The 144,179-nt window shown below is 42.6% G+C and overlaps 3 protein-coding genes across 12 annotated transcripts; 2 read left to right on the forward strand and 1 right to left on the reverse strand.

Annotated features, from left to right (window-relative positions):
* Positions 1 to 3,701: 3,701 nt before the first annotated feature.
* On the forward strand, positions 3,702 to 31,684 carry SLC1A4 (solute carrier family 1 member 4). Its single transcript, XM_006186526.3, is given in 9 exon segments — positions 3,702 to 4,517; positions 14,726 to 14,768; positions 16,578 to 16,640; positions 18,131 to 18,297; positions 22,607 to 22,840; positions 24,048 to 24,242; positions 24,505 to 24,639; positions 26,436 to 26,556; positions 26,558 to 31,684. Coding segments are annotated over 9 exon segments (1,593 nt in total). The 5' UTR covers positions 3,702 to 3,990; the 3' UTR covers positions 26,666 to 31,684.
* Positions 31,685 to 37,723: 6,039 nt separating this feature from the next.
* On the forward strand, positions 37,724 to 77,863 carry CEP68 (centrosomal protein 68). 10 transcript variants are annotated; one of them, XM_032497683.1, is made up of 10 exons: positions 37,729 to 37,882; positions 41,942 to 42,058; positions 61,780 to 62,175; positions 63,171 to 64,700; positions 66,653 to 66,775; positions 69,359 to 69,455; positions 72,228 to 72,293; positions 72,783 to 72,955; positions 73,902 to 73,971; positions 76,086 to 77,863. In XM_032497683.1, exons 2-9 carry the CDS (start codon positions 42,038 to 42,040, stop codon positions 73,923 to 73,925), a joined length of 2,430 nt encoding a protein of 809 aa, XP_032353574.1. In that variant the 5' UTR covers positions 37,729 to 37,882; positions 41,942 to 42,037; the 3' UTR covers positions 73,926 to 73,971; positions 76,086 to 77,863. The 10 variants fall into 10 exon arrangements, with proteins under 10 accessions (XP_032353579.1, XP_032353574.1, XP_032353575.1 ...); XM_032497688.1 differs by having other exon boundaries at positions 37,724 to 37,882; positions 61,780 to 61,842; positions 73,902 to 77,759; XM_032497684.1 differs by lacking the exon at positions 73,902 to 73,971.
* A 458-nt stretch (positions 77,864 to 78,321) lies between these two features.
* Positions 78,322 to 104,576, reverse strand: RAB1A (RAB1A, member RAS oncogene family). The gene is made up of 6 exons (XM_032497693.1): positions 104,338 to 104,576; positions 90,219 to 90,291; positions 85,924 to 86,019; positions 81,239 to 81,334; positions 79,403 to 79,534; positions 78,322 to 79,141 (listed from the first exon to the last, which is right to left on the reverse strand). Exons 1-6 carry the CDS (start codon positions 104,358 to 104,360, stop codon positions 78,944 to 78,946), a joined length of 618 nt encoding a protein of 205 aa, XP_032353584.1. The 5' UTR covers positions 104,361 to 104,576; the 3' UTR covers positions 78,322 to 78,943.
* Between the last annotated feature and the right edge of the window lie 39,603 nt (positions 104,577 to 144,179).

A 144,179-nucleotide genomic window follows, 5' to 3' on the forward strand; every position in this document is an offset into this window, starting at 1 on the left:
CTATGTTCTCTCTGAATTTCTAGCCTACAAATATGATCATAAGAAAATGGTTGTCATTTTATGCCACTCTATTTTGGAGTGGTTTGTTTTAGTAATAGATAACTGGAACAGATGTTGAAGAGAGGATTTGTATTACTTGGCTATTGCCACAATAATGCATGACTCAAAAACTCAGTGGGTTTCAACACCAGAATTTATTTTGTTTAGGATGTGAGGGAGCTGGGCCTGCTCAAGGCTGTGGGCTGGATTCAGACACACTCCTGTGTCTTTGTTCTGGTGCCAGGCTGAAGGCGAAGCATCTACCTGGGGCATGCTGGGTCACAGGTATGCAGAAGTCCAAGTGCAACTCTGCAAAAACATTTGGACTCCTCTGCTGATTTCATTGGCCAGGTAGGTCACATGGTCAAGCTCAGAGTCAAAGGGGTGAGTAAGTACACTCCCATCCAAATGGGAGGAAGAGGAGAGGAAATACTTGGGAGAACCATACTCCAACCTATTGAGAGATTCAAGCATCAGATGATGGTGGTGGTGATGGTGAGTGGTGTCAGACTGGACCACTTTTAAGGTATTTTAGTAATTTGGTACTTACACATCTAGAATCCAGAGAGAACACTTACGGGTGTTGTGAGGGACAGTGTCTAAATACAGGAATCAATAACTTTTATTTATTATTTTATAAATATATTTCTATTAATAATATACATATTATTTATCAATTTATGTTGGTTTATTGATACTAAATTTCTACAAGCAAGAAGCATGTAAAATTATGAAAAGACAAAAAAATTTAATGAACAAAAGGAGAGAGATTAAAAAAAAGAAAAAAAGAAGGCAGAAATTGAAACCCTTTACCAGCTGTTGGGGACGCCAGGAGTGGACACCTGTTTCTTGGTTTGCCCCATTGTTAGGCCCCATATGTAGGCAGAACTGCTACAGGGCAGCCAGTCTCTGAAAGAAGTCCCAAGAGCCTAGCTCCTCCTTAAGGGGTGGTTTTGCTAGTTCAATGACAGATGTATTCAGTGTGGCATAAGGCACCCCTAAACACTGCTCTCCCACTCAACAGTGCAGGGAGTTCACTACTCTCAATTGAGGGTTAACTATTAACACAGCTGTGAGGTACAGGGGAACAAGACAAAAAGCAATTGGCAGCAAGCAGAGTTAGAGCAAGGGGTTAAGAGTTAAGAAGGGCTTTGGGAGAGAAGTGGTATCTGAACTGGGACTGGCGGCAGAGGCAAGAAAATGTGGAAGCATCAGACAGTCTCATTTTTGTTGCATGCATGGAGGGCACAAGGCTAGAGAGTAAGCCAAGGCCAGATCATGGTAGGTTGGTCTTGAATGTCAGGTTGAAGAGCATATTCTTAAGTCAGTGGGAGCCACTGAGAGCTTTTGAATAAGAAGTGATATGAAGGATTTGCTCACCAATATCATTCTTTCCTGCTTCTTGAGTTAACAGAAGCCCCAAATTTTAACTGGGTTTACGCCGGTGCAAATTAAGATTAGATTTCTTAACTTCTCTTGCAGCTAGATGTGGTCACGTGACTAAATTCTGGTTAATGAAATATAAAGGAAATATGTGTGCAACCTTTAGGAAGTCTTCTCAAGGGAAAAGGCACTGTTCCTTTTTTTTTTTTTTTTTTTTTCTGTTGGATGGAAGCTGAACCTAATCCTAACATGCATACGATTCATTAGGAAGATTGGCCTGAGGCAAGGCAAAATATAGGATGGTTGGAATAAGAGGAGCATTGGAGATGGGAAGACTAATTAGGAGACACTTTGACAGTTGAGATAAGAAAGTGAAGAAATAAGTATGGCAGTTTTGCGAATGGATAGGAGGGATGGGTGTGATAAACACTGTGAAAGAAGTGTCTGCAGGACTTGGCAGTTGGTCAGTTTAGAGGAGACACTAGGAAGAATCAAAGGTCATTGTGAGGTTTGTAGCAGAGGTAACTGGGAAGTCAATGATGCTGGTAACAGAAATAGGGCAGTCAGCAGGATGAGCAGTCTTGAGGAAGGCAGCCAGGAGTTTGGTCTCCCAGATGTTGAGTTAGGATGCCTGCAGGATATCCAGGTGGAGATGTAAAGTAGGCAATTGGAAATTCTTTTCAGGAGCATGATTTGAGAATCCTTTGCATAAAAGTGGTGTTCAAAACAAAGGGAGAGGCTGGTTGGCAAAATAGAGAGTGAGGCTGTAGAAATTCCTCTTTCTTCAGTGCCTGTGGAGAAATAAACTCTGCTCTACAAAACCGTATAAAAATATGTAAACTCTTCACCTGATATGTACCCCTTTCCCTCAACCCCCACCCCAAAACAAACAAAAAACCCCCACAACCCTACAAGCTCCAGTCAGTGCCTGGCTGGCTTATTTAAAGCAAAAAACAAACAAACAAACAAAAACCTCGCTGTCTCAAAATATGGACAGCTCCTTAAATTTCCTTACTAAGGCATTTTAATTTGCCCAGATATCTGTGCTGACGTGTTTTAAGATGACCCCTTTTCAGCAAGGAATCTATAGTAAATTGTCTTCCTCCTTAATTCAGGTTAGCCACAGGTAAGACTTCACTTTCACAGAAGTCTTAAAAGAACTATTCCTTTCAAAAGCAGATTGAGAAAATATGAAAAGCTAATAAACAGTGAAACAACTCTGCAGCGGTTTCTCTCATATCTGCCGTGACCAGAGCAGATTTTAAATAAAAGTTGAAATAAAAAGGAAACGAATCTAATGGGAACATTAAGGAACCACCTTTGCAGGCTGCTAAACCACTGTCTGCACTATTCTGCGGTGGCTGGGGGCCAGGGGATGGAAGAGGTTAAAATCCAGTAGCTTGTGTGTTTCACCTGAGGTTACAAGGGAGAAACGCAACTGGAAGTGGTGAGAGGTCTGTTTATTCTAGAAGAGTTTTGCGCCTTCAGTTTATACCGCAGACAGCTGCCTGGAGACCCAGGGCCTATCCCGGCGGCGCGCAGTGGCGGGGCCTAGGTACTGGATTACGAATTAAAGAGTGAAGCTTTATCAGAGCCCTTAATGAGCGTGTGATAAGGCTTTTCTAATGTATTCTTCCACCCACCCATCCATCCATCCATCCACCCACCATTTGTCTCCGGACCAGGGCCTGCGCTGGGCACCCCGAAGAGCTTTATCACTCGCAACCCCATGGGACTAGCGAAGGGGACTTTACGCCAAAGGAGGACGCGGCTGGAGGACCATCCAAGATCCCTCATCGCGCGCGGCCCCTTCGAAAAAGAGGCGGACAGGCTCTCCGCCGACCGTCGGCCGCGCGGGGGCGACAGCACCAACCCTGTTGAGAACCCCTCCCCTCCCCCAATCCCCAGGACAAGGAACGCAGCCGCGTTCCAGATTCTGCCCGACCCTCTGACCTCGAGGGCCCAGACCCCGGCCGGCCCGAGAGGCCTCGGCAGGTGCCAGCGAGTCCGGGCCGTCCCTCAGGCCGCGCCCTTCCGCGGTCACCGGGAGTGGGCCTCGGTTAGCCGGGCCGAGGCGGGTGCGGGCGCCGGGACTGACCGGCTCCTTTAGCACCCCAGCAGCCTCAGGCCGCGCCCCCGGCCCAGCAGCCCCTCCCTCCGCGCGGGTGGCGGGGAGCAGGGCGAGGAGGCGCGCGGCGGCGACTCTCGGGCGCTGATTGGTCGGAGCCTTGGGGGGCGGGGCGGTGGGTGTGAAGTGGGTGTCTCCTTCGCTTTTGCGTGTCCCTCATTGCATCATCTTCTGTCCGTCGCGGTTCTGAAAGGCTGGGCTCAGCGCGATCCACGATCCACTCAGCCCGGGACAACAGCCTGCTCTCCTGTGTCTCTCCTGGCCCTCCCCGCACCTCCTCCAGCGCCCAGGCCAGGAGACCCCCGCGGGCCGGCTCCCAGAACCCGCTGTGCACAGCTAGCAGACTTCGCCAGTTCCGCCTGATCCGTTCATTGAGAGCCGTGTCTTTTCCCCGAGCCCAAGTCCCCAGCGTCCTCCAGCTCGGAGCCGCAGGCAGTGCCATGGAGAAGAGCAGCGAGACCAACGGATACCTAGACAGCGCCCAGGCGGGGCCTGCAGCAGGGCCTGGCTCACCCGGGACCACTGCGGGACGCGCGAGGCGCTGCGCCTGCTTCCTGCGGCGCCACGCGCTGGTGCTGCTCACAGTATCTGGGGTGGTGGCGGGTGCTGGCCTGGGCGCGGCCCTGCGGGGGCTCAGGCTGAACCGCACTCAGATCACCTACCTGGCCTTTCCGGGTGAGATGCTGCTCCGCATGCTGCGCATGATCATCCTGCCGCTGGTGGTCTGCAGCCTGGTGTCGGGCGCCGCCTCCCTAGACGCCAGCTCTCTCGGGCGCCTAGGCGGCATAGCCATCGCCTACTTTGGCCTCACCACGCTAGGTGCCTCCGCTCTCGCTGTCGCTTTGGCGTTCATCATCAAGCCTGGATCTGGCGCGCAGACCCTTCAGTCCAGCGACTTGGGTCTGGAGGAGTCGGGACCTCCTCCGATCCCGAAAGAAACAGTGGACTCTTTCCTAGACCTGGCCAGGTAACGCCCACTTCCCCCTTACCTCGCCAAGTGCACAGTGGGGGACGCCAGCTTTCTAACGCACTCCAGTTCATACACACACACCCTCCTATACTCATAAGAGTTAATTCCTAACTAGCTGCTGGTGGCCTTTAACGTTTTTAAAATATCAAAATAACGTCCGGAGTCTTTGCATGCTGACCACACCTTTACAAACGGCAGGCAGCGGGGGCGCACCGGACATTCTCAAGCAGGGCTGCATCTTTTAGCAAGAACCAGTCCTGCTGTTAGATGGGAGTGTTAGGGAAGAGACGGCCATCTCACCTGTACTTTACTCCTTATACTCTCTAGCTGCCCTCATTGGGTAAAACGTTCCAACCATGCCCCAATATTCTCACCCAGTTTTTCTCCCCAAGGTGCCCAAAAGCTTCTTGGAGCATTGGTTAAATTTGTCTTTTAGGTCATTCTTGCCTGTAATCTGTGGCCTCTGTTTCAACCCTTTGGCTGGGAGGAAGCTGGCAATTTTTTGAAGAGTTGTCCATAGACCCAAGGATAACAAGAGTGGGGTTAGTTGTGTGAGGGTCATTGCCCAGAAATATGCCTCTCTTGGGGGCTTGGGACAGGTTACTGTCCACCCCCATAGTCATGTCCACTGTAGGGTATTGTGAGTTTCAAGGGGCTCTATTTGTGGGAAGGTGTGAATTCTAGAGAGGAGGGAGAAAGAAATATCTTCATTTAACTTTGCCTGCTTTTTATGGCTCTTAGAAGTTGCATTTCATTCCTTGCAATGTAGTGTAGTTTTTGTGGGTTATCCAAAGCCCCAGCCCCTTTTGGTTTCTCCATTAGCCCAGAGTTCACAGATGAGAAAACTGCAGTCTAGAGTCATTTACTGATGTGGCCAGGTTCAGCTGAGTGGGGAGCTGAGCTGGCTCCCCCTCCAGATTCCCAATAATTCTGGATTCACAGCCTTGGACGTGTTTTGTCTTGAGTCACCAAGGCAAAGCTCCTCATTGCTGAGGTGGTGAAAAACAGCAAACTCTGGGCCAAGTGACTTGACTTCCTGATGTTTCCATTTTTTCTGGAAAATATGATGACTGTCTGCCACTTAAGAGAGAGTGTGTTCATTTAAAACTACTACAACAAAAAAAGTCCAAGGCATTTACATTGAAAAAAGAAAAAAGCCTCTTTGATGAGTGGGACCAAAAAGTTCTTACCAAAACTTCATATCAAGAAGACAGGTGGAGGTGGCCCATCAAAACTTTGACGAGATACAGCCTTTGCCCTAGTGTCTGGCAGCTTGATATTTGGAGTCTTTAGAGATCCTTAAGGTTTTGATACTAACTTTTAGATGGGTACTGAAAACAAAGTATATTGAGGTTAAGAGTGTCTTTGGCTTATTACCTTCAGTGTATCAGTCAAGGAGGCTAGTTTTTTAGGGGTTAAGGAGTCTTTTGGGGGGGGTTGCAGGGATCAGTGGCTCAGGGAGGGAATGTGGCTGCCCAGTTCTAACCTGCTCATGGTACCCCACAGGGAGGCTAGTAGCTTTTTTTTTTTATCTCCAAGAGAGAGGCAGTGGCCAAAGAACAGGGGCAGGGAATGAGGTAAGGGGTTACTTTATTACCACCAGCCCCAGAAGGGACTTTTTATTTCCTGATCAGGATTTTCTGGTTTTACATCCAAGCCCCTTCAGCTCCTGCTTCTGAAGCAAATGACCCAGCATCATGGCTTAGTGGTCAGTATAGGTGCAGACTTTTGGTGACTGAGGCCACAGATACAGGGAAAGACCAAGAGAACCTTTGTTGTGGCTTGTTGGGAATAGGTGGCACTTCATAATGCTTCCAATAGCCAACCTTATTTAATCCAGCCGCTCATGGATAAAGATAGGGGAGGTGGTATGATCCTATTTTACCACGTAAGAAACTGAGACAGAGATTAAGTGATTTGTTCAAGGCCATATTGTGGTTTATCAAAAGAGGGATTAGAAGAACTATGGGTCTCGTGCCCCCATGTTCAGGCTCTACTTTTCCCACTCTTCCCTCCTCAGAGTCAACAAGCCATAGTGATGGTGCCATGCTGCTGGTCTAGTCCCGACTCAGAAATGATGCAATGTTGGCCAAAAGAGGAACCAGGAACCAGAATGGTTGTGTCGAGAATTCGCTTACTACTTGTAAGCAGAGGAGTTGGGCCCCTTCAGTGAAGGAAAGCAAGTGGGCAGGTTGGATTTGGCTTTGTCATTGAGCAGCTTGTGAGGGGAAACAGAGTCCTGAGGCATGTGGAAATGTTTCCCGGGTCTGGGGAGTCTCTGGGTAAAAATCTGAAGTTGCTTCCTCCAAAGAAACCTCACCAATGCTGATTTTATGTGACTCTGAGCATGTTCTTTGGCAGAGTCAGGGTATAGTTCACTCTGCCTGTAGGCAAGAGCAGGAAATGAGACTCTACCAGCAAACACTTCAGTTATCCCGCAGGTCTGCACCTGGTAACTGCCTAAAATTTAAAGACTTTGAGGGAGTGGGAAAAGCCTCAGGTGACCTAGTACAGTGGCTACCAAGGTTTTGCTCAAGTCCATGACCTTTCCTGATGGTAGAGTGCCCCCAAACTCCCACCAGCTCTCTCTGCTATGATTTCTATTTTATTTTTTCAAGGTGGAAAAACTGGCAGATGAGTAAATCACAGTATCCCCTCGAGCAACTCCAGAGCTCTGGGTTTGGAACCTGGAAGAGTACAGGAGTCTCAGAACTGGGTGTGACCCAACGTGACTTTTAAGTAGGTCTTCAGGAACTCAGTGCAGCTTTTTGGTCCCTAACAGTGCTTACTGATGATGGATCCTAGGACATGTCCATAACTTTCTGTGCCTTGGCTTCCTCATCTTTATAATAGGGATCATGAAAGTGCCTACCTCGCAGGATTGTGTTGAGAGATAAATGAGTTATGTCTGTAAAGCTCTAAGAATAGGGCTGACCTAGGAGATGCTTGCTCTTGTTATAAATGGAGCCATATTACAGAGCAATTGGGTTTTTCTGGTTTGCATGAGCTAATGGGATTGGCCCTCTTTTCATAGTCTGAAATAAATGAGAGTGAGTGGGAAGAAAAGGAGTGTTTGGGGAGCTCAAGATGACCTGAAGCTAATGTAGCCTTTAGGTATATTGGGACCACATGGAGCCTGGAGGAAAAGGAGTGTTCTGGGCTACTGGAGTCAACACTGTGGGAAATTTGGAAAATGGAGAAAATCAAAACGAAACTTAGAAGAGCCTTCCATTCTGAAATGGGGCAGAAATCTCACATGTCCTCCCTGACATCTCAGTTGCTTTTTCCCCCCACATTACATGTCTCCAAAATTGGCCTTGGGTTTTCTTCACCTGAAAATGGAAAGGATCAAGGCAGCTGACTTCTGACATTCCTCTGGGTGCTAATATTGGTGGTTTTCAAATGGAAAACCGGAGGATTATCTGCCAAGGAGGCAGGTAGTTACTGGACCCAGGGCACTGTCTGCACTGGCAGCCAGGAGAGTGGCCTTGGGCCACTGTCTCGCAGAAGTGTCGCAGGGGGCTGCTGCATGCCTGGTAAAGACACCTGAGATTTTGCCTGTTGCTTGGTTTTTTAGGCTTTATTGCTTTTCTTGTGTTCATTTTCTTAACAGTGGACAGTGCGGGGAGCCTCCCCCTTCACAGAGGGAGGCATGAGGGACTTGCTTTCCATTTGGAGAACTGGGTGAATATGATGCCTCTCAGGCTGCAAAGAACACATTTCTTCAATAGGTGTGAATAAACCTATCAGAGACTGAGATCTAACATTAGCCCCCAGATCATAGTCAAGGGCCTGAACAGGGAATCTTTTATTTTAAATGTTGACATGGCAGATTATTTGACCTATCCCTCTTTCTTCTGTAGGCAAGATGAAGGCTCTTAGCATATCTAACAAGGATCCAAATTAATGGAGGTTTCACAGCCTGACTAGTCACTAAAAATGGCAGGTTGTAATTAAAAAAAAATTTTTTTTAGCTTGACACGGCGCCTTCTACTGCCCAGGAGAATATCTGAATAGTTTAGAAAAGAACATAAACCCTACGAGGCAGTATGGATAGTGATTAAAAACAGACACCAGGTTTGAATCCAGCTCTACCACTTACTAGCTGTATGAACAAGTCATTTAGTGTCTCTGTACCTTAGTTTCCTTAACTTATAGTTTCCTGTAAAATGAGGCTAGTAATAGTGTAGCTAGTACCTAGACTTGTTATGAGGATGAAGTGAGTTAATATTCTTGCTAATACTCCAGTGTGTCCCAGCCTCTCAGGGACAGCTGAGGGCTATTTGATACAGAGTACATGCTGCTCTTAGCCTTATTTCCTCAAATGTCCCCCACCCCAGGGGCCCAGCCTTAGCCTTTCCGGCTGGAATCTAAAACTGGATGTGGGCCTTAAAAAGATGGTACATTACTCCCCCACCCCCACTGTCTCCATAGTGTAAGTCCATCACCCCAGCCCTTCCTCTGCTCCCAGCCTTGTAGGGGGTACCAAGATCTGAAGGAGCACATCTCAGTTAACTGACTCTGTAACAATAAGCACTAAGAATAATAAATATTTATCAGGTGTACCTACAGTGTTATATCCTGTTCTGAAGAGTCTTTGAAATTTTCATAAATTCAGTAAAGAGTTTTTGAACTTAAATAAAAGGAAGTACTTCTGGAACAAAAAATAGACCTAAGCAAAAGTAAATTGTTTTACATTTTTCTCATATGGAACAGGGAAATGCATATCACCCTTGACAATAGGATCAGAAGGACAAACAGCACCAGATATATAAAGAAGGAACAATTTTGAAGTTTTTCATGGTGTGAGCTGTTCAAGTCTGTACAGTACCACTCACAGAAGTTCTGCTTTCTCCAGTTCAACCTTGGTTTATAGCGGGTTTTCTGTTTGTTTTAAGTCCAAAGGTTCCTTTAGCACTGGGAAGGCTTGTCCATTCATTCTCTCCCAGTTTGGTCTGACCTGGGTCTCTGGATTTAGTAGTATGGTCTTGGCATTTTTGCAAATTTTTTTTACTTAGACCCAGTATGAGAAATACATTTTAAATGTTGGCGTCTATACACAGACATCCCGACCCCCACATAAGCAACCTGAAACACAAGTTCCGCAAAACAACATTTTAAGTGTGATACATGCTGATATTTTGTATTCTGTCTAATTTATTACATCTTTTATAAAATGCTGGTTACAGCCAGTAAATTGATTTCATGGCCTCCTGATGTTTGAGAAACTTTGGTCTAATGTATATCTGGTGTTAATGTAATTCAGGGAAATTTCTCAGGGTCAAATAACAGAAAGAGAAAGTAGTTGAGAATTTAAAATAAGATGAAGAGCTCAGTGGATGGAAGCACCCTGCTAACGCCCAGGGAAACTGAGTGCCATGCAGAGGTAAGCATGAGAAGACCATTTGATCCTGCTGATTTCCAGATTCTAAATCTCACAACTCTAGGTCTGTACTGTCCAGTAGGATAGACGCTAGCCACAAGTGGCTATTTAAATTTAATGGTTTAGATGTAAATAAAATAAAAAAATTCAGACCCTCAGTAGCACTAGCCATATTTTGAGGGCTCAATAGCCACATGACTACCACATTGGACAGCATAAATATGGAACGCTCTGTTGAACATTGCTGGTCTAGGTGGAACATGAATGGGAGAGGTAGCAACTTGATGTCTCTGGGTGCAAAATGAAGGGGTTGAATTTGATCACCTCTAAGATCCCTTCCAGCTCAAATGTCCTTCATTTGAAAGCCCAAGAAGTTACTCTTTCAATATGAGGAGCTGGGAGAAGTGCCTGGAGACAGAGCTCTAGGGGGCAAAACTGCTCAGCAGCTGATCCCTGAATACAGGAGAGCTCAGGAACAAGAAAAAGCCCAAGTCCACAGCAGCATCTGTGTTGAAAAGCCAAAGCAAAGAAGAGTGAGAAGAATGCAGAGAGAAGAACAAAGTCAGAGGACCGACACAACCGACTGTAAAACTTACTACAAAGCTACAGTAATCAAGACAATGTGTTGGCAAGAGAATAGACAAATAGATCAACGGAACAGAATAGAGAGCCCAGAAATAGACCCACATAAATATAGTCAACTGATCTTTGACAAAAGAGTAATGGCACAAGAGTAATGTTTTCAACAAATGGAGCTGGAACAGCTGGACATCCACATGGAAAAAAATGAATCTAGACAGCCCTTGCACCATTCACAAAAGTGGACTCAAAATGGGTCACAGACCTAAATGTAAAATGCAAAACTAGAAAACGCCTGGAAGATGACATAAGATGACCTCTGGTATGGCAATGACCAAAAGCATGAGCCATGAAGGGTGGAGAAGAATGTTTCATTTTACTCCTGCAGCCTCACAGTCTTGTCCCTTGATGGGAGGGAGGGGGGATCCTGCTCCTGTCCTCTGGCAACCAGGGAAACTACAGGAAAGGAGTATGATTCTGTGGGTTCACCTAACTACCCGTAGGCGATTCCTTCCATGGGATTAATATTTGAAAGCTGAGCCATATAATCTAAAAAGAATTCCATCATCCCATTGAATATATGTATTTTGTTTTTTTGGTTATCTAATTGCCTTTGCAGTTAGCACTGTGTCTATTGTTCTAACTTTTTAAGCAGTTTTGAGATATGATTTACATACAAAAGATGCACCCATTTTAGGTGTACAGTTCAATGAGTTTTGACAAATAGATAAACCGTTTAGCCACCACCACAATCCAGACACTGAACATTTCCATTTCCCATAGCCCTTCTCAGCAATTCCCACTCTCCACCCCTGGCCCGAGGCTGTTTTGGATAGAAAGTTTTGCTTTCTCTCACTATGGATTAGTTTTGCTTTTTCTAGAGTTCCATAGCAATGGAATCACTCAGCATGTGCTTTTCTTTGGCTCCTTTTGCTCAGCACAATGTTGTTGAGATTACCCATGTTGTGTCTACTAGTGGTTGATTCCTTTTGGTTGCCAGGTAGGATTCCATCGCATGGATTTATCAAAATCTGTCCATTCATCAATGGATGGACATTTCAGTTTTGAGCTATTAGGAATAATGCTGTTATACATACAGATCCTTCTTGCAGACATATACTTCCATTTCTCTTTGGTAAACATCTAGGAGTAGAATTGCCTGGTCATATGGTAAGTGTATGTTTACCTTTATAAGAAACTGCCCAAAAAATCATATTCTCCTCAGGAACTTGATTTTTTTGGCAGGAGTTGCCATTTTGCCTCTAGTATTGAATGTACCCCTCTGTTCCCATTGGACTTTGTAGACTAGATATAGTGGACTGTCTGAAAACAGGTTGGTGTGTCAGTGGCTATTTGGTCTAGAAGTTCTGGCTTAGGGTCAGGGTCCGTTCTGGGTGACAGTATTGGGTTATTGCTTATGCTAAAGACACCAGGCAGGCCAGATAGAAGGGTTTAAACAAACAGTCTGTGCTCTTTGGAAGAGAGTGTGTTTCAAGGCTGTGGGAGAGGCTGCGTTTGCATCAAGTGAGGGAACGACTCATTTCTGAAGGATGCGAAGTATTTGCAGGGGAAATTGCCCCCCATGGGGAAGATAGAGGACTTCTAACCCAGCTCTTTCCTTAACTTCCCTGTCCTGTTAGGGAGAGAAGCCGGTAGCCAGCTCAGCCTGGGAACTACTGTGGTGGATTTGGAACATTGAAACCTTGGCTCAGGGCCTGTTTGGGCTTCTAACTAGTATAGCAAATGGAAATGGGATACCAAACCGACCCTACAAGACTGAGAAAGGTGCTTTGTAATGGAAATAATAGGCAAATGTAAGTTGCTATTCATCTATTACACTGAAGAATAGCCAATACAAATTCCTGGTCTGTTTCTACCTTTTTTTTATTTTAAAGTAAATATGCTTGTGATAGGCATCAAATTTCTGATCACCATTTTGCAGCAGTAATTCGACCAAAGATCGCATTTTGTTTGTTTACATACACGTGTGTACTTACAAGTATTCTCTAAGTATGTTAAAAGCGATTCAGGTTTTATAGACAAGCTGGTTTGGGAAATCCCACGTTGCAGTCTCTATGTGTCCTGTAGAAGCACCCTGAGTGTTCTAACGCAGTCATTTTTGCACCTTGTTGGTGGGTGTATTTATTATCTATTTTTGTATAACAAATAACCACCAATTTAGCAGCTTAAAATCACACACACATATTTATTATCCCACAGTATCTGTGGTGTCAGGAATCCTAGCATGACTTAGCTGGGTCTTCTGCTTTAGTCTCTCACAAGACTGCAATCAAGATGTTGGCCACAACTGGGGTCTTGTCTGAAGGCTCGGCTGGGGAAGGTTTCACTTCTGAGGCTGCATGGTTGTTGGCAGAATTCAGTTCCTTGAAGCTCAGATGGGGAGCCTCAATTCCTAGTTGGCTATTGGCCAGAGGCCACCCTCAGTATCTTGCCATATGGGTTTTCCCAACATGGCAACTTATTTCATCAAATATGCAAGCCCACAAAGCAATAAAGAGTGCCTTCTAGGAGGATGGAAGCCACAAGTTTGTGTAACAAAATCTCAAAAGTGACATCCCATTACCTTTGCTGTATTCTTTTGGCTAGAAGCAAGTCATGCCCACTCCCAGCACACACACTCAAGTGTACACAAAGGTGTGACTACCAGAAGGCCTCTTAGATGCTGCTTGCTAGGCTGGGCTGCAGTCAAAACTGCCTACATCTGAAACCAAATGCACTGCAAATAGTTGCCAAGATATTCTAGTGCTATGAACAGCTCAACCGCAGAAGTAAGAATTCGTGGATAAGTTTGGCACAAATTGCAAAGGATGATCTTTTACTCTTCTAGACTTATTCTTATGGGAAGTGGGCAGAATAAGTGGACCATCAGTGGGATTTTCTTGTATGTCATGACCAGCATCTATACAGAAGCTGACCCAAGGAGGCCCTCAATAAACATAAAATATTCATGTTTGCATGAATAGATTTTGGCTTCAAAATCTAGTTTAACTGGATCAGTCCTATTGCCCTCCTTTGATAACAAATATTTGATAATATCCTTCATCCTGAAATGAGATCCATAAATAGAATTTACCTAGACACATAATTTCAAACATCAGTGTGATTTAACTGTAATATAAAAACCCACCAGATTGATGGTTGCCAGAGGCAGGGGGTAGGGAGTGGAGAAGTGTGTAGAAGGAGGTATTAAATACTTTTAAAAATAGAAACAAAAATTAAAGTATGCTGTAAAAAAATGTTTTCAAAAGAGAAAAAGAAAAAATGCCAAAGGAGAGTGATTTCTAATAAAAATAATGTGTTTCAGGATGTAAATGCTCTTAAGGCAAAGTGGCTAGGTGCTTGCTTCTGAATTTAGATTCACTTCTAATGAGACAGCTTTAAATGCAGACTGGTAGTCGATACAGGGGTGTGTAATTAAGGACCCAGTTCCTACAGTTCTCCATTGGTGATATGATTTTCCAGAAAAGTGAACAGTTCTTGGAATCATTCTGAACAAAACAAAAAATCATCCTGCATTTTACACAGGAATTTCAGTCCTAGAAAATTCAGCGTACGTTCCAATGGGACAAAAAATACCTTGTTTTGAAGTTAGTTTTAAGCTCAAGTAATTTATACATAAGGTTTTCATCTGTAAGTGTGTCATACAGGGCGTTGGAAAGCATGAGGGCCTTGAGACCATTTATTATACAGGACTTTGCCACACTTAGCAGAACAAATGGCTGGGACCTGGCACTTCCCCCTAAATACACTCCCCCAAGTCCAGGATGCCCCCTGCAATTATTGTAATTACGAAACAGTCCCTTGGATTTCACTAGCGGTCAGCACCACTCCCCAGGCTAAGCATCACTGCAACAGGGCATAGCCTCTAGGGGAAGGGAAAGTGATGCAGTTATTCTGGTTTGGTTGGACACAGGTAAGCCTAAGTATCAAGGGGCACCACGAGGGAGACGAGGATAGAGATCCATGCACCCAAAGCGTCTATTGTGGCCTGGTGTTCCATTCTCAGGAATGGGCATCTTAAGATGACATTTAGTGGGGAGGTGATTAGGTTTATTTATTTATTTTAATAGAGGTACTGGGGATGGAACCCAGGACCTTGTGCATGCTGAGCATGTGCTCTACCACTTGAGCTCTACCCGCTCCACAGGAATGGGCATCTTAAAGCGGACAGACACTTTGCTGAATTTTAAGAATACTGATGAAATGCTTTCTTTTCCAACAGAAACCTGTTTCCTTCAAATCTTGTGGTTGCAGCTTTCCGTACGGTAAGGCTTGATGCTTTGCTAAAAATGTGAAACTTTGATTGGGGGAAGGGGGGATGTATAGATTCCTGCTGTGGAGTTAGGTAAAGTAAAACAGGGGAGGGATAGTGTTGTTAACAAACTCAGTAACATTAGCCTAGATTTTTATAGATGGGCCTCCTAGAGTGAGAACAAATGAGCCAAACAACAAAAACGCCAAGATTTTTCCAAAATATCCCAATAGGTCCAGCATCTTTTCACATCACCTGAGAAATACTTTCAGATCACAGTTTGAGGGGCTCTTAAATATTTTAGCATTTAAAAAAATACATTTTAATCTTTTTTTTCTGATTACAAACATAATGTATGCTCATTGTGGGAAAAAAAAGTACAAAAAGGTGGAAGAAAATAAAAATCACCCATAATCACCACCTAGAGCTAGCCATTGCCAGTTTGGTATGCATCCTTCAGATATCTTTTTTCTATGCATGTGTACACACACATATGATTTTAAAATAATTATGCTACACACATTGCTAGAATGTACACATACTACACATATTGTTTGGTAACGTGCTCTTACTGTGAACATTTTCTTACATCGGTAAACCTCCTGCAGAAGTTACGGGTTGTATTGCACTGTGTGAGCGCACCGTAATTTTACTCAATGAGTTCCTTGCTGATGGGCATTCAGGTTGTTTCTAGTTTTTCCCTGACTTTAGCAATGCTGTAAATAACGCCCTTGTGGGCATGCTTTACACAGAGAAGGACTATAAAGGTCTAGATTAGATGGATTAATATGATTGCCCTTTTTAAGCAAAGACTTTACTGTTTCTACTAATAGCCTCTCTCTCTTAAAAAAATCTCATATAAACGCAACTCTGGCTTGTATATATAATGTGAAATAGGAGAAAAATAAAAGGTTTGTGGGGCTTTCAGTGCCTGCCACAGATGTAGGGTGGGTTTTGTTTCCCCTGCCACCCTTGATCACGGGACAACTGAACACCTCTGCCTGTCTGAAAGCTTGATAAGTTAAAGCTGAGAGAGACCAGAGCTCCCTAAAGGCGGGTTCAAAGCAGGCCTCCAGGTCTGAACCCGCTAATGGGCTCCTCTTGGCAGTCCAGAAGCCAGGTGTCCTTAGAAGGGTCAGGAAGATGTTTTATAACAGAGTCCACCCGACAATAGTGCACACTGCCCCAGGGAGACACCTGTGCACATCGGGCAGAAGTGTGTAAAGTCAACCTCAGGACCAAAGTCGGGCGGACATTTCACCTCCCATAAGAGGGTTTCCCAGAAGACTCAGCCAGAACACACTGTCCTGCCTCCCATCCTTTGCTTTGGAGAGTGGGGGCTCAAAACAGATTAGAAACAGATGCTGAAAAGCAGTCCCACTCAAATAAGTTCTGGAACAAGTTGGAGCTTAATAAATAAATGAATGAAAATAAAATGACACATCCGAAAAGTGAGATTTGGCATTGTGGAATGAATATCCAGTTTCTCCAAGTAATACGGACTCTCAGCTGTATGAGATACCAGACTATCAGCTTGAAATTGTGTGGACCTTCTCCTCCAGACCAGTGTCCAAGGGACATAGGAAATCATCCCTGTTTCCCTGGGTCCTAAATAACCAGAGGCCTCCTGGAGTGCACACTGCCTTGATCTTAAGTTACTTGTACATCCTCAGAGGCACTTGTTGGGCCAACCAAGTGGGGAATGCCCAGAGCACTCAGGGTGAAGAACGACGGAGCAGCAAGAGGCCCAGCAGTCCTCTTGGTTCCTCCAGGGGGTCTTAGGCTGTGCACTGACAGGGGTTTTTCTTTCTCTTGTTCACAGTATGCAACTGACTATAGAGAGGTGACCCACAACACGAGCACTGGAAACATAACCCTTGAAAAGGTAAAGCTCTTCGTGAGATCACTTGTGGCAAATACTTACCAAGCAAGTAATGTTTCTTGATTGAAGGGGCATACACAATGCATGCAGGGCTGAAAACTCCGGGGTCTGACTGAGCCGTCTGAATCACACAGGCTAGATTTGCTCCTTTTTTTACCAACATGGCCAAAGACCGGTGTGTGTAGCACTGGAATCTTCAGCTGATCAGTTTCATTGACTTGGAACTAATGCTCCCTTTCTTAAAAAAAAAAATTACAACATCCCTTCTGCTATTCTGAAATAGAATTAATAGGTGATTTAACCTGCCCCTGCACATTGAACTTGTCTCAGGGGCTTAACTCACTATAGCTGTCATTAAGTTCTATTTATTTTTTGAGTACGTGTTGTTTATCAGACAGCGGACTGAGTCCCAGCCTTCATTGCTAGAGCTGGAAGGGACAAGGGACCTCAAGGATTATTCAGTCTAGCCTCAGAGCTATCATGGAGGGGAGGAGGTACTTTGCCCTTCCCCTACCCCCTAATACACCTCCCCAGGGCTGAGTGGCTCTGGGTTTTACAGGCCTTTCTTGGATTAAAGGAAAAGTTCTACTTTAAAAAAAAAAGTTGAAAGCTACTAACTTAGTCCATTTCACTTCATCTTGCAGTTGAAGCACCTGAGCTCAAAGAAATTATCTAATATCAGAGTTGGGACTAGGACTCAGACTAGAACAATGATAAAAATGCTCTTTTGGTTTTTACTGTGCTGACCTCTTTCCTGTTCAGAACTTCATAATGTGTTGTGATGGAATAAAATGTTTGTCTAATATATGCTTGCAGTTATGAGGTTCAGCACTGCTGGAAAAATTAAAAATATATTATTTCTATCTATTTTAAGTCAGTGGTTTAGGAAAGGATATCCTGAAAATACCCATGTTGATTCTGAACATCTTTTGAAATTTGTCAGCGAGGAGACCATGGTAGGAGCCCAGCGACAAAGAATTTGTTGACATTAGGAGGCAAAGTTACAATCATTGATTCGCAATCTGAAGGACCTTTTCACCAATCAGCTCTTCTTTTAAACAACCCTTTGCAGTGATTGTCTAACCTCTAGTTGAATATACCAAGTGACAGGGAGCTCACTACCTTCTGCCCATTCTGAACAGCTTTCAGAGTTAACAACTAGGTGAAATTTTTGTTTGTTGATTTTCTGTGTCCTCAGACTCCATCTCCCTTTTAGTTTCCTTCTTGATTTGTGAGATCGCTGAGGGTTAAACAAAATTTGAGCCTTTTTTCATTCCAGGCACAGTGCTTCAGCCTGGTGGAGACACCAAGCAAATGCATCTTTCTTTTTTTTTTCCTCATTAAACTGTTGTTGATTTACAATGTTGTGTTAATTTAGTTTCAGGTGTACAACTTCAGATTCTTTTCCATTATAGGCTATTACAAGCAAATGCATCTTTAATTCTCACTCATCTGTTGTACACTGAGATCCTCTGTCCCCTCTGATCCTACAGATTCCCATTGGCACTGAGATTGAAGGGATGAACATTTTGGGATTGGTCCTTTTTGCCCTGGTGTTAGGAGTGGCCCTGAAGAAACTCGGCTCCGAAGGAGAAGAGCTCATTCGTTTTTTCAATGCCTTTAATGAGGCGACAATGGTGCTGGTGTCATGGATTATGTGGTGAGTGTCACTCTGCCAGCTACCTACTCTCTCTCTCATTTCTCCTGCCATCCTAAAAAGAACCCAGCTCAGCTGTTCTAGGTCACTCATGTGGGGCCACCTGGCCCAGTGCTCTGTATGTGGTTGGTGCACCATAGGCCAGTCTTGGTACCTGGGGTGAAGGACCTCAGAGAAACAGGTGTGTGCCACCATTACCAGTCCTCTCCTTGACACCCACAGTGACCTGTAGGATTCTATCGTTGGTGATTTATTTATGAATCTCACCATCTTTCTGTATCACATGGGATGCACATGTCATCTAGGGGGCAATGAATTCCATAAGTTTGCTACCTGCTGCATAAAATAAGGCTGATTTATCTTAAAACAAAAGACTTCAGGCTTCAGAAGGGCCCCTTACTAGAGGGTTTTACACCAGGAAGGACAAATCCATTTCCACCACATATATAAACTTGGAATGGTCTTTCCATCACATAAATGTCTCTTTATGTAATATCAGTGAAAGGTAATTGTTTAATAAAAACCATTAGATTGATTTCTGGCTAACAAGGAAAAATTTGACAAGATCTCTCAAAGTAACTTCTCAGAAATCATACCGAGTCCAGTGTCAAGGCCTCATAAAGTTTATCCTGCTGTTTTATTCAAGCCAGGATTTTAGCTTCTGTCCATTTGTTGTTGAGAAACTACACGCACAAAGCATTTTCCTTATTGTCAACTCTTAAATATCCCAGAACTGCTTTCTCTTAGATGGCATTGGTCGGGGAGGTAGAGGTGGAGAGACAGCAGGACTGATTTTAGGAGAGTAGCCTGGAATTTGGTAGGAAAGTTTGGAATTGGGTGGGAAGCCAAGTCTGGAGCCCCCACTGGTGGTGTTTGTCTTACTCAATCAGATTTTCTTGCTCAACCCAAAATTCCAGATTCTGACTCTAGATTGTAAACATGACACTTCATATGACTGCTGTTGTTCTGGGGAGAAAAATATTTCCAAAAAGGAAAAAGTGTTTTCATCACGTCAAGTTCTTTTCCTGGCTTATTTTTTTTTTTTTAAGTCTAAAACCCTCCCAAAGGTTGGATTAAGGGAAACTCTGAGCAAGAAAGTAATGTTTCTGTGTTAACACATTTGTTTTGTTTTCAATCTGGAAACCAAATTCCTTCAGTGAGATGCATTAGTTATAGAAGCAGATATTTGGTAGGGCAGACCCAGCTGACTGGCTAAATGCAGTGGGAGATCTATTGCCCAGTAAGAGCATCCCGCATGGAATTGGGGTTTCAGATGCCTTAACAGGTTAAAGGATCTCCATCAGGTGTGGGAAGGATCTTTGGTAGTGGCTCTTCCTACTTTCTTTCCTTCGCTAGTTCTCTACTCGAATATCGAAGCACCTGCCTAGCCTGCACTGTTCACAGAAATAACTTCTCAATGGACTGAATACAGGGTCAGCAAACCTTGCAGGCCATGTGATATCTGCCGTGACGGCCAATGCTGCCCTCGTAGGACAAAAGCAACAACCACAGACAGTTTATAAATGAATGAGCGTGGCTGTGTTCCAGTAACACTCATGGTGCCAAGCCAGGCATTAACCTATCCAGGCAGGAAGGAAGAAAGAGGAAAGGGAGTCCTTTAAAAGTATTAGAAGAAAGTACTGGGGTAGAGGAAGTCTTCCTACACAAAATGCAGAAAGTAAAACCCATAAAAAGCTGCTAAACTTGACAACAAAATACAAAATGTTTGCATGCAAAAGATACCTTGGACAAAGTTAAAAGACAAGACACTTATTGAAAAAAATTGATATATACTTAACACATAGTCTGTATGTGTACACAAACACACACACACACGCTCTCTCTCTCTCTCTCAAAGCATTAGTATAGAAAGGACTAGTACCAGTTCACAAAATATTTATCTGTCTGCAGTGAAATTTATAGGGAAATTGAGAATAAGTGTTTAGAAACTTCTACAGCAATTTCATACTACTTCAACATCCAAGCACATGATCTTTTTTTAGTGTTTTATTTTCTTGTGTGTTTTAGAAGAGTACTGGTCCATGATCAACTGGATAGAAATAAACCAGTCTTGCGGGGAGGGTATAGCTCCGTGGTAGGGTGTGTGCTTAGCATGCACGATGTCCTGGGTTCAATCCCCAGTACTTACATTAAAAAAAAAAAGAAAGAAAGAAACAAGCCTTTCACCGAAGATAGTTTGAGAAGCACTAATATAAAGAGTTCTGACTACTGAAAAGGAAAAAAAGACTGAATAAACTATTAGCAAAAGGACAAGTTGTGAGCAGATATTCATAGAAGAGGAAACGTAAATGACCAGTAAACATTTTAAGGGATGCCCAATTTATTAGAAACCAGGGAAATGAAAAGTTTGGTTTTATCAGGCATTGATAAGGGTGGGGAAAGGGTTTCTCAATAGCAGTGCTATTGTTTTTTCCTTCAGAATTTCAGGAATTTTAATTTTCATTTTCCTGCTTTTTTTTGCATTTTCCAACTTTTTATAGTAAAAATCTGCTGCATTTTTAAAATTGGGATATAGTTGATTTACAGTATTATATTAATTTCAAGTGTCCAGCATAGTGATGCAAAAATTTTATAGATTTTACCCCATTAATGGTTATTATGAAATACTGGCTACATTCCCTGTGCTGTACAGTATATCCTTGTATTAGCAGCACTATTGACCTTTGGGGCTGGACCATCTCTGTTGTGGGGGGCTGTCTTGTGCACTGCAGGATGTTTTGCAGTATCCTTGGCCTCCAGCCCCTAGATGCCAGTAACACCATCCCTCCCATCAAAGTTGTAACAAACAAAAATATCTCCAGATATGGCTTAATGTCCCCTGGGGGCAAAGTCATCCTTGGATGAGAACCAGTGGTACAGGGAAAGGATTATTCTCCTCAGCAGCTGGAGGGAACCAAACTGAGCCAAAGCTGAATTGGAGTAGCCACTTTGGAGAACAGTTTGTCAGGATCTACAAAAATTTAAAACATGCACACCCCATGACTCTGTGGTCCCACTGTGGTCTAGGTGGGTCGAGGTGCCGGTGGGTCTAGGTGGTGTCTCTACCTGGAGAACACAAGCACAAGGGCACAAAGAGGCCCGTTTGCAGTGTACTTTGCAATGATGAAAACCTGGGAATAATTTAAATGCCCATCAGCATGGCAATGGCAACATAATCTGTAGTATAGTTCTGAGGATGATATTTAAAAAGAATGAGGTAAAAGTGGAATCAACCCAAATGTCCATTGACAGAGATCTCCAAGATGTAATGGGGGGTTAAAAATAAATGTGCAGATTTAAACACATACCTGTGTACCTAAATGCATAAGAAGTGGGAGTGGTTATCAGAGGAGGGGTCTGGCTTGAGGATGGTGCTTAAAGATTTTGGCCTAATCTGTAATGTTTTAATTTTTTGAAAGGAGAAGGTATTCCTGTATTACTATGAGACTTATAAAAAATACTATTGCTTAGAGTATCTCTGGGAAGAAAACTCAAGAAACCAGTAACATTGGCTGCCTCCTTGGAAGGAAACTGGGTGCTTGAGGGACAGAGATGGGAGGGAGACTTTACACAATTCACACTATTGTACCCTTTGAATTTTGAACTATGTGACGTTATTATCTATATAATTAACATTGACAAAGTCAACAGTTATAAAATTCTTCCTCAATTTCTACTGAATTCAAAACAACAGACTCTTGTTCTTTGTAGCTCCTGTAGTCCATTTCTTCCCTTCCTTCTTCCCATCCTGCCATTAAAAAAATCTTCACGCTCCAAGAGTGTTCCCAGAGGGTCATTGTTAATGACTTTTTCCCACGGAATCATGTTTTTCAAAACACAAAGAATTTAAAACTTCACAAAAGTCTCAGCTTTGGCTCAATTCGGTATCACAGCAATTCTGCAAAATAGGTGTTAGCCTTTTGTGTTTCTGAGTTCTCGGAACAAGCCTGAGCAAAGCTGAAAGTCAAGCTTAGCCCCAGAGGCTTGGATCGTGAAGAGTTCTTTGCCTTTCCACTTGGGAGCCCATGTGGTTGGTAGTATCAGCTGTTAAGGATGGACTGTATCCAACAGGAAAGAAGTCTGAGTCCTGGTCCTGACTCCATCACCCACAATGAACAATCACGTTCATTTTACTCAGTTTCATGGCCTGTAAAATCGGTACGGTATACGCCCCTCCTTTTCTAAGCCTCAGGATCACCCTAGGGAGAAATGAAGACCGCCTGGTTGAGAGTCCCTGCATTCTGTATCAGGAAGGGCCTGCAGTCCCAGCACCACCACCCTTACTGACAGGTGCCCTGTGCTCATGCCCTAGGTACGTACCTGTGGGCATCATGTTCCTGGTTGGAAGCAAGATTGTGGAAATGAAGGACATCATCGTGCTGGTGACCAGTCTGGGGAAATATATCTTCACATCTATATTGGGCCATTTCATTCACGGAGGAATTGTCCTGCCACTTATTTATTTTGTTTTCACAAGAAAAAACCCATTCAGGTTCCTCCTGGGCCTCGTCACACCATTTGCAACAGCATTTGCTACCTGTTCCAGGTGAGTGGGTTTTGGGTGCCCTTGGCTGCTCTGACCTGTGTTGATATGGGGCCTGGTGAGCCTCAGGTGGTGTACAGCCAGCATCTCAAGATATTTTAATTCCTTGAAAACTTTAAATTGGACTTACCTGATTTTTTTGTACTACCAGCCCCACAGCTCTTATGGAAGTAGATTTCTGGAATTGCCAGAATGAGGTATTGTCTCGTTCTCTTCTGCTTCTTGCTCTTTAGAGGTCAGTCGGAGCATTATTTAGCCCAACTGTGGGTCCTCACCCTAATTAGTAAGCCCTTTGTGTAAAAGAAGGCAACCACTTAACTCAAAACAGCATTGCAGGGAAGCTTCTAGAATGTCATCTGCCCAATTCTCCCTCTGGACAGGTGAATTAGGAAATAAGACCAAGGCATGATGGTGAGGGGTACATGCTCAGCTCTCTAGGAGTCCACAGGATTGTGGGATTATCTCATTTAGCACGAAGGATGCACCTTGTCATTACTGGAAATCCTTCCCCCTCAAAACTGGGCTTTCCAAATACATTAAAGTCAACTTGCAAAGGATGGTAGCACATCGTTGCATTCACATATGGAGTTTTTGCCTCCCGAGTTTTTGCATGTTTCCTTCCATCCCGAATGGCTGTGCGTATGACAGGGTGGTGGTGGGAAAAGAATGAGGGAGGTGAGTTTCTCCAGCTTCGACGGAAACCAGCCTCCTTCTCAGCGGTGTCAGCCGCCCTGTGCAGAGCCCGCTGGAGAGGGCATGCCTCGTCCTACCAGTGATCCAGGAACACAGTTACTCTTTCCAAACTCTCAGAGCCATTTCTGCTTCTTAAAAAAAAAAAATCATTTTTACTTTTTTAGGGGAAAAAACATTCAAGAGAGGAGATGCACCTATAGAGTAAATAGTTCTTTGTTCTCTTGAGAACATTTTGCACCACGAGGCAAGGCATGGTTCTTGAGAAATCTGTAACTGTGTGTCCAGGTAAAACTATAACAGGTAAATCTAGAGAGTCCCATTTTGAATCCTTTGGGAGCTGTCAAACCCCCACGTGTGACAGAAACTCTGAGAAAATTCTGATTTCTCTCTTGTTTCAAGGGGAGAGTGCCGGAAACTCGGATGGGGCTAATTGCTCTGTTCCTGGGTCAGAGCTGAGTGACACATTGGCCTGGCTGGGAGGGACTGTTCTCATGGTTGGTTGTTCTTGCGTGTCCAGCTCAGCAACCCTTCCCTCCATGATGAAGTGCATTGAAGAAAATAATGGTGTAGACAAGAGGATCAGCAGGTTCATTCTCCCCATCGGGGCCACTGTGAACATGGACGGCGCAGCCATCTTCCAGTGCGTGGCCGCGGTGTTCATCGCCCAGCTCAACAACATCGAGCTGAAAGCAGGACAGATTTTCACCATTCTGTAAGTTCTTTACTCTTTCTGTCATCTGTAGGCCTGGTTCATAACTTGAGGGCCTCACCGTGACTCAGGCATCTCATTTGTGAAATGAGGACAGCGTGAACTCATTCCTAGAAGAGAATGGGTCCTCGCTCGAGGGCGCAGCTGACAGAATCTAGGGTTGTGTGGTTTTCAGTTTTTAAGCTGTGGCTGCCATGCTCTGCCTGACTCTGTGTCCCCCTCCATGTTCTGGGCTAACAGCTGTCCTTGCTGTACTATCCCCTAGAGTCACGGCTACGGCGTCCAGTGTCGGAGCAGCGGGCGTGCCAGCTGGAGGGGTCCTCACCATCGCCATTATCCTGGAGGCCATTGGGCTGCCCACTCAGGACCTCTCTCTGATCCTGGCTGTGGACTGGATTGTGTAAGTAGCAGGTCCTAAGGGCACAGAATAAAAGTCTGTATTGAGTTCCCTAGGAGCGTGGCACTGGCCCAGGGCATGCAGAGAAACTTAAAACATGTCATTACCGAGAACTTGCTTAAAACATCCGAGAAAGCTGGGGGTCCGAGGGTCTATGGAGATTGTTGGCTGCATAGGAGTCATAGCCATTGGAGCAGTGAGCCCTTGGGTGTAATTGTCCTTGGCCTGGAACATCCTAGGGGTGATTTCTGCGAGAGGAGAGGTGAACCCAGCTAATGCGAGAGCCCTGACTTGGGCTCCACGGTGGGGAATGAGGAAGGAGGTGTAATCCAGACGGCCGTCACCAGGGCTGCTGTGAAGATGCAGAACAGTTTCTGAGTGTTGCTGCCTTGAGTCATCTAATACTCTTCTCAGACACAAATAATATTTGTTTTATAAGGAAGGTCAGCTGAAATAACTGATGCAGAGTGACAAAGCAAGTGAATAAGAAACAAGCCCTGGTGCCCAGGTATCTGGGTTCAAATCCCAGCTTTACCATTTACTAGTTGTGTGATATGAACTGTCCATGCTTCGGTCTGCCCAGCTGTCGTACTGTGAATAATGCAGACCCCACACCAGAGTAGTGGTGGAGATTAAATGAGCTAGCACATACACAGCATGGAGGAGAGTTCTGGGCACATGGAAGCGCCTTCTGCAAACATTGGGGAAGAAGGACACTCCTGGCCAGGCTCGCCAGAGAGGGGCATGGGATACCCTAAACGCGGGAGCCTGGCACTGGGCTCGGGGCTCTGCCCACGGTGGTTAGGAATGGTGGTTTCCAACCTTTTTTTTTTAAGCCCTGGAAACTTGAAGGGGCTTCTCAGAATCCCTAGGGCTCCTCGGGGGCGAAATGTGCAGTGGAAACCTGCATTGTCCAGACAGCAGTTCTGAGGGAACTCAGGCCCTGCAGTGATGGGTTGGATAGGACAAGAGCAGAGGGTCGGCAGCCCTACCTCCTTCCTCACCCAGCCGCCGCCTCTACGTAGGGAAGGTGCTTAGCTGGGACTAGGGAGGTAGGACGCCACTGGGCTGCCCAGGAGAGACCTGCAGTCACATGAACCCTCCACCACCCGTGACCTCTGATCCACAGCCCTCAGCTTCCCCAGTGCCTCAGGCGAGTTCACATTTTCCCCTCGCTCCTGAATGGGCACTGTACTTCCTTATTCTGAGCCCCAGGGATGGGGGATGGCCATTGGACTAATCTATGGGAAGACAAGCTTCTGGAAAGGACAGTGCTGTTTTCTGTGAGATGGTGTTTGCCAACAGCCTTAGAGAGCATATGAAGGTTACAGTTCAGTAGAGACGCAGGGTCAAAATGAGTAAAGAAGGGAGGTTCCCTGCAGCAGAACCATGAGTGGGAGGGGAGCTGGACACAGAACCAAAGCTATGCTGTCATCCCAGTTCCCTGTAGCTTTTATTCGATGGGGTCTCTTCCACGTGAAAGCATGCATAGGAAGATTTCTGGAAGAAAATCCAAATGTCAATACTGATTCAGGGTTGTGGAGTATGGGGGGTGGTGACTGGTTTTCTTCTTTGTACTTCTCTTTTTCCCTGGTTTTCTACAGTGAGGGTCTGTTACTTTCATCAGGACAAAAATACCTGAAGAAAAGCGGTTTGGCATCAAGTGAGGCCTCATGCCCTTGTAACCCGCTCTCCCTCAGGTCACAGCCTCTCGGTGGCTCAGCCCGCGGTGACACCCGCGCCCCCTGGTGGCTTCTAGCGGCATCGGCTGTAATGCCCTCCCGTTCTCTCTTCCTCAGGGACCGCACCACCACGGTGGTGAACGTGGAGGGCGATGCCCTGGGTGCGGGCATTCTCCACCACCTGAACCAGAAGGCGATGAAGAGAGGGGAGCAGGAGCTGAGCGAGGTGAAAGTGGAAGGCCGTCCCCAACTGCAAGTCGGAGGAGGAAACGTCGCCCCTGGTGACACACCAGAACCCCGCAGGCCCTGCGGCCAGCGCCCCCGAGTCCAAGGAGTCGGTTCTGTGATGGGGCTGGGCTTCCAGCTCACCGCCAGGCGTGCCCGCCCCCTCAGTCCCGCCGCTGGGCCCCAGTCACTGCCCTCGCCGACTTTTAGCCTCCCGAGCAATGCTTTGGCCCAGTCACCAGTTTGAGGATTACTTCTCGGTGCAGACATTGGGCTTCCTAGCAGGAACTGGTTCCCGAGGACCAGGACTCTCTGACATTTGGTTTGACCGTGTCCAGGTGCAACTGTGTGCACCCAGGCTCTGTTCAGAAACACACCCTCAAGCTGTCAGGCTGGGGGAATAACAGGCTCACAGGTACCTGGGGGTTAAAGCTTGGAAAATGCACATGTTATTCACTGCACCTAAGAAAGCTCAGCATCAGGTGTTTTCCGGGCAGACCTGGCAGGGTGGCAGTCGTCTGTCGCTTTGCCTCGTGAGCTGTAGTAATTGGAAAAATTCCCAAATTCTTAGCCTTGGCTGAAATTCACTGAGCTGGGACTCAAGGTGTTTAGAGTCCATGCTACAACTAGGTGTGGCTGGCTTCTGGGTCACTGGGCTGGAGGCGCTGCACGTCATCAAGTTAGAAATACTCCATGGTGTTAGCACTGCTGGGGTTTCTGGTCAGTGGCATTAAGTAAACAACTACTTTCTGAGGTCAAAGAAAGGAGGGGAGTACCACCTGCAGGGGGAGGGAGGCACACAACAGGACACACACGCACACATGCTGATGCCCCCATTCTCGCCCCAGCCCTGGGCAGGTTTTCTGCTTCCACGACCTGGGCCTCTGACAACGCTGTGGCTTTATCCCTGCCTGCTGTGATTTGGTAACAGGCCAGAGAGGGGCCTCCTCCGGGGAGGTGATGCGGTCATCACATTCAGGACCCTTGTTGGTTTAGCAAGATATTTAATCCAACTAGACCCTCCCTGAAAGGCTGCATTGCAGCAAAAACAAAACAGAAAATTTGTTAAAACCACAAATTAGGGGGTGGGGTACCCGCATTCCCAGGTCCCCCAATCCCCTGGCTTTGGCTGATTTCTAGGGTCTTGGCTTCCTTTACCTCTAGTACATCAGAGTTTAAAATTATAAGCCTAACAGTCCGTACAATACCTGCTGACTCGGTCTGAACCTAGGAGAGGGGGCTTTATAGAGAAGACCAGTGTTGCCAGTGGTGGCGGTGGGGGACCTACAAGGCACAAGACTGCTGTCTCATTGTGGCTGATGGCGTGTGTCCATGGGGTGACCTGCAGCAAGTCCTGGGACCTCACTTTACCCCATTTGTAAAATGGGGCTGATGTCACCTGCCTCTTACCTACCTCAGAGGGGTTTGGTGAGGCGAACTGAGTGAATCCATGAAAACGACCGTTTGGCATTTCGCTTATGGGGTATCAAGCGTTAACGCCCCCAGTTCTCCTTACTGTTGCTTAGGCGATACCTACGCTCTCCAGGAGCCTCCTCCTCCTGGGGAGGACACTTTTATGAGCAGGCTTGCGTGCTGTGAGCAACTTTTAGGTTGTGCAGGAGCAACTTTTATCAGGTCAATTGTTCTCTTGGTATTTTCTCATTAGCATCAGATGCAGCCTCTTCCTAAGGTCCTTCAGTTTTTCATGAATTCACTACCCCGCTTCCCACCACACTTTGGGTACCTGACCTCCCTGTGACTCCCAGAGCCAGGCACTGGTTCTGCCATCCTACACCAGCCATTAAAGCTCCCAAACTTTCAGCCTCGCTCATTCCCTTGTTTCTCCCACTGCTGTCACCCAGGCCCTGCAGAAGCAGAGCACATTATTGTGATGCGGGTCCCATCACAAGTACAACGGGTGGGAGGGACAGAAATAGTGAAATTCTCCCATTTTAAAATTGGGGTGGGGGATGTGCCTGAGTGAAAGGGATGGAGAAAAGCCAAGGGGTCCAGAGCAGACTCGGCCCACGGGCAGGCCCCGCTCCCTCCAGCCCTCTTTAAAGCAGCTAAGGCACTCCTGTCTCCTGTGAAGCAGGAGTGACCAGGAACTGAGCTGAGAGGTGCCTGGAAACCTTGACCCTCCGGCTTGTTGCTGACACCTTCTGTTTTCCAAGGGGAAACAATTGCACTGTTGGATTCCAAACTGCAGATGAACATTTCAGGCTTCAGTAGATCTCTTCCCTTCTTCCACATGTGTATTGCACACATACATGTGTGTAGCATCTGTGTGTGTGCGGGTGGGTGTACATGTGTGTAGCATTTATGTGTGTGCGTGTGTATGTTGTGGCTTCAATCTAAGTAAGTTTGAATTGGGACAGAGGTGAACCAATTGCAGGCTCTCTGGCTGATTTTCCTGTTTCTAAAGGTGAATTTCACAAGACGTGGAAACTAGATCAGACCCAGGAACTGTACATCCTCTATCCTGGACCTGGAAAGGCAGTGAGGGGAGTGCAGTGGCCTGGAGAAGGGTGCTTCCTTGTAAAATCCCGATGATGACCCCTCCCCTTCTCCTGGGTTTCTCTCTGTTTTTCGATCCACAAAAGGGATCAGACTAGGAACAACCGGCTGGGGAAAACCATGCTGTCTCATTGTCTGAAGATGTCTCCCCGCTCTTCTAGTCTAACATGTCGTAAATACTGTTCATCTCTGACTGTTTTGTATGTGTGACACTTGCCTTAAAACGTAGCAGGCCTCAAAAAAGAATACAGCCTTTCTAGTAGGATCTGCATGTTCCTTTATTCCCTTCTTGTGTTTGGAAGTGGCATTTACTGGTGGAGCTCTTCTCGGGGGTGGCCTGCGGGTGACGGAATTGATTTTTTTTCCAGCTGCTTCTAGCCAACATGACCCCTGGGGCAGGGTGGGCTGCTGGGGTGGGCAGTGACTGGTGTGGCTTGTGGCAGTGAGAGCTGAGACTCCCAGGCGCCTCCCACTCAACACTGGCAGGGCTCTTGCAAAAAGTGAGTGGTTTGGCCACATACCTCCATAAAGTTGTCTTGTTAGGACAACAGGCCTTCATGGACCTCTACTGTAAGCCCAGAGCCAAGTGGGAGAATGCCCCAGCAGTAAAATGGCTGAGGACGTCCCTGCATGACACATGGCCCACGCCCCTACCATCCTCAGCACCACACTTGCCGTTTCTTTTCTGGCATCTCGTTCTCAGTGACCCCACATTCCAGCACAATTAGGGAACTTAGAGGCCTCTTAGGATGGGATTATCCCGCAGGTTCACGCTGGAAGTCTTAGTTTCCCGACCCTGGGGCCTCTGAAGGGAGAGATCCCTGTTTTCACCAGGACATTTCCAGCCCTTCAGATAATAAGGAAACTAGTTTTACTTTCTGGGCAAGGTCCAAAGGGATGGGAAGAGAGTCTGCACAGACCCAGGGTCTGATGGGACCTGTTACTAATGACAATTTAAATCCCCACCTTGGAGTGCGGCTGCCTTGATTCTTTGTTGTGGAGAGTGTTTGGAGGCTGACGTTAGTATTCAGTGACTCAGCTTTTCAATGTAGTCAAATCAAGAGGGGCAATTCCATAAGCCACCTCTTACCAGGGGAGCAGGAAGAGTGCTGATCTATCTGCTGGGTCCCCTTAGCCCGCCCAGAGGCACACTGGTGATGATGTCCATGAACGGCATAGATGGTGGAGTGAGGAGGAGCATGCACGGTCTGGGTCCAGTCCCAGCTCTGCCGCTTGCATGCTGTGTGACCCTGGGCCCAATACCCTCTCTGTGCCTCAGGCTGCCCATCTTTAAAATGGGGATAATAAAACGACTGGTGGCATAGGCGTGTGAATATGTGAAATGCTCAGAAGAGCGCCTGGCACAGGGAAGGTTCTTGGTCAGTGCTGGCTCTCAGATCAGACACAGGGTGGCAGGAAAGCTTCCCAACCAGCCTGTGGCCCTTTGCAATGGGCCCGATGAGTGATGTGCTCACGTTTAATCCTTTTCCCCTTGGAGAGACAGAGAGGAAGGCCTATTTCAGCTTGTAGGCCCCTCTGCGGATCTGCCGTGCCTATGTGGGATGGGAGCATGCCCGTTTTGAACATTTGTCCTAAAAATATTTGGATAACTGCTTAAAAGGAACCAGGCCTTGCAAACAATTGTGAGGCTGCCCTCAAATGTTCCTGATTCACAACAGAAGCCCTCTACTCACCTCTCCGCTCTTCAGCTACGTCCTCCCAAGTTGTACTCCGGATGCAGGTAGCTCCTCTGCCTTCTAGACAGGAATTTGCTCTCCTGGCCCAAGCTCCACCCCTTTTCCTCATGTTGGTGGCAGGGTGGGCAGAGGCAGGCTTCTGCTCTGCCTCCCAGTGTCAGGGCCTTCAACCTGCAGGCCCCCCTACTTGGGGGTCTCAGTGGGTGAGTGAGCACATAGCAAGAGGGACACCTTAAGTCATTTGAAAGAAAACTTCCCCTTCTCCAAGGAAGACAGCCAGGAGTTCCCGCTAGTTTTTCATTTTTTCAAAGGGTTGGAAATGAGTATCCTAAAATTTCTCAAATCAGAGTCTCAAACCCGAGTTATTTCTTAGGAGCAATACACATAAGAATGTTGGACCAGATTTTCTAGCAGATTTAGGATTATTTGGAGTAAGACACGAGACTGAGATGATAGTCTTGGGATTCTTAGGGTGCTTTGTACAGATGAATTTTATTGAAATATAATCCACACACCATAAAATTCACCCCTTTAAATAAGTGTACAATTCAGTCGTTTTTAGTATATTGACAACATTGTATAACCATCACCACAATCTAATTCCAGAAGATTTTTCATCAGCCCAAAAAAGAAACCCGGGACCTCTGACAATTGCTAATCTACTTTCTGTCTTTATGGATTTGCCTATTCTGGATATTTTGTATATGTAGATAGAGATGTTTTCTTTTACAGATGCATCCCAGATAAAAAGAGAATTGATGTTCAAAATGTAATCACTGCCCACCTTCCCTCTACTCCCTTTCTCCCCCCACGCACCCACAAAAGATCCTGTAAGATCTTCTTAATCATTAAATACTGATTCAATCGTCTTAGCCTATTGGGGCAAAAAAAAAAAAAAAAAAACTAGTTCTGGTTAATGGGTAACCAGTATACAGAACTAATCTGAAGAACTTTTCCCCAAACATGTATACCTGATAAAGGTCTATGTATGCAGACTACATGCTTAGTTAAAATGTGGTCTGGATCCAGGCAACGGAGTCTGCTAACCTGCTCCCTGCACTGCGTGCTTCCACGCTCAGCACCCTTCACATCACACCCTGTGTAAATGATGCTCCCCAGAGATGTGCCGTGCACAGACTTCATGGTTATACAGGGCTGCCCTGAACTCGGGAGATGAGTTGAAGTTAAAAATGTTGACTCATGCTCAAATGTAAAGCATATTGAATATGTCTGTTCTGTAAAAAAAAATTCTTTTTAATAAGTAGTGGCTAATGAGTCTCAGAGGCAATGAGGCTTTGGTTAAGAAGAGCCTCCTTTATCAACTTTCTGGGTCAGGCTGGCTTTCCTGTTAGCGTGCCTGTCACGAGGAGCCTGCGTTTGTTGCTAGGCACTTTGTAGCATCAATGTACATTTTCTCTCTCTCTAGTCCACAGAGCACCCTGGGCTGGCTGGCTGGCTTGCTCATAGGTCCTCCTCACCTCCAGCTGAGTTCGTGGAAGAGAACCAATCTCAGGACAGTAGGATCCTGCGAGTGGCAGTCCACTCTATTCAGTCCTTCCGGAAGCACAAGAGCAACAATGGCCAGGACTGAAAGAGGTCAGACATGAGAGAGTACAGTGCTCTCTGTGGCATTATTCAATTTATACCAACAAAACTGACCTACAAGGTTAGACGTCAGTGGAGTGGCCTTCTTCAGGTGGGGAGAGGGCAGTGATTGGAGGGGGACTAGAGGGACCCTCTCGAAGAGCTGGCAGTGGTCTGTTTATTGATCTGGATGGGCATCTGCTTTGTGACAGTGCATTAAGTTGACCACATTTATTTTATATACTTTTCCATAGGTGAGTAAGAGTTTATTAAGAAAAATAATAGGGGTAGGGGCAGGACCTGGCAGGAGATCCAACTCTCTGTAGTGGTTCCCAGTCACTGCAGGTGACCATGTCTTTTCTTAGGTGTCCTGTGGCCCGTGGGAAATTCTCTCAGCTAACTGGATCCTGGTCGTCTAGTGCAGGGGTCAGCCAACCAGGGCCCCCATGTCAAATCCTACTGCTTCTTGTTTTTGTGTGGCCCTCGAGCACTGCAGCCAATAGATGAGTGTGGTGAGCCATGGAGACCAAGCTTGGGGGGCTCCCTCCACCTGTGTCAGGCCGACTCACCCACTAGGCACAGTACACACAGGGCCTAGGATCCACAAGACTTTAAGGGGCCCATACGAATATTTTAACTTAATTTAACATCTGAAGGAAAGCATGTAGTCCAGCCTGGATTTTATTTGTCTTTATACCAACACAGTTATAGAATATAATCTTTAAGATGTGTTTATGGTGGAAGTGCTCATGAAGGTAAAAGTGCCAAGGGCCCATGAAAGTCATAAGTGGCCCTGGTCCCTGTTCCCCTTTCTACTCCCGGCACCAGACTCCCTGGCTGGTGGCCACATCTTACTTCTGCCCACACTGGTCACCACTTGCATGCTGGAGACTTTGCTGTTAACAAATGCTGGGACCAAGCAGTAGAATCCCAGTCCAGGTGTCGGCAACTTGGCGAATTGCCTCCCCTCTGACCAGTGGCCCAAGCTGAGATGACTATGTTCCAGGGTCTAGGTGACACTGGCAGAGTGAAACCAACTGTGGCAGCCAACCCCCACCCCCACTCCCCTGTCCCTCAAACCTCTCCTCATCAGGCCAGTGGCTCTTTGTCCTGAAAATGTCTCCAAGCTGATGGCACCTGAGCATCAAGTTGTCCACTGCTGGGAATGGCCCACCCCAGGCAGCGGTGGGGCAGGCGTTTTCTCTTCTGTTATATAAGAACCTACATGATAATCTCTAATTTGGCCCTTGTCCCAGAAAGCCTAAATCACTGGTCCTTTATGGAAAAAGTTTGCCAATTTCTGCTCTAAGGAAAATATGTCCCCTCTCTCCTGGACCATTTGCCACTGGTATGATTTGGTGGAAATTGGAAAATGTGCTACGGTGTTCAGCTCAGGAAAGAGGGCTTAGCCATCCCAACCCTAGGACAATGGCCTGAGGTTTGTTGGTTGCCAGGTTAGAATTTTTACTAGCTGGAAGACAAACGAAGGCACCTATCTCGGTGACATTCCAAGTTGGCCCCAGTCATCCCTGCCTGCAATTACTCACACCCTGGTGGAGCTCCCATCCACACCAGACAGGCCTCATTTGTGTAAGAGTCTTTGAACTGGAAGTTGGCCTCCAGCCACAAATGCTACTTACTATTAAAATCTATGTGGTTACTTTATCTTAAATCCTCAGGCGCCTATAGAGAGAGGAGAGAAAGGCACATGCACGAGATAAAAGAGGCAAAGTAGAAACTTCCACCTGGTTGTTCTCATCAGAATCACTTGAGCTTAATCAATGCTTGAGCCCCACCCCCAAAGAAGTCTGATTCGATTGGTCTAGGTTTGGACTTGACTAATTTACATTTTTTTAAAGTCCCAGGTGATTCTAATGGGTGGCCAAGGCTGCAAATTTCTGGGCTAGGGATTTATAAGAAATATATATTTGGTCATTCAGGTGACCAAAGTATACTTCTCATATATATTTGGTCTTCAATTGCAGTTCCCGGCTCACAGTTCCCCAAACACTTGGGATTTCCTGAGCACTAAGAGCAGTGGGATCATCTTTTGTCATGATGTTTGGTCTCTTGTCCTCAGTTCCTGAAATTGTTTCAGAGCCATGAAGGTGAAATGAGTGTCCTGTTGTTCATAACCAGCCTCTTCCCACTACAACTTGGTTTGTTAATGAGATGACTTTTGGAAAGCACCTAAGGATGGAGGCTGGTTGCCAGGGGAACCAACCAGGTCATTAGACCCACCCCCTGACTTCCGGGGAAGGAAGAGAAGCTGGAGGTTGACTTGATCACCAGGGGCCAATGATTTAATCAATCATGCCTACTTAATGAAGCCTCCATAAAAACCCAAAGGACGGGGTTCAGAGAGCTTCTGGGTTGGTGAACACATGGAGATTTGGAGGGAGGGTGGCACGCTCGAGCACAGAAGCTCTGCACCCCTTCCAATGTACATGCTCTAAGCATCTCTCCCACCTGGCTGTTCTTGAGTTATATCCTTTTATAATAAACCTGTAATCTAGTAAGTAAATATTTTCCTGAGTTCTGGGAGCCCTAGCAAATTAGTCAAACCCAAGGAGGATGCTGTGGGAACCCCTGATTTATAACCAATCAGTGAGAAGCACAGGTCTTGCTTCTGGACTTGCAGTTGGCATCTGAAGTCAGGACACTCTTGCGGACTGAGAATCTGGCGTTAGAACTGAGTTGAATTTTAGGACACCGAGCTGGTGTTGGAGAATTGATTGGTGATGTGAGGGGAGACAACCCTCCCCACCCCAAACACACTAGAATTGGTGTTAGAGTTGGAATTAGACACTTCCTTAGCACAGGGGCCTTCTCCCACTGTGTAGTCAGTGCTATTGACATGAAGTCTCTCTAGGTGGCTTTCGGTCCCTATATGCAACTTCCCTGCCATCTGTCTTTTTGTGCAATAAAAGTATACTACATTTAGCATTGTTCTATGCAAAGCTGATGGTGCTGTTCACATGAGGAATTACAGTATTGAAGAATAAGATTAACATAGGTTTTCTTTCTCTCTCTCGTGTTTTTAAACCATACCCATTAACAAGTAGACAGAGTATTATACGCCCTCGGCTGTGAGCTCTCGTGGCATGCTGTACTGTAAGCCTTGGATCAATGAGCACTCGTGATTTGTTTTTTCATTTTGAGTTATGAAGGTCACTGTGTTCATTTCCCCACGGTGTTCATGTTCTCATGGCAATAGCTGTCAAAAACCAGGCAAGTGACAGTGCTGGAGGTGCCACAAAAGTGCCAGGGGAGAGTGTCAGCTGGCTTTCAAAATAAACATCTGCAAGGAACTGGATGAGGAAACGGCAGAATCCACAGTCAAGTAGGGAATGCTAGAACCTCTCTGACTGATAAGCATCAGAGCACACGGGAGGAAGAAATTAAAACTGAATGGTAATTAGAGGAAACTGTAACCGGAGATTTGTCTCAATTTCAAGGGATTTAAAGAGAATGATGTCATAACACACCTCCTTGAGCCCAGTCTAAATTGCTTTGATTTAGATAGTGTAACCTAATGGTAAGGATTCCAAGTTGCAGACAGCAGAATCCATTGTTGTTACTAAAAGCAGAAATACGTTGATTACAGGGTATTTGTAAGGAGCATACAGAACTTCTGAGAAGTACAAGGAAACAGATGGGTTGCTAGTAGCCAGGAACAATGCGGCTAAGAGTTCTGAGTTCTAGAAGAACTGTTCTAACAGAACGGTTGCCACTGCCCACCACCCCACACTCTGGACACAGGAAACCAGGCAGTAGAACCCCATTCCCAGCTACCGGAACCCGACTTCCCAATACAGCTCTGCCCTGTATCCCTCACTCCCACCTTCCCAGGCTCATCTTCTGTTTCACACAGGTGCCTCTGTTTGGCAGAGCTTCAAGGAAGTCTGGGAAAGTGGTTTCTAGTTTTTCAGGCCTTACACCTGAGGGAATGAGGGGCCAATGGGCAGGGTCTGCCACAGCTCCATTTCCAGGACACATCCCCCCTATTCCAGAGAAGATCTGGATTCCCCTAAATGCCTGTTAAATGACACATGTTGATTTCAGGAATGAACGAATACTTCAAAACCCCTCGCAGTGCTCTGTTTCTGTGGTGTCACCATCTTTGTTCGGCAATATTTGTTTTACAACTATTTGAATTTGTACTTCCCCTTGTTATTTTTTTTTCACCTTAAATGAGTAGAACACAGAGAAAGGAGAGTAATGATATTTGTGATAAGAAGCATAGGTCTCATAAAACTGAAAAAAGCCCAAGAATACCACTAAACAGTAAGGACATTCCTTAAAAAACTAAACATAGAGTTACCATGTGATCCAGCAATCCCACTCCTGGGCATATATCTGGAGAAAACTCTTAATTTGAAAAGATACATGCACCCCAATGTTCATAGCAGCACTATTTACAATAGCCAAGACAAGGAAGTAACTTAAATGTCCATCAACAGATGATTGGATGAAAATGATGTGATATATATGTGTGTACACACACACACACACTGGACTACTACTCAGTTATTAAAAAGAATGAAATAATGCCATTTGTAACAACAGGAATGGACATACAGATTATCGTACAAAGTAGAGTATGTCAGACAAAGACAAATACCATATGATATCACTTATATGTGGAATCTAAAAAAAATGATACAGGTGAACTTATTTACAAAGCAGAAACCGACTCACAGACATAGGAAACAAACTATGGTTACCAAAGGGGAAAGTGAGATGGGGGAAGGAATAAATCAGAAGTTTGGGATTAGTAGATGCACACACTACTATATATAAAATAGATAAATAACAAAGACCTACTGTACAGCACAGGGAATTATACTCAATAGCTTGCAATAACCTATAATGAAACAGAACATATATGTATAACTGAATCAGTATCCTGTACACCAGAAACTAATACAACATTGTAAATCACTCATACTTCAATTAAGAAAAGATTACCAGTAGTCCCCAAGGCAGTCAGCCTACAGCCTCAATGAGCCCCTTATTGGGACAAAAAGATCAACTGCCTAGCCACATGTAAAGAACATATTTAAACTGCCGAAACTATATCATTGAAGAACATGTCTAATGAACAAAATGTCCTTAGGAGTTTTACGGTCTAGTTTACATTCCTGGGAACGGAAACCCCCTTGTAAGATGGAGGGCTGGTTTTAACTTTTGCACATGCTCACTTGGATGCCTTTTCCAGGCTCCATTAACGTCTGAAATGCACGCACGTTCCAGTCTACAGAGGAGAAGGAAGAGAACAGGTGTGCCGGGGAGGAGAGGGCGGAGCCGTCCCCTGAGTGCCCCGCCCCGCGCCCCCCACGTCGGCCCATCAGCTGCCGGCCCAGCCCCTCCGGAGGTACCAGGGCCTCGCCCAGGACGCGGATACGCCCACGCCCTCAATCCTCCGTCCTTTTTTCCTACCCCTGCTGGTCCCAGGGCCTCCCTGGCTGGCTGGGAGTGAGGTGAAGACGCCGGGGAAGGGCATCTGGCCGCTGAGCGGAAGGCGCCGTCCTCACCACGGTAAGGAGGGGGTTGGAGGGGTATGCGGGGCGGGAGAGGCCTCGGCGTGGCTACGGCGTGCAGGGCGCCACGGGCTACCCAGAGCTGGACGTCTGCCCTGTGTGTGCCCCTTCCTTGTTGGCTACGACGAAGCCTCTTTCCATTTATGATGTAGTGCCTTCTCATACTTATAAACCAATTTTCCCCCGTGTCATTTCCATTTGAAGGACAGTAGTGATTTCTAACAGAGCATGGAATCTTACATTGCTGTGGAAGCCACCAGCATGCCCCATGAGAAAGACCTTTGTGAACAGCAAACTACTGGCCCTACAGCTAAATTCTTTTTTTTTTTTTTTTAAAGAAGTTGTTGGGAACTTCTCCAAATAACAAAAAGTGTTTTAATTGGGGGCCAGTGGAGTCATTACTGGGGCTAGAGGGCCAGCCTGTGGCTAACTGTCAAAAAATGAGGTCCTTCCTGCAATTAATCTTTTCATCCAAAGAGCAGACAGGAACACCAGGGCAAATTTTGCCAAATATCTGCTCAGAATGTTCAGTTGGCCTTCCAGGCTGGATTATTTAAGTATCATCAGCGTCACCGGGGAACTTACTAGAAATGCAGATTTTTAGACCCACCCCAGATCTATTGAATCCCAAACTCTGGGGGTGAGGCTAACCACTGGAGTTTTAACAAGCCCTCCAGGTGATTCTGATACCAGGTAAAATCTGAGGACCACCAGACTAGACCAGTTAGGTAAGAGAGCATCCCTGGGCTGGGCTAACATACAGTTTGTACTAATTGCTATTGATTATAATTAATCATAGAATTCACTCATTAATTCATGCAGCAACTATTGTATTTCATTCATTCAACAAAGATTTATTGCATGTTTAAAGGGCAGCAACAAAGCTCATGTCATTGGAGCAGAGTAGTCGAGGGGGAGAGTGGAAGAAATGAGTTCCAAGGCAGGCAGGGGCTGGCTGTGTAGACAGCAGACCTTGATGAAGCATGGTGTGTCATGGGAGCCACTGGAAGGTACGGAGCAGAGAAGAGATACGTAAGACTGTCTTCATATAAACAATCAACTCCAGCTACAGATCCGAGAACAGACAGTGGTGGAGTAGGGGACAGATAAGGAGCTAAAACAAAGCTCAGCAGAGGGAGAGTGGTGATCTGGACTGGGATGTAGCGGTGAAGGTGTCCAGATGGCTGGATCCTGGATTTTGGAGGTACAGTCAGCAGGATTTATAGATGGGTTGGATGTAAGATAAGACCAAGGAAAATCTAGGATGACTCCAAGGTTTTGTGCCTGAGCAAAACTATGTTTAGTGAGAAATAATTAAGTGCCTACTAAAGATACACTTAAGATGTATCTCACAGTTAAAGATCAAATGTTTTAGTGGCAAAGACCAATTAAATGAAGATTATGGGTTGTTTTTCCTTCCACACAATTTACCTAATTGTTTGTTTTAGTTAAAATATTTCATTTTCTTTTATAAAAAAATGTGTTTCAATTTCAACAAGTAGCTTGGAATTTCAGACAATACTTTCGTACACCGGTATCTCCAATGAAGGTGGGGTTGTACTTGAGGTAATCAAGGGCTATTCTTCATATTAGAGGTAGAAATAGAACTCCTCCTTTATCAATTTGCCACTTTTGTGCTCTCTGCAGTACCAATTAGCAGCAATTATGTGCGCCTGCAAACATACATTTTAATATGTAACAGAGCCATGTCCCCGCCCCCACCCCCACTTAATTCAGCAGCCAGACTCCTGGCATCCCCTCAAGCATTTGGAACTCAGGTATGAATTCCCAGACTACACTCAGCAGCTTAAGTGATGTGTCTAAAATTAAAGTTAATGAGTTAATAGGCTTAATTATTTGACTTCCTCTGGCAACCTTCCATTCTTCCCAGGTTTAATGCAGTTCAGTGAATGGCTATTGGGTGCTTACTACAAACAGGGCACCCGGTGAAGCGGTAGCAGAGAACAGACCACAGTTCCATGTGGGGGTGTGGGGAGCCGACATGCTGACTGTAGCCAGGAGGGGGAAGCGGGAGAATCACCATCTCAGAAGGCTCAGAGCTTTTGAATTAACGCTAATAACAGCAGGTAATTAAATAGCCCCCTAGGCTAGATTACAGACAGCACCTGCCGGTGTCTGAGGTTTCCTGACAATGATTCTGAGTCATAAAATTAAAAAAAGTTGTTAGTAACTCAATTTCCTATGACGGAATTATATGACATTTTAGAAAAAGTTTAATCAAAATAATTAGGATTGAACATAAAGGCGTTGTTTTTAGTTACCTGAATGATTAATTAAATCTAGACTATCTTGTTTCCATAAGAATTAATAGGATGTTATTACAAATGTGCCTGGAAAGTTCTATTAAGGAAGAATTTGAAAACTGACTGGCCAAATGGATGTCTAGTCTTTGAGTCTTTTGGATCTTTTCACATTAATGGTCTCCAGGCTAGTCAGAGGTGTAGATGTGGAAATAGAGTAATTGCTAACTTTTTGTTATCATTACCTTGCATTTTTAAAAAATTTTGACTATGGAAACTTTTTAATACATACAAAAGCAGCAGAATAGCGTAAAGAACCTTTATGTACTCATCACCCCCTGACCAATCCCGTTTCATCTATTCCCACCCACACCCTCTCCTGCATTATTTTGAAGCAAATCTCAGACATCACATAATTAATCATAAATGTATCAGTATATATATCTAACAAGTAAGGACTCTTAAAAAAAAAAAGTCCCCCAAATTCCATTATCATATCTAAAAAATTAACAATTCTTTAATCAAACTTCTAGTCAGAGTTCAAATTTCCAATCGCTTCATAAAGTTATAACTTTTAAAAGGTTTATTTAATAGAATTAGGCTCTATATTGGGTCCCCACCGATATTGATATGTCCACATGTCCCTCTCCCTGTCACCTCTGCCCTATTCAGTACTTTTTAATTGAAATGAATTTGTTGAATGCAGCGGGCCTTTTGGCCTGGAGAGTCTCCCCCAGTCTAGGTCTTGCTGATTACAGCTCTCCAGTTGTATTGTACATCTTGTATTGTGTTTCAGCTCTCCTTTGAATTTCTTATAAATTGGTTGTTGGAACTACAGGCTGGTTCAGATTCAGGTTCAGTGTTTTTGCAAGACAATTTCCCAAGTAGTGGTGTATTCGAGCAGGAGGCTCTTCATGTCTGACTGTCTCTCTTTTTGTTGTGACAAGAGGTGTTGACTCTCAATACCTAGATCCTTTGATACATTAAGGTTTATCAAATGGTGGTAGTTTGATTCCACCATTCCTTAAACTGCACTGAAACAAAGAAAACGCCCTTCATTTACTATTTGCTTAATCAATGGTTGAGTTCAGACAGAAAAGCAGGGTAAATGCTTGATTCTTTCTTTATTTACTGGTTTTCGAAATACTGGGTTGACTTCCTCGCATCCTCAAACAGGAACATTATTACATTTCTTTTTGGTAACACTGTTAATTCGTGGTTTTAAATATATGTGATGTGTTTTAATCCATTGGAGTTTTTATCTTTATTGATGCTGAGATCATTCCGTCTTTGACCAGTGGGAGGCTTCTCAAGTTGGGTCTCGAGTCCTTTTGGGATGACCCAAGTCATCTTTGAAAGCATCCTTACTCTCTACTATGACAAGATCTTCCAGGCTCATCTCATCTATTTCCTGGAGCCAACAATTTCTCCAAGGACTACTGACTCCTTTTACTGGGAAATGGTATCTTGAGATCTATTAATTATGTATTCATTTTATGATGTTTTGACATCTTGGGGAGCCTTGCTGACTGGGAGGAGACTGCTTCTCCTAGGGCTAGTTAATTCCTAAAGTAACGACTCACCTGCAGAATTACCTTTCATATGCAAACCAACCAGCCCTGAGCCTATACCCTCAGCCACCTTCTATATATAACTCACATACCAAACCAATATTACCCCTGCCCTAAATCAACCCGGGGCCAAGTATCAGACAACTCAAGACCACCCCGTAGCCAAGAGCCCACCAACATTATTCAGACTATCCAGTCCTAAACTGTTTCTGCCTTTTCCCACAGAAAACACAGTAAAGGCTCTGGACCGTGCTCTCTCCTCACTCCTGATGCCTTTTGACCAAACATGGTGCTTCCCCACGTGGCCCAGCATGGTGTGGCATGCCCCTGCTCTTGGAAAATGTGAGTAATCAATTCTTCTTTCAATGGCATTACCTCTCTGTGTTATCACTCAGTCACCTCCATAAATTAATATTCTAGGGGTCTGTTTTAACACGTGAGACCACAGTCTGGAGGCTTGGAATGCTCATTGGTTCAGAGTTGGCCATTATTTCCAGGTCTTTGCCAAGGACAGAGCTAAGAAATACATTCTGAATTCATCCTGATAGTTCCCATTCAAAATCGGAACCATAGGGGTTTTACTAGACCTCTGCTGTCCTACGCTTTCCTCCGTTACTCTGCGAGTGGAGAATTACAGTGTCACGTGTTGTATCGCTTTATCAAACCACAGCACACACACGACAATCTCAGAATAACAATTCTGCCTGCAAAAATAGGAATACATAGCTTAATACTTGGCACTTCTTTTCTGTCCTCAGGGTATATCCAACCAGGGATGTGCACTGAATTTACCGGGTTTACAGCCACTTAGTGGAGTTCCTTCTTTGGGCAGTTATTCTCAAAACGGATTTATTGTATTTTTTACTTTTGAAGATGACTTTAACATTTTTGAATGTTATTTTACAATTATGTAAATTATTTACATGGCTCTAAAGTCAAATTTACAAATGAAGTTAAGGGCTGAGACGCCTGGCTTTTCTCCCTGTCTTCCTCCTCCCCTGTGACTCTGTGCCCTCTGACCCCATAGGTAGCCATTATTTAATGTTATTGGTTATTCTTCCATTATTTGGTTTTTAATACAGGTATATATGTTTAATATTTTATATATTTAATATGGTTGCACACTCTTTACACCTTTCTCTATATTGCTTTTCTCACTTCACGGTGCACGGTGGGGGTCTCTCCGCGGGAGCATTTGGAGATCTTCTTTATTCCTCTCATGTAGAAAACCGCCAACCGTGATTGAGTGCTTGGTTTACCATGCGCCAGGCACTGTGCTAAGTGGCTTGCACAGGTTACCCCATGTAATCCTCAGAACAACCCAGTGAGGTTGGCACTATTACAATCCCCATTTTACGAACAAGCAATTAAAGGTTAAGTAATTTGTCCAATGTCACCCAGCTGAAAAGCAGTGAATAATCTTTTAAGATAGAGGTAGAAAAAATTTTTTATTGAAGGCTAGTTGATTTACAGTATTGTATTAGTTTCTAGTGTACAGCATAGTGATTCAGTTATATATATATTCTTTCATATTCTTTTTCACTACAGGTTATTATAAGATATGGATAAATTTTATGTCTACATTACACGTGTATTTCTTTCTCTCTGGTTGGACATAGAGATAGAGAAGCCATTTATACCAGTGAATTAGTAAACATCGGTGCCCCAGAAAACTCAGAAGCCCTAAACAGTGTATAAACAAGGACTCACAGAGACGTTTCCATGGATGCAGAGGGCTTATCAAGTAGGCAGAGAATTTACACAGTCCCATAAAATAACTTGAAAACCATTTTTAAAAGTTATTCTAGCATGTGGGGAAAAAAAAATCACTGTGTAGATTAATTATGTGTACAGATGACTAGGTAACTTGGAATCAGTGAGAAATCAAAGTAGACACAAGTCATCTTGGGATGGTCAGTTCTTTGGACACAGAACCAGAAACATGTCTGTAGACATACTCCGTCTGTTTCTCCATCTTGTTGTTGTTCTTTTTGTTTGTTCTCTCACAACAGAGTCTTTCTGCCATCGGCTGCAGCTGGCCGCTACCCCAGGGTGGGTGGCCAGGCTGTAGAGAAAGGGGACTGGATGGCTGGTGAGCTGGGAAGACACCCCAAAGAGTACCCATCGCAGGCTTTATATTCTAGTTATTTGTATCTATATTTTCACCTTTTCAAAAGATTGTTAGCAAATTTAGGCAGGCCCTCCTACATGCATTCCTGTAAACCTTTTCTCATCTCAGCGTAGCTAATGGACCAGGAGGGCACTTGACCCAAAGGGAGCCAATCACACTCTTCTGTCGGAATTTGCAGTTAGGACCAGAGATGCGGAGTGGCCTCTGCTGGACACTCCTGATTCCTGCCCCCACCGACACGACTCAGTAACAGACCAGCAACTGAGCAGTTCCTCTCCTTTCTTCTTTTACCTCCTACCCAGTTTCCTCCTGATCAGTAGATTTACTGCAGATCATGCTTTTTTTTACTTCTAAAATAGACCTCAGGTTTGGCTTGATATCTCCATCCCACAGCTGGCATCTGTGTGGTCTCTGCTGTCTTTCACCTGGACGCCTGCAGCAAGTTCCAAATTAGTGCCACTTTTTCTAGAGTGATCTTAAGATGTGAATTGGAGTAAGGCTCATCCCTGATTAAAATGTTCTAGGAGTTCACCCACTCCTGAACCAATCACTATGGTGGTGGTGGTGATGGTGGTGAGAATGGAAATGTGTTGATCCACCTAGATGAATAAGAATATCGAGATGTTTGCTGGGCTTATAAGCAAGAAGCTTTGTCCTCCTTCTATTGAAGCAGCTGAATGAGAACTCCTCCCTCCCTTGAGCTGTACGCTGTGAAAGTGTGTGATTTGGGACTGCTGCAAACCATTTTGCTACCATGTAAGGGGAAAGCCTGCTGTATCAGTCAAGATTCCAACAGGAAACAGAAGGCACACTCAAATAGGGCCGTTTGAGGCAGCAATTAGTTTTGACAAAGGTAGGAGCAAGGTATAGGGAAAACTCAGAATAGTGAATTATCTTGGGGCCCACAGAGGGTGGTTAATTGGAATGCAGGGACAGTGAGTGCTGGATGGAGGACATCCCTCCTCACTGGGAAGGATGAAGGCAATCTGTGGTGTGCCCCAAGAAAGACAGAGATTTAATAAACACCCTAACCATCCTCTGAGTTCTTGCTGGTCCCAGATTGGCCAAACCCAGATGGAAGTCAGAGAGCAGAGGAGCCCATGAATGTAATCCAAGTCAGCCTCCAAGGGCACTGAGCAGCATGGAAAAGCTTCTGGAAGGCGAGTCCAGAACAGGGAAGATGCTCCTTGGATGTTTGGCAGATGAAGGCTGCACTTGCTTTTTGCAACATAATGGACTCCATCTTGTGGTCATACTTGAGAACTGCACTGCTGCCCAAGGGCAGCAGGACCACCACCCACTCTTTCCTAGTCCTTCCCACACCTCTAGGTCTCTTAAAAAAGAAAAGTATACCAAGATAAAGTCTACCCCACAGACTCTCAGGAAGACCTCTTAAGCCCAGTTTCTCTCAAACCACGTATATTCTTTATTCTCCAAGTCTCTACACCCTCTTTTATCCATATTATCCAGTTCTCTTTACTTTCTTCAAAGCCACAATAGGCCAGGTGCTTTAAAAACATTTTCACATTCAGTCCTTACAGTAACCCGGAGACTGACAGATGTTACTCTGGCCATTTCAACAAGTGAGGAAAATCATGGCAAATAGGCTCAAAGCATTTCAGTAACTTGCCCAAGGCCATGCGGCTAATTAGTTGGGCGTGGTGGGGTTTCTAGGATTTGAACTAGGTCGATTAGATCCACAACACAGGCTTTTTCCAGCAAACCTCACTACCGCTTGGTTGACAGGAGGTTCATCTATTCAGGTTTTGAAGCTGGAAACTAGTGGGGTGCTGTTGGTTACTCTCTCCCCTTCACCGACAGGCAGAGATGGTTCACTGATGTCACCTCCTAAATGACACTGGAATTTGTCCCTTCTTCTTTGCCCACTGCCATGATCTTACTTTGGCCCATCCTCATGTCTCAGGTGAAATACTGCACTAGCCTCCTAATAGGTTTCCAGTCTCTCCCCCACCCACTCCACTGAAGAGAGGTCCTCGTTTTCAAATCCAAATCTGAAAAGGCACAGCCCACCCAGAGGACATCTAGGCCACGTGGATCCAGAGCCTTAAAAATGTCTACATCCTTTCAATCAGTAATTCTCCTACTTCTGTGAATCTATCTTCAAAAAAGAATCCCATATACAGAAAAAGCCAAGTGTAGAGAGATGGTCAGGGCAGTATTACTGAGGTCGTAAATTCATCCCCTACAACTTTTTTAAAAATCCAGTATGGAGTAAATGATCTAAGTCAAGTTAATTTCAACTCCAAACCAAGAGGAAAGTCTGTCTCAGACCATCCTTGGGAAGTCCTTGGAAGACCCTGCACTGAAGGGTCATCCCTGGTCACTGCCAGGGCCCCCATTGTCTCGGTTTACCTGCTTCCCTCAGTTCTAATAGCCACTAGCTTATCTGCAACCCTTGGGACATGTGGCTACTTGGTGAGGTTGGGGGTCCCTCACTGTTCCCTCTGAGGTCCAGCCACACTGTGGGAGCAGGACACAGGTCCTGGCTGCAGAGGCGCCTCGGCCCTTCCCCCAGCCAGAGGACTTCTTTTAGGCTGGGGGAAGCCCAGCAGCGCTTCTGCTCAGGTTTCCCTCAGAGCCATTTCCTGTCTCCTCTCCCCATTGCACACTCAGCCACCCAAGGGGGTTTCAACTTCTGAAAACAAAGCCAGGAAGGGAATGTTTTGTAGGCAACTTCTTTTTTCATCTTGCCACAAACCTCCTCTGAGAAAGTAAACACGGAGCCTGCTACCTGCTTGAGGAGGGGGAAGAGGTGAAAAGTGGTTGAAGGAATAGCTATATTAATACAGCAGTGGTCTTGGCTTTCCCAGCTTTCCTGTCTCTTCCATGCCTATGGAAATCTCTTTCCTGTGTGTGGCTTTCCCTATCATGTCAGTTGATTTAAATCAAATGAACTGCCAGATATTTCTTTAGCAAAGACGGGTTTATTCAAGATCAGCCGAAAATTGCAACTCAGGGTCTGCAACCAGGGGCAAGTTCCCTGCGGCAAGGGAAGGAGAACTCTGTTGTAGAGGGGAAAGGAAGTTAGGAGGGCCGCAGACAAACAGTCCATGGCTTTTCACTGCTGAGTCCCTGCCGGGAGAGGAGTCTTTCTTCTTCCTGTTGGGCTCCACTGTTATCACAGGGCATGAGAGCTCTGCCTTCTGGTCTCCTGACTATTTAACTGAGGTTTCTGTTTTTAATTTTTTACATGTCTACATGACCAGCTATCCCCTCTTCCCCTCCGGCCCTGACTTTGAACTACAGCCCCATGTCTCCCACTGACCACAGTCATCACCTAGACATCTCACTTTGACTTACGTCCCAAATCAGCCTTTAGCCCAAGTCAGCTTCCTCTGTGCACACCTTACTTCTATCAGTGAGACCGAGGTGAATAGGCCAAGCAAAGTTCCTTTCTTGACACTTCAGAAGCTTCAGGATGTCTGCCAAAGCCCCCAGTTGAGGGGCTCTTTTGCAGAAGTCGTCCTGTCTGGCATCACCTCAGAGGCACATGAATGGACTGGGAGGGGGCCAACTAAAAACTGTCACTCACTGTCTGGTTCTATGAGAATGAAGCCACTGAGCCACTGCAGTTGCTGGCCTTCAATACACCCTGAGAGGCTTTTAGGGCAGAGATCAGGCATAAATGCTTTCTGTGCTCTGGGAAAAACTGGTAGAACAGGCCTTCAGAGAGTTAGCTGTTTTCAGAAGGAGATTCTATGAGCCCAACTTCTTACATCTTCTCATATCTAGAAAAGCACTAAAATCATTAATGGAGACATCTGCTCCTCGTGGCTAGCAGCAGCCTTCTGCCAAAATGTGTGCTTGACTGCACGTATCCCCCTTCACTAAAATCACATGTATACTGACCTTCCTTCCTGCTTCTTCAGAGCAGTTCCTCAGAGCTATCTGAGAGGCTGTCTCCCGGGCTATAGTCCTCATTTTGCCCTGAATAAAACTTAACTCGCAGCTCTCATGTGCATTTTTTTTTTCCAGTCCGTGAGAGAGATCAGTCCCATTGTATGCTAGTGGCCAGACTAGCCCTTCTGAAGTAGCTTAAAGTGAAAACAGTGACCAGCAAGAACATCCTCTATTAAGATCATCTCTCTGGGGGCTTTAAAGAGACACAGACAGATGGGACCGAAACTGACAGGAGAGTAAAAGTTGAAATGGAGATATAGAAAGTAGTTGAACTACTATAGTGATGTCAACTGAAAAAAATGCACAGCTTGAAAGTTGAGAATTATGTTTTATCGATGGAATTACTGAGGACTTAAGCCCGGGATATAGCTTCAGGGACTCTTCTGAAGAGCCCTTCCTCTGTTTTATGTCCAAAATCAACTTTTACGCCAAGCCAGCTTCTCCCTTAGAGAAAACTCTAAGGGAGGAGATTTTGCAAAAACAAAAACAAATGAACAAAACCACCCAGGTAGATGTAACATAAAAGATTACTGCTAATTAAAGAAAACCAGACATCTGAAGTTAATGAATTTAGTACCTTCCTGTGTATAGGAAGATGAGAGTCTGGGCTTATTGAAATTACTCCTTTGACATGCACCTTAACTGTCCAGGGCCAGTATCTTGGTTTTTCTCCATCGTGTGTCCCCTCAGGGTAAATCTTATGGGGGTGATGAACTTGTCTAAGTATCCACTGTACTTCCTGTAAGCAGGAAGTTAGGTTAAATATTTCTGGAAAGAATACTTTTTAGGAGGCATGTGTTTGATAGTCCCATTATTACTGACTTTGACCCCTTGGTTATGATGGTGACTGCTTGATTTCTCCTTTATAAATGCATAACTTTCTCCTTGTAATTAGCAAGTAGCCAGTGGGGTGAAGCTTAGAATCTGTGTGAATATCCTTTTCCCTGACAGTCTTTCTCCCAATAGTTAAGCATCTGTTAATAATCCTTGACTTGGTTAATTATGATATTGGCGTTGCAAATGGTAATGTCTAATCTTTCATTCCCTGTACATTTGTCATTCTGTAAAGGTGAAATTTTCTTTTTCTCCCTTTTTTCCTTATGATTTGCTTGGAAATTGTGATGGACTCATTTTTAAAATCATTATAATCAATTAACATTATTCTTTTGGATGTACAGATTGTCCCAAATTTGTCCAGTGAGAAACTCTTTCACGCTGACTCCTGTATCCATTTTTTAAGCTTTATTGAGATATAATTCATCTACCATATGTACCGATTTACAGTGTGCAATTCCATGGTTTTTAGTTTACTCACAGAGTTGGGTAACTATCATCATCATCAATTTAAAGACATTTCATCACCCCTCAAAGAAGCTGGTTACCCGTTAGTGGTCACTCCCCACTATCACCAACTCCCCCAGCCCTAGGCAACTGTTAGTCTGCTCTCTGCCTCTATAGTCTTGTCTGTTCTGGATATGTCACATACATGGAATCATAATATGTGATCTTTTCTTTTCCTCAGCATTATATTTTCAAGGTTCATTTATGTTGTGTAGCATGCATCAGTATTTCATTCCTTTTTATTGCCTAGTAACATTCCATTTTATGGATATACCATATTTCTATTTATCCATTCACCAGTTGATGGGCATTTGAGTTGTGCCCACTTTTTGCCTATTATGAAAAATACTGCTGTGAATATTCATGTACAAGTGTTTGTGGGAACATGTGTTTTAATCTTTCTTGGGTATATACCTAGGAGTAGAATTGCTGAGTCATATGGTAAATCTATATTTAACCTTTTGAGGAGCTGCCAGACTGTTTTCCAAAGTGGCCGCACAATTTCACATTCCTACTAGCAATGTGTGAGGTCCAATTTCTTTACATCCTTGCCAACACTTGTCATTACCTATCTGTTGTAGCCATTGTATCTCATTGTGGTTTTGACTTGCATTTCCCTGACACTGATGATATCGAGTCCATTTTCCCCAGGTAACTTTGGTTCCTTTCAAGAATTCACATATTTTATTTCTAGAAAATTTCCTTGTGTTATAGCTTTGTTTTGTTGTTATATTTTTCTTCTTTGGGGGCTGTGGTGTTACGGAAATTGATGCGGTCTCCTTAGGCCACTGGAGGTTACAGTGTTGTCTGGTGACTGGTCCTGACTATCAAGGGGATAGAGGCAGGAGGACTATGACTGGAACCCATGAGGTGTCTCCTGGGGCACCTCATCAGTCCCGTGCGCAGGGATGCAAGTTAATGGAAAGGTACTGTGCTACCTCCAGGCAGATCCTCAAGAATGAAAGTTTGGTTAACCTCACCAGGAAAGACTGGCCTGCTTGAAGGTCATGGGAAACCTGGAATAGGTACTGAAAATGGGAAATCATAAATGCCAATGAAGCCTCATTACCAGTTTCAAAAATGAGGATTTTAGCCTCTATTGATATTTCCTTTCTTATTGTATCATGTATAAACCTAGAGTTTCTAGCAATGTCCTTTTCTTTCATCTCCATTCTCTTCATAACAGTATTTAAAGTTTATCAGTGATAGTTAACTCTGAAATTTGGTCAAATTGCAATACTTGAGATAGGATGATGGTGAAACTTAGAGGAAGAATGGACCATCACCTACAGATTGGGACTTGGGGCCAGATACAATATCTGATGAGACTGAGCTGCCCTCCTTTGGGGAGGCATGAGTGCACTGTTGTTGTTGTAGGAAAGATGGTTGCATTGGGCAGCCTAAGAGATGGACTATAGTGCAGTTTCTTTTTACTCCCCAGCATCTGAATATCTTCTAAGTTGGAGGGAGCCTCCCTATTTTGAGTCTTGGAAGGAGGCTGGGCCCCTCCTCCCACAATAGAAGCCAACAGGTCTAGTAGAATCCACAGTAGAATGCTTAAATTGCCTTGCCTGTTGATAGCTAGAACCCAGGCTCATGACCTAGAGCTGGACAAGCCAGTGGTCCTGCCCAAAACTTGAATCTTGAGTGAATACCTAACATCACAGAAGTGTTTAAAAATAATTCTCGGTGGCACTAAAAGTGCAGGCATACAACCTAACTGGAACAGCATGAATGTTAGAACAGCATGGCTTTGGCTGAGTCTCCTGCTGCTTGACCTTCCTGGGTTTCTACCATTTCCAGACCGGGTCCCCCTAGCTTTTCTAGTAAAAGGAGTAAAACCATACACAGCTCTAGGCTTACTTTGTTTAAACTGAGAGACACCAGAGGAAAGAAAGAAACTCTCTCCCAGCCTCATTCTCTGCAATCCCAGACAAGTGTTGAAACCATCTCAGGTTGGCTTACATCTCTGAGGAGAGGAGGAGGAGACTACAGTTGGCCAGGCCTGGGCTCGATGCCTCCTCCTTCTCCATCCTTCCTGCCTTGGGTGGCCAGGGGAGTGTGATGCCCCTAAAGAATCATCTGATCCAGGGGGTTTCAGGCAATTCCTCAAAGGAAAGATTACTTGTCAGGCAAAAGCAAAAGATGCTCACCACACAAAATCACAGAATGTCAGGGCTGAAAGGAACCTCAGGTGTCATCCATCCTGTGCCCTCTTACAGATGAGAAGACCGTACAGGGTAGAAAATTATCAATGCTACACAGAGTTCAAAGGAGGGAGAGTGTGCAGCTGGTTGAGGAGATCAGGGTGGGATTTGACCCAAGACCTGACATACAGCAGGTAGACTGGGCTGGTTTTTTGCTGTGATCAGTACTTTTCTGCTCATAGTCTTTTTATCTCAAATTCTACCTCCCATAACTTCCTTGGCTTTTAGAGGCCTTATTCATTCGGCCTTGTTATTTTTCAAGTTCCCTTCACTTGGATGTGGTGCCCTGGTTTTATGCTCGACCTGGTTACCTGTTTGGACTTGGTCTCATTCTCTGTCCAGCTGGTTGTCTTGACTGGTAAAGGCCCAAGTCTCAGCCAGTGGAATTAGATGACTCCCCGAGAGGTCTTCTGTGTGTTCAGAGAAGACCAGGGGTCACAAATGCAAATACCTTCCAGCGTCAGGCAGGTAACAAATGTGTGAAGTGGCTGGCTGTTACTTAATAAAGAAGTGGTGTTTGTGGGATTTAAATTCTTATTTAAAAAGCAGAAGCGAAAAAAATCGATGTGCTGCCCAAATAAACCCATCTGCTAGTTTCTGCTCTTGCTGTCAGTTTGTGACTCTTGGGTTAGACACAACCTCCAGCTATCACAACAGGTTCTGGAAAACCTTTATCTCCTAAACTGCCTGGGGCCCATGAACTCCACAGTAAAGAATTTGTACGCTGGAATTCAGGCTGCCCACAGCAGGCATTCAAACATTTATAGACCTGTTTTACGAACTGGTGAGGCATTTAATGGAGGCCAGATTGCTGAAAGTGCCACAGGGCAAAAGCATCAGCATGCAGGAACAGCCTCTCTTCTCCACCCCAGCCTGGTGGTAGTTCTACGCCCCAGGATTCCGCTAAGCAGTAGGACCTGTGTCATTAAGCTCTTAGGCCTCATGCTGGCGAGAGCAGAGGGGAGGAGGTTGTCGTGAAAGGGTATGTGCATCATGGTTTCCCACAGGTTGGATCCCACTTCCCCTCGGATTCTATCGCCGGTTTCCCATTAGACCAGGCTGCTCAGAGAGTCGCTAAGCAGCTCTCAGCTCATCTATCTACACCTCTCCCATCCTTTCCTAGCCCGCGTAAGTTCCGCCTGTCCCCTAAAGCTGTCTTCAACCCCTGGCCCGGGGAACCTTGCCCTCCTCTGGTGCTCCTGCCCGGTGGCACCTGTTCAGGCTTCTGTCACTCGCCTGGTTATTTATATGCGAACGTAAACAAACGCACAAAGACTGTGGGTCCGCCTACCCGGCGGGTCCGCCTACCCGGCAGCTCCTCACCGGAAACATAGCCGTGCGCCCCACGCAAATGAATGAATGCATGGTTTTCCAGAAGTCAGGGTGCGGTCTACACACAAGGAGAAGGCGCCGCAGGGCACCCACCCCACCCACCTCGCCGCCCAGGACTACACGCCCTAGCATGACCCCGCGCGCCCAGAAAAAGCGAACGTGATCCGAGAGCGCGGAAGGCGAGGGAGGACAGCCTCCCAAAGAAGGTCCGGGCCCCCCCATAGGCTAAGACGGTGCCAGGGGTGGGCTCTTCTTGCAGCAGCGGGTTGCGCATTGGTTGAGCTTCCATACCGGGGGCTGGGATTGGTCGTGCTGCTCTAAGGGCGCCCTCCGCGCAGAGGCGGAGTGGACCTGAAGGGCGTGGCCGGCGCTGGGTCCCGCCCCAGGCGTTCCGGACTCCCGCAGGAGGGCCGCTTGTATCCACCTGGGACCCCCGCCGCGGGGCTGCCGCATGGGCCTGTTGAGGCCGCGGGCACCGCCGCAGGCCCGGTCCGAGAGTCCTAAGCGTTCGAGGTGCGGTAGGTAGCGGCCGGGGCGCGGGCACGGGGCTTGGGGGTCCGCGGCGCCGGCGGCTGCGGCCCGGCCCCTTCTACCCTGAGGTCTGCGGGGTCCGGCCGGGTGGGCCGCGGGGCCTAGTGTCCCTCGCCAGAAAGGGCACAAAGGCTTCGCGGGGACAAGGGCGCCTCGTGCGAGCGCCTCCATTTTGCAGGCAGAACGGCGGGTGCGGGTCGCGGCCGGGAGGCGAGGCGCGGAGGCGGCGTTGGAATAGCTGGAGCGCCGCGAGGCGGGGCCGAGGGAGCGCATCCTCTCAGCCGGGCAGCTGCGCCGCGGGTCTGCCGCGCCGCGGGGGGACTCGCTTTCCCTCGCTGCCTCGCCCCGGGCTTGTCCTATTTACCCTGCGCGCTCGCCGGGAGTGAGGGGCCCGCGCTGCTCCCGGACCCGGGCTATCGCAGGACCCTCTCTCACCAGCTCAGGGTCATTCCAACTGTTAAGACGGAGACAAATGATGCATTCTGGTCGCCTTGAATGCAGCAGTCCCCGCTGCTTGGGGGAAAAAACAATTTGTCTCACTTTTTACGCCTAGAATGGCCACCCTTTCCAACTGTCATCGGTAGAACAGTTCTCAGCCTAGGGGCACAAGTCCAAAACCTATTTCAGGCCTTTTATAATTATGAGATTGGGTTCGGTATATTGTTTGTAATAAAAATTAACGGAAACCTACCAGTGCCAGAGCAGATTTGGATCTCACTGGGAATTAATTGCGGGCTGGGGGAAGGCAGGCAGGGAGATAGGTGGCAGTCGTAAATACCCTTACGTTCCAAGATCTGGGGTATGAAGGATGTTGGTAAGATGCATGACGAAATGTGTTGGGTCAAGGAGTCAACAGTCCAGGGCTTCGTTAAAAGAACTAGAGGTTAGCCTTCTCATCTTTGTTTCCTTCACCACCTGAGTCAGTCAGTTCAGGGCCACTCAGTAGAGAAGAGAGTAAATAACTCAGGAAGGCTTTTTAAAGCTCTTCCCCCACCCCACAACTAATTGTCACTCCTTCCTTTGAGCTACCTTCCGTTGCCTCTGTTTTTATACATCACACTGTATTGTGGTTTCCCCAGCCCCTAGCACAGTGCTTGGACTAGAGAAGGCCCTCAGTGATTGAAGGAAGCCAAAAGAAAACAAAAAATCAGCAGTGTAGTCAAACGTTGACAAAATAAAAACTTTAATTCCTTTAACTCGTTGGGCCAGTTATTCTTACAGGTGAGGGAGATAGTTTAGCTCTGGCTCTCTTAAGTCAAATCAGACTTTAGCTTTGCCAAGTTACCAGCTCTGGACAATTTATTTAACTTCTGTATGCCTCTGTTTCCTCTAAAATGGGAGTTAGAATAGTACCTACTTCATGGCTTCTGAAGGTTAAATAAAATACTGACATAAAGTGCTTAGCATAGTTGCTGGCACAAAGAAAATGTTCAGGAGCTGGTGGCAGTTGTTAGGATAAAAATAAACAGATACTTGAACAGATTCACTAATACTAAATGTCTGTATAGTATTTGACCCTTTGGAGTCTGCCTGCCTTTTGGTCCCTTATAAGTTCCTTGATTTAAAAAAAAAAATCCCTTATTCCAGATTTCCCCACCCCCGAGTAAAAGTATTCTGTGGAAGTTTACTTGTTTATGCATTTAGAGTATCACCACCCACTGGACATTGATGGAGTGGCCAAGTGTTACAGTAGTATTGGATAAAGTCTTCATGTGGTCTGTTAATCAAAATGGTCGTGTAAAAGCAGGGAAGTGAAACAGATGGGGCCTGATGAAAAGTCTTTAGGATGGTAGGTTCCAGTGGAGGTGGACTTGTGGTAGCTTCTCTCCTTTTAACTTGAATCTGTTCTCTTGAAGAAACTCTCCTGTCTTTAAAGTTGTTCACAAACATTGTGAACAGTGGAAGAAGTTTTCCTGTTAGCTCTAAACCTATTTGCCAAACCTTGAGGTGGCAGATACACCCCCTGTGGGGATATTGCCTCACTTCCAGGTTTTCCTGTACCACATTTTGGTAGCAGGAAACAGGCTAAGTTGTACATTTCCTTCCAGCTGTAGGTCCCCTTGGCATGTCAGTTTCCCTTAAATTATTTGGAGTCTCCAAAACAAAGACCATACTACTTTTCATTTGTAACCATCACAGGAGAATTCTGGTCCCTGATTCTGCTTTTAGTGTAGCCACATGAATCTTGAATCCTTTCTAGGGAATACTATTCTTTCTGAAGGTACCCTTCCAGTTGTGACAATCCATAATTAGCCATTAAAAACCTGCCACAAGGTATTGAGCTTTTTCTCATGTCCTGTTGGAAACACGTTAAGGACAAGGACCATAAATTTCCTTCTCTTGTATGCTTTGCATAAAGTAGGCACTCAGTGAGTGGTTATAAAGCCATTGTAGTTCCTTTCCCGGGTGCTACAGCAGGCTTACTAACCTGGTGGTTCTGAAACATTGTTGTGCTTGCCAACCACCTGGAGCTCTTGCTAAAATGCAGATTCTGATTCCAAAGCTCTGGGGTGGGTGGTGCTTGAGAACCTGCATTCCCAACAAGCTGTGAGGTGATGCGAATGCTGCTTTTCCAAGGACAGCACTTTGAGTAGAAAGGTACTAACTTTAAGTATCTACATTTGCTTTTTAGATGTACTGGTAAATAGGCTTGGTTTTCTTCTGGTATTGGGATGAAGTCTTGGATTTAGGAGCCTTTTTTTTTTTTCTATTATTTTATTCTGTTTTTTAATAGTTCCTCTATTTTGTTCCAAAAAATGATTTGAGGAATTTTTCCAAAATGCTTTCAGTGTAACAAGATTTTTAATAAAAGTAATTAAAGAAGATAGGGTAAAAGAAAATTAAGAGAAGTCAAGGGTAAGAGTAGAACAAAAGGGGAGGGCCTCTCTGTGCTATACATTTTACTTGGATAGGACTACAGATTTGGTCCTGAGCTTCCTAGCAGCCAAAGCAAAGAAGAAAAAAAAATTTATTAGTTTTGGCAACATCTCCATTACCTCTAAAGTAAAAACAGGCTGACTACTCAGTGAAACAGCCGTTTCTATTACTGAGCTCAGAGAATTCTTCTCCCACAGATTCTCCAAAGAGGACACTTTGATATAGTGAGTGATGGTCTTAATAGCACCTCCAGAAAATCAGTAAGATTCATCAGTCTTCATACACGTAGCCTGATGGACACAGAGAACTGTCAGTACAGTAAAAGCAATGGCCTGTGGAACTGCAACCATGTGGTCCAGGGCCGGCCTCTGCAGACAGTCGGAACGATTTTTGTTACAGGGGAACTGTGTTTCTTCCTTGCTCTTTGATGGGAACAAGAGGGGCTGGCTGATTGACATGTTCAGTCCCCGTCACCCTCATACTTTGAGCTTTGTTGGACGGCAATAATCTCCTGACTGTTGAGGGGGCCAGAGAGTTTGGGGTTGAGGGAAGGGGTGGCTGGAAACTCGGTTAAGCGCCTTGTAGATGTGGCAGCTGCATCTCCTTAGAGGCTGTGTAAAGATCTCTCATTGACAAGTTAGAAGATCAGCCTTGATGTGAGGTTCCCGGTGGTCCCAGTCAGCCAGCTGGTGAGTGAGCGAGAGAAAGTGAGGGGAGAGCAGCCTGTGACAGCCTTCCCACCACTCTGGTTAGAGGGTCGCACTGGCTCCTGCTAGGGCCCTGGAGGACTCTGACTATAAGCAGGAGGTAGGGAAGCAGCCCTGCGGAAGGAAAGGGAGTGCTGGGGCCAAGGTTCCTGAAGATGTCATCAGCCTGTTGCCAAGCCGTGGGACACACCTCTGCCCCTTCATAGCTCTGAACCTCTTCCTTTTTGCTTTGCTTTGCTTTGCTTCACCTGCAAAGGAGGAGGGCAGAGCACTCAGGGTGACCTGCCCCACAGGGAGAGATGGCCTGTGTAGAGAGAGGACTGAGGGGCATCAGGGTTGTGCAGCCAGGGAAGGAGCAAGTGGAATGGCAGGCGCCCTTAGCCAGTGGCCTCCCAGTCTCAAACCTCCAGCCACAGCGTTCCTGGCACCCGCCCCACCCCGAGGCCGGCCTGGGCCTCTTGTGACTGCCCCTTTTGTTGGCCTCCCTCACATATGTCTTTACCCGCTTTCATGCTGCCTCCCACGCCTGGACTGGCTTCTGCCTTTAAACTCATTTCTCACACCAGTCTAGTTCCCCCAGAAGCCTTCCAGCAACCTGACGATGCTGGGTCCTACCCCACAGCCCTGCTTCCCTTGTGGGCAGCTTCATGTCCTTCGAGAAAAAGCAGCGCTGAGAGCCTCTTTGTCCAGTTCTCTGGCCAGGTTCTGCCTCTGTGTGTGTGTGGTATTTGCCTCCTGCGAAAACAGCAAGGAGTGTCAAGGCTTGGGCCCCTGAACTGGTAGGGCTGGCTCTGTCGAGCAGCACCTGGCCTTCGTGGCTGGTACAGCTGCTGTCTGTGCGCTCAGGTTCAGAGACGGGCCCTGCCCAGAACCCAGCTTCCCGGGCAAGGTTGATATAAATCAGATTGTTTGAAAGGGAGTTTGATTTAGAGAATCCTGGGGAAAGTCCTTTTTTGATCAAAAGAGGGTTGCCCCCTAAGTTGATCATTTATATTTTTGAATGGTTTAGTTAAGAGGAACATTACCTCCCCCACTAACTACCCCAAACCCCAGTCCTCTGTTCTCCATCCTGGACGGGCGTGGTAGGAGGAAGCCCTGGCAGCTGTGACCAGACTGCACGAGGGTGGTGCAGCAGATACCAGGAAGGGTCAGATGGCCAGGCTTCCGAGTTAGTGTTATCCCGTGCATGATATGTGAGCATATTTTTACTGTAGAGCAAGAGTAAGCCAAGTCTGCATCACTCCTAATTATATCTGGTAGGTCATACACCTCTGCAGGTCCTGGAAACTAATGGAGAATTTTAATACTAAAGTTCAGGTGGTCCCTGGCATATCCTGAAGCTTCTGTGGCTTGTCTCTTGGTTTGGCCAAGCACAGGGCAGAGCTGGTGTGTGCAGACCTTTCTCAGGTGGGAGGGTTGAATTCATTGTCTATACTCTGAGCCCTCCAGTCACTCAGTCCAACTTCCTGTTGCTTCCCTGTTAGGAAGGAGGCTGACTGAGGCCTCTGTCCCCCACAGAGCTGCCAGCCTCCAGGCACACTGTACACGTGTGATTAGAGAGCAGGAGGGACCCATGTAGATTAGTAGGTTTTTTAAAGCTACTGACAGCAGAGCAAGTCATTTTCATCTGAGCAGCCCATTGGGCACTTTGAAAAGGAGTAAGCTGTCTCTCATTGGAAGGGCCCAAGTAGATCCCCACCTCTTTCCTCACCCTCAGAGGATTACAAGGAATGATGATGTGTAAAGTCTAGACTCTGGAAATGAGGGCTGGACTTTCATGCATTGTTACGGATGCCCACCTGGCAAGTGCAGAGAGTCAAGCCCTAGAAATCCAAAGCTTGTGCATTGGCTGGGCTGATGTTTTCTTCCACATTATTGATGTTTTAAAAATGGTTTGTCTTCAGCAGTCATTACTTCAAGGAGTTTTTCCTGATTATCTCTATCCCGGTCGATTTCTCCCTTTCTTTGTGTTCTGTAGTACTTTACATAGAATTTGGAATGAACACTCACAGACTTTTTCTATCACATATATCGTAGTTCTCATCAAAAATTTATGTGGCACAGGGAAAATACAGCATGATTTCTTAGGCAGATTAATAAGTAAGATTATGAAAGGACTGTGTATCCAGACTGAGAAAATAACCACCCATAATTTGTCTTTTCAGAAGTACCATTTCTGTGAAAACATTGAATTTCAGACCTTTCCTGGTTGCTGAAGGGCCTCTGGCAACAGGTTAACCTAGTTCAGTTTTGTATGTGTACTTAAAAGAGTCACCTAGAGGTATCTCCTGAATAGTTTATAATTCTAGCTCACTACCCCCTGCCTGCCCCTCCAACCCCGGGATGAATGGATACCTTCTTTTTTGAATAATAAGATCCAGGCAAGACAGATCATTTGTTTGCACCCCTCTGTTGCCCCAGCATGGTCTTATTCCAGTGCCCTGTCTCCAGACCACACTCTTTAGTTAGCCACCCATCACGGCCTGACTCTGGCCATTGAGAGTTTCTAGGAATGCAGCAAGTGGCAGAAATTGGGGGTCATAGGCTAGGTTCAGCCTTCACCCTAATTTTTCCAGCTCAAGGACTCAGCTTATTCCCATAATTGTGAAAACACAGTTTGCCTGTGTCTTCACGTGCAGTTTCTTAAAGAGCCACCAGGTGAGGATGTGGCTCCATGAGACTCTTTATCAGCAGAACTTGGTCACCATCTTCCTGTCCCCCTGCCAGTCTCCCCACCTTCCACCCTGGGTGCCTTTCTGGTAACTTGTTCCCCAGTTGGTTCATAAGGAACTTGGGTTCTGAGTCACACAGACCTGGATTTGACTCTGAGTGGCTTACCTTCTGTGAAGTGAGGATAGGAGAACCTGGCTCCCCTGGGAAACAGGTGCTCTCTCAGGCTGCTGGTGGGGATGGAAATCTATGCCACCTGTAGAGGTGGAACGTAAGCCAGAAGTACACTTGCAGGTCCCCTTCACCCCAGCGGTTGTCATTCTGACTCTGCTGTGAGTGTGCTGGCACGTGTGCAGTGGGGCATGCACGTGGTTCTTCACACAGCCTTGTTTGCAATAGCAAAAGATTGGAAGTGATGTAAATATCCACTAGGAGTGGACCAGGGAAGTAAACTAAGGTGCATCCTTACAGCGGAGTGCAGTGCTGGGCAGTGGTGAAAAAAGAGGATGCTGTCTGTGTATTGCTGAAGAGAGATCTCCAAAGTATTTCATTAAAAAAAAAAGAAAAGTTCTAAACAGTGTGTTCTGTCCAGTTTGCTACTTTGTTGTAAAAATAGAGGGAAGGATGGAGTAGATTTTTGTGTTTGCATTACACATCAAGAGATGAGATGCACACAAACTTAGATTATTTACCTGTTTTTGTGGGAGTATCTAGTAGGAAATATTTTAATTGATTTATATGAAAATCTGGCTGCTTTTTCTTCCTCTGTTGGACTCCTTTGTTCCTTGCAAGTGACTTGTTAACCTGATTCTTTCCCTCCCCTCCGCCCTGTGACACTAGAGCACCAGTGGAGACTGGCACTGTGCACCGGGCACTGTCATCACGCCCTGTGAGCACTAGCTTGTGTGGGTGAGGAACGGGGTCGGGAGTGGAGGGAGACTCACACTTGAGGGTAGTTTATATTTGAAACACAGACGACCTGTCCAACAGCTATTCTGATTAGTCCCTGTGCACGTGGTGGCCGTGGGGTGATGAGAGAACCATGTGATGTGTGTGCTCTCCTCTCGGCTCACCTCTGATTGTCTGGAGCCTGGCCGGGCGGCCGGGAGGGCAGGCGGCTCTGGTTTCCTCGGCTCGCTGCCTGTGGTAGTGCCCCCGGTGGTGTCCGTGGTGGTGGTCCGGGTATGCGGCGGGGCATGAGGGAGGAGCCCACACCCACTCCACTGCCTCCTCCACCTTCTCAGGTTTCCCTGGTGCCCCCAGCACCTCCTCTTGCCATCACCCCGCCCTCTTATCTCTGAGGAAGCAAGGCTATTTCTGGCCAGGTTTGGGTTTTGAGCTTGGCCCAGTGCACTGCAGGGCCTCTGAAATCCTGCAGTGCTCTTCCCTTGCTTCCCACTCCAAATCCTCCTGGATCTGTTCTACTGCCATTCAGCCCATCCCCATTGCTCCCGTCAGAGCCCTTGCCTGCACACTCAGGCCGAGGGGGCTCCCTTTGTGTCCCTGAAGCTCCTATTGGAACAGTTCTGTTTTCAGACCCAGCTCCTAGACTCTTCCCTCTTTCCACCCTGAGAGCTCACCCCGGTTCTCCCCCACCTGCCTGCCGCCTGCCTGGTGTAATTCTCTCTCTCACTGTCTGTGTGCGGGTGCTCATGCCATTACCACTGTCGCCCACCTGGATTTCCACTGTTTCTCTCAGGTACAGATTAATCGTAACCCAAGCCAGCAGTTGCTGCTCTGTCTTTGGTTGCCGGCCCTCATTGGCATGAGAAGGGTCTGTCGGCTTCACAGCCCGGTTTCTGTGCTTTGAGAGGGTCCTGCCTCCTCTGCTGGCAGAGCAGGCTCTGGGCTCAGCCTCAGCCTGGGCGTGCTGGGACCTGTTGTTCTCTGGACTCGAGCTGCCAGGGCCAGGCTGGAACCGCCTGCTGTTGGGGGTGTTGTGACAGCTGCTGTGGGGCTGGCACAAGGAGGGTCCCAAGCCAGGCCCCTTCCCCAATGGGGCTGGGCAGAAGAGACAGGGACAGAACAGTGACCTTAGGCAGGACCAAGCGTTGACTCTGGTTTGGGTCTGCATTGACCCTCCTGGGCATCTGCTGCCAGGGCCACTCCCAGCCACATAAAAGCAGAGGACAAAATGATGTGCTCCTGTGTGCCCTTTGGAAGGGTCTGGGGCCGAGGAAAAGCCAGACCTCTCTTTTTCTCTGAGGAAGTCGCCATCATTTGTTCTTTTTTTTTTTTTTATTTGGCCAAAAAATGTTTGTCTAAGTCATTAAAAAGTGAAAAGCAAGGTTTCCTGGATATAGATACAGAAAATTTATTTTTTTCTCTTCCTTTCCCATTTTGTAGGGAGCCAGCACTTCAGCAGGACTCTGGCCTAGGGACATCCCAATGGCTCTGGGAGAAGAAAAGGTAGAGGTGGCAGCATCTGCAGACACAAAGGCCCCGTCCTGTGGGAGGTGGAGCTGCAGGGAGCAGGAGGCGGACAGTCCGGGGCCCATGGACAGGGAGCAGCTGCCACGCCTGGAAGCTGAGGGGGGGCTTGCCTCCCCTGTCGCGGGCACCGAGGGGCTCCCTGCCCTTGCCTGCTGTGGAGGGACTGACCCTGGCCCCTCTGGAGCCTCCCAGCCACAGGCCAGCAGGGCCAGCCAGGAGCTGGTAGCGGGTGGGTCTCAGCCTGCTCTTGGTTGCCTGCTTCCTCCTGCTGGCCTGGGGACCAGAGACCTGCACTCCGTGGGGAGCCAGGTGAGTACGACGGCAGATGGGACTGTAGGTGTACCTGATGCCATCCTCTGAGTGCCCCAGCACTGTCTCACTGTCTTACGTGCCTTCCCCGCCCCCTGTCCACGGTGGGGTAGTTGGGGAGCCTGGGTGATGACTTCTGTTTTATAGGTTCAGGTGGAGAGTTGGGCCTTGTGGCCAGCAGGGGGCTCTGTCCACAGCATCTGCTGTTCCTCAAGAGTGTGACTGGTGACCTTTTGAGGACCCAGCATGCTATGGGCAAGACTTCTGCCCAGAGGGCTAGGCCAGGGAGCTGTGATGGAGGAGCCATGTCCTGTTGTTGACTTGGTGCTGTGGAGGCTCTAGGGGTCCCCTGAGGAGACTTGGGGAAGGAGGGTCCAGGAAATGGTCCTGTCACCACCCCTACTTTGCAGGTGAGGGAAGTGAGGCTCACAGTGGTACATCTGGAAGCTGGCGGTTAGGGGTTGGCATCAGATCTGTCTGCTTCTAAAGCGCACGCCCTGAACCACTTAGGGGCTGGTTCGTCATCGAGCAGATTAACAATCTGAAGTGAAGAGGCTGAAGAGGAGGACTCATTTGTCACTGTTCAGTCACCACTGGGTGTGAGCTGAGCAGCGTGGGGCCTGGTGGATTGCCTGACTGCCGGGTTTGGGTGTGCCTCCTGTCAGTGACAGAATGATTGAGGCTCCGTCTGCTTCTCAAAGGTTAGGCGGTGTGTTCCAGCTTCAGCACGACAGAGTGGCTTGAGTTCTGCTCACCCACAAACTGGGCATCTTTGGAGGAAGAACTTTTGAAAGGACTGAGGGTGGGATCGGTTTGGGGAAGACAGGCTGCTCCCCGGAGCTGGCCACCAGCAGCACACACTCTCCATCTGATTCTTGTCACCTCTTCCTTTCCTCAGTATCATCTGGGCCCCCAAAGAGAACTCCCGAGTTGTCAACGAGGACAGAAGTTTGGCTGGCTTATTCTCACCGTTTCCTTCCCTCCTGTCGTTACAGATGGAGGAGACTGGGCTTCCTGCCTCTAAGGAGCTACCTCAGACTCGCCCCGTCCCCAGAGTCTCCACTTTTAGCTCAGGACACGATGCTGATACGGAAGATGACCCGTCCCCAGTTGAGTTGCCACAGGTGCTGGACCTCAGTCCGCAGTCTCGCATCTCAGGCCTGCCATTCCGGTCAAGGGGAAGGTCTGCCATGAACCCGGGGGCCCTTGCTCCTCAGTCCTCCAGCTGCAGCGGCTCTGCTGCGTCCCTCAGCAGCAGCCTTCAGGGTCACCAGGAAAAGGTGGCGTCTCAGGGTTGCTCCCTTGCCCAGGTCTCCTCCTCCCTGGAGCTGGTCGTCCCGCCCTCAGCCCCCTCGGGGGTGGGGCCGGGGCCTCGGCTCCAGTGGTCGCCCCAGCCTGTGTCCTCTGGGGGCGATGCTTCCGCGCTGGGCGGGAGGCGTCTATCCTTCCAGGCTGAGTACTGGGCCTGCGTGCTGCCAGATTCCCTGCCTCCCTCCCCCGACCGCCGCTCCCCGCTCTGGAACCCAAATAAAGAGTACGAAGACCTACTGGACTATACTTACCCACTCAGGCCCGGCCCTCGGCTCCCAAAGCACCTTGACAGCCACGTGCTGGCTGACCCTGTTTTGCAGGACTCAGGCATAGACCTGGATAGCTTCTCCATCTCCCCAGCAAGCACCCTAAAGTCACCTACTAATGTCTCCCACAGTTGCCCACCAGCAGAGGCGACTGCCTTGCCATTCTCTGGGCCCAGAGAGCCAGGCCTTAAGCAGCGGCCCTCTGGAATACCCCAGAATCAGGGCAGTGTGGGGTTGGCATCTTGTAGCCATCTCACATCTACGCCCAGAGCCCCAGGCAGCAGGGACACTCCTTGGGAGAGGAGAGAGCCTACCTTGAATGGTGTGAAGGACTGGCCACCCGTGGACAAGCACCTTGAGCTGGGCTCTCCCCACCTAAGGACAAGGGACAGAGAGTGGCCTTCACCCAGGCTGGAAGGAGAGAAAGGGGCCAGCCAGGGCTTCCGGCACCTGGCCTGCACGGAGTCCAGATGGAGGTCAGAAGAGGAGGTGGAAAGTGACGACGAGTACCTGGCCCTGCCCCCTCGGCTGACACAAGTTTCTAGCTTGTTTTCGTATCTGACTTCCATTCCCACCTTGGTGCCCCTGCTCACTGGCACTGCTGAAGGACAGAGCTCTCTGGATGTGTCGGACAGTGATGGGCCAGCTTCCCTCCCATCAGACTCCAGCCAAAGCCAGCTTCCCTCTGGGGCTGCTCTCAGAGGGTCTGGGAGCCCTGGGGGCCAGAACCACAGTTTGCTGCGCTCCTTCCTCCCTGCGAGGGGCTCTGCGGGGGAGGGCAGTCTGGTGAGCAACCAGGCCCCAGGGGTCTCCTCTGGACCACTGAGAACACGCGCCTCCTTGCCGTCTGTGTGGGACCGGCGGGCATTCTTGGATCCAGATGCTGAAGGGCAGCCTCCCAGGACAGGAAGAGAGCAGGGGAAAGAGTCACTCGTGCAGTGTGTGAAGGTAAAGTCAGCATTCAGAGGCTTTACGTCCAGTTGTCTGGTCTCTTCTTCCCGCAGGCCACTCACCTCTGGGGAACCTGTTAACACTGAGCACGTGTGCACCAGGCATCATGCTGCACCTCATCTTATTTAATCCTCACAGCTCTACTGCTGTTCTCATTTCACAGTTGGGGGAAAAGGCAGCAAGAGGTTAGGTAACCTGCCCCTTCACGGTTAGCAAGGCCCAGACCCTGAGCTGCCAGCCACTACCCCAGGCTGCTCCCCACGGCCCTTGACCTTGGGGATTAAGAGGTATAAGAAGGACCTGTGCTCAGATGCCTCTGGGGAATAAGGGCTCTACACAAGTGTTTTCTTGGCTGCAGGACTTCTCAGAGTTCCAGTTTGAGGAAGTGGTATAATTGCAGAGTTATGGCCACTGAACCTTGTGGACCACCCAAGACTGGAGATACAGCTAATACTCCCTGGAAGAATATTTGGGTTCAGTCTTTTTTTTTCTTAAATTGAAGTATAGTTGATTTACAGAGTTGTTTAGTTTCAGGTGTACAGCAAAGTGATTTAGTTACACATAGATATACAAACATTTTCTTTTTCAAATTCTCTTCCATTTTAGGTTATTAAAAGATACTGAATATAGTTCTCTGTGCTATACAGTGGATCCTTGTTTATCTATTTTATATATAGTGGTGTGTGTCTTAATCCCAAATTCCTGAGTTGTCTCTCCCCCTCCTTTCCTGTTTGGTAACCACAGTTTGTTTTCTGTTTCTACGAGTCTATTTCTGTTTTGTAAATAAGTTCGTTTATCGTTCAGATTCCACATATAAGTGATATCTTAAGATATTTGTCTTTCTCTGTCTGACTTACTTTACTTACTATGATAATTTTGAGGTCCATCCATGTTGCTGCAAATGGTATTTCCTTTTTATGGCTGAGTAATATTCCATTGTATGTCTATACCACAATCTTTTTTATCCAGTTATCTGTTAATGGGCATTTAGGCTGCTTCCATGTCTTCGCTATTGTAAATAGTGCTGCTGTGAACACCGGGGTGCATTTCCAATTAGAGGTTTCATCTTTTTCCAGATGTATTCGGCTCTGTCTCTTGAGTTTGCTTGTTTGTAGAATGTGGAGCTTTGTCTCTTTGGAATGTTGTGTGGATTAATTGAAATAATTCATGTCGAGGGCCTTGCGCAGTCCCTGACACAAGGATCTTCAGGAAGGTGGCTGTCCACACACTCGGAGAGCCCACAGTCTGCTTCCTGGGCGAGCACCCAGACACCATGTCCACACGGATGCAGGGCAGCCAGCCTGAGGGGTGGGTTTAACTTGCCCTGTGATATCCCATGAGTGACTCTCTGTCCTGTGATGTAGGTAGGACCAGTGTTAGCATGTGCTCTGCTTTGGGATGAAAGATTGCTAGACCGTGAGGTAAAGTGCTTGGCTCACAGCTACCCCCAAGTGAGGGGCTGGAGGGAGGCTAGGGACCTGGCTTCCTGGGCAGGATGGGGGCAGAACAGGGATAAGCAGTTTTAATTCAGTCGTTTCTAGGCGTAGAATCACATCTGTCATGATTTGTGGTCATGTATTGTGTGTTCATGTTTTCCCCAGGAGTGTTTCTAGAGTTGGCAGTAGTGCTGACCCAAGAACTGGTTTCTGTCAAGCAGGCCTCTTCTGGGCTGTCCCTGTCCCTGCCCTCTCCTGAGCTCCTCCATCCTCACCCACAGGGCTGGCCTTTCCCAGCCTGAGTGGGGGACAGAAGCAAGGTGGGGTTCTTTATATGTCCTGGCGGAGGTCTGGAGTCATGGCGGTGGGGCAGAGAGGAGACCAGCGCCTCAGTGAGGGGAGGCTCTGGAAAGGCGATGAGACTGTATCCTGGGATCCCCAGGTATTTTTAACCTCTGAAAATGTGAACAGCGGTTCCATGGATAACACCACGTGTTCTGTTTGTCTACACAGACGTTTTGCTGTCAGCTGGAAGAGCTGATCCGCTGGCTGTACAACGTAGCAGACGTTACCGACCACCTGACTCCGCCCAAGTCCAGTCTCATAAGCCTCAAGTCTTCTCTGCAGCTTTACCGGGTAATACGTGGTCCTGGCCTCTGGCCATTGACTCATGAGAGCAGTGGCTAAATTACTTGATTAGAAAGTAAAAGTTCAAATAACTGATGCTCGGTATGTTGTGGCTCAGTTGACTTTTACTTGAAATCGAATTCGAGGTTCTTTTCAAATTCTTCATGCTGAAAAACTGTAAAATGTATGAGTAACTTCCCAGGCCAAGTAGAGTTTGAAGAAAGTACATTTTATTTATCCTCAATCAAAACTGCTTAAGGGTGATTCGCAGTGAAATTTTTCAAATGTCTCAGGTATTGGTAAGCATAGATCTGCACTGTTAGGAAGTCACGAGTCACATGTAGCTATTTAAATAAAGTAAAATTAAAAATGAGATTTTTCAGTTTTTCTAGCAAATTCCAAGTATTTAGTCATCACATTTGTCTTGTGGCTGCCATATTGAACAGAGCAGGTAGAACGTGCCCTTCATCACAGAAAGTGCTGTTGGACAGCACTGACTGCTATTTAAAGATTTGAGCTGAAATTGTACTGAGTCTAGAATATACACAAAGCATTTTAATGGTATTTAAACAAAAATATGACTCAGTTTGCTTTGCAGGGTATTTTGGGGGGTTGGGAGCTATCTCTTTCTAGATTTTGTTATGTTAAAAATCTCTGGGTTCTGGTTAACTTGACTAGGTCAAGTGTGTCTAGATGACAGTTTGTGCTGTTCTGGCATAACTATCAGTAGGTCCCCCCTTCATTCTCAGAAGTATTGTGGATTGGATGATAAGGTATCAAGTTACCCTAAGTATAAACATTAACTTTGACTGAACTACCCGCTGGCTTCTAGCACGTACGTTTGGTCAGGCCTCTTTAACCTCGTCTGAAGGAGCAGAGGTGGTGTTTGTGGTCTGAACTTGATGCTAGTCTGGAAAGGGTTTGCTGGGACGGTTCACTGAGCAGAAGAGGCTGTGATTTATGAGTGCCTGAGCCAGGGCGGCACCACCCAACTCAGAGCTCCCACCACGCCCAGGCAGGAGGAAGAGCATTTATTTTCTAACTTGGAGCCAACTAAAATTTAGGGGAGGGGTCTGGCCTGGTGGGCCAGCTGCCCTACCCTAGTGGGAAGCTTTTTCCTGCTGTGTGGAGAGAGGTTGCCATGAGTTTCTTGCCCAGAGTACGCTGAGAAAGGAGAGGAATGCTGAGTGTGATGGTCCCCTGTGCGCAGCTCTTGAGAGCATGTGCAGCTGTGCGGGGACTGCTCCCAGAGGGCCCAGGGGCAGCACCACCGCAGGGAGAGGAAATTGCCTGGAAATTGCCCTAGTCTGACCTACCTGGGTGGCCTTTCCAGGTAGCCTCAGCCCTGTTCCCATCCGAGCAGATGTCAAGTAGAAAAGCTCCATTCCCCCCCCCTTTTATCCCTCATTCTGTGACCTGAGCCTCCCCTTACAGGCTAGCCAGAGGCAACTGTCTTGCTTTGTGGGTAGAGCTGAGATCTGAGCTGGGAGTTATCCCTGCAGGTCATTGAAGCCTAACCCACTTGTCACCCACACAACTGTGTCCCAAAGTGGGACCACACTGTCAGCCCCTCCCCACACAAAATGGCACATGGCTCATGCGTATGTATGAGCTACCTTGACCTCACTTAAATACCTAATAGAGGCATGTGCATTTGTGCTCACATGTTTTCACTGTGATTCTGTCTCATATACGTTGTCTTAATAACACAGTGGGTTTGTGGCATTATATAAACTACAGACAGGACTGAGGAATAAAATAAAAAGTGAAGGAGAGAGGTATAGCTGAGTGGTAGAGCACATGCTTAGCATACACAAGGTCCTGGGTTCAATCCGCAGTACCTCCTCTAAAAATAAATCAGTAAACAATACCTCTCCCCCCAAAAAAAAGAAAAAAAACAAGTGCAGGTATTAGGGCACAGGAAGAGTGAAGACAGGAGTATAGTAAATCCAAAAGTAAAATTACAGCTTCAAAATGTGAACCACCAGTTCCTGCACCCTGTATTAAAGGTGGTCGTGGATTTGACTTTACATCTTAGCAGGTAAAGGAACATCAGAAACAGCTACAAGGCTGGCTACTGAGAGGAAGAAAGAGGTCAGCTACTTAGGGGACTCAGCTTCCCTGATGCCTTCCCGAGGCCTAAGGTCCACAGACAGCAGGACACTGAGGGGGAGTGGGGTGGAGGCAGCAGTTCCCTGTGGTCAGGTTAACGGCACCTCTCTTGTGGCTCTTACTAGGCCTGTTGGTATAGACGACTGTGTGTGTGAGACTCTCATAGCCCTGTGAGTTTACAGAGAGCCCTGTGAGCTGTAGCATGAGCAGGAAACCCTGACTCCAGGCTGTTCATGAGCCAGGCTCTGCCAGAGAAGAGAAAATGCTCCTTTTGTCCAACTGTAAGCAGAAAAGAGGATTGACTCTGTTGGCCTTGGGCTCAAAGAAGGTGAAGTTAAACTATTGTACTGTTTACTTGGGGAATTTTCAGGACTGGACGGTTAAAGGGAAATCCATTTACCATGCAAGGGATCATTTCCATTAACTTTGAAAAAATGATAGTGATGAAGTTTCTTTTCTTTTTTCCTGATATGCTTTAAGCAATTTAAGAAAGAAATAGATGAACACCAGTCTCTGACGGAGAGTGTCTTACAGAAAGGGGAGATTCTTCTTCAGTGCCTGTTGGATAATACTCCAGGTGAGATGCTTTTTGGGTTTTTTGGTTTTTGTTTTTAATTCTTTTGGGGGGGGGGTGAATTTAGCCAGTTTAATCCCTCTCAGGGTGAGTCCGGAGACCCATACTGTCCCTGGGAAGGAGCCAGTGGTGGAAGACCCCCTCCCATCTGCACCCACTGCCTTAGGATGCCTGCAACTGTCCACAGCCCCTCACATCACGGCCCCGCAATCACAATGAGGCAGTTGCAGGCCTGCACGTGCAGGGAGAAGTCAGGCGTTGCGCCTGTAGGACTGACACTGCTTTTGTCTTTCCCTGGTGGTGTCTAGGGTGGGAATGCTGGCTTGGTTTTCACGTAGGGTGTTCACAGTGGGGAGCCCCAGGGGTCTCCTCTCCCAGTGCAGGTTAGACCCCTCTCTGGTTATCTGCTCTGAGGAGGAATTTGTTCCAGGATCCAAAAGTGGTTGGTCTATTCTCCGGGAACAGACTGAAGGAAGAAGTCAACTGATGGGAGGGGACAGCTCCCCTGTCCCCTTGTTACAGGATGGGTTCCCAGCTTAGAGAAGTGTGGAGATCACGGTCTTGGGGAGTACATCTCAGCATACAGGGTGCAGGGCTTTCCCATTGGCCTTGTCCTTGCTGGGGGCAGATATGATATGGAGAATGAGCTAGGAGAGTGCTAGGTTAAAGCAGTGAACTGATGGACCCCCCAAAGCAGCCCCTTATTTCCTGTAAGACGGAACAACCAAGTGCGGAAAGAGCTCACCTATTTTTTGCCTGCGTTTTGGGATGAAGTGAGGTTTACGCTGGAAGCAAACAATATAAGCAAAACTGGGCAGGACCCACTGGCTAGAGAGGCGGTAAGGTGGCGCTTTCCTGAACAGCAGTGGGCGGGTGCATGGTAGGGAGGTGGTATGGAGTTCCCCTGAGCACTCTGGACATTTTGGGCCCTATAATGCTTTGTTGTGAGGGAGGTGGTTCTGTTATTGCAGGACATTTAGCAACAGCCCTGGCCTCTACCCACTAGAGGCCAGTAGCACCTCCCCAGCTGTGACAGCCCTGAGTATCTCCAGACATTGCCAGCATCCCGTGGGAGGAAAAAAACACCAGGATTGAGAACTGAACAGACAGAGGGGTTCTGATGGGACGAGGAGCCACTGAAGGGATTTCAGCAGGGCATGAATTATCCAGTCTGAACTATGTGAGCCCTTTGCAGTCTCTGCAGGAGGCCTTTGCGTTGGCTCTTATGTTCTCTTGCATTAGGGTTTTTTGGGTTTTACTGGGACAGAAATTCAGTATGCGGAGCTCCTTTGCCACTTGTGACTACACCAGCATTTTACTGAACACTGTGTGTCAGGCACTGTGCTGAAGGAGTTGACATACCACGTTTTTTTTCCATTTAATCGAAGCCCTGTGAGGTGGATGCTGTTACTCCCTCACTTCACAGAGCTGTGAGTTTTCCTTGGGCCACACAAGGAGTGGCCGCCAGACTCCAGCCCCTGTGTGCGGGCTCCCGGGCTACTGGGGGGAGCAGGAGCCTGAGCAGGAAGGAAGCTTCCTGGAGGCCACATGTAGCAGTGGGCCTTTTAAAAGTACAGCTTTTTTGACCTTCATTTAAAAATCAATTCAGTAATATTTCTCAGGACTTAATCTGTAATAATTTATCCTTATTTTGCCCTTCTCTCCAAAGGAGTCTAGAGGTATTTTACTGCCCAAGTAAGAGGTTTTTGGGTTTTCTGTGGTTTTCAGATCTGTATCCAGGCTCGCTGAGATTGACACTCTGCCCCTCCTGATCCTCTGCTTAGGACAGTCAGGAACTTGGCAGTTTTGTGAAAATCACGAGTTCCCCTTGACATTCACAGGGTCTCTCCAATTAGGTGCACAACCGTTCTCTCTTGAGAGGTTCTCAGAGTCAGTAGAGCCTGAGCAGATGGACTCCCTTCCAGCTTCTTCAGAGCCTGCTTTCCTCCTCGGCCACAAGTATAACCTGAGGGGCAGGAAGCCACGTTAATCCCTTCATGATGGATGCCCCCATCTCCGCCTCCAGCCAGAGGTGTCCCTGTGGCCACGTGGCAGGTTTTCACTACATTTTGACCCAGTTACTTTGGTGCATGAGTTGACAGTCCTGTCCGACACCCCAAATTCTCATTATACTGGATCAAATGACTGGACCCTACTGACGTGAATTGAACCAGCCCCCTGTATACATTTTTCAATTAAAAACATCAAAGTCTTACTGGGAAAGGTAATCTCATCCCTGTTCCCGACTTGCCTTTTATTTGGCTCCAACCAACCATTCTAACATTCTAAAATGAAAGTTCAGAAGATAAGGTCCCCTGAATTCCACTGACCACGCACAGGAAGACTGAGCAAAGGTCTGGTGAACGTGTCGGGGAGAACCCAGCCATTCTCCTTTTCTGGCGAGCAGAACCATGCAGCCTGGCCGCACTCCCCAGCCTGCCTTGCCGCCTCTTGGGAGTTGTCGGGATGGTACTGTGCCCTGCTGCTGCTGCACGGGTGTGGCTTCCCTAGGGCTGACCTCCACACAGCCGGCCCGTGCCTTCTGCTGCCCCTCTGTCAGCATCCTCCGCAGATAACGCAGCTTCCCCTCTCCCTTCCGCTGCCAGCAGATGTTGCAGCTGTGGCAGGAAACTAGGGAGAGTGCGAACACAGCTGATAAAGGCGCAGGAAGCGAAAGCAGCCTTTGTGTTTAACAAAGGAAATAAAGTTTTTAAGAGAAAAAAAACAAGCCTGCTGTGTGTGATGCACTCTAAATCTAGCCCGTCCCTTCCTCATATGGACACTTGGCCTCAGATGAATGGAACCTTGGCCTCACTAACCCTTGTCTTAGCTTGCTTTCAGGTAACTTTCTTTTGAAGTCTGTTCATTTAGGACCCACAAAAAAGGGTTCACAAGCATTCCCATGTTACCAGGTCATCTATACACATGTTAACTGACAGTCCCACAGCCAGCAGAAGCGCACAGGACCTGGTAGCAGGATCCAGAGTCCTGACCTTGGCATACTGTTTTTATTTGTGCCCCGTGGGATCTGGGTGTGCGCCCTGTTTTATCTCTAGAAGTCAGATGATCCCAGTCACCAGACAACCATATCTCTGCCTTTTTGTGAATTATGTAATTTTGGAGTGGACCCAGTAAAAGTCTTGTCTCAGCTTTAGCCAGAAGTTAACAACTTAAGATCCTCCAGCGCAGTATGGTCCCTGGAGACTCACTGTCAAAAAAAGTGGACACTGAAACTTGTGTTCCCGTCTTGTATAAAGTGCTACACCCTTGTGTGTGCTTTTGAAAATGCATTGTTTCTTTGGCCTAATTGCCTTAAACCTCATTTGTTAGTGTTAAAGGATGTCCTCGGGAGAATCTCCAAGCAGCCCAGTGAGCTGGAGAGCCACGCAGATCACCTGTACGACACCATCTTATCCTCTCTGGACATGCTGGCTGGCTGCACCCTCCTCCCTGACAGCACGCCAGTGGCTCACAGTAGCACCAGCGTGAAGGGCATTAGCCTGGTAAGTGGAGCAACCCAAGAGAAGAGTCTGTTCCTGGACCCCAGTGCCAGGCTACGGTACCGAGCCCCTGCTCTGACAACTGACTGTTAGAACCTTACTGAGCTAAGAGCTACTGAAATAAGTGAGATACTGGGAGAGCCCCGGGTCCTGAAAAAGGGAGATGCTCCATTGCCAGGAACGGGGTGGGGGAAGGGGGAACTCCTGTGGTGAGGAACGCTTACTGCGGTGGTCTCCGTTACTCAGTTTCACCTCTGTGCTTCCACTGTTTTTTTGGCAGATCTGTCACCCACCCCCAAATTTATCAATACCTGCTTTTTAATGCCTGCACACGTACGCTCCTCCAGTACAGAGCCATTAACAGGCTGCCTCTGCTCTGCAGTCCTCTCCCCCACCTCATTTGGTACTCCATCTCCGAGCAGCTCTGGACAGCAGCACGTGCCCACAGGGATCCAGAGTTACTGATAACTCCCCATACCTCCTTTTCCCAAAAAGGCTCTGCAAGTTTTCCATAGTCCCTTCCATAAAGGGCTAGGGGAGTAGATGGGAGTACCATACCTTGGAGATGCAACAGTACAATTTCCTTTTCATCTCTGAAAGGTCAAACAGGAATGATAAGAAAGGGGGTGCTAAGAGCAGAGGGGTTGGTGTCACTGGAGTTACCACTGCCCAACATGATTCCACAACAGGAGCATACTTTCTCTGAAACTTTCTCTCCTACAACCAAAATGTGCTGTTCAACTCAGGTTTTTCAGGTGAGAGTTCACTGTAGACAAGAGAGGGTAAAAGGATATAAATTCCTGGTATGTCAGGAGCAGCAAGTCCCTGTATTTGTACCAAATAAATTTGAGCAGTGGTCATTTCAGTGCTAAAGTGAATGCAGGTGACTACTGTGTCATTTCTTCCTCTGCAGCATTCTGCCTGTAACAAGCTTCTCTTTCTCTTTCAGGCGTCTTCTCAGGCAGAGATGTAATCGGTCAGCCAAAACCTGGCTAGTAGGAAACTTGCAGGAAGTCCTTGTGAGAGCCATTTAACAATGAAATCAAGGGGGAAACCTAACTCTAATGTACTAGCTTTAAAATGCCTTTCTCTTCCCTGAAGTAAGGGCTATTGAGTTACTATTTTTATTTAAAATGAATCCTTCCAAACTAAGGTTTTCCTTTTGGTGCTTCTCTACATAGAGCACGTAGCTTTGCAGTTTTTTATAAATAATGCCAATGAGGCTTAAAGGTCTTTCCTCCTCCTATCCAGTTAAAAAGAGGAGACAGCTTCTGTAACTAGTCCACCTGCTGAGATCATTTAAAGAAGGCTGGCATGAGAAAGAAGGTACCAAATACTTGGTATCTGCAGGCACACAGGAGGATCCTGGAGACTGAAAAAAGTGAATGGTCGGCCAGGAACTTGGAACTTCACAAAATGAAGCTTAGGCTTTATTATAAATCCCTCTTTGAAGGTTACAGAAGAGACTTTAACTCTCCCAATTAATAGAAGTTTCTGAACAGATCTCTCTACAAATTATTTTGGGCTGTTAGCATACCTTTTATCATCTTAAGGGCCTAGGGCTCCATCTGCCTGCCTAGCTAATATCTCAAGGAAAATGTGTCAGGGACTTAGGGAACTGCTGCTGAGCTTCCGCAGGGCTCTGGACTGACTGATCTACCTTAAGGGTACCTCTAGGAGGAGGCAGCCTCCATTCCTGCTCTCCCTTGGAGGAGTGGTCAGGTCAGGGAAGGCCGTGGACAGAATCACACAGTCCGGTTAACTATAGAAACTAAGGCTGTCAAAAGTGAAGGAAAAAAGGGAATTCTTTGTTGCTTTGGGAGTTGACATGTAAGTACCTCAGAGAAAAAAATCTGATCAACCACTTAAAGCCAATTCTATGGCTTTTTAAAGAAAAATGATCAGCTATTGCTAGGAACCACAGATTTTGCATAAAACTAAGAAAAAAAAAGGCACTTAAAAAAAAAGTTCTGTTGGGCCATGAATGAATATGGAAGGAGGAAGCACTTTTTCCCCCGTGTATTTTCAGCACTACAGTGGGCTAATAAGCCTTAAGGAAGGGGTTCTTCACACTTAAATACCTTTTTTCAAACTCCAGATTCACATTCAAGGAGGGCGCTTAAGAAAGGAAGATCTTTTAAGTTTATACAGAAATGAACAAGTCATCTGAACCCAGAGCAAGTGACATTAGAACAATTATTTTCATAAAGCAGACTGTCTCTCAGGACAAAATATTTAATACAAAATTACCCTTGTTAAAAGAAGTTTAGAGAAAGAAGTGGTAGAGCGCATGCTTAGCATGCACAAGGTCCTGGGTTCAGTCCCCAGAACCACTTCTAGAAATAAACAAACCTGATCCCCCCCCCAACCAAAACAAAAGGACTTTTAGGGCTTTAGTTTTGGGGGCTGAACCACATAATCTTAACATCATCTCATCCACCTCCATATGCAGTAAAATCCTATCATTAAATGTGACTTCCCCGCTTTAAAATTTCTCAGACTTTATACTGGAAAATAAGCTGTTAAATTCTAATACTTAACAATTAAGGAAAAAATATAAAATTCAACAGTAGCTGTATAAAGTGCAGTGTTTCAGGTGCCTCTGCTATTCTGGGATGACTTACCATAATGCTTAAGGGCATGATCAGAACTAAGCTGCGTATTAGGATTCTGCCAGCTCCACTGTAATCTTGGTTCCGTACATAGTGAGATTTAGAAAGAACACCTTAGCATATCATTATATATGTAAAATCCTCTTAAAAGCCTAGAACTGGTTAAAAAGACATGTCTAATGGCCTCTGTTCTTAAATTGATGTATTTCACCTTCTCTTAGAGCTATCAATTGGTACATGTCTTTCCACTGAGTATGTTACAGGATAGCCCTTGGGAGTATTTACTAACATTTGATAGACAAGAAAATAAGTCTCTTACTTAGCAAAAACTGAAGATGACAACCCTTTATAATAATGAATAGCTGAACATGCCATTCTGCCATTCAACCTAATAATTATAATCAGCTTCAACTGACTGAAATTTTCAGAGTATTTTACTTCAGAGTACCCTGTTTCCCAAGAAAGTACTACTTTACCTAGAGATGACCTAAGATATTTTTGTTCACTTCCTTTGAAATAAGGTGTGACTGAAGGGTGCCTACTCTGGACCTGGTTGTGAATGCCGCTGAAGAGTATCAGTACAACTTAATGTCATCTTCGGCAGCGCTGTAAGAAGTTTAAGACCTCCCTTAAAAAACTCAAGCTGAAACGGTTTCCGCCTCGGAAGATGCTGCCAGCAGCATTCCACGAGCAAACGTGGCCAGGCTAGATTCAAACAGCCTGGCTGGCCAGTGTGCTGTGGTACACGTTAGCCTTGACAGCAGTGGCTTACAGTGACATAACGTGGTTACTGAAATTCCAACTTTACCTGCAGCAAATTTTCTTAGTAGTTCCCTTTAAATTAGTAGAACTTAAGTCCACTGGAATCTGGCAGTACTAGAACCTGGGCTGGCAGTTTGAAAACCTGGGTTCTTGTCACAGCTCCCTGGTTAAGCTGATCTGCAAATAGGAGACAGTGTCAATACAGGACTGTTTTAAAGCTTAAATGGGATCATAAAGAAGGGCTGATATAAAATACAATGCAATGGTAACATATATGCTAAAGGAGGTTTGGTCCAAGGTCAAAGAACAAGTAGTTACTACTCAGACCAGAACAGCTATCATTCTGCAAGGATTTTCCAGAGACTGCTTAGATTTAGAAAACTTCACATCTGTAAGGTAACTCATGGTAGCCACTTACATTTAAAATATAGCAAAGCATTAATTTCATTTATTGAGTGAACAGACTATTAAAGCCCATAGTAGCTTGAAGAGTTTGTACTTGAAAATGGGGATAGGAATGAGAATACATTTTTTTTTTCAAAACTGCATTTATGGGTAAATTCATAAAAGCAGATAGCGAAGCATGGCAAGACATCTTGCAGTAAGCCCCAGTCTCGACTGCCATGGGGGAAAGAACACTGGAATTTTCAAAACTCAGTAAGTATGTAAATATGCCCACATCTTAAATTCATGTAATGTTTTTTGCTAACTCACAAGAATAAGCTGACAGTTTGAACAACTTGCTGTATTAAAAAACCAAAGTGTATCACACTAACATTTGTATCACTCATCTACTTTAAAAAATAGTTTCTGAATTCTTTTCCCCTTTATACTATATTGATAAGGCAAAAAAAACCCCAAAAAACCCCAAAACCCAAACCTTTTGAAGCATTAATAAAAAATTTCACCCAAATAACTACTGGTAACTTGAGAAATTTTTCAGTTGCCTTATGTGAGGATGAATAGATCCAACAAGCACATCTATAATACAAAGTAAACTGTGATTTTATTGTGAAATTCTCATAGATGGAAAATTAAATTGAATATTTATTCTGTCCATTTCATTTTACAATAATCTTAACCACTTATTTTTGTACCATGTATTTCAATTGCCTGTTTAGTGAAAATAAAGAAACCTATAATTTTTGGCTTGTTTTTAGTTTAAATTTTATCACTGAATTAAAGACCCCCACCATAAAATGTGTTGCCAACAGCCACATCCCAAGCCCCCAAGTAAAGAATGTTTTGGCTGCTACTTCAACCCCAAGGAAACAATCTTTGACTTCTATTACCTTAAAATGCCAGTGCTAGCAAAAGATTTTTGTTCCCCACAATAAAAACCAACCCTAGGATCGTTAAGGTCCTAGTTAACAAAATTTCACATGTGCAAAATTCCACTGAAATAAATATATTTCTCTCATTTATCATTCCCACCCAGCATTTGTGTTTTCAGCTAATTTAAAGGGATATAGTTTCTAAAATTAGGGCAAATAGTTCATTTTCTGCTTTCTACTTCAATGCCTTAACTCTCCTCCAACCTAAGTTACATAGTTGTGGAGGATGGCTGACATCTGACTCCAGGCATGGAAGAAACAGTACTAGCACACCTGTTAGTCTAATCATCTGCCAGTTAAGAAAGGTGTGCTGCTTTCCACCTTTATCACAGAAGAATTAGCAAAATGTTGATCAACGAAGCCATTTCCAATGGTTTTAGCGAAGGATCAGAGATAATAAGCTAGACTGCATACGTTCTAAACTTATTTTCATACAATTTATGTAATCTCCCTGAACCACTAAGCTTGGTTAAATCCCTATACAGCACAGAAGGCTCCCTAGGTCATTTATTGGGTATATTATCTGGAAAGCATATTGGATGCTGCTCTAAGATAGGTCTACAGTGCCCTGGTTGCACACACAAATGGCTGTTTTGAGTATAATGCAAGGCTCTATTTCCCTTTAGCCATAAGAATTAAAACAATACTTATCACCATACAGTTTGATATTACTTCCAATAAGTACAATATTTATTAAACATATCTTCAGTTGTTTTGTTACATAGTGTGCAACAAATTACAATATTCTGCAGCCACAAATTATATGCAGAGTATGAAGAAACTATTAATCAGATAGTGTAATCTTTCCGTTTATAACTCTACAAGGAAGAACTAGCAAATCAGATCTTACATAGAACATCTCACTAAACTTTATGCATGGAAAGTGACAGACACTGGTTGTGCTGTTTGATACAAAATGGCTGAACTTCATCTTCAGAAGACTAAACCTGACATCTAAACATGCCAATATAAACATCAAAACAAAATATATTCTAACCAACCACGGGAAACAGTCTGGTATCAGGAAAGCAACAAGGATTACACACATTATTTTATAAACCAGCACACAAAGGTTTAAAACAGTTCTGAAAATGAAGTTAGCTGTCTTGAGTCAAGGGAATAAAAAAAAAGTCAGTATTGACCATTTACAATCTCTGACCTTTGTGGAGACGGTAAGAATCTGTTGTAGTGCAGCTACATACAGTACAATTCAGGCAATTTTGTTTTTTCACTTGGGTTCAGATTGCAAATTCATTGCTGTGAGAAAAGGACGGAGGCAAATTTTAGCAGCAACCTCCACCTGACTGCTTGACCGGAGTGCTCTGAATTTTAACATTGGACTTCTCTGCACCACCAGCTGTTGCTCCAGGACCCATTCGCTTTTTAATCTCAGCTGCCATCGTCATGAAAGACTGTTCTACATTTGTTGCATTCTTAGCACTGGTTTCCAAAAATGGAATTCCAAGGGAATCAGCAAATTCCTAAGAATATAAGGCACAATTAAATTAACACTGAAAAACCTTTTTCACTTAGTGCGTATTTCATCATCTGAACCAGGAAGTGATAAAGGACTAAGTTTACTGAATCCAAAAAGACTGCACGAATTATCAGAGGATTCTAGTGCATGATTTTTAAAGCTAAGGTGGTCGTGGCCATTACGAAACTCCATACCCAAACATTGAATTCAAACTCAAATTCACCATCTCCCAATTCAGTTTGAAAAATCAAACTTTTAAACATACCTTTGCTGTTGTGTAGTCTACTACTTTCTTTGTGGTCAGATCACATTTGTTCCCTACCAACAACTTGTTGACGTTTTCACTGGCATAACGATCTATTTCCTGTAGCCACTGTTTAACATTATTGAAGGACTCCTAAAAAGATAGACATCTTAAAGAATGGCAATACAGTTCTGGATACAACGGTCCTAATGAAGCAAATAATAAACAGCAGTATCTGCTGACCATGAGACAACCCTAGCTACAAAATAACTAGTGCTGGGAAAGACGTGAACATAATAAAATAATGATACATGCCTATATGAGTAAGAAATTAGAATCTGAAGACTTGAAAATGCCTATTTGAGAGGGAAATACAGCTCAACATTAAACTGCAGTTCAGGCAAATCCAGTTGTTTTGGAATATGCAATTTAAATATATGCATTAAAATGCTACAAAACCTGGTTTTTGAAACTTGACAAACTTTTGGTTTATAAGTAAGATAGCCTAAATGTTGCTACCAGAGACGTCAAAGTTATTAAATAAATGAGTCCAAGGTAAAGCAGCTTGTTTTCTTTTCCAGTCATACTTAAAAGAGGAAAATTTTCACTTTTAAATATTACATGGTAATAAGATTTCTGAAATTAGCAACATTTTTTTCCCTCATGTTGATTATCACTCACCCATTACTTCTAATGGCACTGAATGTGAAGTCTATAGTTCTAGTCATCTCCTAATTTGCTATGATTTCATAGCTGAGGTGAGATTTAACATTTGCTACAAGAATTATAAATTCTAGGTGGTTGAATTTGCTCCTACCATGTCTTCTCAAAAGACTTTCAGGATCAAGTGACTCCTGGCCAAGAAACAAAAGCAGAATCATCCCATTCCCCAATGGATTCAAATGAAACTGATAATAAAATCAGGTACAACTCCAAGAGAAGACACTGGAGAAGATCAAGCTGAGTCTATAAGGAGCCCAGGAAATGAGGTGCCACACATACTCATGCTGTGTCCAGGTCACCTGCGTCTTTCCATATCACTCTGAAAATACCACTATTACCTGAACAGCTGGATATATTTAATTGGGAAAATGATTTTTCTCTGTGTCAGTGTTTCTGCACTAGTGCTTTGTTTGGCTCAGTAATAAATATGTGAGCTTTTTGTTGGAAAAAGAATTACAAATTCTAACTTTCAAAGTTCATCTTTCATTCTTTTGACAGGAAAAAAAAACAGGACCCTGAAATTTTCTAACTTTCTGATCAAAAGAATGGCCCTTAGACCACATTCTTCACACTATGTCCACATCCCCCTACCTTCCTTTCAACAGCAAATCTTTACTCTCCTCTATAAGCTCACCCTATTTCTGAACTACATCCTATACAGGCAGAAACCCCTAATTTTACTTTTGGCAATGCTGACAGGTCTAATTACCAGGCAAATTCCTATTAATACTTAGCACCAAGGACACAGTATAAACCAAGCAACCCCAGTTCCCTACAAACTTGCCAAAACAATCAGTTATTTAGCTGATAATAGATATAACTGGTCCCTTAAAAGCAAATGTAAAACCAATTACTAAAATTCCTATTTACTAAAGGAAAATAATAATAAATTTTGGTTGACCAATTCACTATGTATTTCAATGATGTAGGGGAGAAAAATAACAATGCATCTGTTCTTAAAAGATTATTGGTTTAAAACATGGTTTTTATGTGATTCACTCATTTAGGGGTAGACGAAGTCTTCTGCCATATAAATAATATTGATAGCTTATACGCAAAGTAAAAGAATCTGATATTTATCAATTAGTAACTTCCTACTTTGTGAGTATAACACAATTTTCTCTTGGAACTTACCTGATCTGTCACATCATACACAACTATGATGCCATGGGCTCCTCTGTAGTAACTGGAGGTGATTGTTCGAAATCTTTCTTGGCCTGCTGTGTCCCACTATCATAAAACAATTAAGAAATCCAAACAATTGCATTAAAATACAGTTGGAGAAAAGGAAAGGAGGAGGGAGAACAGTTTAATTTACACAGTTGTCAAGATTTTGACATGGAAACATTAGCTCTCCATGCTCAGACTACTAAACTGCACAGTAACTGTCAAATACCTGAAGGTCCAGAAAAGAAGGTAGTACCTACAATTTAGCTTGTAGTAATGCTACCAGTACTGTAATTATAAGCTCTTTGAGATGAGGAGCTATGTCATACTCTTTATATCCCCTACAGCCTTCAGCACTGTACAAGGCTAGTATGAATGCAAAGACAGGTTGACTTGGTATTAGGAAAAGCTCCTGGTCTAATGCCTCTTTAAACACAGTACACTCTTACACATAAGAGAAAATCACCTGCAAGACATTTTATCATCAGGGAAACCACTGAAAGGACCTAATTCAGATTACTACCAGTCAAGACAGCACTTTAACCATCTCAGGAACATTTATCTTAGTCCTAGGGAAAACAGTATAAGGAAGATGACCCCAAGTACTTCTATAAAATTAATCTTAAGAACAGTTTACCACATCTCAACTACTTAGGCTCCAATGCTGAAAAACACATCGTTACATTAAAGTTCTGGGTTTTAAAAAACTAATTTTTAAAAATACCAGGAAAGCTCAATTGTTAGATTTTAAAAGCCTTGCTTTTAACAAGGGCAGTAAGAATTTTGCTTAAATTGCTCCTAGACAATGACCTTTTCTTTTAAAAAAAATTTGTATCATCAAAATAGCTACCTACCCCACTAAAAGATACTGGTAAAAGATAACATCTTGATGGATATAGGGTAATAAAGAGTGGTTGCTTAATGCTTACCATTGAAAAAAAACAAAACAAAAGATGGACTTTAAGCCTAAAGCAAGTGGAGATTAAGCTGCACCAGCCTTTAGGGGGAAGGAATTATAAAGTTTTGGAATATGTCTGCGAGCTTGGTGTTGATCCCCACCAGCATCTTAAATGGCAAAAAAAAAAGAAAGAAAGAAAGAAAGAAAGAAGAAAGAAAAAAGGTCAGGAACACTCAGTGGAATCACTTCCTTTTCTAAGACCCAGCCAACCTCTGACTGTTAAAAGTAAGTTGCAATTTTGTGGAAATTCGAATACAGACCAGATACTAGATAGTATTAAGGCATTAGTGTCAATTTTGTTAGATGTGATAATGGTAGTTACACAGTAAAATAGAGATGCATAATTAGTATTTCTGGAGCAAAATATCATAATATCTATAATTTACTTTAACAAACTCCAGAGGAAAAAGAATGAAGCAAATAAGGTAAAATGTTAACTGTAAATCTAAAACCGACAAAAACAAGCCACGACAGCTTCATTACTTTGTTCACCCAAAGTATCAGCCTGAGAGTCAGAAGACTATTTAGATCTACTGTATCAGTCAGGAGCCTTGAAGAATTTCAGGTATCTGGAAAAGCACGAGCTCTGGAGGCAAACCAATGTGACTTCAAAGCATCCAATCTAGGTTCCTGGTTATTTACTGTAGGAAGAGTCACCTAACAGCATCTATAAATCCCAGATAACACCCTCTTAAATGAATTGTGTTTGTAAAATGCCTAGCACAATGCTTGATTATAGAAGCTGCTCAATAAAATTTCAGTTCTCCTCTCTTCTCCACCCACCAACTCCTTTCACAAAGATAGTATAAGAAAAAGACAGTTTCTGAATAAATGTTAACAAAGAATTGTGGCTAACTAAGCAATGGCATCCAGAGGGTAAAATTTCTGATGTCTCCCTGCCACTCTGAAAACTCCCCTGACTCTACATCCTAACAGTACCTTCCTCTATAACTGATCACCCTTTAGGTATCTAATCCTTATTACCCCTCATACTCAACAGGGGAACTGATTTTCCCATGTTTGTCTCTCCCACTGAAATGGGATCTCCTCCCATGGGGCTATGTTTCATTCATCCCTGTAACCTTGAATCTATCTGAATGCCTGGTGTGATGTAAGCATTTCCATAAAGCTTCATGAAGGAACAATCACAGAAAGAGGCCTTCCATTGTATGGGACTGGACTCTGTACATGCCCTGCACTGCTTAATGTTTCATAATCACTAACTCTGATAAAGACCCAGATGGCAACTTGAACAGAAAAAGCTAACCAAAATATAGATCAACCCAATCATTTTGGAAGACCCAGAAAACTTGGAAAGATAATTCAAGCCAGGCAAGATGAAATGTAACAGAGTTGAAAAAGTTAAATACTGCGTTTAGATTTTAAAAACACTAGTCACAAAATGTAAGATTAAAACAAAACAAAACTTAAGATCCAAATTGGTAGGCAATATGGTTGTTGAGACAGCAAATGTAGTAAACTCAGGCTTTATTTTTACGTCCTTGAATGGGTCAATGATGAGAAAATGGCTTGAGTCCCTGACATTCAAGAGAAAAAAAAAACAGGAGTCCAAATCAATAGAGAATTTACCCCATGTAGCCCACACTGGCTGGACTATATCCTGTATTTGATTTTAGGAATCGTATTTTAATAAAAGGCACTTATAAAATGCAAGTGTATCCCAAATTGTAAAGGGTTCTGGAAATATGCTTTCAGAAAGGAATGACTGACTTCAGGGGTAAGAAGGTTGTGATAAGATCAATCTAAATGGCAGGCTGCCAGCAGAAAAGGAATTAATCTCATTCTGGCAGCTGTAAAAAGCAAAGGAATACGAGACAGAAGTTAAAGGAAACTGGCTTCAGCTCAATATAAAGAATTAACAATTAGAGGTTATTTATAAGTAGAACCAGCTGCTTTGAAAAATGGTGGGCTTCCCAGAAATGTTCAAAAAAAGACACCAGATAGTGAAAGGAAACTGCTACTGAAGATGAAAGGACACTGAGTGACCTTTAAGATCCCTTCCAGTCATAGGAAAGTAACAATATATGGATATTTTACAAATATGTATCCAAATCTTACTGAGACCAATGATCACACACAACATAATCATTTCACATCAATAAGTTACAGGCTTGGGTGCATCCTTCTGAAATATTCTTTATGGTGCCAAGCTGGCACTCTACATGTAATGGGAAAAATCAATATGGAAGATAATCTGTTCACTGACTGAAAGTATTTAAAGCTATCTCTGATAACTATATGTTTGCAAGTCTTAATTTGGAGTTTCAAGTGTGTTTACTTGTGTCAAAATCCACAATTCTTTTGTAATGTACCTTTCTTTTCCTTATGACGGTCACATAAGAAAGGAAGCAGCTAAAAAAATAACCTATCAAATATTCACTTACCTAGGTATGTCACATCATTAGTAACATTTGTATATTGCCCAAAAGTTTGCAAAGGGCTTTCACATACATAATCATATACACATACACAGTTACAGATCTGGTTCTCACAACTACCTTATTAGTTAATAAATCAAGTATTATCAAACTTATTTTACAGATAAGAAACTGAGTCTCAGGGCAAAGGCTGAAGTTAAGTTAAACCCATGACTCTTTAATTAATAAATACCAAAATGAAGTCAATAAATCCAAGTTCTCTGACTCCAAATTCAGAACTCCTTACAGTTCTCAAGTGTGTTATCAATTCCATGAAAAGAACAGTTACTTGTTTTCTATGTTACCTCATACTAATAGCCAACTCTTAAAGATACCCAGAGATTACTATATATAAAATAGATAAAAAAAAATTTCTTCTGTATAGCACAGGATATTCAATATCTTGTAGTAACCTATAATGAAAAAGAATATGAAAACAAATATATGCATGTATATGTATGACTGAAACACTGTATGCTGTATACCAGAAATTGACACACTGTAACTGACTATACTTCAATTAAAAAAAAAAAAAAACACTCAGAGATTAATTCTTTTCAAGACCACAGATATGTCCACATTGGTAGTGTGGTAGACCCATATTAAGTTTCTAATACAATTGCCTGTTATTAATTCAGGGTTGGGGATCTAAGGATTGATAAGGGGGTAAGGACGGCACAGGGTCACAAAACATTGAAAACAGAGCTATGGATCACTTGGTTCTGCTAATAACTGTAGGCAAGTCATTAAATCTCTTTAGCATCCATTTTCTGAGCTGTAAAACGTGAGAAAAGCTAAGTTCCTTTCTAATAAAATTCTACATTTCTACAGTGTTGGTACATACTATCTAATAAATACTCTTCAACTAAGCCACATATGAAGAAACTTCTCCTAGGTTTCTTTTAATGTTTCACAATATTCAGCACAATAAAAGACATACAAAACACGTGCAATATATTTCCGCTTTAAGACAAGGTAAACTTCAACTTAGACCCCACTAATAAAAAGCACAAGAAAAAGAACTAGGACCAAGTTTGACTTAAAACATGTATTTCTCTGCTTTATGAACCGGAAATTCAATGAGAAAGGTAATCTTAAGAGAAATCACTTTATTTTGAATCTAAATAATTCTTATTCTACCACTATCACAGATGCATAATTAAGCTACTTTAATTTTGTTCACATATTAAAAAAATAACACTCTAAATTTACCTAAAATAATTTCCCAAAAACTTTCTAGTCCAAAAATTACTTACTATTTGAAGCTTGATTGTTTTCCCATCTAATTCTATAGTTCTTATCTTGAAATCCACACCAATTGTGCTGATGTAGCTTTCTGTGTATGTATCATCCTGAAGGGAAAACAAGTTAACAATTAAAATGAATGTTCAAATGTAAATAAGAAAATATAATGTTAACTTTTACCTACAAAGCTGGTAAGGTTTATAAGGCATAACATTTTGAGAACAGCCACTCCAACCTGCTACAGCACTGAGTTTCATGTTCTGAAGACAAAGTGCTATTTAACAGTGGTTTCTTCTTAAGATTTTTTCAATAGCTATTCTTTAATTTTTCCAAACATCTATTGGCAAATTCTTTACATACATCATACAGAAAAAGGTTTTATATTTTCAATGATTATGAATGATTTTTCTAACATGCTAATCAGCAAAACTCTTGCTCCTCCATCCTCCCGTCCAATTTATTCACAAGGCAATGATCATGTCATTCTCTTCTAATGAACTTTTTTAGAAGTCAATTTTATTTCCTAGTTATCACTTTTAAAAACTGAGATGTAATTCACATACTGAAATATAATATTTATTTCTTAATGGAGATACTGGGGATTGGACCCAGGGCCTCGTGCATGCTAAGGATTCACTCTATCAGTGAGCTACTTTCCCAATTCATCCTTTTAAAATGTATAGTTCAGTGGTTTGCAGTATGTTCAGAAAGTTGTAAAACCATCACCACTATTTAATTCTAAAACATTTTCCTCACCCCAAAAGAAAACCCTACACCTAGTAGCAGTCACTCTCCATTTTCTCTTCTCCCCCGACTCTGGAAACTACTAATCTACTTTATGTCTCTATGGATTTGCCTGTTCTGGACATTTCACATGAATGGAATCATACAATGTGGCCTTTTGTGCCTCGCTTCTTTCACTCAGCATAAACTTTTCAAGGTTCAGCAATGTTACAGCATGAATCAGTACACTTCATTCCTTTTTATGGCTTATATTGCATGGATATACCAAAATTTGTTTATCCACTCATCAACTGGTGGACATTTGAGTGGTTTCTACTTTTGGGCTACTATAATTAATGCTGCTATGAGCATTTGTGTGCAAGTTTTTTGTGTGAACAATGTTTAACTCAAGGTTAAACCTTTAAAATTATACCTGTTTCTTTCTCAAGTGTCTGTTACAATATTTTACTCGTAATGGAAACAAAATTCAGTTTTTTTCTTTAAGTGAAAATGTTTGTGAAAAGATTTGTGAATGGAGAGATCAGGCTTTTACCACCTAAATTCAATGAGGAATCTTTTCAGGCACATAAAGCACCACCTAGGAAGTATTCCACCAATAAAGATGGGCCTAAATCTAATCAAGCCTCTATCTATCAAGAGCAGCACTGTCGAAAGAACTTTTTAGATGATGGAAAGGTTCCATAAACTGTCATAGTCAGTACAGTAGCCACTAGCCCCATGTGGCTAGTGAGAATAAGGAACTGAATTTTTTATTCTATTCAACTTTAATTTATATTTAAATAGTCATATGGGACTAACAGCTTCCATAAAGATAGCACAGCTCTGGGCCTTATTTCCAATTACAGAAACATGAGGGATAAGGGAACTAGTTTAAAGACACCACAGAAAAGCAAAGTGACAAGTCTAACATGTTGGGCAATCTGCAGGACAACTGCCCCAGTTTCTGCAAAAGGTAAATGGCATGAAAAATACATAAATAAAAAAGAGGGAGGATGGAAAAACTCTAAGAGACTGAGCAGGAAAACAGCCAAGTGGGATGTGTGAACCATGTCTGAATCATGATTTCAAACCAACTCTTAACACCACACTTCTTAGACAACCAGGGAAACTTACTTTGTAAGTTGATAAATGTATTTTATATGAAAATGTCCAGTTTTTAGAAGTGCATACTGAAGTATATAAAGGGAAAATGACACATTTGGGATCTACATTTGCTGCACTCCAACAAAGAGAAGAAAAAAAAGGATTAAATGAAGCCAGTGTGGGTGAGTCTTGATAATGCTGAATCCGTACATGGGACTGAAACAAAAGATGTCCAAGAGAAAACTGTAAAATGCGATCAGAAAGAGTTCCCAGTGCCTAGAGGTAGCTATGTTGACTTATCCTTCACATATATTCACATTTCTGCACACATGGAATCACTGGGTAAAAGGATATTTTTAAAGAACTGAATGTATTTGACAAAGTGCTCTTTATCATTATTAGGTATTCACTTTTATAAAAATTTTAATATTTTAATAGAGAAGTATCAGGTACTATAGAAAAGTAGAGAACAAAATGAATGCAATAAACATTAATTTTGCACTTCTTCATGCCAGGTGCTTTATTAGAAATATTTTATTAAATGCTTTGTTAGAATTCTTATAAATCCCTAAATGACTCACACTTAAATGCCTCTGAACCATTGCACTTATTATCTCTTCTGTCCCAATTCTCAGTGCTTTGCTAGTACTTCCATGGTTTCATTTTAAACTATTATATATAATGAAATTATATATATATTTATTTAAAAATAAGATTCATTAATATCACTCATTAGAAAAGTCATATTAGGTATCTGAGATGCTATCAAGCTTGCAGTAGTAAATTTAAATTTTCCAAAATTCTAATTTTCCCTTGAAAGCTTGAATTTATTACAGGCAGCAAATACTGTCAGATATTTTCCTTGAAGTGACAGTCTCTGCTCATCTGACAAAATGTGTACCCAATACTCAATTCTACATAACTATAGTTTGTTAGTTGTTCTTTCAAGTTAAAGAAAAAGAAGAAGAAAAGTTCTTCAATTAAAAAAAGCAATTAGTTTAGCTCACAATGCAAACTATACAAATGCTTTTCTTTCCCCTGAGACAACCAACATACTTCAGTCTACAGTAAAAGCACTTTTTGCACAGTACTCATTTCTTCACACAAAATATTTAAAAAATACACAAGAATCAAGATTTTTCAAAATTAATCATGTTTAAAAGCAACCTAATTGTCCATCAACAAATGAGTGGATAAAGAAGATATATACACACAAACATATCCTACTCAGCCATTAAAAAAAAAAATGAAATTCTGCCACGTGCAACAACATGGACAGACCTGGAGAGTATTATGCTAAGTGAAATAAGTCAGACAAAGAAAAATACTGAATGATATCATTTATATGTGGAATCTAAAAAAATAAATTGGTGAATATAACAAAAAAGAAACAGACTCACAGATATACAGAACAAACTAGTGGTTATCAGTGGGGAGATAGATGAGGGGAGGGGCAAGATAGGGATGGGGATTAAGAGGTACAAACTAGAATATGAAATTAAAAGCTACAAGGATCTATCATACAACACAGGGAATAGAGCCAATATTTTATAGTAACTATAAAAGGAATGTAACCTTTAAAAATTATGAATTACTGTTGTGCTGAAACTTATATAATATTGTACATCAACTATAACTCAATTAAAAAAAAAGATAGAAAAAAAATTAATCATTTTGTTTCACCAAAAACATTCTTAAGTGAAAATGGTGTCTCCCTGCCCTGTGAGTGAATAGAGGTAAATACCATGACTATGAGTATAGTTTAGGACTTATCAATACTTTGACATGGTGCTAATAAGGCACCAGCAGTTTTACCCACCATATCATCAGAGGGAAAGGTCAACAGAGTGAAAAAAGGCAAACGTTTTGTTAGTGCTATTTAGTAAATACTAACAGTTTAGCGTTACTAGGAAAGTAGCTTTGATCTCATGGACTCCACTGAGAGGGTCTTGCTAATCCCCATTGGCCCATACTCTTAAGAACCAACGATGAAGACAGTGAGAAGGAAAACACACTAAATTTAAAGGCAGCTGGTAAAGACTATGAAGGAGACTCTAGATTCTATTAGGTTGAAAGTCATTAATCAGTTTGTAAATTTCAGCATATAAAACCCTATGCCATTGTCCAAAAAAGTTTTTTTGATTCTACTAAAGTTGTACTTGAAGACTTGTTTTCCATCAAGTCACTTTCAACACAGGCCAGTTATTTTCCTCTTAACTCACAACTTTTGCTGGAATGAAACATGACCTCCAGGAAGAGTATTAGATCTGACTTTATAACCACATTTTGCTTAAATTTCTTCTAAGAGTAACAGCACTTCTATTTAAGAGTCTAGATATCAGTAGGGATGTACACTTGGAGGCTTTAAATATATAAGTTCTGGAAAATTAATATTCTGAATAAAATTGTTTAATGTTTTGTCTACCTGGAAAACATACACAGCATTAATTTCTTTAAAAGCATTTTAATTTCAACTTACCGCAAATCTAAGAAGGAGGCAAGACTTTCCAACCCCAGAGTCGCCAATCAGAAGTAACTTGAATAAATAATCACTGCAAAAAGGAAAAGAAAACCACATTAATGAAAAGCATATTGTACTGTAAGTTCTACAATGACAGAAATACAGCCAAGAATAACAGCTCACTGAGGAAGACTACAGCTCCTGAAAAGCCCATGAGTGACTTAACAGAAGTCAAAACTGCAACCAACAGTAGGAGCCCTTTTGATGAATCACTGAACATGAGAGAATTATGTAAATGTGAGATAGGCAACACCAGCCATGATCTCTAAGATCAGTGAACTTTCACTTCCAAGGAAAGAATGACAGGAAAGGTAAGTGGTAAGCATTCTTGGAGAGCCCAAGAGACTTATGCTAGAAAAAATCCCACTCTTCTGCAATATTAAAGCACAGGGAGTTAACTTTCCATTGTTGTTGCCAATGAAACAAATCTCTCCTTCAAATTTCAAGCTCAAATCATTTCACAGCAGTCCTCCAGCAAACGGCTTTTATGATCCTTCCCTAGCATCCACCTGGAATTCCTCCCTTAAGAGAGGGAGGAAGGGAGGGAAGAGGGAAGGAAGGAAGGAAGGAAATGGATCATTTAACTTCTGAAAGCCTGCATTATAAATATTTTAAACTGGAGATGCAGTAAAACCAAAGACTGTTTATAGAAACATACAACCATACCAACATTCAAAGCTTGCATAAAGCATTCTTCAGAAAACACTGAAGGCTCCGCTCTGTTTATGCACGTTTACCACTGCCAAGCCTAACTCAAAAACCATCCCCAGGGATTCCTCCATGGATCTGAAGACAACAGTCGGTCAGCCTATGGTCTCCAAAGGAATCCCTCATAGATTCTTCCTAACTCTATAAACAGTTTCATATGTTCTTTTAAAGCAATTTCAAAACAACAACAAAAAGATTCAGATTTTACAGATTTTTAAGATGATAATTCATGATTTTTAATGTTGTTCTTTGTGAGTTAGTTCTTAAAAAATGCTACCTACTTAAAGTGAAACCCAAATACCACTTGTAAATCAAATGTAGATTACAATTATCATATTTACATGTAAGGGAGATGTTTAAAAGTGATTATCTCTGTGAATATTCATCAATTGTTACCCAGGTGTTAAAACATCTTTCTGGTTTTATCAAGTTACCATAGTACACTTATTGTCTCTAATTATCTAAAGGAAAAACATTTTTTAAAAAATCCAAAGTACCTTAGCCAGCAGCAAAATAAAGGTCACAATAGGAAGTAAGCTTTTAAACATGTCATTAAGAAGGGTTGAATAGGATGAACTTAGTAACTAAACCCTTTTCAGTTTGAGATTTTAAAGAAAGAAAGGGGATAATGGGGATAATGATTATAAAAATTTACCCTTAATAAGTTATTGATAACTAATTCCAAACAACTTTTATTAGTATAGATGCTGACTGACTTTAGTACTATTGATAGCTTCCTCTTTAATTAAACCAAATGAATTCTTAAGACTGCTGAACACTGAACATTAGCAATAAGTACATCAAAAATTTTCATTTGTTAGCAAGAATAATCACACCATTGATACTACTACAATTATTTAATTTTTAACAGAAATTTTGACAAAACAAATGCCTTGAATTTACCAACTTCCCTAAGCACAGTGCCAGGTATTCAGTAAGTACTCAATAAACATTCTCTGAATCTGTGGTACTGGGTCCTGCTATAGTAAATGACAGCATTGGGCCACAGATGTTGCCTGTGGTATCATTCACTACCTTAGAGATCAATTTCTCTATTTCAGAATAACCGTAAGGCTGGAAAAAACATGAATGCTTCCTAATTATATTACAAGTTATATTATGGTTCTTCCTCTAAACTTTTTCATGTCTACTTTACTATGACAATGACACTTCATACTTTCTCCCCATAAGTAATCTGGAGTCTATTTTTCCCTACTCTTATGTTTAACATGTCTATCCCTGTGAAAGTAAAATGACTTATTCATCCAAAATATAGCATTGTGACTTTTAGAAAGCACTGTGCTAAGAGATCAGAGAACATTTTAATGTTGCATTTTTAATCAGGTCTCTTTCATTGTGAGAAACAGCTAAAAGTATCTATAGCCATCCTTGATTAACATTTTGGTCAAAATACTAGAGAAAAAAATTTACAGGGACATGGCATGTTAAAAGGACATAGACACCAACTTAAAAGTTCTCTCAATGGTCAAGACAACAGTTTGAGCCACAAAGTAAATAACCATGTACTGAATTATAACCCAAAGAATTAAATAAGCATCTGTAATTCCACAGGTATAAATGATTAAACAAATAAATGGGAAAGAAAGGACAAATCTTTCTTACAGGAGGATTCCTAGTAATACATGAAGAAGGAATGAAAGAAGTTAAAAAAAAAATCACCAGTAGATTAACCTCTACAGGCAAGATCCATTAATGTATGCTAAAATTAGTAGGTGAAATGTTAAGAAGAATTAGGATATTTGTTATGTCCTCAAAGTATGTCCCCCCAAATATTTATTACTGCAGTGGTTTTAACATATGCCCACAAATTTGTTGAATACTCCTCTCTCCAGGAGATGGAGCTTAATTCCCTCCCCTTTAGTATGGGTTCTTAATGACTGGTTTCTAACAGAGCATGGAAAGGGAAAAACAGTTACTTTACAATGGAGAAGCCTGACAGGCAGCAATTTTACTAAGTGACGATGGTGAACATAAACTGCAATAAGTCACGTTGCTGTCTTGTACCTTCTGGTACAAGAGTAGAGTAGATATGAGTAGAGTGCTTTACCTCTACGGTATCTCTCCCCAAATCCATAACCCCAGTCTAATCATGAGAAGACATCACACAAATGTAAACTGAGAGAAATTCCACAAAATACCTAAAAGTATTCTTCAAAAGTGTCAAGATTATGAAAATAAGACTGAGAAGCTCAGACTGAAAGAGATATAACAATTGTCATGATACAACACAATTAAATACATGGTATCTTGGATTAAATTCTGGAACAGAAAAAGGACATTAGTGGGAAAAACTGGAGAAACCGGAATAAAAGTCTTTAGTTTAGTTCATAGTGTACCAATGTTAATTTCCTAATTTTGATAAAGGTACCATGGTATGTACGATGTTAATATTAGGGGAAGCTGGGTGAAGGGTACACAAGAATTCTCTGTACTACTTTTACAACTCTTCTGTAAATCTAAATTTATTTCAAAATGAAAAGATTTTAGAAAAACACAACTATGAAGAAGTTAGTGAACTGAGTAGAATCTCTTTGAAAAGCTGGCCCTGGTATTTTTTTAAACACAAAAGAGAGATTTTGTGTTTTCTGAAGTTAGATCAACAATCATAAATCATGCTGGAATCCGTGAAATAAAAGCTTTGTTTTCAAGACACAAGTATTTTTATCATCAGAGAAAAATAAAGAGGAGACAATTCTGGGAAAAAGCTAAGACAGTTCATGTAAGATTGAAATAGATTAAGGATAGATGGAAAGGGGGAGATTCAGAGAAATTAACAGGCTTTTAACAAGTGGATAATGGGGTGTCAAAGATAATAGCAAGTGGAAAATTTTTTTTGCTATCAGTTTCTTCTCAGGTCAACTCATGGTCTACTTCAGCAATATTGTAATTCTCTACTTTCATTATTTATGATCTAAATATAATCTTGATACCGATGCCATTTTTAATGCAAGCATTAACATTTGCTATACCTTTTAAAAAGTCACTATTGTGAGAGCATGAAACAGTATTTTTTAAAAGTAACTAAAACTCATTTCAGCTCAAAATTCTATTCAGGTAAAATGTTTTCCTTTTCATGAAGCTACCAAACTGCATATATAAAATATGAAGTAGGTGATGAATCTGCTTGTTTCTAAATCTAAAACACTACTAGGAACTCTGAAATCTCAAAAGTGACTATTATGTGAAATACATTGTTATGTGAAAAGATTACAGAACATTTTGTTTAGTATAACCCATTTTTGTCAAAAAAAATTTGTACGCACAGAAGATTTGGGGGAAAAATGGACACTTCTAAGCTGTAGGATTACATTCGATATTTTCTTTATACTTTAAAACAACAGTCTGCAGTAAACCTGTATTACTTTTATAACCAGAAAAAAAACATTATTTGAAGGGAGGAAAAAATTTTAATCAGTGGGTTTATTCAATGACTGAACACCCTTGGCAAGTACTTTCAGCAAATCTGTCATAATACAAATGACTCCTAAGTAGGTACAGTAGTAGGTCAAGGTTGTAAGCAGACAGCATCGGCACATTCCCAATACAGTCACAAGCATATGAAGCCAACTTCTGGGATTAAATGAGAATTTTGGGATTAAACTTTTTTTCTTCTTTTATGAAATAAAATTTGGATTATCAGACATAGTTCACCTGTCAATAACTATTCTACAAGAGAAAGCTGACTGACATTAACACAATTTTCAACATACTGTTTGGAAACAGATATCAAGAAAGAAAAGACAAAAGTAAAACAGTGGAAAACTATATAGTTGTTTTTATCCAAACAGTGCCCCTAAAATATATCAGCTATTACTGTAAGTTTACCTTAGAAAAGTCCTGCTATTTTAAAAAGTTCAACAGAACCCAAATTTGTTCTCTTTCATCTAGTACAAGTTCACCTGCCTGATAGAAATCATGTCATTTTACCTTTTTATAAAAGTCATACTCTAAAGTAGCCCTAAAACTAAGCTCACATAACAAATTTAAAACAAAATCATAATTACGATATTACAATATAGTGGCCAAATAAACTTTAATATACTATTAAAACTACACACTAGTCTATTAATTAAGCCTTGGGTACGGAATGATTAATATAACCTGCGCTGCAAGAATTGTCTGACATCAACTATTCTTCTTTACTCACTTTTATTGTGCTCCACAGAACACAACTCAAAATTAACCATCAAGCTAGACAAAAAGAGGTAAGAACTTTTAATTATTTAATATGCTCCTATATTATTGGAATTTTATAGAGCACATATTACTTTGTGATTAAATTAATAAAAAACTAAATAAACCTTCAGCTATGGACAAAAGTAAAAGTACCCTTTTAGTAAAACAGAGAGTCAATTACCAAGAATTTAAGAGGGCAAGTCTTTGTTCCTTCCGTATTTAGGAAAATAGCCAAGCAATTAAAAAAAAAAAAATACTCCCCATAATCGACCCCTAAAACTACATTTAAAAAAAAATTTAGAGACAATAGATTAATTTTCCAAGTTCCATCTTAGCGCTGTTTAAAACAGTGTTACAAAAACTCAAAGCTGGAATTCTGAAAATGAGGGAAACTGGTTGTTCTGAAGGAAGTGGTAAGCCATACAAGAAAGCAAAGGAGTAAATGCTTTTACAACATATATTATAGCAAACATTTGCTGAAAAATGCACCAATGTACCCGCTTATCTTTCAAAGCCTGCATGGGGTTTAGAGCTGGAAAGACCTACATTTGAATTCAGGCTCCATCACATAACAGCTACAAGATCTTGAGGCATGGCACTCATCTATCACCATGAGGCTCTATTTCCTCATCTGTAAAAAGGCTCAATTAGCACCCTCTACTACTCAGTTAGACTCTGGTCAATATTATAACTATTGCCTCTAAAACATTTAGCACGGTGTCCTGTACATTACAGGGGCACAGAAAGTGACAATTACTATTATTTTTCCTTCCTCCCTCCAAACCAGGAGGTAACCTGACGAAAAATTTCAAGAGCTACAGACAAAAACTTTGATGCCATTTACCCAAAATTTCTGTAGAGATGATGGGTGACAAAATATCATAGAAGTTTACCAGTACCATCTAAAGTAAAAAATTTTTAAATCTACATTTAAAAATTACCAGGTAGCAGTTATTAATACCATGATCACAATTTCCAAAGTCTGACAATGCATAAAACAGTAACATGGTCTCCAGCAAGTGTGCCTGTCTCTCCAGCAAGAGGAAGGCATTCTCTGCTTTACTTGCTTTACTCACAGAAAGACATCCATCACTTCAAAGGCCCCAAGTATAAATGTTCAAGAATAGTCATGAGGGTAGAAACACTGAGAATGGATACAATAATTAGCTTCAAGCCCAGAGAAGCTTCAAATATCAACCCAATGCAAGATGTGAAGAAAGTCAGAGGTCCATTCATAATATGCACCTCACAAACCCTTAACATTTTAAAAAAGACCTCTCCAATCACAAATTTTAAATGCAATTGACCACAATAATGTTAGCTGCTTAATTAACTGGCTTAAATTTTAAATTCCTAAAAGGTAACCACAAATAGTAAACTGGAAACAGCATACTTGAACTCTATCATCACAGGCCCTTGAGTCAAAAATCCAATTCTACTGCTTACTCTAAATGCCCTTGGGCAAGCCATTTAACTCTACTCTGCCTCTGATTCCTGTAAAATTAGGACACTATTTCTTCATACATTAGGGGAAATAAAGTACATATACAAAATTTCTGACTAGTGGTGGGAACTCAAATTGTTAGTTGTTGACCTTATCCCAAGACCAGCATCAAGGGTTCTAGAGAGTCCTCCTCAGTGCTCTGTTCCTCTTCAGCTAAACCAACAAAACTAAAGCTTTCTTTTAATAATAATTGAAATCACAGGCCCCTCCTCCAAATCTTTTGCACTATTATGCCATCCTATTCTTAAAAAGTATCACAAGATTTAAACTGTGTTAATATTGTTAAATTGATTATGCTTCTTTGAGCTTGAGTCATCTTCTTAACAAATTGGTAAGCACATGAGAGCAGAGTCCATGTTTTATAATCAAAAAAATAAAAACCCCTCAACTCCTAGCACAGTCTAACTGATGACAGTAAGAAAGGGCTGGCTGTTTTCTTTAGTAAGCTTTTTTCCCAGGGAAGTCAGATATGTATGCACATGTGCGCCCATGTATGTATACACATACATTCACTGGAAGACTTAAGAAATCTGTATTGAAAAAAAATTTTAAATAGACAAGGTCAGAGATCAATGTTTGATCATTAAATATGAGAGAAAAACTTCAAAATTGAAACCACCTGCCATTTATATATGTTCTAACATCCCTTACTAGGACACACATGTCAAACAACGCCTGCATAGAACTGTACAGTTTACTCCTGAGATTCAGAACTGGGGTGGTACTAATCACATTTTATAGATAAAGAAACAGGCTTAAAAGGGATAATTGACTTGTATGAAGTAAGTGGCAGTCTGAACTTAAGCCTAGGGTTTACAACTCTAAATGCTGTTATGTTTTGTTTTGTTTTGTTTTTGTATTTCACCATGTTCCCTTAAAGATGTATTTTATACACCCAGGTGACAAAAATGTCAGTAAACATGGTAAGTCCTACATATAAAACCTATCAGAATGAATCAAACCATCTATGAACTTGCACACAGAACCAAAATTTTTTAAGTATGATTCACTGCTTAAATTAACTTAGAACATCTTAGTAGAGAATAAGCTAGCTCAGCTCAAAAGACCATGGTAAATTTTGGAGTTTAGATTTCATTAGCTTTAGGAAGTGGTGAACCCAACTGCTCTTCACGAGGACAGATACCAGCCCCCAGTCTACACATAAAGCGCTAAATAATTATCCACAGTGTATATTTGACAACATGGCTTCAAATATCCTTTTTTAAATCTAGCTATTCAACTATTTTTATAAATTCCATCTAATTCACTCAAGACTATATTATGTATTACAGTTAGCTAAGTATTTATCCTAATCATACATATGAATTTTAAGATAGTAAAGATACTACAGAGATGACTTATTGCTCTTAATGAGAACACTAAAGTTCTGTGAACTTAATACGCCTTTGTTTCAAGAATCTTAGAAACACTTCATATGTTAGTAACTTAATGAGAAACAAAAAGGTAAGCATTTTTTAAAAGGGAGAAAAAAAGCAAAGCACAGACAAGGTCATCAAAATAAAGCCATGCCCAAACAAATCTCACATTTCAAAACTAATTAATTTAGGACACCAAATTTACAATTAAACTCTGTCAACTTTTGGATTTCCATATTTTGAAAGAATAGTAGTAAAGATTCTCTTTCCTGTTTTCAATCTCCTAAATCAGGCATTCTTAACTTGAGGTTCATGAACAGAGGTTCATGAAAAGGCTCAGGGAATGTGAACACCTTGCAACTTCATGCAAAATGTTATGAATTTGTATACACATAGGGAGCCAATCCACGGGGTTCACCAAATGCTCCTAGGGGTACATACATGACCACAAGTGGGTTAAGAATAACTGTCCTAAATCAAGTTACTGGAAAATTCATCTATAGGCAATATAGAAAGGACAAATAATAATTCCACTTAAATACTACTGTTACTCAAAGAAAATACATACAGACAATTTAAATTCATCATTATTCTTGGAAAACTTCAATTATATAATTCAGTCAATTTCATTTGTAAAGCTCACCAATTTGAGGCAATCACAGACTGCATAAAATATCCTGTGTAAAGACCCAGCCAAGTGGATCAAGCACTCGTTAAACAGAAGCTATTATGATTTTAAAAAATGTTTCCAGAGAGCAGTCCTCCTTGTGAGCAAAGGTAACACTACCTGTCAGAATTAGGAATCTATAAACATAGAACAGAGTAAACTTAACTGGAACCTATCATAACCTTGGATTTAATAAAGCAAAGTGTCCTGACCAATAGCCAACCAGTCACAAAAGTACCAAGGAAAACTCCACTTCCTACATGTCCTTTGTATTCCTCTTCTTCACTTGTTTAAGTCAGTCAACAAACCAACAAACACTTGTTTTCTGGATCCTTAGGGCCTCAGGAGTGTTTTCTTGCCCCAGACAACATTACAGCATTACCCCTTTATAATCTGAAACACTCACAGGGTGTTCCAAAGAAAAGCCAAGACCTAAGTTTTCTTCCTTAAATTCTATTCTAGACATAAAAGAAGCAATCTCAGCCCCACCTTCTACAAGAAAACAGTAGAATAGTCCGACTGCTCCCTCTCCCTGTAAAAAAAAAAAAAAGTAGGCATTTTGCCTAAATCTCTTAGTAAAACTCCAAAATATGGTTCAGACAAAGAGTGGTAAAAGCAGATAAGCTACACATCTAAAATGTCTCATGCACTGGTATCCTTCACCCTTTTCAGTTTCTCTTCATCTTTAAGAGTCTCAAAACCTTAAAAGCACTTTAACCCTATTTTTATATATTAGGAAAGAGACAACTATCGAAAATGAAGACAACTATTACAACTTTAAGTAGTAAAACCATCAGATATGTAGTCACAAGCTGCCAAGGACAGAAAACACACATACAACAGCCAAAGGACTGTTAATATGATACGAATCTAACAAGATGCTAGCACACAGGTAAATCAGTAAGACTACTTTCAGAATAAAAAGACTGAAATATCAAAGAATAAAATTACTCAGAAAGCAAAATTCTCTTTAAAAGTCAGATACAGAGTTGGCAAGAGAACACTTGATTCTGAGGCTCTTTCATCTTTAAGACCAACAAAAAACTGGAATATGTAAGAAACTGTCAACATCCTATACTTTAACCTAATTATAATGAAAAAGAAGACAAAAATTATAAATGCAAAATTTCAGTTTCTTTAAATGATCCTGCAAGATCATCCATTCACACAAAAAACTCTTAAGATGTATTTTGTGGAAAGTCTATATAGCTGGTAACTTACATTACCCAAAGAATTACATATGTTGATTCTGTACAGACATTAAGAAATCATATTCTGGATGAGAATACTTCTTTAAACTCTTCTGAATCTATCAAATCACTACATCACCAAAAAGTCATCAAGGCAACCAACAAAAAGAAAACCTATTTTTAGCTTTTTACAACCCGAGCCAGGCAGGATGGCTCCCAAAAGAAGGGTGGTGTGAAGAAGGGCCCACCTGCCATCAACAAGGTGGTGACCAGAGAATACACTATCAACATTCACAAGTGCATCCATGAAGTGGGTTTCAAGTGCGGGCCTTAGGCACTCAAAGAAATCCAGAAATATGCCATGAAGGAGATGGGAACTCCAGATGTGCACACTGACACCAGGCTCAACAAAGCTGTCTGAGCCAAAGGAATTAGGAACCCATACCATATCATATGCGATTGTCCAGAAAATGTAATGAAGATGAAGATTCAACAAAATAAGCTCTATACATTGGTCACCTATGTACCTGTCACCACTTTCATAAATCTACAGTTAATGCGGATGAGAACTGCTGATTGTCTATAAAGTTCTAGAACTGCCACAAAAAAAAAAAAGAAAACATATTTTTAGTTGATTTCTGCTTCTTTCCTAATTAAAAAAATTCTAACTAAAAATTATGTAAAAGGTAGTAATGATATAATAATTAAGTTACATTCTGTCAGATAACAGAACTGATTAACTTATTTTTACTTTCAAGCTCTTAAGTTAAAAAACATTTATTCAAAGCACAGTGCTGGCAAAAAAAAAAGTTTAAGAGACTGATTAAATCTTAAGTTGTGAATGAAATTTTAAAAAGCTAAAAACAAGGTAAACTTTTTTTACAACATTTTCCTGCAACAAACTAGTCAATCCAGGTAGACTACTACATATAGTTCTTCCTTCCGTAGTTAACTGGTATATTCATGATAGGTATACATACTTTATTCTCAACACATTCCTTACAAATGAAGCAGCCAAAATGATTTTCTTGACACTAAAAAAAATATGCTAGAAGCTAATGGATTAGGAAAAATGTTTGTGGTATGAGAATAATGTTAAGTATTTCCTAACTAGTGTGCTGAAATAATCACTGCCTGCTTCACCACCTAACAAAATCTTTCTTGAAATCTCCAGAAAAAAAAAGAAAGCTCTGATCCTTTCCATCTACTTTTTCCACTGTTCAGATTCCACTTTTAGTTGCATTATGTTTTTGTCTGTAGTACTTGAAATTCAAATGAGTGGGTCATTACCCTCATGTACACTATAAAGATAACCTAGGGCCATCATTTCTTCCAAATCTCCAAATCACAAGGAAAGTAGTCAAAAAGACAGCTTAAAATTTAATCATGGATTGATGTATTTCTTATTCTCCTCACTCCTAAACCAAAAGTTTACAACTTAAGATCATAAAGTAAAAGCATTCAGTAGTAAATCTACCAAAAGGTAATCGCATGTCAACCTATATAAATCTGAAATTTCATTCATTCTGAAAACCAACTTTTTCTTTTGTCAAGAACCCATTTTCATTACCAAATTCAGCAGCACACATAAAGGAGATTTTAGAAGTTTCTAAAAGGAGTAAGATAAATAATAGATGATACATCAAAACAAGGAACATACGGGGTGCACCTGTAAACATTATCTAGTACACTGTTTTTTCACATTAGCATACAAAGTGTATGCTTATAACACACATGTATTAAAAGGTATAGTATTGCCCCTGGCATATAATTGGCCATAAACGTTAGCTATTAGGACAACATTGTGGAATTATGAAAGGTATTCATCCATTAAAAGTTTTAACTAAGAAAAAACAGGATTTTCAAGTTTAGAACAAGGTTTTAAAGCAAATGGACTTGTATTTGAGTGATTAAACTCTAACAGTTTCCTTCTTTTCTCTACTTTCCAATTTTTCTCTGATTACTTTTGGGATGGTAACAAACTTTATTAAAGACAAAAAAAAAAAAAAGAAACTGCTGAAGTCAGACTGCTAAAAATCTGCTTGCTGGATGACCTTGTGACCTTCCCTAATAAAATACCACCTCCTCTCAACTTAAGTAATTTTTACTAGTGCTTTTCCAAAGATTTTCCCAAATTCCTAGATTATTTTACTAGACACAGTCTAGACTATAAACACAGTAGTCCAGGTACTGGCATACTCGATGCCATGAAAATATAAAAATGATTTCTGGGTTTGATTCTGTTGAGACCCTTAATCTAGAGTCCTCAAAAGAAAGGGTGGTTTAGCACTGTATTTACTTAAGAATTACCATCCTTGCCATTTATTAACCATTCTTCTTTCTTTTCCCCCCTTGAAAAATCCTCCTCACTCCCTCTGCTTCTCCAAATTTACTGCTAATAATTCCCTTACTAGTTTGTTCTCTATAAGATCTTCCTGAACCCTATTAGCCAACCACAACCCTACACCTTCCTTTAAAATCTTGCTGCTCCAATCCATGCCACACATCTGGAATATGCCATATCTACTGGTATTTAATATATATACAATCTGTTTTTTATATGCCATTATAAGCTCCTTGAGGGTAAAGATTAAATTTCTGAATCCCAGCAATACTAGAATGTCTTACATGATAATGATGTACACCACCCAGAGTAGTCTGCAGTTTTCCAAATTCTTTTACATATACTTGAGCCTCGAAACTACCTTGATAGGAATAAATACCATCGTCCAATTTTACAAAAGGAAAAACAAATTCAGTCTAAATCATTTGTCATGGTTCTGCTCAATTAATCTTCAAGATCTATTTACAGTACTAAATACATGTAGCAAACAGAAGAAACACTCTGAACAGAGGACAAACCTCCATATAATGGAAAATCCATGTACTTTACTGTTGCCAAGAAAACTACTAAACTAGGGACCTCAAGTTCAACTCTGCCCAAGTACGAAAAACCAACTTTGTCCTTGGAGACCTTGATAAAAAAACCCGCCAACATTGCAAATATAGCACTATTAGAACATTATCCTCAACTTCTTAAGGTATATAAAATTTTAATAAAATACTATGGCTTCTGCTTAGTACACAAAGGGGCATTTCAGCAACAAACCAAAGTATTACAAAACTTGAAGTCAGAATGCATTTTGCAAGAGCCATGTGACACACACATGACAATCAGCTAAACTGATGGGTGGACCTTTTCAGGGAAATGTTTAGCAGCAGCTGACCAAAGCAGCAAATAAACTCAACAATTAGGACAAATACCGATTTCTGCTTTAAAAAAGTTTTCCCCTCCCCCAAAGCCTTCTGACACCAAAGAGGAATACCAATTAAATCTCCTCCAATTATTCATTAATTTATATATGCAAACCATGGAAGGATGTTTTTAAGGGCCACTAAGGAGACCCCAACAAAATCTTCCCAAGGAAAGTGAACACCAGTTCCCAGGAAAGGTGCCAGGTGTGTCACATCTGCTGTGGTGACTTCTTGAGTAAGCAAGAAAAAGAAATGCATTAACTTTTCATGACACGTCATGGAACCTCATTCCCTATCTGCAAGCATTAAAGTAGGTAATCCAAAACCTACAGATCCACCATAGGACACATTCTTTTCTCCTTCAACTTGACAGCAAAGTCTTCCTTCAATTTGGTGATTAATTTAAGATATCCTCAGGTTTTAATGCTGGTGTTATGTTTTGTTTTTCCCTTGACCTACACAAAATGACTTCAGTGTCCTCCAAAAAAAAAAATTCTCACAAATGCCCAGGTTTTTAGGAAGGAAATGGGCCCAGGGAGTGAGTGAACAACTCCAGGAAATAACTAAAAAAGACAACTAAAAATTTTAAATCGCTTCTCACCATCTACTCACTCCCCTCAATCCCACGCAGTTCTGTAAAGCATCCATATTACCTGCAACCTGGCGGGGAGGGTGGAAGAGAGAGCCAACAAGCTCAAGATTTACAAGTAAAGCTGGTTTCCACCCCGACGGTTCTGACAGCTCCGCAGGGTGCGGGCCCAGGGTCTGACAGTGCCCTCTAGGAGAGTTCTCCCACCTTATCCCTTCCCCTTAAAAACAAGTCCTCCTTCAAAAGCCACAGCCTCCAAGAGAAGCTACCCCTTCCCACCGCCCCACCACCGACTCCCAAACGCCGCAACCCCCTTAGTGGACTGTTCCTCCGCACCGGTCCAGCACTTACGCCCTCCAACCAGACCGGGTCCAGGCCCGGGAGGCTCACCCCTCGGCCCAACCCCTCCCCCCGACCGCCCCTCCTCCGTCAGACAATGGGGCCCGACACCCGGCCGCCAACCTCTCCCGCCCCATCACCCTCACCTCACCCCGGCCGAGGCCCCCACCCACGCCCCAGCCCTCCTCGCCCCCTCTAAGCTTTCCCAAGCTGGCCCACGGACCCAGCCGACCGGTGCTCTCCTGCACTCACTATTCGGGATTCATGCTGGACATGTCACTGCAGCTGCCGCCGCCGCCACCGCCGCACTTGCTGCTGCAGCCGCCGCCCTGACTCTCCGCGCCACGGGTAGTCGAAGGAGAGGAATGAGATAGGCTGTTCCGGGAGAGCAAACGTCTTCCCCGACTCCGTCCCCTTAGAACACAATCAGCAGCCGCCGCCACTCAGCTTTCGCTTCCACCCAAAATGGCCGCCGGCGAACCAGGAAATAGGAAAGCCTTAGATCGAGGGGCCTTTACACAGCCCAAAGGGCGGCCGCACCGCTTGGCATGCTGGGAAAGAGAGTTGCGAAAGAGGCTGCGGGCGCTGGAGACAGACGGTGCAACGCGGCGGCCAGGACTCAGCTTCCCGCCAAACACCGCGCCTCTGGCCCATGCGTATTTGAGGGATTGTCGCCCGACCCATTCCCCCCTCTCTCACCACCCCCCCCGCTCCGCCCCTCCCCGCTCCCCACCCCGCTGACTCGTTGGCTAGGACTTCGCTCGGACTCCCCCTAGCGGATTGGCTAAGACCGAGCTCCCTGGTGATGTCATCAGTGAGACGTGGCAGCCCGGCGAGTCAGCGCCCCAAGGGGGAGGGGGAGGGGAGGGACAGAGGGCGGTGCCGGCTGCTGGGTGAAGCGGGGGATGGGGACCTGGGGACCCGGAGGGATGAAGAGAGAGGTCGGAGCCGGAGGGACCGCCTGAGTGTCAAGGCGGAGGGACGAGGGTGCTGGAGGACACTCCTGGCCGGTCCTGCCTCCTGTGCGCCTTTTGCTGGTCTGACCAACTTGAGGCGAGCTTCCCGTTTCATTCCCAGGACGTCCGCTCGAAGGATGGGAGAATAGTCATGGGGCCTCTGCGGAAAACTTTGTGTCTCTGGAAAACATGAAACCGTTCTTTCAGTTCTCTTCCTCACTCACCCAACATCACTGGGTCTGGTCATCGTCCAGTGTTGGCCGCAGGCACTGCCATTTTCTTTTTTGCTTTCTTACCATTACTTTTCCAGCCCTGCTCTGATCGCCTCAGCCTGGATATTACCGCAGCCTCTAAGGGATCTAATCTGCTTCTGTCTCTTCTTTGCCCTAGACAATTTGCACCAACAGCTAGACATCTTCCTGAAACAACATTTCCATCTACTACCCCTACGCCTTTCAGTGCCTCCACATTGCATGAACGGGACATAGCCCGGAGCCAGACAAAAATTCCTGATCATCTTGCCCTGGTTCCAGCCTTTCAGGTTGAATTGTACTTATTTTTAGTTGTTATTTAATTCTGAGCCATTCTACAAGATTGAAAAATAATAAGCGATAGTGCAAATCATCACTATATGATGCCTGGAAACTCCAGGAATAATATCAACAGTAGAATTTTTTATTCCAAACCTTATGGTCTTAACAGCTCTCTTTAATCAGCTCAGGAATTTAAATCTCCGCTAAACTTTAACACATTATCTTGGGTTCCTTAATTACAAAGGGCATAGTTTAATACATTGTCCAAAGTTTATCTTCCAACTTGTTCTAAGAAACAGGAAAATTATCTCCAAAGACTGATTGCAAAATCACTTTAAATTTCTGTGACACCAAAATATGTACCCTTTACTGACTACAACACTTAAAGCACAAACTCCTGCATGTGCCTTAGTTGACAACCTCATCAAACAGTACACTAGAATTCCTTCTCATCGTGTTGGCATCAGAAATGAACATAGCTATCATATCAGAATTACCCTGAATGGATCAATGATGGACATCTAAAAGTGTTTATTACCTGGACTCTTGTCCCTTCCTGCTTATTATGATTTCACAGAAGAAAAACTAGGAAAAATCTCTGAAGAATTCATCCTGAGTTAAAGATAAAGATTTTAAACCTTTTTCTCCCTTTAGAGGTATACCTCTATACTTCCTATAATTATTTATTTCCTTTCCTAACGAATAACTAATAATTTTTCACCTAAGTGATACAGTAGTTGTGAGAATTAAATAAAACATGAAACAGAGTATAATGACTTTGGAGGCACTTGGTAAATAGTCATTCCCTTTCTCCCTCAGTTTTAAGTGTCCCTGCTGTATACCAAGGACAGAATGCCTCATATCATAGTTGTGGTGTTGTAATATGCCAGGAGATCAGAAGCAACTTAACTTGGGATTGGTGGGTGCTTGTTTCCCACCCCCCAATACACTTTATATGTCACTTACATTAAGATTTCCTTACCAAAAAATCAGTTTTGCTGATTCAAACTTTAATATATTTTGTATTAGGTGTTTAAGAGTAGCTACTTTTATAGTTCAGATGAATAACTCAGAATAACTCATTCAACTAAGATGAGCCCTGTTGGTTTCCCTATTGTCGAATCAGAACTCTCCTAGGGCCCTTTGTCCATTTGTTCTTTGGCTCATTCTTTTCTTTCCTTCCTTCCTTCCTTCTTTTTCCTTCTTCTCTTTTTCTTTTATTAAATATTTATGAGCTGGCATGTAATAAATGTGTTTGGGACTTGTGCTTGGAGCCATAAGGAATAGAAAAGTGAATGATTACAACTCTCTGTCTGCAAAGTAACAACCCAGTGAGAGAAAGATGTGTACACAAACAAAGTCTAGAGGGAAAATGAAAAAAATAAATTTAAATGAGGTATATAGGGACAGAAATCAGATCAGTTATTGCCAGGAACTAGGAATGGAAGGAGGGCATTGTCTGCAAAGGAACTTTCGGGTTTGATGGAAATACTCTATTTCTTCACTGTGATGGTTAGTTACTCAACTGTATATGCTTGTCAAAACTTATAGAACTATACACCTAAAGGCTAATTTAACAGTATATAAGTTATACCTCAGTTATGAACCTGACCTTCAGAAAGTGATATGAGGTGGAAGTACAGAGGAGGGAATTCCAACTCAAACTGCTTCCACGAAGGAGGATGTATTTGAATTAGGCCTTGAAAAAAGAATAAAATTTTGATCATTGGCAGAAATGGGGGCAAGGGAGCCATTTGTCCCAGAATGACAGAAGAATGTAAACACAACCCTAGAAATGTGCAGATAACACTTATGTTTAAGGAATGGTGATCACAGGTTCCACGGGAAATGAGGTGGGAGACATTTAGGTTAAGGTGAGATAATGTGGCGCTCCACATACCTGCTAAGGAGATTCAACTTTATTCCCTAGGCAGTAGGGAGCCACGGAAGTTTCCAAGGAAAGTGAGGTGATCAGCTCAGTATGCTAAAAGGAGCACTTTGGAGTTCTGATGAGACTGGAAGTAGGGAGATTAGTTAAAAGGTAATTAGATTCATTTAGGCAAGAAATGATGTGTTCTGACCTAGGGGAGTTGCACCTAGAATGGAAAGGAGGGGCGGTTCCAGAGAGGGAGAGAGAGAATCTAAAGGTGTGAAGGGAAGGGAGAGGCTAAAAGTGCCCCAGAAATAGCCAGTTTACCTGCCAGCCTAGGAACAAGGCCCCATCCAAGTCAGAGAAGAGGGGAAGAGGAGGAGGAAGACAGGCAGTGCTATGTGGTTCGAAGTCAGAGCTAAAGCATGTGTTGCTGTGGCAGGACTGGAACTACCAGAAATTGTCCTCCTTCTGAATCAGCACAAAAAACAGAAGACTGCCAAAGATAGACCAAACCAGACACTAGTTAAAGTGGTAGGATAGACTTTATTCAGTAATAACTAAAGAGGGCCCAGTGGGAGCTGAACTCAACAGTTGCTGAAACAAAAGATAGGCTTTTTGAAAGCTGAACTGTGCTAAGGAAAAGGACTTGAGGGGTGTGAAGAGGGTTGGTTCGTGTGACTAGACCATCTGGATTTGTTAATTGGCACTTGTCCGGAAGACAAACTTTTTTTTAATTGTTTGTTTGTTTATTAAATAGTTTTGTCTTCTGTGACTTCTAACAGGCTGTGACTTCCTGGGGGCAGGTAGCTACCTTTACTCTGCTTTTGCCTCTCAAATTGTGGTGTTGTTATCTTTTTTCTTAATGGAGATACTGGGGACTGAACCCAGGACCTCCTGCATGCTAAGCATGCGCTTTATTTTACCACTGAGCTATAAGCACCCCCTAGCTGATTTATAATATTGTCTTAGTTTCAGGTGTAAAACATACCAATTCAGTATTTTTGCAGATTATATTACATTATAGGTTATTACAAGATAATGGGTATAGCTCCCTGTGCTGTACAGTATATTCTTGTTGCTTACCTATTTTATACATAGGTATGTTTGTATCTGTTAATCCCACATCCCTAATTTGTCTCCTCCCCTCCTCCCCTTTCCCCTTTGATAACCACAAGTCTTCCAATCCAAGAGCACAGGATATCTTTCCATTTCTTTGAATCATCTTCAGTTTCCTTCATCAATGTTTTTAGTTTTCAGAGTCTTTCACCTCCTTGGTCATTTATTCCCAGGTTTGTTTTTGTTTTGTTTTGATGTGGTTATAAATGGAATTTTTTTTTTTTAGTTTCTCTTTCTGTTATTTCATTATTAGTGTAGAGAAATGTTAATGACACAGGAGGAGTAGAACCCATCTGCGCCAACTCCCATTCTAGCGCTCTTCCCATTGCCCTTAAGTTTATTTGCTGAGTCCCCTGGAAAAGAAGCATCTGAGGGCACCAAAAAGAGAGAATTGCCTCATCAAACCCAACCATCTTTTTAACACAAGAGATGAGATGAAACCAGAAGAGGACTCTACTCTGTTCCATTTTTACTCTCCAGTACCCCCAGCAGTGCTCTGAAAATTCCCAGAATCTAGTACCGTCTTCCACTCATTCTGCTACCAGAATCCTACATATTCCTAGAACCCACCTATAATCACACCCCTTCCTGGAAGCCATCCCTGTCCACATCCACCTGAAGTGAGCAATCTTCATCCTCTTGTTTACCTCAGCTCATTCTTTTTTTAGCACTCATGTAATGCCTCATACAAAGCTGCCCAATTCAGAAGCCATGATCCATAGATGGCTATTTAAAATACTCAAAAATTAAGTTACAAATTCAATTCAATTCCTCAGTTGTACTATCCACATTTCAACAGCCACATATGGCTAGTGCCTACTGTATTAGACAATGCACATTATAGAATATTTCCATCATTGTGGAAAGTTCTACCAGGCAGCACTATGTACCATTAGTTGTAATATTTTATGTATATCTTTTATTTTTCTAGCTAGACTGTGAGCTCCACGAGGGCGGGGACCACACCTACAAACTGTATCCCTTCCCAACGGCACTGAGCACAGTACCTTATACCTAATAAACATCCAACATATTCATTGATTGGGTCCTCAGGAAAGCATTGGCCTATTAGTAAGCTCTAGGATTGTTTAAATCTTTTTACTTTATCCTCATATAAAACAAATAAAGCTCAGTCCATCTTCCCAGAGACAGGAACAATGCGTTGAAGCCAAACAGATAAGAAACTCCATCCCCCCCCCCAGCATGGTCAGCAGGAAGAAAGGGCAAAGGAAGGGACTGGCTACACATACTCTGGCTGCCATAGATACCAACCTCCAGGCCTTCAACCCTCTGAAGAGAACACTGTCTGAACACCTAGTTCCCTGACTTTCACCTCCTGTGGAGTTGTCTCCAGTTTGCAAAATTTTATGAGGTCAGGGTGCCACCAAGGCCACCACAGTGTTTAGCATCAGCAGGGCAGGCCACGGAATAAAATGTCAAATAAAATCAGATTGAAAATTCCCTAAATAGGTCTCAAAACCATTTCAGATACCCCAGGCCCAGGGGACAAAGGGCTCAGCTAGTTAACCTGGACCTCCAATAGAACGTACCTCCAACAGCCTGACTGTCCCTAGCTCTCAGGTACCTACCTGATCTCAATCAGGTGGGCTTTTGGTTAAGTTACTAAGACCTAATCTCTCCCAGTGAACAAGAGCTGAACCACGTTTGATTATATTCAGTCCAGTATTTTTTCCCTAATAGCTTCTATTGTTTTCTAATTGCTTTAAGTGTAATGCTTGTGTCCTTGGGAGCAAAGACCTCATTGCCATCACTGTCCTCTACATTCTGGAGGATGATTAAATGAAGGCCATGTTTGTGAAAGTGCCTGCCCTGGGGAAACCTCAAAAATGTCAGCTCCCTCTGCCCTTGTCTCCCTCCCTGGTATCTCGCTCTGAGCTGCACCTCCTTTCCTCATTCCGCCAAGTCTTGCCCATTCTAAAGATGCAGTTTAAATTCCCTTTCTCTCCATGAAATCCCTCTTGCCCACCCAGTGGGAAATAATCCCTCTCTCTTCTGAACTTCCACCACCAACACCACTGAGCCCATTCACAACTCTGTTGGCCTGGGAATTTTGTTAGTTACCCTTCCGTGTGTGCTTCTTGAGGATTGTAAACTTCTTTGTGTCTCCAGGGCTCAGCCATAATAGATCATCTATAAATATCTAGTGTCTGACTCATTTGTAACATCAACAACAAATATTTTAACAAATGGTCAATTCTATTGAACACAGAGGTGTTGATCATTTTTCTCCATCAGGGAATATATTCAGGGCAAAGGCTTTCAATGTGCCTTTTAAAAAATATTCATCTCTCTCCAATCACTGTACACAGTGCCTAAGCTGTTTTCAGTGCTGAGTAAATGCATAGTGAGTGAAGTTTCTAGATTATCTCTATAGAAAAGCAAGTCATGGTCCTCTGATCACTTCTGATATATATATATATATATTATATATCATATATATATAACAGTGATAAGCTTCTCTTGACCACACCATTGACTGACAGATCTCCATAATGGCTCTGCTTACGGCCATGGCACCACCGATGGGCACAGCACCATCACCTCCTGCTCAGGATCATAGCTGATGCTCTCACAGGAGGAAAAACAAATCTGTTTCCTCTATTCACTTTAGGTTCATTGGCTAGTTCCCTGTAAGTTAAACTGATGAAAGATTAACAGAAGAAAACAAATAGAAGTTTGTTAACGTGTATGTTCTATGTACACATGGGAGCACGCAGAGATGAGTAACTCGCAGGGGTGGTTAGAACGGGTTTATGAAGCATTTTCACAAAAGAATAATGAATTTTTAGAGACATGACAAGAGGAAGGAAAAGGGCTTTGAGTTTCTAGCAGTGGAAATTGTGGGAAGGTGTATATATATGGGGGAATTAATGGAGGATAAAGACTAGTGAGTAAGGTTTGTTATGGAGATTTCTCTAGTGTCATCTCTGGGCTGATAAGGGTCTAGAGTTGTATCTGATGATTAACTTCTGCCCTTCTAAACAGAGAGGAGAGAGGGGCACATCTTTACAAATATATGTCCTGCTTTTAGGCAAATACGGGAGGGCAGAGACGTTTTCTTATATCTGCTTCTTCTCAATTGCCTTCAGCTGAAAATCCACATGCCAAAGTGGCATATTTTGAGGTGGCATATTCTGCTTCCCTTCATTCTTCAATCAGTCAAGCCACCCTGACATATTATGTACGAGGACCTCATTTTTACTCACTTCTCAAACAATGGCAATCTTTATGGACAACCTCTGTTTTACCTAATGGTGATATTACAGAAGTAGGCTGGGCAGATCAAAATCATGATCTAGCAGATAAGCAGCTATAGGACAAATGAGGTCACTATCAGAGTTCCATGTAAAACCCTGTATGGTTGTATGATGTTTTATGGAATTGGGTGACAGTGAAAGGGTGAGAAAGTGGAGTTATCATTTCTGAGTCACTTTGCCACAGGAGTCTCAGCCAGGAAGTCTTATCAGTAAGAGTTGCCCTTGCACACCATGAAATCCATCTTGTTCTGTCATCTACTCTGTGATCCACTCATTTATTTAATATATGAAGCACCTGTTCTGCTCTGACACAGAGATAAACCAATGAACAAAACTGACCAGGTCTATACCCTTATGAAGAATGAAAATTCTCATGAGAGATTTATCAATCAACTACTGCATTTCCTCAAAGCTAAGGCATGACTGATTTCCACCATGGATTTAATAACAGCTTTTCAAGGAAAAAAAATCGCATTAAACATGCACATTGATTGGTTGTTAGCATCAAAAATGCCTCCCCCAAAATATCACCAAGGCAACGAGTTACTATGACAAAACTCATTTTAATTGCTTACCAGAGTAAGGGAGAGCACTACATAGACAGCCTTTGTAGCATCTTACAGATGGATAAGGGAAAATTGGGCTATTTATTGAATTTTAAAAGTCTAATTTAAGGTGGGTCTTTGACTGAGAGGAGAAAGAGGTCTTGGTTAGCACTGGGTAGAGATCATGAAAAAATATTTTAGGATTGATAGACTCAGAAATTGAGGCAATGGGCTCAAAGAGTCTTGGAGTATAAATTGTCATTTGATGCTTTAATCTGAAGAGTTGATGAGTCTTTCAAGAAAGTCCTGGAATCAACAATAAAGTCATTTGTAACTTTTATTTTCCCAGTCAAGAGTTTGCTGAAATAGTAAAATTATGTTGAGGACAGCAGGAGAATATTAAAGTTATGTTAATGTATAGAGTAAGCTATGTGGATGGTCTTATAAGCATGTGAAAAATAAGCACGTTAGGAGAAATAATTACAGAATTAAGGATATATAATTATAATTGCAAAATATGTTGTGATGGACAAATATAAGGTGCTATGGGAGCATGTAGTGGGGCACCTCACCTACTCTGCAGAGGTCAGAGAAAGTATATTTGAAGAACTTGTGTTTGAACTGAGGCAAAATGATGAGTTTGGCTAGATGAAGAAATGGAGAGGTATGGGTGGGAGAATGAGATAACATGTGCAAACGTCCTGCGGTGAGAAGGAATATGGTATTTGAGGGCTTGCTGAAAGATCAGCAAGGCTGGAGCATAAGGATTGAGAGGACAGAGGCACACAGTAAGTTAACTGGCTAGGGGGTGAGGAGGAGATTGCTATCCACTGCTATGCTTCAGAATGAACTTTTTTTTTTTAAGACAACACTGAATGCTCTTAGATCTGAAGATTGTATCTCCAGAATCTTGATCTAACATTCTCAAAGTTTTAAAAAGTGTGGCGAATGAGCCTCCAGGCCAGGCTACCAAAACAGTATCTGATTCAAACTGTTGCCCAACAAGAGCAAAACCAGTTCTAGAGTATCCTCCCACATGAACTCAAACTTGTGATCAAATAGGTTGTCTTGATACTGGTCTGGAGATCTGGTGATGCCCAAGAAGCCAGATAAATTTAACTTAAGGAAGGAGAGTAATTCCCAAGTGTTCCATTTATGAGTGAGCAAATCAACATTTTTTAAAATCTGGGATTAAGACCTCTGCTTTACAGTGATTCTCGTTTTATATCCAATCATTCATTAATTCATAAAAATACTTCAAAAAGGTCTGCTAGGTACCAAATGCTATGCTAATTCCTAAGTCAAACCTGCTTCCTCTTTTTGAGTATTCTAAGCAATGGAGGATGGGTTTAGAACTACACGGTCAAGTGAAATTCTTTATTTCAGGAGTCTCTTTGTTCTAGTTCTCTACAGCTGTGCAATAAGCTACCCCAAACAACAATATATTATTATCTTTTGTGGTTTTGTGGGTTGACTGGGTTCAGATCATCAGTTCTTGCTTGGTGTCTCTGATGCAACTGCAGCTGTAGGTCACCTAGGACCTCAGTCATTTGAGGGCTGAACTGGGTTAGACAACCAAGATGGCTCACTTAACTGGCTGGCAGATGATTTTGAAAGTGGGTCAGGAACACAGTTGAGGCTTCTCCACATGGCCTGGGCTTCTCACAACATAAAGGCTGAATTATGAGACAAAGCAGCCCAGAGACAGGAGTAGAAGCTGTTTGGCCAGTAAAGGACTATAACTGGAACTTCTCAGTGTTACTTCTGCCATTTTCTATTGGTCAGGGATGTCACAGGGCCTTCCCAGACTCAAGGGAATGGAGAAGGAGATGGAGAAATAGATTCCATCTCTTTGTTTGCTTGGGGAGGGGTAATTAGGTTTGTTTATTTATTTATTTATTTATTTTTGATGGAGGTACTGGGGATTGAACCCAGGACCTCATGCATGCTAGGCATGCACTCTACCACTGAGCTACACCCTTCCCCTAGATTCCATCTCTTGATGAGGGAGGGACAAGGTCACATTGCACAAGAGCAAGGGGATGGGGTGACAGATACCACAGCAGCAATCTTTGGAAAGTACAATCTACCATATTGTAATAGTGATACTATCTGGACAGAAGCTTTTGCCAAGCCTTATAAGAAGGAGGAGAGGGGTTCAAAAGAATAACATGCATGGCTCTTGCCTTTGAGGTAGTTGTTGGCAATGCTAAGCTTACACTGGAGAGAATGAGTGAAGGTACTTCCAAAACCACATACCTGGAAATATGGAGAAATGCACAGGCATCTCCCACTCACTATGAGAAAAGCTCTTCTGAAAAGTAGAAGCTGTGTAAAAGCCCCAGCTGGTAGCTTATATGGTATTATTTAAAGAGGAAAGAGTACAATCAGTTACACATCAACCCCAAACTTCTGATCAGTCTTGTAAGACATAACTAAAACCCTATGAAGTAAGTGACCATCAATTATATTAGGATATAAAATGTTTAAGCCATTTCTTCCCGTTCATCGGACAATTAATATGTTTATAAATAGCCACTTTGTGTCAAGACCTGTGAAGGACTGGAGACTTTAATCCTACCTGCAAGCTAACAAGTTCTGCCACGGTTCTGTGGAGGCTGACCAAAGACAAATCTTCTGGGTTGGTAACAAAGGACAGTTTATCACTCAAAGCAAGAGCAGTAGCCAGAGAACTATCACTTTCTTGCATCAGTCCTCCGAGTCCAGTTCCTTTATGTGACAGAGCAAGGGCCAGGTGATGCCTGCACATCCCTGGACTGCATTCCAGGAGAGGAGCCTCACGCTTAGGAAACTCCAATTTTGTATGGTGGGCAGCGAGCAAACCCATTGCCCAAGCTTTGCCCCAGAGGGAGACATTATCTTTATTACACCGCACAGCAAACAAACCTTCTGCTCTGGAGGGAGAGCCTATTTCCATCTTCCCAGGCTACGCCATCCTTGAAAAGATAATTCAGAACCAAAGTCTGTTGGTGCCTCTGCTCACGAGACATAAAGAAACACGAGCGACTCGTGGAGAATCATCTCCCACCATTTTGTGAGCAATCAAGTGCTATTTCCTAGATCAAGCAATCGCTGAATTGTCTGCCCCCTTGGTTGACACTTGGCATTTTCAAAAATATCTACATGGAATTCTGATGTTCTAGCACTTTGTGTTTAAATATAACAAGAGATCTGCCCTGAATATCATTTTATAATTCAGTTTCAAAAGAGAAAGAAAGTTGGCAAGATACATTTTTAAATCACTAATATACTGAAAACTGAGGCCATGGAAGGGAATGACTGAAATCACCATCTACCATCTGTTTATTTCTCCATTTGTGCACTCACTCATTCATTCATTTATTCAACAAATAGTTATTTAAGCTCTGAGGATTTCAGAAGTAAAAAGGACAGTCATGTTCCCTGCTGTCATGGTGCTTATGGTCTAGTGGGAGAGACAGACATTAAATAATTAATTACACAATAAATTGTTTATAAGAACTGTGGTAAGTGCTCTCAAAGAGGGGAGTCTGGAAGGCTTTTTTGACAGAGACATGTTAAAAGATGAGTGGTAGTTAATTAGGCAGCAAAGTGGGAAGACTGAGAGGACTGAAAACAGAGAGACCCCAGAACAATCCCTGAAAATAAAGCCTTGATGAACACCATTATTTAAGGGAAGGTAATTAAGAGGAAAAGAAGCCCACAAAGGAGATGAAAAAGGAGGCACTAGAGAGGTTGGAGGAAAATTAGCATTAAAAAAATTGTTCAAAACTTGGAAATGAGGTGACAAGGGTGACTGCATGTTCTTTCAGTGTTAAGGTGAAGCACTGTGTAACCAGCCCACCCAAGGAAGATGCCATTTTTTAAGAGAATGGACCATGTTTGGCTTTGCTCTTTGTTAGGAATTAAGGACTGAGACTCTGTAAAAGTTCTTACTAACATCTTAAGTTGTGTCTGGTAGAGATTCAAATAATTTATTTCTAGTGGAAATAGTATGCTGGTAAACTGCCTGAGGGAAAGGGACTTGCTTACAAAGCATCTGAGTATTTAACAATCAGCTGGTATGACAGCGCTCCAGCATACCACCTGGTAACCTCAAAAGTTATGGGTTCTTACCCTGTAGGACATTAACCAACTTTGTCTCTAACCTGGTAATGTTATTCTAAAATTATTTTTGAAAGGATTTTATAACTCTAGTTTCTCAAAATACTCTTTGAGCTAGCTCTACCATCTTACTGATTTCCTCATTAATCGATGAACTGATTACATTTTCACATATTTTCATTTTAGATTGGTGTAACAGTCATGTTTTTCAGCTTTTTTTGAAAATTATACTTTGATCCTAAGAGTGTAGCTTCATGGAAGCCAAGGTAATCATTTATATTCAAGAATAATGGTGTGTCACGATGGAAACCACTTCACACCCACTAGGATGGCTAGATCGAAGAGTCAGATAATAGCAGGTGTTGACAAGGATGTGGCGAAATCAGAACTCTCATAAAGTGCTGATGGGAATGTAAAATGGTGTGACTGCTTAGGAAGACAGCTTGGTAGTTCTTCAAATGATTAAACATAGGGTTACCTTATGACCCAGATACTCCACTCCTAGGAGAAATGAAAACATATGCCCACACAAAAACTTGTACACAAATGTTTATAGCAGCATTATTCATAATAGCTAAAAAGTGTACATAACCCAAATGCCAATCAACTAATGAATGGATAAGTGAAATGTGGTATATCTATACAATGGAATAGTATTCATCAATAAAAAGGAATGAAGTACTGATACATGCTATAACTTGCATGAATCCTGAAACCATCATGCTAAGAGAGGGAAGCCAGTTACAAAAGTCCACATATTATGTGATTCCATTCATATGAAAGTCCAGAAGAGGCAAATCTAAAGAGAGAGAAAGTAGATTAATGATTGCCTAGGGATGGGGGTGGAGGATAGGGAGAAAGGGGAATGACAGCTAAGGATCCTGGGTTTCCTTGTGTGGTGATGAAAAGCTGACTGTGGTAATGGTTGTTCATATCTGTTAATATACTAAAAACCATCACCTGGTACACTTTAAGTGGGTGAATTATATCTCAATTTAAAAAAAAAAAGAATGGTCTGCTTCATAGTGTCAAAAGCTCAGAGGAATCAAACAGAAAAAGAACAGTGAAGTGGGAGGTGGAGAGAGAACTTTTTCAGGAAGTCTGGCTGTGAAGGGCAAGACAGATGTCTAAGGTGAATGTACTATCGAGGATTTTTTTTATTGAAGTATCGTTGTTTAAAGAGGAAATACTTTCTTAAGATTGAAGATAAGAAACTATGTTTGAAGATGTCAATAGACAGGTAGAGATGGGGAAGTTGGGGAGAGGTTTATGGATAGGTAAAGATACTCCCTGAAATGGTAGCAGTAGGAAAGTCCAGGGTATAGGTGAAGGGCACAATGATGGGGAAGACTTCTTTTGGTGGAATGCTAGGGATGGAGAGAGGCATGTTGGTGTGTAGGTTGGGTCATAGGAAGTTGAGGAAGTTCTCTGATGGCTTCTGTTCCTGCTGCCAAGTAGATTGGACCACCAGAGGGTGCGAGGAAGAAGGTGATAGGGTCAGAAGACAGGAGTGGAGGAAGTTTTAAATGGTTGCCTCTGAGAATGGGAGAGTGGCTTTGCAGTGTTGCAAGACTGTAGTTGGAAGAATCTTATTTGGTTCCTACTTAGCAAGTTCAAAAGAAGTTTAATTCATAAATATATCCACCAGGATCAGCAGGAGAATTACGGACCCCACGGTTAGGGTGGCCTATTGGAGATTCACTTTAGGATAAATGATTCTGGGTTTGGGTCTAGAGACTTGAGTTCTAATTTCAGATAAACCACTATCTGTTATGTGATCCTAAGAAATCAATTAACCTCTCTGTGCTTCCATACTTTTTTTTTCATTGAAATTATATTCTTTAACTTTTGTCTTGACATAATTTTAAATTTATAGAAAACCCAAAGATGGTACAGAGAGTTCCCATACACCTTTCACTGAGCTTTCCCTAATGTTAACATTGAATCTGATAACTGCACATTTATCAAAGCTAAGAAATTAACGTTGGTACAATACTAAGCAACAGATTTTATTTGGATTTTACAGTTCTTCCACTAACATCTAAGTTCTGTTCCAGAATCTAATTAAGGATACCACATGCCATTTACTCATCATATTTCCTCCCATTTATGACAGCTTCTTAGTCCCTTCCTGTTTTTCATGAACTTGACACTTTTGAATGTACTGGTGAAGTATTTTGTAGAATTCCCCTCCATTTGGGATTTGTCTGATGTTTTCTCATGATTAGATTGGAGTTATGGATTTTGTGACAAAAAAGCTAGGAACTCTGTTTCCAAAGATCCAGCACTTTCACTAACAGTTTGCCAACATCTCCAGGGGCCTCGTTGGACCTGCAAAGTCCATCCTTAGACCTCCAGGTTCCCAGTGCCCCACTGCATCTGGAAAGCTGGCCATTTGCTTCTGCTTGACCATGTCTGGGAAATGGAGTCAGTAAGTAAATCTGTTCTCTGGAGTGACAAATAATAACTCAAGTTCTCTTCCATGTGACTGCTTTTCCTACGTATTGAGGACTGTCATCATAACACTTTTTGGTCTTCCGGTTTTTCTGACCAAGCAGCCTCATTTTCTTTAGTTATTTCTTTGTTTGTTTGTTTGTTTTGTTTTATGAGGGGGAGGTAATTGGGTTTATTTATTTCTATTTGGAGGAGGTACTGGGGATTGAACCCAGGACTTTGTGCATGCTGTGCGTGTGCTCTACCACTTGAGCTGTACCCTCCCCCCTTCTTGCAAATGTTTGCAAATTTTGCATATCTTGCAAATATGTTTGCATAATTTTCACCAGCCTGGACATTCCTCACTGTATGTAAGACCAATGGGATATTACTCAGCTATTAAAAAAAAAGAAATAATGCCATTTGCAGCAACATGGATGGACCTAGAGATTATCATACTAAGTGAAGTAAGTCAGACACAGAAGGACAAGTATCATATGATACCACTTATATGTGGAGTCTAAAAAAATTATACAGATTTTATTTACAAACCAGAAATAGACTCACTGGACATAAGAAAACAAACTACGGCTACCAAAGGGGAAATAGGGGGAGGGATAAATTAGGAGTTTGGGATTAACAGATACACATTACTATATATAAAATAAACAACAAGGACCTACTGCATAGCACAGGGCACTAGATTCAATTTCTTATAATAAGCTATAATGGAAAAGGATCTGGAGAAAAAAGTACATGTATAAATGAATCATTTTGCTGTACACCTGAAGCTAACTTTGTAAATCAACTACACTTTAATAAAAAAATAATAATTAAAAAAGTCAAACAGTATTATATGCAAAACTTAAAAAAAGAAGATAAATGGACACAAGGAATGAATAAATTGTGATGTAGTCCTACCATGCAATACAAAATAGCAATTCAAAGAAATGAATTAGCCCTCATGTATCAGCTAAGTAGAGCTCAAAACTATAAAGTGGAGCAAAAAAAAAGTTACAGAATGATATATAACATATGCTGCCATTTATAAAAAGATTAAAAACAGACAAAATAGTACCACATCTTGATTGTACTATTTGTAAAACACTTAGAATAGTACCTGGCACAGAATAAGTGCTTGCATAGATTGTATTTTCCAAGCTGGCCACAATAAGATTTCCCATCCTACATGATCATCCTACATTGTGACATTTATATTCTTCCCGTTGAGAAGTGGGAGGTTCTATGCTCCCTCTTCTTGAATCTGGACGGGCCTATGACTATGGCGGAAAAAACACCATGTGCTTCTGAACACAGATCATAAAAGGTGATACAACTTTGACCTGGTACTCCTGGAATCCAGCCACCATGTTGTAAAAAAGTCCAGGCCACACGAAGAGGCCACGTGTAGGTGTTCTGGCTGATGGCCTTAGATGAGGTCTTAGCCAACCTGCCAGCATCAGCCACCAGATCCATGAATGAGGACTTTCCAAGATGACTCCAGCCCCAGCCACCATCTGACTGCAATTTTATGAGAGAACCGCCCAACTGAGCTCAGTCAATCCACAGAACCATGAGAGATAATACACAATTATTGTTGTCACTTTGCACCAGTAAGTGTTGGGGTGATTTGTAATGCAGCAACAGATATCTATATAGTGTATGTAAGTGTTTATTAAAATAAATAAAATAGGAAGAATATAAAAACAGAGACAAAAAGTGTACCTGCCCACTTCATGATAGTAAATATACCTGGGAAGGGAGGGAAGAAGATTGAGACTTGAGAGAACTTAATGTGTTAGTCCTTTAAATACAAATGGTGTAGATACTGACAGACATGTGTAGAACAGATAAACAAGATTATATGGTATAGCACAGGGAATTATATACAAGATCTTGTGGTAGCTCAGCGAAAAAAAATGCGACAATGAATATGTGTATGTTCATGTATAACAGAAAAATTGTGCTCTACACTGGAATTTGACACAACATTGTAAAATGACTATAACTCAATAAAAAAAATGTTAAAAAAGAAAGAGAAAAATATCTGGGAAAAAAGATAAAATTAGCATTTGTTAATTCTGGGTTTGAAAGGTTTTAATTAAAAAAATTGTCCAGTTCCCCCCTCCCAATATACACATATTCCTCCAAAAAGCAGATATAGGTCTACCAAAGAGACTCTAAACCTATCAGTTTCCATTAGATGCTGTGTCACCTGCCAGAGGAGCCCTGGATCCTCGAGAGGCTCCTGTCTGTGCTTAGCAGGGTGGGGAGAGGCATGCGGGTTGAAAGGATACCAGGGACGCCAGGAGGGCGCCTAAGTCAGCGCTGCTTCCTTCACAACATGACGTACTGTGGGAAGGTCATCTCATCTCCTGTTACCGGTTCCCTCACATCTCAGCTAACCCGACTCGCCGCTGATGCAAGAATGATAATAGCACACAACTCCATCTGGAATGAGGCCGAGGAATGTGGAGGCACCAGAGAGAAGAGATCATCCTTAGCATTCCTCTAACTGTTGGGGCCCGTCCAGCATATCCCAGACACCTTACAAAGGGCGCCCTTTTGACACTGCCCAAGATCTGGAAGGAAATGAGTCCTGTCAGGAAAGGGTTAAAGAGACTAGAGGGGCAGAAGGAACAGAAACTGGCTCTCCATCAAAGAGCTGGGCTTTGCAGGTGAAAACGCTGGATGTTGTGTGTCTTCACACTTTGAAGCAGAGCAGCTCAGAAGGACAGAATAGTATTATTCTGTGGCCTAAGAAAAATTTATGAGGACAGTTATCCTTGGAGAAGATAGCATAGTGCTGAAAGAATTCCCTACAACAGCACTTCTTAAACTATCTGCAGTGAAGGACCAGAGTTTTTCATTTCCAATCCAACATCTACTGACAATTTTTGAAATGGAAATAAAGCACTAGAAAAACAATCACAAGCTTAGGTCACTATGAACATTCCTAGATGCTTCCTCTCAATTTCTGTGCTTATGTTATCACGGACAAGTAACAAACAGTTTGCTGACTGGTCTCAGTCCCCGGATCCCACCCTGAGTAGCACTGCCCCACGAGGCAGGCTTAGGAAGCAAATCCCGTATTGTCCACTTTCACCATAACTAGGTCTCTTGTAAATGAGCTACTACAGAAAGGTGGGAGTTCCTTATTACGTTCTTTATTATTAAAAGAAAATCCATTCAACATCTATGTTTATTTTTCCTTATTGCCACATCAGAGGACGTTGGCTCATTCTAAGCAAATATATTTTAAATGGTTTTGGTGAAAGAAGTTAGGACAGGTTGGCGTTTCATAAAACTCCATCTCAAGCCTTAAATATAGACTATGACAGATTATCCAGAGTTTCAGGAGGCAAGAGACTTGTCCTGCCTGGTAATTTTTATTAATTGATCCACCAGTTAATTAAGAGAGAGAGAAAGCCCTGTTAGTTAATCTAGAGCATGGGTTGTCAAAATTGATAAGCATAAAATTTCACTGCTCTTGAGACATCTTACACCTGCCTGACTCTGAACCAAGTGCACCTGTTTCCCAAGACAACTCCAAAGACAACGCATCTAGTCCGGGTGGCAAGGAAAGGAATGAGTTGCATGCAAGAACATGCATCTGCAGCTTAATGAGCACACAGGATTATTTATGAAGTGATTAAATCTTGTCCCAGAAGGGCTCGTATGGATCCACACCATGATGACCCAATTATTTAGAAGATGTTTTTCTTTTCTGTCATAATTTGCTCTCCTGTGACCAAAATAAAGGATTTGAACTACTCTGCGATAAATTTCAAGGCTATAATGGCCTTTGTTTCCCCCAAATTAAATGGTAGCAGAAACAAAGGCTTAGTTTAAAAAGAGTAACACATTTGCTGGGGGCAATATAGCTCAAGTGGTAGTGTGCATGCTTATCATGCATGAGGTCCTGGGTTCAATACCAAGTACCTTCTCTAAAAATAAATAAATAAACCTAATTACCTCTCCCTCAAAAGCAAACCAAATTTAAAATAACCTCATCTGAACCCCCAGATGGGGCTGTGCATATTTTGATCTTCGGATTGTCGTTCTTGGCATTTTAATATCCTTTCATTCCTTGGAACCTTACATTTATGATTGTTATTCTTTGAAAGTATTTTTAGTTACTGTACAAGATCCTTCCAAACCCTTTGGGGTAGGCATTAAAGTTATATCCACTTTCTGTGGCAGTGGTAAAAATGTTTAGCTCAGGCACCACCAGTCCATATGAGGCATGAGCGAATCCGAAGTGACACCAGCAGTGAACTCCCAGCACAGCTGGAGCAGAGCCCATGAAGAAAAGTGGCCCTACCCATTTGTGAGAAGAGGAAATAGATGGTCAGGAAAACTATGCTTTGTGGTCACACAGTCAGTACTTTCTACTTCAGGGTAGTAGAACTGGTTCCAGGCTACCTGACTTCCAATCTGAACCCCCTTCCTCCCATCACATTTCTTACCACTTTGAAATAATGCTGAAAGTCCAAAACGAGTGGAGAAATGGTAGATAAATTTCTTTCATGTCACCATAAAAAGGAAGGAGGCAAGGAAGGGTGAAGGAGAGGAGAAAGAGAGAGAAAAGGAAACATCAGAGCCCCATAATCAGCACTCCTTATGAGAAGTGGAAATAGAGCCTCATTGTGACCCACTACCTTCAAACATCCATTCTGTCCTAGTTGATTGTAATTGTTCAGTGCATTTTGTCTGTTTAGTGCCAGGTTTCTCAACAGTGACGTTATTGACATTTGACATTCTGGGCCACATAAGTCTTTCCTGTAGGGGTTGTCCTGGGCAATGCAGGATGTTTAGCGGCTTCCTGGCTTCTACCTACTGGGTGTCAGTAGCCCTGGAGTCGTGACAACCAAAACCATCTTCAGACATTGCCAAATGCCTCATAGTTCTCCAATTGAGAACCACTGGTTTAGTGTGTTTGCTCTGAATATATATATTTTTAAATTGAAGTATAGTCCATTTACAATGTTGTGCTAATTTCTCGTGCACAGCATGGTGATTCAGTTATACATATACATATATATTCCTTTTAATGTTAAATATATATTCAGACTATATTTATTTTTTTCCACTGGGTACATCTCCCCTTAAGCACATTTAATTCATTCAAAAAATGTATATTAATGTTTGGATTTAATAAACATTTTTTGAACAAACTATATTCATTTTATACCTGAAGGTCAAAAGTTGCAGGTGAAAACTGGAATTTATATCAAAAAGAAAATACAAGATTCTTTCATTAAGGGAACTCTACAATTTGATCAAATTTTCCCCCATGCTCTTCTCTGACTGGATTTTGAATCCAAATGGAATTATTAAATCACACAGGCAGTCAAGAGCGGATACCTATCTTTGAACTGTGTAGTTCATAGACCTAATGACAGTCATCTACCCATTAGGATACATAGAATGACATTTCTTGAAATTCTTCTAACTTTTCCAATAACTTTTCATATTTGTTTTAGATTTATCACATATATTCTTTCATTTTTTCTTAAGTATAATAACTGCATTATCTGAAAAATATGCTTAAATTTAAAAATTTTTTTCATGCAGAAGTAATTTTCAAAGTATTTTGACATAATTGAAAAGTGCTCAGTAAGAAATATACCTTTCAGCTTGCCCTATACCCATGTTCATAGCACCATTATTCACAGTAGCCAAAAGGCAGGATTAACCTAAGTGCTCATCCACAGATGCATAAAATGGATAACAAAATGTGAAACATATATACAATGGAATATTATTCAGTCTTAAAAAGGAAAGAAACTGATACGTGCTACAACACGGATGAACTTGAGGACATTATGCTAAGTGAAATAAGCCAATCACAAAACAACAAATACTATACAATCCCACTTATATGAGGTATCTTGAACTGTCAGATTCATAGAGACAAAGTAGAATGGTGATTGCCAGTGGCTGGGGGAAGGAGGAACTGAGGGTGTTTATTTAATGGACACAGGATTTCTCTTCAGGATGGTACAGAAATGTCCGGAGATGGAGAGTGGTGATGGTTTGCACAACAATGCACTTACTGCCAATAAACTATATACTTAAAGTGATAAAAATGATAAATTTTATGTTATATGTAATTTGCCACAATAAACAAAATTAAATTGGAACATTCGCAATATAAAAAGACTCTATGTACTTAAAAAATGTGCAGCCATAATACTTCATTCACAAAAAGCCCTTTTCTCTGGGGCAAAGGGCATGACATCACTCTGATATACGTGGACACACTCACTGTTCCTTGGAATTTGGTCACATGTATTTCCAGATGTCCTGCCAGATTGCACTGTTGTTAATCCAACCATTTCAGTCTTTCCTGAAATCCCACCCATATAAGCTCATTTGGACAATTCAAAAGAAAGGAACTACCTTCTCTATTCTTTTTTCTCGAAGTCTCAACCTTGGAGTCAGTTCACTGGACTCAAAAAACATTCAGATCATTAAGACTTGAGAATTAATTTTGTTCCTCTCACCCACAGGGAAAGCAAGGTGGGAGCAGCACCGCATTTCTTTTCATTGCCCAAAACCCTATTAATAAATATCTGGACACAGTCTGCCGAATTGATTTGTTCTGTCAATAATAGAAAAAATTGAGTGTCTGTCTCCAGTAGGGTGAATTGTGTACAAAATTATACTCTATACTAGCCGATTGAATTACAAGTTGGAAAAGAGAGTTGTCATATGTGGGATGAAGTGCAATTACTATCCAAACACTTACGTATAAAACAGGGCATTAATTGTTTGGCTACTCTCAGCATAGACACCTTACTTCTGCCACCAACCCTACATCCAGGTCAGTATCACTTAGCATGTACACAGTCATATGTAAGGAGTTTTTATTTTGTAACAGAATGTGGAGAGGAAGTCTGGGGACAGGTGGAGGCTGAGGTTAAGGAACTGGAGAATAGAACGAGATAGAAGGGCTTTCGGCATCCATCTAGTTCCTTAGACTGATTTTAAGCTCACTAGTGAGAGAGAGTTAGAGGCAGAAATTGATGGGACTATTCAAGGTGAGGCTTTGGGAGACCTGTCCATAACAGGGAAGGAGGAGGAGGAGGTTCCTTCCTCCCCACTCTGTTTGTTTCAGTGCTGTTCTTGGGCTCTGAGAACTGGAAATATTGGGAAAACCCAGAGACCACAGCTTAGAGACAGGAATCGGTGAGCACCACCGTGAGGCTACATACAGCAGCAGTGGATAAGAAGATCCAAATCTGGAGGAGAAGATGGGGGAGGAGGACATGAGAGGATAACACTCCCAGTGGTAACGCTGGGTCATTGTGGCAGGAGGAGATGGGAGTATCTTTTAGTGTGTACAGTGATTCATAAAAGTCGAAAGGTATTGAATTACATATATTTTAAAAATTTAACTCCTATAATAATTCTGTGAAGGTGGTATTTTTATTATCCCCATTTTACAGATGAGGAAATTGAGGCTCAGGGAGGTTAGGTAACTTTCCCAAGGACACATGGCTCCCAAGAGGCAGAGCTGAGATTAGAACCCAAGTATGTTTGACTCTAAAACCTCTGTCCGTAACTGCTGTGCTTCACTGCTTCCTGATGCAGAAAACAAGGACAGGCTGGGAACATCAGAATTCCAAATATTGCTAATTGCTCCGTTTTATGCATTAACTATTACTTTATAAAACACCATTAAGAATGCTACTTTTGTCATTTTGTTACTAAATGCTATAGAAAAAGACTCAGTCTTTCTCACGAGTTTACACATTTAAAATAAGTGATTCTCTCTTTTTTTTTTGTATCCTATCATAGTACTTAAAAATGTTCAGCATAAAAGTGGGGGCCGAGAGCCTTTTCCAAACCATTTTCAGATCAGGCTGTTTAGAAACAAACACTCTCTAAAGTACAATTCTGGAAAATTAAAGCATACCTCGAGGTACCTCCCACCATCTCTGTAGCCTGAATGCATACGTACTTCATACGTTGACAGTGAAGACTCCGTGATACTTGGGATTAGCGGATACACACTACTATATATAAAATACATAAACAACAAGGTCCTACTGTACTGCACGGGGAACTATATTCAATAGCTTGTAATACCTATAATGAAAAAGAATATGGAAAAGAATACACATATGTGTATAACTGAATCACTATGCTGTACAGCAAAGACTAACACAACATTGTAAATCAGCTATATTTCAATTAAAATAAAATTACGTGATACATTATTTTGTCTCATCCTTCTGAAATATGTTTACACTTTTGACTAACACAGACTCTTCCATAACAAGCTCCCTTAACTTAAACACATTCCAAGTGTTTAACGGAACATGACAGAATGACCCTGGAGGCCCTTCGTTGGGATCCCTCTTGCATTTAGCTCTCCTATTTGGTTGCAAGAAGTCTTCCTCCAGAACGCAAACTCCCTGAAAACAGAGGCCTCATTTCACTCCCTGCTGTATCTCTGGAATCCAGAACTGTGCCCTGAGTCAAATTGGTGCTCAGTACATACTTGTTGAATGAATGGTGAGTAAGGGAATGTATCCAGACTCTGAGGGAAAGGGAGGGGTGTTTTAGATACACATGGAACAGAACTCCAGAGCCTATCCAGCCCCTTGGGAGCCACAGGTACTGCTTCTGGGGCTTGGCCTTCGTTTGGTGCAAATTCCTGGTCTGAGTGGCCCAGCTAATGAGCAGGCCCCCTTACACTCTGCCATCTTCTTTTTCCCTTCAGAGTTACTTATTTACTTTCTTAGTTGCAGTGTAGTCAGTTTACAATGTTGGGTCAATTTCTGGTGTGCAGCATGCTGCTTCAGTCGTACACGTACACACGTACATTCCTTTCCACGTTCTTTTCCATTTTCATTACAGGGGACTGACGCTGCCACCTTATATTTTGAAGCCCAGGCTGTGGATGAGCTCTCCTTGGGTCAGAGGCCCACTGTGAGTCCAGTCAGCTCCCCCTCTGTCCACTCCTCACAGAAGTCCTGGATGGAAGGCAGTGCAGGAGGGCAGTCCATTTCAGCAGACGCCCTGGCTGGCCGACGTGTCCTCTGCTTTACTCTTCAAGGTGTGGTCCCCGGACTGGCAGCATCAGCATCACCTAGAGCTCGTTAGAAATGCAGCTTCTCAGGCCCACTTCAGACCTCCTGAGTCAGAATCTGCATCCTAACACAATCCCCAGGTGATTGGTGGGAACATTACTGTGCAAAGCCCTGTGATGCAACACCATCCTTGCAACCTTCCTGCCAGACACAGCTGCTCAGAGCTCTTCGTAGCATCTCTGAACTTGGTAGTACCATTTTTAAGCTCTTATTTTGCCTTTTATTTTATTTTTACTTTTTGAACAATGGAAGAGCTGCTGTCCATTGAGCACTAGGAAACTCTGATCCTCTTTTTTATATATGAGGAAACTGAGGCTAATAACAGATATTACAGTACCTGCTCAAGAGTGTGAAGCCAGGACTGTCGTATAATTCCTCAGCACTCCTTGCCACACTCAAGGGAGAAGTCCTTAACAAGCATGCATAGGTCAAACAATTTCCTCAGAAGGAGAAGTATCAAAAGATCTTATTGCTTCATCTCCCAGCTCTCCGGGTTGAACTGAGGTGGCCTGGGTTCCTCTGGCTTAGCCCCATCTAGAGGAGATGTCTTACCAGGCTCTGGAGAAGCCCCCAAAGCTTCAGCAAAGCACTTCCTTCCAGCAGCCCCTTACATCAGGGCTGTTAACGCTGCTCTGCTTTAGAATTACCAGAGGACCTTAGAAAAATACCACTGTCCATCACGCTCCATCCCCAGGCATTCTGAATTAATTGGTTTGGAGTGAGGATCGAAGACAAGTTTTTATTTCCCCTTTATTTTTAAGTTCTAGGATGATTGTCATGTGCAGTCAGGGCTCAGAGCCCTTGCCCTGGAGCCAGGGAACCAATGACTTCCAGCCACGATCAGAAGACAAGTGTCTAAAAACGGGTCTGCTGAGGGCCCTTTCGTGGCTTCCTGGTGCCGCAGCTCTCTGATGAACTAGATTACCAGAAGGGCTTTTTCTGATATGATATAAGGCCAATTCACAAGTAGTTTTTGTAATTAGAGTTTATTTTGTGGTATAGATAAGCAAAAAGAGCACAAAAATAGTACAGATGGAAACCACACTGGAGGCTCCCCTCAGCTGGTGACTAACTCCTTCCACGTTGCTGGATAACTCCAATGTTTCCATGGCACAGCCCACCACAACTCCTGTCAGGTCCAGTAGGTCATGTCAGCGGTGTCTCTGGGTTATTAAAAGATCTAAAGAGAAAGTTCACGCCATTTCAAACTTTGAAAGTCTATTGAAAAGTGAAAAGCATATTTTATCCATGGAACTGAATTAGTCCTGAGTGCATGAATCAGAAACTCAGCAACTGGCACAAAACCTATTAATTCAGTCCTAGAGTTCCAGGAAAGATGGTGAATACTTTTTCCCAATAAAACAATAGCAATACATTGTAAAGGGATTTCTTTTTTCAAGGCATAAACCCACCGGGACAGGAAGAATGGAAGAAGAGACAACAGCAACACAGTTTTGGAAGCTGGAGAGCAGGAGACAAGGTATTTAGCAGAGCAGAGAAACCTAAAGGTAATGACACTGAAGGTCTCCCAACTAACTGGGAGTCAACTACAGAGCATCTCGGTCAGTGAGGTCCATGTACACACTCAAAGCTTCAAATCAGATTTTCCATTTCCCCACACTTTTTCTCAAATAAGACTGTTGTAAGATTGGGAACAAGACAAGAATGCCTACTTTCACCACTTCTATTTGATACTGTACTAGAAGTTCTAGTCAGAGTAATTAAGCAGAAAAAGAAATATATGGCATTCAAATTGGAAAGAAAGAGGTAAAACTATGTTTATTTGCAGAAGACATGACCATACATATAGAAAATCCTACAGAAACCACACACATACACACACACACACACACACACACAAAACCATTAGAACTAATACATGAATGCAGCAAAGTTACAGGATGTAAGATCAACACACAAAAATTAGTCATATTTCCATACAGTAGCAATGAACAAACCAAAAATGAAATTAAGAAAACAATCCCATTTGCAATAAAACCAGAGAGAATAAAATACTTAGGAACAAATTTAAGGAAATACAAGAATTGTGCAATGAAAACTAAAAAAACTAAAACATTGCTGAAAGAAATTAAAGAAAACCTAAATAAATAGAAAGATATACTTTGTTTATGATTTGGAAGATTTAATATTGTTAACATGGCAATGCTACCCAACATGATCTACAGATTCCATATCAAAATCTCAACAGTCTTTTTTGCAGATACGAAAAAACTGATACTAAAATTCATATGGAATTGTAAGGAACCCTGAATAACTAAAAAAAAAAATCTTGAAAAAGAAAACAAAAAGTTGGAAGACTCACACTTCCTGATTCCAAAACTTTCTACAAAGCTACAATAATCAAAGTGCAGTATTTGCATACAGATAGACATATAGATCAGTGGAGCAGAATCGAAGTCCAGAAATAAATCCATACAGTTATGGTGAATTGATTCTCAACAACTGTGCCAAGACTGCTGTTCAGTGGGAGAAAGAATAATCTCTTCAACAAATGGTCCTTGACCAACTGGATATTCATTCATATGTAAGAGAAAAAAAATCCCTACCTCATCATATTTTTAAAAAATTAACTCGAAATGAATCAAAGACTTAAATGTAACCGCTAAAAGTATAAAACTCTTAGAAGAAAATAGGAAAACCAGCATGACTTTGGATTAGGCAATAGTTTCTCAGATGTGATACCAAAAGCATAAGCTACAAAAGAAAAAATAGATAAACTGGACTTCGTCAAAATGTAAAACTTCTGTGTGTTAAAGAACACTATCAAGAAAGTGAAAAGGCAACTTACAGAATGGAGGAAATATTTGCAAATCGTGTATCTGATAAGGGTCTAGTACCTGTAATATTTAATGAATTCTTACAACTCAACAATAAAAAAGCAAAGAACCCAATCAAAAAAGAGCAGACACCTGAGGATTAACAGACATCAGAAGGAAGCTTCTAACGCCAAAGATGTGGACCAGGACAAGCAAACAGGAAAAAGAAACTGTCAGGAACAGCGATAATGCAGGGAGCAGGCAACTAGTAAGCATGAAACAAGAATAGTATGCTACCAGGAAAAAAAAAAGTCTTCAGAGAATGGTATTGGAAATGGAAAACTAAAAGGTAAAAATAAAAAACTCAATAGAGGGTTTGGAAAATGAAGCGCAAAGTGTCAAAATTGTCATTTAAACCCAAGTTACCCTGACCCCAAAGCCCACACAAAAATAAAAGGTATCTTACATTTGTTAACATTGTTTAACCTCAATTATAAACTTGTATTTCCCTGTGGTGGATAACAGGGCATCTTATATCGCTAAGTTTATTAGAGTTAGCTTCAGTCTGTAGTTATTTTGGAATCTACTGGATCATCAGTAGAACTAGAAGCACTGCTTTTATTTGTTCTGGAAATATTAAAAAAATCACAATAATATCCATTCTCAGTGTCTTTTATGAAGTCATCATGTGCAAATTTATGTGATGTCACGCACACAAATTGCTGCTGGCTAAAGCCTCACAATGTATTTGGGGTTTTGTTGTTGTTTGTTCTGGCTTGGAAAAATCTCATTTTGGAAAGAATATAAAACAGCAATGTTTCATGGATCATGGAATTTGGGGGCTGGGAGGAACCCTTGCTCAAATATGTGAAAAACCAAGCTAGTTAGTGACTGAACTGGGAGTAGAACTCACATGTGCTAGTCTCGAGTCTACTGCTATTTCTGTGTTATAGAAGTATTAGAAGTAGAAATAGCAATAGCACTAATGCCTTATAATTACTTCAAAATCAGGAAGCAGTAACTGGGTCATCTGCTTCCACCACAGAATAAAATGAAAATGAGGACAGAAACACACAAGTTAGTCTCCAAACTGTAGTGCTGATGGAACAGAAAGATCAAATCTAACTTTACTTTTCCGTCACATAATCATTAACAAGTATTTCTTGAATAGTCACAAAATACATAACGGTGAATAAGCCACTGGAAGATAAACTGAAGCACAAACAGAATTGCTGTTCATAAGCTGTCCATACTCTGTTAAACATCATTCAGTGCAACATGCATTAATTTCAATGAATAACTAACTTAGGGGTGTTATACATGAGATTGAATTCCTCTCACAATTAAACCAATTAGCTATTTTCTTTTTGTGTGGCAGTATTTTTTTTTATAGTGAATAAACTGTAAGAAATCATTGGGAGAGGAAAGGAAGCTGGGTCCAGCCTATTAAGGTAAAAAAAAAAAAATCTAATTGTTTTTTTTAACAGAGGTGCTGGGGATTGGACCCAGGACCTTATGCGTGCTAAACATGTACTCTGCCACTGAGCTACACCCACAACCCCACTGTAACATCTTTTAAATGACCTCTTTTTATTGCAGATGTAGTAATATATGCAGGGAAAAAACTGAAATGCAAGTGAGCAAAAATAAAGACCAGAGATCATCATATTAGTGCATATTCGAAATCTTTACCTTTGTAATTATTAACTAAAATTAGATTATGTTTTACATGCTGTTCTGTAACCTGCTTTTCTTTTTTTCAGTCAATGTTCTCTATCTTTTCAGTTTAGTAAATTTTATCTCAATATCCAGATCCCTAACTGTCTTTATCATTTGTCTTGTTTAAGAACAGAAGACATACTATCTGGCTGCCCCCCAGATTAGTTAGTAATTGCCTTCTGTGTGCCTAGTCCCTATAATGCGTTCAGACAGAAAACAAGTGATGTGTGTGTCCAACACACAGTTTACCTGGTCTTCTTCCCTGTCCTGTCCTTTCAGCTTCTGGATTTCCTATGTTCTGCCTTTGTTGTTGTTAAGTGGCTTGAGAATTTAGAGGGGTTTTCTAGTGAGGAGTGACTGGCTTGTTTGTGGAAGTCAGGGAGAAAGAATAATTATTTAGAAGACAGGATGAAATGATGCCACGGGCTCTGCTAAGACTCCATTTGGCTCTGTTATCGCCCTTCCTGTGTGCTCTGTTCTGCAGCAATAACTTCCCTGTTGGTCTCCCTGTCCCTGGCCTCACCGCCCAGTGGGACATTTTTCATTCCCTCTGTCACTAGAGTTTCTCTGTTTAAAATATAATCTAATTGAATCATGTAACTCTCCTGTTTGAAAGTCTCTGCAGACTCTCTCCTATCTGCTACAGGATATGATGCAAACTCCCCAACATGGTATACAAGGCTTTTCAAAGCCTACCCCATCCTTACCAGTCCCCATTCCCTGCCTCCCACCCACACATCCTTCACTGTGGCTATATTAGGCTTGCCACCATCCCCTGAACGCACCGTGCGCCGTCACAGTCCTGTCTTAGAACAGGACAATTTTCTTCCATCTGCAATGCCACCCCCTACTTCTGGTCTAGAAACTCCCACTCAACATTCTAGACCCCAAACAAATAGCCCACTTGTGTAAAGCATTCTTAACTCCCCTGCATGAGGTGTTCTCTGTTTTGAGCTGATATCACCCTTTGTTTCTATCTTATGCCCTTAGCATCATATGTTAAATTTGCCCATCAAACCAGTAGGGTAAGCAAGCACCACACATAGATTGTGATCAAAACCTAACTTTCTTTCTTCCACTCTTCTTCTTCTTTACCTTTATGTAGTGGGATTTTCACATGTATCAAAGTAGAGAGAATGATACCCATGTCCCCATCACCCAGCTTCAACAATTACCAGCTCACGGCCAAGACTGTTCACCTATGCCTGCACCCACTTCCCCGCCTCAACAGTATTATTCAAAAGCAAATACCAGACTTCATGTCATTCCATCTACAAATACCTCAGGATGTATCTCCAAATGATACAGAAGTTTAAAAACATTATCATGATATTAATGTCACTCTTTAAAAAATTAACCATAATTTCTTGTTAGAATCAATATTCATAAAAATGCTATCATTTTTTACTCAGTGGAGTTCCTCTTCTCCCAGCACTAGCTGGAAATTCCACTTGGCCTGCGATGTCTCTGCTCAGCCTTACAAAATAGACTTATGCTCGCTCTACCTGCAGTCAACTTAAGTAGCAAATAGAGGCTCAATTCAGAAATTAGAATGTCCAATTTCCCATAATCATCAAAACCCAGAGCCTAAAGTGGGGCATATCTTCCTACTGCACCAGGATGGAGAACTGAGATCTTCCTGCTCTATTTTTGCTCACTCCCTTCCTTAGTGCCAGGGTTGGGGTCTGGAGGAGAGGTGAATGGGCCCCTTTCTCACCATTTCCTTGCCCAAGAGGATGGGCTGCTCCTCTGGGGAGTCACATGTGCCTCCATCCTCAGCCCCTTGGCCTCAGGGGCCCCTTCCAACCTCTTCTGTTCTAGGCAGTCAGTCCTGCTGGACAGGACACAGGAAGTGCAGGGCAATTCCAATGCAGGGCAGTCTCCTGACCACACTACCAAAGAAGCGCCCCCTCTCTCACGCACTGTATTATCTGGGATGGGAATCAAACCCTGCTCCGCGGTATGTTGGAAATGTCTCAGGCCTGAGTTCTGCAGCTGTCACCTGGAAGAAACACATTTCAGGACACCTGTGTGGTCATCTTTGAAGTGAGTTCCTTGTGGACGGCATCTAGTCTGGTCATGTATTTTATGGACTCTACCAAGCCCTGTGTTTCAACTGGTGCATTTAGACCATTTACATTAACAACATGTTAGGGCTTAAGTCTGCCATTTGGGTTTTTGTTTTCTGTTGGTTCCCTCCGAAGAAACACATTTGAAAGCCCTCCAAGGTATCCGCTGGGAGTCCCCCTCAAGCATGGGATTAAGAAGGTCGCGTTCCAACCCTCTTGCATGGGACTGGGCCCTCTCCCCAATGAGGTGCTCTGGCTCAGGAGTTTCAGAATTCTAAAACAAGTTATTTTTCATTCCCTATGTAAAATCTGCATGGGGGGAGGGGACTATTATCATCAGCTTGCTTTATTACACTGGTACCTATTCACAGGGACCTCAGCTGAAGCAGAGACAGAGATGCCCTGCTTTATTATCCCATGACATCTGTTTACAAGTCTCCCTCCCCTTCTGGACTGTGAACAATATGTGGACAAGATCTGAATGTTACTCATCTTTCTGTATCCCCAGCGACTGCTTACATGCTTAATACATGCTGATGCCTTGTTTACTAATATTTAGCCCAAAGGGATCAAACCTTTTAAAAAAAAATCTTTATTTTGAAATAATTCTAAACTCAGAAAAAAAGCTTCAAGAACTGTGCAAAGAACTCCCAGATACCCTTTGCCCAGATTTACCAACTATGAGGGTTTTGCCACATTAACTTCATCATTCTCTCTCTCAGGGGTCAGATGTTTTTAAAATCTCTGTTCAACTTACTTCTGCACAATTCATTCCCACTTACTGCTTTATATTAGCTGTCTTTTCTCTCTGAATTCACCAATTTTCATGCTCTAACAGAAAGGGAGGCAATGGAATAGGCTGAATAAGATGCACTTATTCTAATCCATTACCAGTGGGCTTTCCTCCATTTAAAACTATGAGATTTAGTTCAAGGAACCAAGATAGGCATTTAAAATGTCTATGAACATGGTGAAGCTAGAAAAAAGTGGGGCCATCTTCTGGAACAGGCTATTTTTAGCAGCAGAATTACTACAGAGAAGAAGAGTGTCACATGACATAAATGGCCCTTTCTGGGAGCATAATGATTCTCCTGTGTAAGGAATCCATCAAGAAAGGTTGGGTAAAATCTATTATGTTACCAAAAGGAAATTTTTCATACGGGTCCGAAAGACTAATATCATTTAGGAAGAAACTGACTTGTTATTGAACGTAGAGGTGGGGAATGAGTTTTAGGGAAAATGGATATCAAAGGTGCACCTTCACATCCCACCGGACACTTGTTAAATTCTGCCAGTTCAAAGGGAGATTATTCTTATTCTGACTTTAACTCACATCGACTCTCACATATTGAGTAATGTTTCACCTTAAGGAAGTACTGTTGAATGAAACAGCTGAACTGATACAAGTTCCAAGAACTGCAACACATGGAGTAAAAGGAACAATGAAATCATTCATAGAGGAGGCCATTCACAGACAGCTCTGCACCATTGTAGTGGGACAATAAAGAACAAGCTGGAGTGAAAGGAGGGGGAGTACAGATTCTGGACTTAAAAGAGTTTTGACTTCAGTTTAATTTATGGCCTATTAAAGTTCACACTATAGGTTCTCCGCTCAAGAAATGCACCCAAAGTGCCACTCTACACTCAATTCATTTATTTGACAAATTATTTACTGCCTTCCAGGCCCCATATTGGGCCGGGCAGGATTCTAGGCATGGGGTATTTAACAGCAAGCAAAACATCCCCATCCTCACCAAGCTGACATTCAAGCAGGAGAGACAGTGATAAGCAGCACATGAGTGAAATAGGGAGTGTGTTAGAAGGCGACAAGTGCCACAGGGAAATAAGAGCAGGGTTAGACAGACCTGGCCTGTGGGGAAGAGCAGGGTGCAATCACAAGGGTAAGCTTTGTTAAGAGGTTACTGTAAGCAAAGACTTGGAAAATGTGTAAACGTTTGGGGCCATAGCCTTCCGGGAAGGGGTGGCAGCTGGTATAGAATTCCGAGAAGGCAGGAGCATTTTGGCTCATTCCAGAAACAGCAGGGCGGCCAGGGTGACTGGAGAAAAGTGAGCCAGGAGGGAAATGGACGGAGACCACGTAGGGCCTGGGGCTGTGGAAGGCTTTCAGCCTCCACTCTTTCCTCCTTTACTCTGGGTGAGACTCTGCTTTTGAGAAGAGGAGGAACATGATTGGACTTCATTTTTTTAAAATTGAAATATAGTTAATTTCAAGTGTATAGCATAGTAATTCATTTATATATATATATAGGACTTTTTTTTTTTTTTTTCATTTTTGAAGAGTCTCTCTGGCTTCTCAGTTGAGAACAGACTGAGGGGGACAAGGCAGAAACAGGGAGACCAACTGAGAGACCACAGCAACGATGCAAGGAAAGGCAGGGAGTGGTTTCCACCTGGGTGTAGGGAGGTAGAGGTGGAAGTGGTCAGACAGAACCAACAGGACTCCCTGCAGCACTGGATGTGGTCTGGGAGGGAAAGAGTCAATATACCTCCCAGGTTTTTTGGCCTGAGCAACTACAAAAAAAAAATGGAATTGTCATCAACTGAGGTGTGGAAGTGAGGATGGAGCAGCTCTGCAAGGAGGAGGGCAGATCAGTTCAGTTTGGGGCTGTATTACTTGGACCTCCAAGTGGGGAAGCCAGTGGATTCGACGTGCAGATCTGGAGCTCAGGTGGGAGCTCTGGGCAGCAGGGGTTGTCAGTTTATAAATGATATTTACTTATTTCCATTCTTTTAACATATACATTTATAAACATACAGAATTGTACAGATATTTAAGTACATATACCTTCTACCTCCATTCAGTAGTTATTAACATCATGCCATATTTGCCTTATATTTCTCTCTGTATATAAGCTTGTATTTTCTTTGATTAAAGGAACCATGTGAGAGTTGCAGGCATCTTGTTGCTTCTCGTTTGCCCGCTCCTGCCTCTCGGAATGGAATGTAAAGTCACACGACTGAGTGAGATAATGGGGGAATGAATGCAGATAGTGACCAGGGCCAAGAAAGGTGCCCTGGGGCTCCGCAAGGGTAAGAACTCTGGAGGAAGAGGACAAACCAGAAGGGGCAGCTATGGACAGAGGGAAAACCAGGAAAGGAGTGTAGTGTGGAAAGCAGCGTATCAGCAGACCTTCTCTGACTGCTGGCATTTACTGCTGCATAGAGAGACAGATACAAAAGCCACACATGGTATTTGTCCTTCTCACTTCAGAGTTTCTCTCCTTCACACTTGTGGATCTGACAATTTAGTTTTCCCTTGGTCTACTTAAGACTGGAGTAATTATGAAAGGAATCTGATAACACCTTTGCATTGTTTTAAATGAGCAAGCTAACAAACCCCGGGTCATAGACTTCCTGAAGGGATGAGGGGAGCAGACTACGCCAGCCCCAAATATGCCACTTTGGTGTGTTGATTATTTTGAGCTGATGGTCCTTGAAAAACAGCAAACGCAGGGATAAGCTTTCTCTGACTTCTCTTGTCTGCCTAGAGACAGATCCTCCAGAAGGAACTCAGTCGTCATAAATCTCCTGCCCCAGGAGTTTCATCAACCGGAGATTGACTCTTATCATAGGAGAGGAGATAAGTCATCACCACACCCACACAGACCCTGTCACAAACTATCCTGTCTCCCATCTGTTTGTCTAAGAGCCAGTTCATCTATTCCCAAAACCATTTACTCTCCCCTAAGAGACCTACGTTCTCTCTCCCCTTTCCCTACTAAGACAGTATTGAATCCTGAATTCTAAGCCATCTTGGGGAGTTACTCCCCTTCCCCTGGGTGTTTCCCACGTACACGTGTGGTATATACATGTTAATCAAATGTTGTTTGCTTTTCTCTCATTAATCAGTCCTTTATTAAAGGGGTCTCAGCTAAGAACTCAGAAGGGTAGAGGGAAAATTATTTTTCCTCCTCTACAGGATGAAGAGGCCAACTCCCAACATGGTTGTCTGAACTGGTGAAAAAATCAGTCCAGTTTTCAAAACTAACTCAATCAGATTCAGAGATGAATTCAATTAATTCAATAATTAAGGAAATCACAACTTGATTTTTTGTTTTAATCACACAACAATCCCTTTTTTTCCAAGGTGCTATTCACATCTACCTACACAAAATAAACTGTGCTTAAAAACTAAAAATATTTTCTTTCCCTTGAAATATTGTTGGTAGTCTAACCACAACAGAGATAAATGAGATATCTGTAGGTTAAGAGCAAACTCCCACCCTGTACCAGCCCCTTGGGCATAACTCTGAAAAGATTCATGTTTAGACAGAGGTTGCTCAGTGGTCAAGCAAATCTCATCCATTCTCGGTTTCCTGAACACTGGAACTCCTCCCTTCATGACTCAGAAAATAACAACCGACAAAATAAATCATTTTTGGATCCAAGCTGAGATAGGCACTTTACAATACAGAATAAAAACAGTCAACATCTTCTATAGCCTGAAACCCAGAGATAAAAGACGCTGGATTGAAGACCAGCGGAACGCTTGGGTCCAGCATTGTGCACTTTATCTTGCATCTAAGAGAAACTAAATCTGGTCTCTCCTGGGGAGCTGGAGAGCAATTGCTCCAAAAACGAACTAATTGGCTCTGGGAATGTCTTTTCCCTGGACTTGGTTGTTTCTCTCTCCAGCTCTGGTTCCTCATCCAAGAACCTCCCCTCTCTCCTTTCTCAGTGAAGCACCAAGTTCAGAAAAGGAAGTCCTGTTTCCTAGAGTTTCTTCTGTCTGGTTCAGAACAATACTGAGTTCAGGACAATATCAGCTCCATTCTGAGTCATGAGGAGAAATTCAAGGAAACAAAGAGCAAAGAAAATAAAAGAGGAAGAAGAGAAACCCAGAAGAAAAGGGTTGAGGCAGAGAGAAAGGAAGAAAATGAGGGGAGGAAGAACCATGATGATTCTATTTTTCCACTTAGTACACTGAACTCTAAATGCAGAAGGACCAAAGAAAAGAAGGATTCTATTTTAAAATGAGCTGCTTGCACATTTTAGGAGGGCTGCCAAGGATGTATCTTGTTGGAAAGGCACTGAAATGGGCTTCGTGAGGCAGAGGTAGGCTCCAGGGCCAAGTCTAGAAGTAGGATGTTGAGAAAAGAAGAATGAAATCACTGCAGAATAACCTCTGAGTTATCTACAATCCAGTTTTCGTGCGACCCTTTGCAGATTTGTTCCTTTGATGCAAACTTCGTTTTTCCACTTGGTATGAATTTAGACTATTTTCCCTAAGAGCTGTTAGGCCATCGAGTATGTTGAGTTTTGTCTGAGAGCTACCCACGGGCCACCAGGAACAGAGCTGCAGAGGAGGACAGAGAACTGAGCCAGCCTGCCTGATGTCACAGTGGCAGAGGGCCCCCCAATGGTGCTTTTAGCCAACACTTATAACCTTCATTATATTCGAGGTGCTGCTCTAAGTGCTTTCTCCATATTATTATTACAACCTTAGGAAATAACTATTCCTCCAGTGTTATGAAGGGGAAAACAGGCACAGAGAGGTTCAAGGATGTGTCTGAGGTGGCTCAGGCAGCAAGTGGAAAAGTCCAGGTTTAAACCCAGGCAACCTGGACCTTCAAACACCAGATTTTAACCACTTTGCTTTTTTTTTTTTTTTACACTACACTTTTAAGAGGACAGAAAATAAAAGGTACTTGCTCCTCCTTCCTCATCCCCACCCCCTGGTGCCATACACTTCCTCTCCTTGCTTCTAACCATCATGCGAACCACTCCTGCCTCACCCTGATGTCGTTATTTGAAAAGTTCAGCCTGCGAAACGGATTGTTTGGGATCATTATGGTTTGAGGATTATCCTGGTAGTTGGAGGGAGGGGAGGAGCCAAGCCCCGTCGGAAGAAGATGGGGCGGAGACACTCGGAGAAGTGAGGACAGGGCAGCAGCAGGCAGGCAGGCAGGCGGAGGGTACACGGCCTTCTCAGCCCCGCCCCTCCTCCGAGAGGCCGCGCCCAGCCCGGAGCTGACCGCGGGGAGGCGTCTTGCCTTAGGGTTTCCGTGCCTCCTTCAGTGCCACGTTCTCGACCTCCAGCGCAATGCCTGGGGTTTATGCTCGTTGAATGACTGAGTAAATGAATGAACTAACTCTGTTAATACACGCTCTTCTACAAGTTGTAGTTTTCTCCCTCCCGTCGGTCACATACTGATTTTCCCTTGCTGCCGTTGCATGGATACATTTCCCTTTTTCGCAGGCTCCTTCCCTAGTAACAAAGCACCTAGAGCAGGTGTGATAACATCTGTTTTTTGTCAAAGCCACACGTCCATTTTGTGAGCCTCCCTGCAAGGACTGGCGATCCAACCTGGAGTGCATCCCACCTCTCTTGTTCCTTGCCTACCAACCTCGCTAGCATTTCTTGCCTTGGCAACACAATCCTTGTCACTGAATAACTTTCAACTTCACTTGATTAGTAAGGGTTTTTTTGTTTTTTTTTTTAACATTTTTTTTATTAGCGTTATAGTCATTTTACAATGTTGTGTCAAATTCCAGTGTACAGCACAATTTTTCAGTTATACAGGAACATACATATATTCACTGTCACATTTTTTTTCACTGTGAGCTACTACAAGATCTTGTATATATTTCCCTGTGCTATACAGTATAATCTTGTTTATCTTGATTAGTAAGTTTTGTGCTGTAAACTCTTTAGAAATAATCAGCCATCCTAAATTTTCTTTGAAACTTATTTAAAAAATTAAAATGTCAGAGATCTTGAACTCAAAACCCATCAAGCTGGTTAAGTCCAAAATGCCTTTATTAAAACAGCATAAGGGAGAATGCCATATGATCTAAAAGCTCAATAAATATTTCCTGAATGAAAAATAAGGCAAGCAGATCTCTACACAGGGAATTGAAACACCTGGGTCCTCTCCTACCCTTGTCACTTGCTGTATAATCTTAAAGCTACTCATTTAACCAACATCGATGTAAACTATTAAAAAAAATTGTTTTATGACTCAAAATCTAATGGAGAATGTGGTAGGCAGAATAATGGTTCTCCCCTTCCCGAGAAAAGATGTTCCTATTTTAATCCCCAGAACCTGTGAGGATATTAGCTTAGATAGCAAAGGGGAATTAAGGTTGCAGATGGAATTAAGGTCGCTATTTAGATGACCTTAAAATAAGATTATTCTAGAGTATCCGGGTGGGCCAACGTAGTTACAAGGGTCCTTAAATGTGGAAGAGGGAAGCACAAGGGACTCAGAGGGAGATGTGCCTTCAGAACAAAGAGATGCAATGCTGCTGGCTTTGAAGAAGAAGGAAGAAGTGAGCCTCTAAAAGCTGCCCAAAGAAACAGATTCTCCCCTAGAACTTCCAGAAAATTTAGCCCTGTTCACCTTTTGATTTAAGCGTAGTGAAACCCATGTCAGACTTGTAACCTACAGATACAGAAGAAAATAAATTTGATTTGTGATAAGCCACTGAGTTTGTGGTAATTTGTTTCAGCCGTAAAAGAAAACTAATACAGGCATTAATAAAATTTGAAACAGAATATAATCCCCAGAGAGAGCTTTAATAAGTCCTTTGATATTATATGGCTAAATTCATTCAAATATGTTTAAAATTAGTTTACTTTTTACAATTACCTAGACAGTAGCCAACACACATGCTGCTGGCATAAGGACAGACATGTAGATCAATGGAATAGCATTGAGAGTCCAGAAAAAAGAACCCATACATTTATGATCAATTAATTTTCAACAAGTGTATGAAGACAATTCAATGTGAAGGACAGACAGACTTTTCAACAAATGAAGCTGAGGGAAACTGGATACCCACATGCAAAAGAATGAAGGTAGACTCCTACTTCACACCATGTACAAAAATTAACCCAACATGGATCAGAGATCTGTGTATATTTTTAGGTGTATATTTTTGGGACCTTGGATTAGACAATGATTTCTTAAATATGACATCAAAAGCACAAGCAACCAAAGAAAAAATAAACTGGACTTTATCGAAATTAAAATATTTTATGCTTCAAAGGACACTGATCAAGAAAATGAAAAGATAACCCACAAGATGTGAATCGTATATCTGACAAGGAATTTCTATGCAGAATATATAAAGAAGTTTTACAACTCACCAATAAAAAGTCAGCTGAACTGAAAAATAGGCAAGGGATTTGAATAGACTTTTTTTTTTTTTCAAAGAAGATAACACACATGGTTGATAAGCCCATGAAAAGATGTTCAACATCATTAGCCACCAGGGAAAATCAAATCAAAACAAACATGGTACACTTTATACTCACCAGACTAGGTAAAATAAGTCACATATGTATTATATGGATTCATTTACATGAAATGTGCAGAATAGACAATCTATAGAGACAGAAATAGATCAGTGGTTGTCGAGGGCTGAGAGGCAGGAGGACTAGAGAGTGACTGCTAATGGGTACAGGGTTTTGGTGGGATTTGGGGGAGCAATTAAAATGTTCTGGAATTAGATAGCAGTAATGCTTATGCAACTTTGTAAACATACTAAAAATCGCTGAATTATATACTTTTAAATGGTGAATTTTTATCATATGTGAATTACACCTCAATCAAAAATACCTAGAAACAATCCTGGTAACAACCTGGCTAAAAAATGGGCAGAAGACCTGAGTATACATTTTTCCAAAGAAGACATACAGATGGCCAACAGGCACAGGAAAAGATGCTCAACATTGTTAATCATCAGAGAAATGCAAATTAGAACCACAATGAGGTATCACCTCACACCTGTCAGAATGGCTATCATCAAAAGACCACATATAACAAATGTTGGCAAGGATGTGAAGAAAAGGGATCCCTCTTATACCGTTGCTAGGAATGTAAATTGGTGCAGCCACTATGGAAAACAGTATGGAGATTTCAAAAAAATTAAAAATAGAATCAAATGATCTAGCAACTCTACTTCTGGGAATATATCTGAAAAAAATGAAAACATTAACTTGAAAAGACACATGAACCCCAACGTTCCTAGCAGCATTATTTACAATTGCCAAGATATGAAAGCAACCTAAGTGTCCATCAACAGATAAATGCATAAAGAAGATATGGTGTATATCTACAATGGAATACTACTCAGCCATAAAAAAGAAGGAAATTTTGCCTTTTGCAACAACATGGATGGACTTGGAGGGTATTATGCTAAGTGAAATAAGAGAGAAAGACGAATACTATGTGATATCACTTATATGTGGAACCTAAAAAATAAAACTAACTAGTGAATATAACAAAAAGAAAACATATTCACAGAGAATAAACTAGTGGTTACCAGTGGGGAGAAGGAAGAAGGGAAGGGGCAAAATAGGAGTGGGGCATTAAGAGGTACAAACTACTATACATAAAATAAATAAGCTACAAAGATATATAGTAGAATACAGGGATTATAGCCAATATTTTATAACTATATGTGGAATATAACCTTTAAAAATTGAGAATCACTATGTTATATACTGGAAACTTGTATAATATAGTACAGAAACTATATCTCAATTTTTAAAAAGTTAGCAGAAGGGCATTTTAAATATACAAAGAGGACTGATGTACCTTTGTGAAGAGACACCTGAG

This window comes from Camelus ferus, chromosome 15, assembly GCF_009834535.1.
Source record: "Camelus ferus isolate YT-003-E chromosome 15, BCGSAC_Cfer_1.0, whole genome shotgun sequence".
Lineage (NCBI taxonomy): Eukaryota > Metazoa > Chordata > Mammalia > Artiodactyla > Camelidae > Camelus > Camelus ferus.

Coding starts and splice junctions, on each gene's coding strand:
- CEP68 (XM_032497683.1), top strand. CDS start 42,038: ATGCCCCTGCTCTTGGAAAAT. Junction 66,776..69,358: donor CTTCTCTGCAGCTTTACCGG/GTAATACGTGGT, acceptor ATATGCTTTAAG/CAATTTAAGAAAGAAATAGA. Junction 72,956..73,901: donor GCGTGAAGGGCATTAGCCTG/GTAAGTGGAGCA, acceptor TTTCTCTTTCAG/GCGTCTTCTCAGGCAGAGAT.
- RAB1A (XM_032497693.1), bottom strand. CDS start 104,360: ATGTCCAGCATGAATCCCGAATA. Junction 86,020..90,218: donor GCCTCCTTCTTAGATTTGCG/GTAAGTTGAAAT, acceptor TTTTCCCTTCAG/GATGATACATACACAGAAAG. Junction 79,535..81,238: donor TGTATGATGTGACAGATCAG/GTAAGTTCCAAG, acceptor CTATCTTTTTAG/GAGTCCTTCAATAATGTTAA.